This window comes from Vanessa atalanta, chromosome 1 (assembly GCF_905147765.1).
Source record: "Vanessa atalanta chromosome 1, ilVanAtal1.2, whole genome shotgun sequence".
Taxonomy (NCBI): domain Eukaryota; kingdom Metazoa; phylum Arthropoda; class Insecta; order Lepidoptera; family Nymphalidae; genus Vanessa; species Vanessa atalanta.
In genome coordinates, this window is record NC_061871.1 from 1,474,895 (window position 1) to 1,597,585 (window position 122,691).

At 32.9% G+C, this 122,691-nt stretch overlaps 7 protein-coding genes across 10 annotated transcripts; 2 read left to right on the forward strand and 5 right to left on the reverse strand.

Annotated features, from left to right (window-relative positions):
• Positions 1 to 31,274: 31,274 nt before the first annotated feature.
• LOC125065087 lies at positions 31,275 to 32,508 on the reverse strand. The gene has a single exon (XM_047672551.1). It carries the CDS (start codon positions 32,481 to 32,483, stop codon positions 31,740 to 31,742), a length of 744 nt encoding a protein of 247 aa, XP_047528507.1. The 5' UTR covers positions 32,484 to 32,508; the 3' UTR covers positions 31,275 to 31,739.
• Positions 32,509 to 40,420: 7,912 nt separating this feature from the next.
• On the reverse strand, positions 40,421 to 41,185 carry LOC125065162 (protein lethal(2)essential for life-like). The gene has a single exon (XM_047672680.1). The coding sequence runs from the start codon at positions 41,054 to 41,056 to the stop codon at positions 40,541 to 40,543; it is 516 nt and encodes a 171-aa protein (XP_047528636.1). The 5' UTR covers positions 41,057 to 41,185; the 3' UTR covers positions 40,421 to 40,540.
• Positions 41,186 to 42,563: 1,378 nt separating this feature from the next.
• LOC125077208 (alpha-crystallin B chain-like) lies at positions 42,564 to 43,202 on the forward strand. The gene has a single exon (XM_047689072.1). It carries the CDS (start codon positions 42,564 to 42,566, stop codon positions 43,200 to 43,202), a length of 639 nt encoding a protein of 212 aa, XP_047545028.1.
• Positions 43,203 to 44,435: 1,233 nt separating this feature from the next.
• On the reverse strand, positions 44,436 to 45,248 carry LOC125065131 (protein lethal(2)essential for life-like). The gene has a single exon (XM_047672585.1). It carries the CDS (start codon positions 45,177 to 45,179, stop codon positions 44,622 to 44,624), a length of 558 nt encoding a protein of 185 aa, XP_047528541.1. The 5' UTR covers positions 45,180 to 45,248; the 3' UTR covers positions 44,436 to 44,621.
• A 1,919-nt stretch (positions 45,249 to 47,167) lies between these two features.
• On the forward strand, positions 47,168 to 56,089 carry LOC125072738 (myrosinase 1-like). The gene is made up of 9 exons (XM_047683458.1): positions 47,168 to 47,260; positions 49,581 to 49,690; positions 52,119 to 52,311; positions 52,889 to 53,060; positions 53,853 to 54,060; positions 54,322 to 54,416; positions 54,528 to 54,830; positions 55,331 to 55,572; positions 55,841 to 56,089. Exons 1-9 carry the CDS (start codon positions 47,214 to 47,216, stop codon positions 55,962 to 55,964), a joined length of 1,494 nt encoding a protein of 497 aa, XP_047539414.1. The 5' UTR covers positions 47,168 to 47,213; the 3' UTR covers positions 55,965 to 56,089.
• A 3,592-nt stretch (positions 56,090 to 59,681) lies between these two features.
• On the reverse strand, positions 59,682 to 79,428 carry LOC125064844 (zinc transporter 2-like). 4 transcript variants are annotated; one of them, XM_047672136.1, is made up of 10 exons: positions 79,283 to 79,428; positions 63,577 to 63,743; positions 63,387 to 63,491; positions 63,190 to 63,310; positions 62,631 to 62,810; positions 62,361 to 62,457; positions 61,966 to 62,121; positions 61,414 to 61,545; positions 60,845 to 60,953; positions 59,682 to 60,739 (listed from the first exon to the last, which is right to left on the reverse strand). In XM_047672136.1, exons 1-10 carry the CDS (start codon positions 79,348 to 79,350, stop codon positions 60,594 to 60,596), a joined length of 1,281 nt encoding a protein of 426 aa, XP_047528092.1. In that variant the 5' UTR covers positions 79,351 to 79,428; the 3' UTR covers positions 59,682 to 60,593. The 4 variants fall into 4 exon arrangements, with proteins under 4 accessions (XP_047528092.1, XP_047528084.1, XP_047528073.1 ...); XM_047672128.1 differs by lacking the exon at positions 79,283 to 79,428 and adding an exon at positions 76,277 to 76,627 and having other exon boundaries at positions 61,966 to 62,118; XM_047672117.1 differs by lacking the exon at positions 79,283 to 79,428 and adding an exon at positions 76,277 to 76,627.
• Positions 79,429 to 84,572: 5,144 nt separating this feature from the next.
• Positions 84,573 to 86,321, reverse strand: LOC125065439. Its single transcript, XM_047673023.1, has one exon. The coding sequence runs from the start codon at positions 86,315 to 86,317 to the stop codon at positions 84,692 to 84,694; it is 1,626 nt and encodes a 541-aa protein (XP_047528979.1). The 5' UTR covers positions 86,318 to 86,321; the 3' UTR covers positions 84,573 to 84,691.
• Positions 86,322 to 122,691: the final 36,370 nt, after the last annotated feature.

The window sequence follows — 122,691 nt, forward strand, 5'->3', positions numbered from 1 at the left end:
TGGAGCAGCGTGGTGGAATATGCTCCAAACCTTCTCCTCAAAGGGAGAGGAGGCCTTTATCCCAGCAGTGGGACATTTACGGGCTGGGCTTATTTATTTTATATTTCAAACAATATTAATAATTGATTTATTTTGGAATCGAATGTCCACCTTTTTAATCAACTTATAAGCGATTTTATTTTAGGCGTATGAACTATAGAATGTCGTTTCTAGCGAACTTTGGAAAAAAAAATTAAATTGAATAATATGAATGGCAAAATTGTCGAGGATAGGTCGCCATTTTTTTTTTAGTGCAAATGCAACATTCGGTAAAATCTCGCCTAAAATACCTATTAATTTCCATATTTAAAAAAAAATACCATTTGATTCAAAATATAAAATAATTAATAATAATTAGCTATCAAGATAAGTTTTATATTATATAATTATGTGTTTTGTTATGCATTGTTTATACAATACATCTTACTCTTAGGTTATTATATTACCTAGTAAGTTAGTTGTAAGTGTACACTAAGACCGATTTTTAACCTGCCTTAATCCTGAATACAGGTTGATTGGAAGAGATCTCTCTAAGTAATAAGGCCTTTGCATACTTTATAATTTAACTGTTCTTTTTTTAAGCTGTGCGAAATAAAGAATTAAAAAATATATAAATATTATTCTAAATTTGAATATCGTAATCTGCGATGTCTACGTCATTTGCTTCCAGTTTGTTGTTCCATACAAATTCAACAATTTTGACAGAGATGAATTTACGATGTAATCACTCACCTCGCTTTTGTTCCCAGCAAATGATGTCACAAAACGTTATTATTAATTTGTATTTTATAATTACGCATATCATGAATACAACGCGCGACATTTTCTTCCCTTTCTTTATTCTAGTGTTCTTTTGTTCTCCTCGTTTTTCATTTATCATTTGACTTGATATCTACAAGTATCTATTGTTTACGAGCGTGTTACTTGCCAGTATTTTTGACATGAATATGAAACCTTTTTGTTATACTGTACATAAACATAAAACAAATGACGATCATACTACATTATAGATATTGCACTTCAACTCTTTTCTGTCAGTGGATAGTAATTGAAAGAACTTAGTCTCAAATCAGAAATAAAACGACATTTTTTAGAATTTCTTATATAATTTTATAATCATTATAAATAATGTTTGACTAAATGCGCAATGAAAAATATATTTTCGAGAATCAATTTTGCCAGCATGAAGAGTATCTGTCAATGTTCATGTTGCCAGATTAAAAATATAATATTATATTGATTGCGACCACTAGGGTCGCCCATTGGTCGAAATTCGATCGTATTTCATTGCTGATTAAATATTAGAGGCGTTGATTCGAAAAGTACGTAGGAAAAATTAGGCTCAACTGAACAATACCTCGAGACTACTACAAAAATTTAAATTTAAAAAATGACTTTGTTTTCACCTTTGACATGACGTAGATAAACGTATATGTGTTAAACGTATCCTAGTGTGTGTAACGTTTTTTTTTTAAATATCGTAATGTTTTTTAATGTATATTTAAAATAAAAATAAAAAATATTATCTTTCTGCACTCCTCCAAAGTTAATATGGCTAATTAACTTTTAAAGTGCTAAATTTCATACACCTCACCCGGAAGTAATAGATACTAGTATGTAATATACAGATAATAAAAAAATCATATAATATATCATAGCATGTATACATTTTAATATATTCTTCCATAGTCATAATTACATATTAAAACATAATACTACGTATGTGTATATTTTAACATGTAAAGTGTTTACTTAAGATTATGGGTTCAACCTAAAGACATCAATGACTGCATTTAAATATTTGATTCACACAAAGTACAATCCACCGTCACTTAATCTGCCGTTAAACAGAAATGCTTATTGTAGTACTGAAAAGATGAGTGAGCGAGTTTAACGAGCACAAGGGACACCTTAATTTCCATTTTCAAATCACAGCAGCCTTTATTTTATACCGTTGAATATATATAACAAAATCCTTCACGTGAAATCACAAATCATCAATGTCTTGTGTTTTTTTAATAACACAAGACATTGATATTTATTTATGTATGTCAGCGACAACTCGATATAATTTGACGTACGAGTATCCGAGTCCGTGGAGAGCAATTAAATTAATTATATAATATATTAAAGACATAATCAAGATATAATCATGAAAAAAACATAAAATACTTTAATTAGTTTGACAGTTTTTATATACGGTTATATTAAAACAAAAAATAAAACTATACATTAAGAGCCTGTAAATTTCCCACTGCTGGACTAAGGCCTCCTCTCCCTTCGAGGAGAAGGTTTTTTGAAGCATATTCGCGGTGCTCCAATGCGGGTTGGTGGAATACACATGTGGCAGAATTTCGTTGAAATTAGACACATTCAGGTTTCCTCAGGATGTTTTCCTTCACCGCCGAGCAAGAGATTAATTATAAACACAAATTAAGCACATGAAAATTCAGTGGTGCTTACCTGGGTTTGAACCCGAAATCATCGGTCAAGATGTACGCTTTCTAACCACTGGCGCCATCTTCTCGGCTCGGCGCGAATAAAACAATGGTATTATGAAAGTTTGTATGATTCGCCAAAACCATATTCTGATTTTTATTAACGCACGCTTAATAATCGTTTATTGATTCTTCCTTAAGGCTATTCGTATATAGTATGAGCTTATCAACTACAAACAGTAGCTCAAGATGTTGCTTTGACCTATAGTATATTCCATTTACAAGTTCTATCCAGAAGAATAACTTGAAAGGATTAATTCTCAATGGAATATTTTCAGTGTGAATTGATACCATCAGTTTGAAAACAGACGTGTGAAGAATTTATATTCTTTCGGTAGGAAAAATTGCATTTGAACTGAGAAAGATGTCGGTAATGTGAGTTTGAATAATCCTCGTTTACATAGTTGGGTATTAACAAGATAATTTTTGTAATTGACATTAATGCTTAAATTAATAAATCTTATATAGGCTGCACATCATTTTTTGTTCAGAACATCCAATAAAAGTTGTCATTACATATTATAAAACGCAGTCTTCGCTTTCATCTGCCTATCTATTTGAACGCGAAATCGCGAAAACGCAAATCAGAAAGCGAATTTTTATACAGTTTTGACCTATAAAATGAGTGATTAAAGAAAAAAGGTATATAATTTCTTATTTACGTTTTCTGTAAATTGACTGAAATATGATTGTTTAAGATGAAAAAAAATATGGCGATTGGGAGTTTGATTAGTTAAGACAAAGTTCTTACAAGAGTTACACGTATTACGATATAATCGTTTTATGTTGACCGTTATTCTGCTCGTTCGACGCTGGGATCTAGTACTATCTAGTACTTTCAATAATGTCCCTTCGAACCGCTAACTATCCTTAAAGCCGGAACACAATGATACTCAGTGTTTAGTATTTGGCGAATATGTGATAAGTGAATATACCCTGAAGGGCTTGAACAAAGCCGTTAGGGCTTTACTGAGTAAAATGAACAACGGAGAAGATAACTCATTCCAAGTCAGCATTATTTATTTTACATAGAAATATGTCGCTCTTCACTTTATTTCCTTATGTAAAGTATATAAGAGGACATAACAATTTATGTTATCTTGATCTTTTTGTTGTATCAATATTGTATATTTAGCGATAGAAATAAAATATTATAAATCAAATAAGCATGTACAAAATCATATTTAAAACAAAACTACCGTACAAATCATGACCACGTGGAATTGGGGCATGAATGTAACAGCATCATATTATGCTCATACATACATACATACATTATGCTCGTAATTATATTAAAATAATGTGGCTCAACGCAAACGATGCTGTTTAAAATGCTAAAGTGATTTTGGTTACCGACTCGCCGTATAGTAACAGGCATGACGGATTTACCAGGAATTAGCAAAATGTGAGAACACTTTTAAAAAATAGTAGTAGGTTATTTACTTTAAATTAAAACAAATATTATAAAACATTATTAAATGTACATACATACTTTTTGGTTTAGCTATACATTCATTTTTTTATTTATTTGAATGATTTATTGGTGCGCCTTCGTCGTGACGGCAAAAGGTATGACGCTCTCTTATACCGTTATACCCCGTTTCCGCTGCCACACTCTGCTCCCTTGTGAGCTGATAGACTATATCTTTAGATCTTTGTTGCTCTATATTACTGTAGATATACAGAAGTACATATATGTATTTATTGGAACGATGTTCCTTCTGCCAGTTCTCTCTACTTTAAGCCGCGTAGGCTTACAGTAGAGTGACCTGGCAGAAATTGTCACCTAATGAAAAAGCCTTATGATATTTCTGTCTCTCTCTTTCTTTTGTATACGTTTTTTTTTTAATTACTTGCAATTGTTTTTTGTTGTTGTTTTAATTCACGTGGATTTTTACTTATATTTTTTTCATTATCATTATACATATAGTATAATGATAATGAAATAGCTTTTTTATATGCGGTGGTAATCACTTTCCATCAGTTGAGCCTCCTGCTAGCTTGCCACCTATGACATAAAACAAACATCACGTTTTTATTTATTTTTATTGTGTTTGCATTAAATATACATATTCTAGCGACACCAACTTTGTTCCAACCGATTATCATGAGTCACACCGTCGTTTTTTTTTAATTAAAATTTTATTGATTTTATTATAAATTCATATTCATAATACATAATGCGTCGTTAGTCTAACTAATGGATAATCTGGTGCATCTGCAAATTATGAAGTGTCAGATCAAGCCAATAGAGGTCCTTAATTTTTTCTAGCGATAAATTCTTACTAAATATATTTATAACAACGTCAGTCTTACCCCGAAACGCGCTTTTGTTTTTCGATATGTACAGGAGCCTTCGAAATCCTTGTGATCAAGGAAGGTAGGCGAGTGTTACAAGAACATTCAAATTGTCTTCTTACAATTATGAAAATGTCTTCTGTATTTTTTTATAGAAACGAATATCTTGCCACAAGACGGATTTATTGTCATTTATTGTGGAATGGGAATCTCGAAGTTTTAAACTTTATCCTTATTTCTCGTGTTAGTACAATGATTGTCACTCATATACTTATTGTAAACTATTGTAAGTTAAAAATACTAGAGGTCTTAAGTTATTTTTTTTTATAACATACGTGGACGGACGACCAAATGTGATACCTGACGGTAAGTGGTCACCATCGCCCATTGACAATGGCGCTGTAAGAAATATTAATAATTCCTTACATCGCCATTATGCCACCAACCTTGGGAAATAAGATGTTATATCCCTTGTGCCTGTAGTTACACTGGCTCACTCACTCTTCAAACCGGATCACAACAATACTGAGTACTGTAGTTTGGCGGTAGAATATCTATAAATAGTTATGGCAGATTTTTTGTTCAAGGTATCAAATACTTACAACTTGTAAGGCTCTGCTCGAAATACCTTCACTCGGTATTATGTCAATAAAATGTTAAGTATACTCACGAATAAATTTCTTTTTGTTACATTACACGCTCGTGGTGAGTACCACGTGAGGACCCTTTCTTTAGAAGCTAATTCACTTGTAAAATTCATTTTCACTTAAAATAAGTGTAAAAAATCTGTATTCGCTTTAATATGCTCAAATTTTACGACTATGGATAAAGGAAAGTGTGAGAGCAAAAAATATCATTTGAAATTTTTAATATCAAAATGAGTAATTTTGCAACAACGAACATAAAATTTATAATTTATTTCTTTATCTTTTTATCAATCTATCAGGTACTTTTTTCGATTCAAATATTCGTACGCAAAAAGCTTCATTAAAAGTATAACATCTCACCTCCACTGGTGACAGGAGGGCATTTTTTCATGGTTCATTTTTTGCCCAGAGGATCATAATTGCGATTCATCGGGCAAATGCTGCTAGCGTTGCCACCATTTCACGCGGTTAAGATTAAGATATATACAGTAACTATTTTTAATTCGTATTTGTGTATATTTAAGGACTTAATGTTAATAATTCTTTGATACAATGCGTTCATGTCCTCGTGACCAATATTGGACACAGCGGTCACACTCAACTGAGTGTACCAAATGCAGAATCTGAAAGGATAATTTATACGCAGGACCAACGACTTTACACGCTTTCCGAAGGGCGGGAGTGTACTTCCAAATTTGTGACTTAGAATTTATTAGCAGAAAAATGAAAAATCATTTTATAGATCCGACCCAGCATTCGAATCCAGGATTTGCAACCTCATAAGCTAGCGACATATATTATAAATTATGGTAACTAATATTTAATGAATTGTATTTCATTTCATTATATTATACTTTGTACCTTATTGAGTCACATTTATATATAATGTACATTTAATTAAACTTCTAAGTGTCCCACTCCTCTCCTTTCGAGAACAAGGTTTTTAGATAGTTCCACGATGCTGTTTCAAGGCTGGTAGTGGATACACGACCCTCAAAAGGACAGCAGACACATTCATACTCAACTATATGGCGATAATTACGGCAACTGTCTGATTGTAGAGATTTCCCCATATGAAGTCTCACATTGATCCTATTTTGTTTTTTATTCGAAACCGATTGTCAATCAATTAAAACTTACTCTCGAATAACATTAAAATCTATGCAAAATAAGAAATGTACAGATATCTAAAAACCTTCAGGCTCCAAATTCCATTAATCTCGTTGTACAGCTGTAGGGTTTGTGGGTACGACCCTTGAGGTTACATGCATAAGTAATCTAATGGCCATGGAAACAAGGGCCGCTTGTCATCTCTACTTGACTTAAATGCTTTAGCAACTTAATATCAAATGACTGCGATCATCTAAAATGCGTTTACAATTAATTTGTATTAAATGAACGTCTATTTAGGATACATGTTTTAAAATTAACATTTTATTTTCAATATATCTTTGTTTTTTATCAAATGGAACAAATCAAAGTTTTCGTTAAAAACAGTGTTCGTTAAAGCCTTCTAAGCATTGGGTTTTAATGTATCATCACCATTTCATTTTTAAATGATACTAGAAAGGTTTTGGTCAAATCAAATCATAATATACATTATTCAAGTAGGCTTTTAGAAGCACTTTTGAATCGTGGTCGTCATCGATGAATCGATGAAATATTGAAAAGTTTAACCCGTAAGTCAAATTCCATTATTCTTACCTACTTATTGATAGTAAAAGTAAAGACTACTACTGAAACGGAATAAAATACCCTGAGCTAAACACAACCTGGGAAGAAACCGGTTAATTTTGTCAAATTGACAATATGACGATAGTTATATTATATATTATAATAGCAAGGAGTTTCATTTCTATACATAAATAATATACTGCATATATACGTATTATAATAATATACAATACATACATAACTATAAATATAAATAAATCAATACAAACATAAATCACTATATGTAATATATGTAAACTTATTTAAATAAAATGCATACGTACATACCCATATAATAATATACATATTGTTATAACCTGGGAAATGAACAAAAAAAAACAAAAACAACGACAACGATTGCTTATTATTAAAGCGAGAAATAAAAGTATTTTATCATTTTTTTAAAAACGGCTCGTTATTGAGCGCGCCTTATATATATAGGTAATGTATTCCAAAGTCGGAAACATTCAACAGGAAGCGACTTAGAATAGTAAGAAGAAGAGTGGGGAGGAATGGAGAGAATTAAATTGACACCCCGACGGTTGGCCCACTGTTGCGTGCCTCCAAGCAAGAGAAGTTCCCGGGGTACAAAGAACCCCCTACTCCCGGTGACGCTTACAACAGGGGAAGAAGGTACGCGCGACGATAGAGCCGCCGCCTTCTCCCCGGTCTTCTTCGATGAAGCGAGTCCGCGGAGACACTCTCCTCACGCGCCCGCTCCGCAGCCTCCTTCTGTGACATTACACTTTCGCAGAAAGAGACTATCTCAGTCCAGCACCTCTCGCTACCTAGCATAGCGGTTATCACGCTCGGCACCGAGAGATCTCCGCCAACTATCGACACCAGGGGCAGCTTCTGTGACCCCCAAGCGGCACACTCCATCAGGGTGTGGTGGCACACGCCGTGTCCAAAAGGCGCACCGTACTCGTGCCAAAAGGGCGTCATGTCCCGCCTTATCTGGTGCAGGTACCTATCGAAACAATCAGGTCCGGTAAGCACCTGTTAAAGCCCGAATGTAAGTGTGCCGTGACACCGTTCTAACCATCGACCCAAGTGGGGGCGGATCGACTTCACTTTCGCCAAGCCTTCTGTTGGGGACCCCAAGCAGAGATTGTGCTAACGTAACTTTAGTTGGATTATGTAGAAAGTTACTCCATTTTCTAAGTGAGATCATTGCAGCAAATGTTTTTTTACTAACCTCATTTATTTGGGGTACATGGGAATGGTTAGAGATCTTAAGATAACACCGAGATATTTCGATGTTTTACAGATTTGTAAACAGACACCATCAAAAAAACGGCTGGTATTTTTTTTCAGTCAATCTAAGAAATAATTCTCTTGCTACTGATAAAAATGATCTTTGTTTTATTAGGATTTCCGCTCAAACCATATTATATCAGTAGTATTTACTAATATCGCATTTTATTTTTAAATATAGTGAACACCTCTCACATTCTGCTTCGAATTTCGAGTAACAATAATGCAATACTACCACACTCTTAGACATTTAGCACAAAATCTATAATAAGACAAGAGTATGGCAGTTTAAATACTTTAATTTAAGCTTATAAGTAATTTAAATTGAAGACATCATCTGTAATTGTGGTGATTTAAAATTGTACTGAGTAAAAATCTTGAGTGCACAAGACAAATTCAACAGGAAAAATGGCAAAGTTTATTTATCTTATTATGAAACACTTTTTGTGAGGTATCGTACCGTTATAAAGTGTAATGTGCGTGGAAGTTAAAAATAAGGACCGATATTCCTTGCGTATATTATGAGGTAATATGTTGGCAAATGTCTACTAAAAATTGTTAATTCGTCCATAAATTCTTCAGCTTGATGGCTTCCCGCCCAGTTCAGTTCACTTCACGTAATTGATGAATATTCGGGTCACATTGACGTATTTATGTAATTAAAAGACAAGGCAAATATATGAATCACACAAACATTAATTACCAAGATTTTATTTTTTAGAATTGTACTGAGTAAGATAAGTAATGCCTTCTTTTTAAGTATCAGATATAGTAATAAAGAAGAATTAAAAAGAAATAGTAAGTAATTTTACACAAGTAGTGTTACTTGTGTAAAATTGCTTATTCACAATTCATCGATTTAAATTTCTGAGAGAATTGGGAAAGGTTTTAATTTAGGGAATCCTACTTAACTCAGTGGAATGTGCTTAATTTATGTTCTCAATCACTTCAACGCTAATGTTGAAATTTTGTTACAGAGTAGCCGAATACGTTCCGAGCATAATAATCATTAAAAGTGATTTTTGACTATTAGTAAGACATTTAGAGGCTTTATTATATATTTCTAAAATGTAAAGTAACACATATGTAAGTCTTACTACTGGACTAAGGCCTGCTCTTCATTTAAGGAAAAGATTGCGAATATTGTTGAATGTTGGTGGATACACATGTGGCAGAATTTTATTGAAATTAAACACATGCAGGTTTCCTCATATTTTTCTTCACCGCTGAGCACGAGATAAATCGTCACAAACATACTATCCGACCAAACGGGAACCTTATATCTGGTCAATACGCAAGAAAAAAAGAAAAACATGATGAACCAAGGATGGACGGAATAGGCGAATGGTTACGCGTGATGAACATGAACGAAGCTCAAGGACAGACCTACGACGATTTTATTATAGACCAAGGGCAGCATATGAGGCTCCATATGAGGTGTATTATGAGGCTCGTCCAGAATAATATATTATATAAAAATCGAAAGTAAAAAATTAAGACAGTGTGGGCCATGTCTTTCAAGAAGGACGATGTAATTTTCGTCAATATGTACGCGATCTAATCACTGAGCCAGCTTAGCTCATATATTTCTAACTATTTTTCTAGAACACGTTAACGCAAAAATGTATCGGTATAAATAGATGTCAAATCGTTTGTTCAAGTTCTGTGACCGTTTTTCATCATTCGAAACCGCTACACACTGGCACTAGAGTCTAGATAATGTATTCAAATACATTAAATAAAGTGCATCTCAGAGAGTTACTCGCATACGAAGACTTCTGTATATGCTTTTAACTGTTCCACAACACTAAATGTATTTAATTTTATTTTAAACTAGTTTCAGTTCGCGGTTTTTTCCCTCATGTGTGGGGGGGAGGCCAGTGTAACCCAAAATCCTTTTCTGTACCTGTGATAACGTGTATGGAGAATTTCGTGATGATTAATTTAATAGAAGACTTGAAAGCGTAACAAACAAAAAAAACAAACTTGCCTTTCTACCAATCTTGGAACTAAGATGTTTACCCCTTTAACCTCTTATGCCTGTAACTACAATGGCTCACTTACGTACTATCATGGATTAACCTTGAACTTTGACTATCTAATGCCATTATTATTGATCATGATAAAGAAAATCCTTGCACGTATTCTAAATAAAACTGGCATAAGATTCTAAAACTCAGGTTTGAGTTTAGTCTTAACATCGGGACCTAGTATGAGAACCTTCGACTATGGATCTCCTTATGGAATTCCACAAAGAAATACAATATTATCTAACTGTGTTGTATATGATATTATCCTGTATGCACTAAATCATAAGTAAAAATCACACTTTAAACTTATCTGTGCACTGCAAAATGTCGATGTGATTTCATATTTTAGCTAGTATATCCTACACAACATAAAACATATGTACATGAAAGTCTACCTAAAGTTCTTCTACAGTTTACAGTTCGAGGAAACTTATCTTGAGACCATACGACAATCTCTTATTGAATTTGACAGTTGATTGAACTTATTTTCAATGTTTATTCTACTTCACTACTACTCGCTACCGCGATACAAAACACATGGAAACAGCTAAGAGATGATGACGTAAGATCAAAAAACCGGCCAAGTGAGGATCGGACTCGCACACGAAGGGTTCCGTCGCGTTATTATTATTGTTTATTTTTTATTAATTTAGTTTTTTTTTATTTTAGTTTTATTATTTAAAAATACAACTGAGTATATTGTGAATATTTCAAGCGCCTACCATTTTGTTGCCATTATTGATATCGAGCAAAAAAAGGGCAGAAAAATAATATTTTGTTTTTATTATCTGTTGTTTTAGCGGCTGTTATAACAAAAGTACATAATTTGTGAAAATTTCAACTATCTAGCTATCGCGGCTCTTGAGATACAACCTGGTGACTGAATACGGTACCGTTTTAACCCTTTGAGTACGGAACCCTAAAAACGAATTCTTAAAACGTTATCAATGGTCAATCATTAACGGTGTCCTAATTTGTTGACTTATGGATATATAAAATATTATGTAACCATTTATTTATTTACTACATTAACATTTTTCTTATGAATTCTGAATGAGAAACCTCAAATAAAGTCACGTGAAAATGAAAGGTTCTTTTCTTTTGAATTAATTTTAACAATAACAGTTTCGGGTATCTTATTGTTCTGGGTTGGACAAAATTCTAGGTCCATCTTTTTTTATCATTAATAGAAACGATATATAAAATCACGTGTGATCAGAATAGGTTTTTTTTAAATTAATTTCAATAGATATTGTTTTATTTAGAATTATTTCAAGGGCGAATTTGTCATCTTCAACCACTTATCGTCTATTATATCACAAACCAATGCTTTGTAATCTTGTTTTACCGTTTGTATGGTAACTAAGTCAGTATATAATAAGACGATAATATGATATCTTGGTTTCCATAATTAATGGCCTTTTGGCGGTATAAGGAATAATCTGCTTGTTTCAATGTCTATGAATAAAAATAATTACTTACCACTATGATGGTTTTTCTTGTGATATATTATACGGACGGGTGGTCACCACCGCCCATATACATTGGCTCTATAAAATATATAATCCGCTACTAATCTTGTGAACTAAGATGTTATGTCCCTTGTGCCTGTAGTTGTACGGTCTCACTCACCCTTTTATTCAGAATACAATAAACAAGTAAGTGGGTGGTACCTACCTAGACGGTCTTGTACAGAACCCGACCACCAAGATGGTTGAAGGAATATCAATAAATCGGTACAAAAACAGTTGATTACTTAGTATCATAAAGACAATAAATTTTATGTGATCACTTAAATTTCATGTACACATATGTATAAATTGTACTACCATTTAAGACACGAACATCTCAATTGATAATCAATTATAAAATTTATGGTTCAAGTTACAATCTATCGAAGAAGGCTTAAACAAAAAGTTTTGACATATATAAATTATTCCGTCATATCACGTCTGTGCCACCTGATGCGGTGTGAATCTTTCAAAGCAGCTGACACATCTTGCTACAATTTGTTCCGTTGGGAGTATAATGCGATAAAGACGTGTTTGATGCGGTATAAAACATGCCTTTGAATGATTATGCTGAAAACGAGTAAAGAAAGTTCGAAATTTAAATATTGAAGAAATATTAAGTTTTTGAGATAGAATGACAGCGATTCGTAAGCCAGAAATGTCTGATATAAAAGACAATGTAAAAAAAAAGAGAAAAAAAATTGGGATAAAAACATCTATTTACGACCGACAAAGCGTTTTTGCTTAAAACATTTTCACAAGTTACCGGCGTTCTATATGTCAGCTAACATTCGAATGTTCATGAGTTATGAACATTGAGCATGAAGATCCTGTAATATTCTGAGTCATCAGCACTTACCCAAAATCAAAAGAACCTTTATAATACTTCAATCTTAATTGATATATTTGAGATTTTTGATTGAAGGGTGCGATACTAAAATTTCTTTTTAATTTTTTTATAAAACGTAGAAATGCAGCTGAAGTTCATAATGGCTTTATAACATTGCCTAAAGGTCAAATATGAAGAATATATACATTGGAAAAATATTTGTACGTTTTATATGTTTATTGTACACTTTTTTGTACACTTATAACAATTGATAGATTATAATAACAATATTATTTAGATAATAATATACCGTCTCCAAAATAAACATGATTGGCGTAAATTTACTTTATATGCACCGGTCTTGTCACAGAATGGTACAAGGAAAGTCTTGAATTGAAGCCATAAAGACCGAATACGTCAACAGCGAAGTTTATATGACCCTGGAACATGGACATTTCAAGAATTTCAAATAAAGTGTTGATACTTGATGATAGCCATGACTAGGAAATAGTAAAATTAATCATTAAAATAAAGAGATATTATCGTTTACAAGATCGTTGTGATATTTATATAATTTGATAAAATTCTTAGGACAATTAAAAATTAAACAAAACTTGAGTTGGAGTTGATTAAGGATCAGATTATTATACTACTATGGTATTACATAACAATAACAACATAAGAAAGATTTTCTGGCATATCAGTTAATACGGGGTCCTCTCAAGGATCGATTCTTGGACCTTTTCTATTCCTTATATACATGGTAGAAATCCATTTTCATTAGAGTTTAATTATAGAAATATGAGAGTTTTTTTTTTAAATAAAGACAAATATAAACGAATTCGATATTCATAATTTAAAAATGGTAACATACATGTTACCATTTTTAAAATGTAATTGAAAATTATTCATTCGCCCGCAGAATTACTATATAATTGATTAGGACCTTAGTAACTGCTTAAATAAGTTAAAGACTAGACGGTGTTTATTTGGTGTATTATTCTACAGATTATGATTTAACGAAAATTAAATATTAAGCAACAAAAATCATAATACGTATTCTCCGTTTAATTTCTCATGACCAGCAACAAGTTATCTTCCTATCCAATCCAAGAAGGCACACAAGATTCAAAACAAATTGAATCGAAGTAAACACTATTCGTACATTACATTTAATTTACAACATTAATTAAACTTAATATATATAACACAATTAATTAAACTTAAAGCTACCACCGGTAGCTCGAGTATAATAACGCTTAAAGGCGCATGAAACTAGCGTATCAACGTAAGCCGGTATTCAACATTAACGAGTGAGATAGGAAATAGACTCTTACAAAATAAAATAACTGAATCTCAATAGTTTAACTGTAGCTTTTTATCTGAGATTGATATTTTTTTATCATAAATTAAGTATGCTGATCATGGATATAAAACTTGACGCGTGATGGAAAATACAAAGAACAAACGTCTGGAAAAGGAAAACCGTGTAATTTTTTTATTACGTCACTTTATTTTGATTTACTAATAAAACCAAACACATATTTTTTATAGTAAGTAAATCTTAATTTCTCATCACCAAAAAAGACCTCGTTAATAAACATGAGAACAATTTACAGACAAGAACATATTTACTGGCTTATCAGAAATGATGTAGTCTAAATATTAATTTAACTTAGGTTTAAAATCCTGGTGAACGATCAAAAACCAATGAATAATGACTAATTTGAGTTCATTATTGTTGTATTTTAATAAAAACATTCCATTGCATTAAGAAAAAACACATCTGTCTTATGAAATCTGGAACTTGTACGAGCAATACACCCACCTGTAATGCTGTAGCGTAGTGGAATAAGCTCTAAGCCAAAGCCAAAAAACCCACGCGTAGTGCGACACTCACTGTCTACTTGACTAACATCAGTTTAAAAATTTGACATTAATTAATTGATAAATATAATTTTAATCTGCTAACATATGTGCTATAATCATTTAGCGTCGATCAAGCAATAAGCTGGATTTGAGTTTAATCTACCCAATTCGATCATCAATGCAATTTAAATGAAATAATTCCATTAATAAATGAATTAACGCAATGTTCTCTGACTGAGACAGATGAAGGTTTATCTTCGAGGCTCATGTATAATTACCCATGGGGAATACGAAATGTATCTAACAAGAGTTTGTTACTTATGTTACGTAAATCTATACTATATATAATATTATAAATGTGAAAGTAGCTCCGTCTATCTGTCTGCCGGTCTTTCACTACAAAACCAATGAACCGAATTCGATGAAATTTGATATGAAGCACGTAAACTCCAAGGAAGGACATAGGCTACTTTTTTTGCCTAACACATGACAAAAAACCCCTAAAACGCGAGCGAAGCTGTGGAAGATGAAGAAGAAGCTAGTATTTTATATGCAAAACTGTATTAAATATTACTAATACATATTCACGACAAACTGTTTCATTGAGATATAAAAACTTGATTTTTTTTCATTCTTCGATAACAAAAATGTACATATAATTATAATAACTGTTAGGAAGCGATATGGTTTGAATAACAAATAACGACCTGACCAAACGTCGGTCACGACGTCGAAGATTAACTATCCTAAACGACCGGAGAGAAATCCTTTACCGGAAAACACTTTACGTGCTCTTTGAGAAACGCCCATGTCATTTTTATCCTTGTGTAATTTTTCTTAGCGGTATTCTGGATTTCTGATTTGGATTGATTCCGGCCCGTCCATGATGGAATCTTGTCGTCTTTGTTTATAATATATCCCGCCTGAAAGTCATAAAGTATTACCTATTTATTATATCATTTGTGTATTCTATATATTTACATTTATTTATTCGTTTTAATAATAGATTCGTGTTATTTTATTCATTATTACATCACCACCCACCTTATATTCTATGAGCTAACCTAACCTACACCGTTGGTTGTCTGGAAGAAATCGCTAAGTAACGATAAGGTCGCCAAAATCGTACTTTTTTTAAGGGTGGATTCATGATAAATTTATTTATTTTCTCTGTGTGGTGTACAACAAAAGTATAAAAGAAAAGTAAAGTAATAATCTTGTGTTGTGTATACTTACTTACTTCTGGTGTTCATACAATGATTTTATCAAAGTGGTCAATGTTGCCATAAATTATATGCATAAAATTCACTTTGTTAAAAGCAGACCTCGCTTATCCACATATTTGATAAAAACGTCGGGTTTCGCCAACACGCTCCCGTAAAATGATAATAATCAGATTGAACTTGCAAGATTAAACTTGATGCCCTATCTTCACAAACTTCAATATTTCTACCTATCTGCGACTGACAACTTCGTTACAACGAAGATAAAACGTTGAAACTTTTTACCAATAAAAGCTCTAGAGATTTTATTCTTATAGCGGAAAAATATTAACAACAGATCCAGAGCAATACCGTCTTTACCATAAGGGCACACTGGCTGATTCGTTAAGATGTAAATTTAAAGAAATTAAAATAATGACTGTCGCTTCTCAATTTGTTTTTGATAATGTTATGTATGTACGCCAAAAACATAAATATTTTTCCAGAAATTGTGACGTACATTCTATTAATACTAGGAACAAGAATAAACTTGTTACTCCAAGTACCCAATTACACAGGGCTAGTAACTCTTTTATGGGGCAATGTATACGTTTTTACAACAGGATCCCAGAACACGTTCAAAAATATTCAATTCTAAAATTTAAAAGAATCGATAAAGAGCGTTTTCTACGCTAAAGGAGCTATTATTAATGACTTTTTAGTTGATTGCACACATTGGTAATGAGATGATCGCCTCCAGGCTGTTTCAAATAACGAAAATATGTTTACTACTATTGTACATGAACTATACTATATTTGTGAACATGAAATTTAAAAAAATGTATAAATATACCCCCCTGAGTATCTTTGGCCGGTTCTTCGAGGTGTTAATTTCCGAACCGGTGGTAGATTTTTGACTATCAATAAGCAAGTGCAATCACTTCTACATTGAATAAAGATTTTTGACTTTGACTTTGACTTGAATTTGGGCACGTGTCCAGATTCCTGAGGGGGCCCCGAAGAACCAACAATTTCTCTCACTTTTTATATCTTTTGTACCACCAATCAGATTCCTAAGAATTTACAAAAATTACTGCACCATTTTTGCAAATAGCAAATTATTTGTAAATGGAAGACGAATTTTTAAAATTAAAAATATATTTTTTTCTTTGTAATTTTGTTAAATATTTTGCTAGATATTTAATTTTAGTAAATGTCTAGCAAAGGCGCCCCAAATTCATCTCTCCCAAGGGCCCCAGCATAGCTTGAGATGGCTCTGATCCAGAAAAAAAGCGATTCAACCTCAGAATGAAAGATTACAAGTTACAGACATAGTTGTTGTCTTAGAAGACAAATCCATGTCTAAACAGTTCAAAATACAAACGGCTTTTTGGTTAAGATCATGTTTCTAATGAACGTTATGTAATATAGTCAACTTATTAAAAGCCATTACGATTATTTACGAATACAAATACGAAAAAAGGTGACTGATAGAGTCAGTAGAAATATAAAAGGAAAACCAAAGGTAATTAATTATTTGATGATTTATTGACCAATTTTTATTTCTGTAAAAACTATAAACGAATTGTTAGTTCTGAATATTTTATTGAATCAACTGAATCCAACTCGTGAACCGTAATTCGCGGAACACATAACTCAATTATCTTATTTATTGAATTTGACAAAGACTTATTTACGATATGGACTGTCTTTTACAAACGATTACAAAACTTATGATTACTAAACTAACCTTCTTCGTTAGAACTTCTCATTTGAGCTCGTTATCTGTATATTAAGAGAATTGTGAAGCTTAAAATTCTCATATAAAGCGATTAAAAATTAATTTGTCTAATTTTCATAAATTTAAGAAATTTTATAAATATATTGAAAAAACAGGTCCGTAAGTTTTTATTATAAAGAAATATTGGGTATGATATAAGTTATATATATCTAAATCTCTATTCGTGACTTCGAAACTTCCTCGAGCGCTTATTTATTTTAATTAAACTAAACTAAATTACTAAAAAAGAATTTTTTAGTAATATAGTAATTTAGGCCATGCTTACAAACCTATATTAAGATGTACTGAATCTAATGAGACCAAAACTGTCTCATTTCGTAAAGATTTAGGGAGGTGAAAACGTTATCGCTCGAGACTAAATTTCAAAAAGGAAATACCTACGTATTTGCCTTCATGATTTGCAACTGTCTCTATCGCACGATGCGGGTCGGAGCAAGAGGTATGAAACTGATAATATTATTTGAAAATACAATCCTCTTAATTGCTGAAGATTTTCTCAAGGAGAAGTGAGAGACTTGGCTTGATTAAAGATTATATACTAAGAATCCAAATTCGATCGTAACTCTCTCTGTCTGTTGTACTTTCACGGCCAAACAACTTTACCGAATTTGATGAAATTTGACAAGAAGTAAGCCTTAACTTCAAGGAAGGACATAGGCTTATACAAAAAAAATATTTTTTTTCAGGTTTAAATGGGACCAAATGAGAAGTATATCCTTCCAAATGTAATGCTGGAATTTTGTGGTAACAAAAGAATACAACCAAATTAATAAAATTTTTGTTTATGAAGTCGGTTTAAATAAAACAATAATAGTTCGTACTGTCAATGAAACCACATATCATGTCAAAATTAAAAATCAATTACGCGTTTTTTGATATTTCTTTGGGATTTTATATAATTTTTCGAATAAATGCACCTTTATACGGAAACAAAATCTACAAAATGTGTGCTTTCAGTTGTTGCAAAAAATATAACATATAATTTTTCCAAACCAAAATATTTGCAAAATTTAATTGATAAATCGTAGTTACAATTATGTTTTATAAAATAGGGCAAAATTAACAATAAATTTAATTTAATTTCTAAAACTTTAAGAACATGGATTGAACAGAAGCGTTTTTATTAAATATTCTTTAAATAGGTAATATGATTAAAAAATTATGACGCAAATTCTATCTCTAAAAAGCACCGTTTATTCAATCTGCTATCTTATCAAGGGACAGATGTAAGTGAGCACGTGACTTAAATACATAAGTATCTTGTTTCAAAGGGCGCGGCCTATCTTAAGGGTAGAACAGTATCCATTAAAATGTATTTCCATGTAACACTTTTTTTAATATTTATAATTATGGTGTATATATGTTACTGTAAAAGCTAAAGTTAAGATTTTCCAGTAAAACCTGAGATTTACCGATTATGAATGGTAAATGTCCATAAAAATTTGGGATTCGAACTTCTACCATCATTCACTTGGTAAATCTTAGGATTTACATATTAGGTTAGGTGAAATTGGAATGTTAAACTCCGAAAAAGTCGTCCCTTTATAATAAATACTTATATTTACCAGCTCATGTCGGTAAATCCTAGGTAGTTCGAGCTTTTCCAGTAACATATATAATTTTAAACTTCAAAGACTTGAGTAACAGTAGGAGCAGATCAAATTTTCAAAACAAAGGCGATCGGGATTACGAACATGTGAAAAGTGAAGAAAAATATTTCTGAGATTATTTTAGATTTTCTATTATATATTAATGAGGTTTTACAATGAGATATTTGAAGTAGGAAATACTTTAAATTATATTGCAATACCCACGTGTTGAGATGTGGTGGCTCTATGTATACTCAAGGGAAACCCGGTCTCCAACGTCGAATGACCACAGGCGCCTGGTATCCTTTGAACGAGGAAGAAAACTCCGCGTGATTAATCCGCCTGCCGTAGGAAATCTTTGGAAAAGGCCGTCCGTAATAATGAGTTAATTACGAAGAGTATTTTCTAAAGACGAAGACGTGTCCGTGCGCGAGCTAGACGGGATCTATCACGCACGGACAGACGACCACCCCTATTCTATTATATTTTACTGGAGCTATACAAAGAAAACTCTTCGACTAATCCACCAATTTTGCTATTAGAAACATAATCTGTTTCCTACAGTAGAAGTTTTATACAATCATCACTATCACAACTTTAATGTTCTTAGATAGTAATGTTGAAAAAATTGCGTATCCTGATTTGTAAAACTTATATAAAAATAAATTAATAAGCCTATTCTCTATAAACATATCCATATAATCTTTCTTCTATTTAGAATAATAAATAAATATTATATAAAGAAGTCATTATTCACGTTAAGCGAACAGGCCCAAACAATATTGAATTCTCCGATCGCTTCCGGAATAATTCAACAAAGCTCAGGAGATTGCATTCTAGAGGAATATTCTGGAAATCCATAAACAGTGATGAATGCTTCCAATAATCTCAGAGAATTGCAAGATTCCAATTAAGTAATAAGTAATTTACAATATTAAACGTTTTATTAATTGTATAAATGTTTTCGTTTTAAAACAAAAACTGTTAAATCCGCTTTGTTTATGTCGGCGATTCCTTACAGATCTAAAAGTTTCTTTCCAAATCTATAGTGGGATTTTTACAGTTATATCACAAGTATAATTGAATGAAAATTGTGATATTGACAAATCAATGATTTTTATTAAATGGCTGTAAATTGCTTTTTTAAAGTAATTGCCAGTCAATGTACCACAAGCATATGCCTCTTTTCTTGCTTGCAAAATGTTTTAGGGTTTATTCTATAACAACGAAATATATGATATCCAACCATCTCTATATAAATGATCATCACCGCCCAAAGACATCGGCCGTGTAGAAAAGCCAACAACCTTGGAATCTTAGACCTCTTATGATATGCGGTTAGGATGTCTTTCGTCTATTGGTCACGACGACTTTTTAAGATTTAACTAAATTAATAAATGATGTAATAACAATGAATAACAACCGACAAGTCTCGTCACATTTTAGTGTACTTTTTATGATACAGGTACGAGCAAATGGGCCACCTGATGATGAGTTACCACCGCTTATAGACAATGGCGCTATATGAAATATTAACCTTTTCTTATATCGCCCTTACGCCACCAACATTGGGACTTGGGAACTAAGATGTTATGCCCTTGTGCCTGTATTTAATCTGGCTCAGTCATCCTTCAAACCGGAACACAACAATACTTCGTACCTATGGTAAAATATCTGTTGAGTGGCTGGTACCTACCCAAAAGGCTAGAAATTTACTCCAACAACAAAATATTTTTCACATAAGATCCACCTAGCGGAAAACGACTTAAACTGCATGGAAACGAAAATCCCTAAACGCAGTTTCAGTTATAACCGGGTTATGCTTACTCGCCTATAGATGGTGTCATTTTCATATCGAAGCCTGAAAAAAAAACAATATCAAAAAGTACTGACAATTACACGCTTGTCATGTCAACAGTCTAAAAAAATAGCTAAGCGCGAGTCGGACTTGCGCACGAAGAGTTCAGCAAAAAAATCATGTCAGTTGTACGGGACCCTCTTAAATATTTATTTTATTATATTTTTATGATTCCGTACCTAAAACGTTATTAGGTATTTTTTGTTATAGTGACAAAATAAATAAATCTTCTATGAAAATTCCAACTGTGTAGCAGTTGTCTGTAGACTAACGGACGGGCAGCGGAGTCTTAGTAATAGGGTCCCGTTTTCTCTTTAGGGTACGGAATCCTAAAAAGCGCAGCTACTTATAAACCCCTAATTATTATAAAACTAAAGCCCCCCACCATGCCGGTCTGTGTAAACGGGATTTACTCTTAAATTACTGAGCGACTTTTATACGGTTTTTACCAATGGACGGAGTGATACCTGAGAAAGATTCAGGTGTATAAAAGCTGAAATATGAGGATGATTGTTGATCATGGCAGAACATTCATAGCGATGAGAGCTTTACTGACGTACGTTGCGTGAATGTAAACGTATTTAGACATAATTATATTCTGCTCGCGCGAAACCTAACTAGCTATATTATATACTAAAACCTTTTCGGAAACGCACTGCATCTTTTCGTCGATCCAGTGTAACTCTAGGCCCAAAGGACGAAGCATCTTAGATAACGAGGTTGTTGCGCATTGACGATATAAGGAATGCTTAATATTTCTTACAGTGCCAATGTAAGAGACGAGATGGCACAGTGGTTAGAACGCGTGCATCTTAACCGATGATTGCAGGTTCAAACCCAGGCAAGCACCACTAAACTTTCATGTGCATAATTTGTGTTTATAATTAATCTCGTGCTCGGCGGTGAAAGAAAACATCGTGAGAAAATCTTCGTGTGTCTAATTTTAACGAAGTTCTGCCACATTTGTATCGACATCACATCACAGCGTGGTTGAATATGCGCCTAACCCTCTTCCCCAAAAAGAGCGGAGGCCTTAGCCCAGCAGTGGGAAATTTACAGGCTGTTAATGCAATGTAATGCAATATAATAGGCGATGGTGTCCACCTACCATCAGATGGGACATCTGCCTGTCCGACTACCCATGCCATAAAAATAATATATATTACGAAGATCGTACTACTTACGAAGACCGTACTTCTTTATAAGGATGATAATCTGTTGACTGTCCGTAAACTGATTTTTAAAAATATATCTTTCTATTTTCACAAAACTTTTATTAGGTCTAAAGAGCACAATATGCTGAAATGTCGCGTATTTAAAGTTAGAGGCTATGTAGCATGTGTATTTGTTATAGATTTTTTAACGTATAGCTATTATGTCAGTAGTCAAATTCAAAGCGACGCTACCCAAAGTATTACGGATACAAGATTTTGAAATCTACAATAAACCTATCTCAGTTCTATCTTTTAAAGTTTTAACTGTTATAGATATGTATCTCTATATATTATAAATCAAAGTCGCTTCCCGCCTCGCTCTTCGCCTGGATCTTCTTAACAATACAACGGATTATGATGCGATTCATCAATCAATAGAATAATTCAAGGGTGAGGTTTATACATAAGACTTGCATATTGTAGGAGAAGAAATTCGACAAGTTCAACTTTTCTATGGTAAAATTGGATTTTTTCCATAAACCCTTATTGCGCATAAACCCTTATTGTATCCGAGTAACGACGGTACGAGTAGCTAGTTATATTAATATATTGCATACATGAACTTCGACCCGTTTATTTTGATTAATACAGAAAACCTTATCTCCTGTATATATATATAGCGTTGAGCATTTAGTAATTTATTAATTGTTCACGCAAGTCGAGCCGTGGTCGTCATGTATCGTTTCGTGACGTTATTTCTGTTTCTAAGTATAATAAACAATTGTATCGGATTTCACCGACATTATCGTCTACACCGCGGTCACGGGTGTAAACACCATAATTCGTATCACCAACATCGTAACGAAGAGCCAAACGCTAATGGAGAAATTTTAACGTTTATAGATGTATTAAAAAAATTCGTCGAAGCGGACGAAGCTCTTCAGAGATTCTGTACTAATTTTACACAAGTTGATCCGTTAATAAAATATGGACAAGACGGATGTCTGCTTAAATATCCTCTACCAGACACTAAAAACTTCAGTGTTGATGCAAGAATAACTCACAGACTATTGAGGATAACGATTATGAAGCAAAATGATACAGTCATGTTTACTGATGTAAGAGTTTTACCAAATATATTGGACTTTAAACGAGCGACTTGGTCTGAGTCAAGTGGTGTGATACACATCGAGATACCTTATAAAGAGACATTTACGTCCGAATATACTTCTAAATGTGAGGATGTTGATAATGACGTCATAATGATACCAAAACTACCAACATTTGTATATAGAAGTTTATATTAGACTCTATTTAAATAAGTTACTGTATTTTATATTCTTGTTTTTGGAACGAAGTTATACTTCAGTCACGTGTCGAAGCTGAGCCAAAACGAATTTAAGATTTGGACCATTATGACACTTGCTTCAGTCATCTCACCATCTCTCAGGACGTCCACTGGTGGACATACGCCTACCCCAAAGATCGCTACAACGACCGGTCTTGTGCAGCCCGCAACCAGCATCTACAGTCTTGCTATGTCAATCATACGGGATGTCTGACTAAATCATCTTTATTGTTATAATTTTTTATTATTTTTTTAAAGTGAATATGTAATATTGATTTGAATAACAATTATACAACCATTATTAAAATTGTTATTTAATTTAATTGTGCCTCCTATTAAATACATAATTCATTTATTTATAGGAATTACTTATCTAACAAGGTACCTGGACAACTCTTTTATTTTTACCTTACATTTATAAGTCTAGTTGTCATTTTTAAAATATGTATAATAAATGATAAATACATAAACGTTAAACGAAAAATCTGATTAAAATTTTACTTGAATAAGCTGATACAACAATTCATTCAATATTAAGAGGCCTAACCCGGGATTTAACCCTAGATCTCAGAAGCTGCAGACTTATATACTAGACACAAGACCATCGAGGCCTTAAGCCTTGAAGATATATCATATCGAAGAAGCATAACTTATCTACTATGAGCGATATATTTTTACTTAATTTAATGTTTCAATGTTGCCCTTGCACTTAGAAGCCATCTAAGACATATCTGAACGTAGACTTGAATTAAATTAATTGAATGGGTTTGCTTCATTGCAGGACTCGCAGGGCTGCAAACCATACGATCTGTTAAATTTAATAAAAATATGATTTGACTTGAGCCATATGGTAGATCCGGCCCTGCCTTGTGTGTTGTGTAATTGTGCCTCCGGCACAATTATTGTTTGTATATTTTTTTTTGGAAAGAAATTTTGGAGTCTTATTACAAATATAATTCTAAAACGTCGTTAGTATATTTCGTTGAGTCTGTTATTTAATAGATACAAAATATATAGCGAAAGGGACTTAGTTGCAACTGGTTGTCCCACAACCTAATTTTTTTCACCATTTGATCATTTATTTTTTCCTTAGAATTAAAAATTCGTTTATGGCTATATCTATATAAGTATAGTGCAATTTAAGAAGTCAAAATTAGCGTTCACTTCAGTAATTAATAAAATAAAATCCATACAAAGTATTCATTATTGCGTAGTCTAGTCAACCTGCTTTTACCAAATTATCTGAAAAAGGGTTTTTTACAAGGATATGCAGCTTAAACCATCCAAATAGCTAAGCTGTATTTGAATAAACGGTGAAGGATTTTTTTTCTTGTTTTGATGCTGTGTGCCGTCTGAGCCGTTGTTACATCAAATAATTTACAATTTTAATGTGCCCGCATTTTACTGCCAGGCAGCATGACAATGAAATTTTTTGGATTGTAATTTGACGTTGTAAAGTTTGTGTTGAATTCTACGACGACGAATTCTTCATTGACTCGGAGTCTTTGTTCAATAATGTTAATGCATTAGTCTTCTTGGGATTCTGGGTTATTCAGCTGGTCTGGACGGTATTCGGCTGTTTATTATTAATCTGGTCTTCTATATTGTGGATCGGTGTACAAATGTACCATTTTTTTAAACTAGACCATTTCTTCAACAACTTAAGAGATATTAAATATCACTTGATAAAACATCTGAATACCTATACAAGAATATAAGGAAGACCAAGTTTCGATACTTTGTCGTCCGACATATATTACGAGCAAAATGATTGTATTTCCTTTTTTTTATCAGACGCCAAATGACAGGAGACCTGATACGTGGTTTCAGGTCTCCTGTCTACGTCTAAGATTATGAACTAACACTCGTAGGTGAAATAAATCCTAACCAATGACAACTAAGATTAATGTGTGAAAAAAATAGTTATTTCAATAAAAAGGTCGTACACAATACTTATTCAAAATATAGAACCAAGATTTCTCTTAATACCGTTTACAATAAAAATGCATAATATTTTGTATGTAGTGACATACAAAATATTAGCAAAATATTAGCAGTGGCTAATTAAGGAATTAAATCTTAAAATAATATTTTTAGACTTCAATGAAGAAAAAAAAGTTATCAACATGAGGTTTCATTTAACAATTCGTTTAATAAGAAAATTATACTTTATTGTCATAATTAACCTTTGATCTTGTTATAAATATAGAAAATATTGAGACTATATAAAATGTTCCTTGATTATTGTATTCAGTCCTGGTTGCAACACTCCTTGCGTTGCGTTTTGCTTTACTGTTTTTAATATACCTAACTATGTACCGTATACTCTCCTTGTTTCTTCTCTTGAACATAATGGATCTTACAAGTGGATACTATAACTACCCCTATTACGGATATGGTTATATGGTTAATCCATACGATAATGTTTATCACCACCAACATTTTCATCAGCACGACGATAACAATGACTACCACGACCACCATCACCACAATGATTACCAAGACCACCATCACCACAGTGATTATGATGACGATGTTCACCAACACAGTGATCACAGTGAACCCAGTAATATTGAGGTGATTGAGCAGATTATGGGAGGATACGTTGAAGCGGATACGAGGTTTGAAAATTTCTGTAACGATCATTCAAAAGTCAGCCCTTTGATTACCTATGGAATAAACAACTGCATTTATAAATACCTCATACCAGAAGACGGAATGTTTAACGTTACAGTTAGGATAACGAAAAAAGTTTTAGAAGTATCAGTTACGCAAGATGGCGATTCGAAGACTGACTTGTTTACCGACATAAGAATTTTGCCAGATATATTAAACTACAGTAAAGCGGAGTGGTCGCTGTCGAAGCGTGACTTGATAATTACGATCCCATACAACATTCCACTTATGACTGAATTTTCCGCTAAATGTGACACTGTTAATAACGACACGATAACTGTTCCAACAAAAAGTGAACCAAAATTTGAATACAGAATGGGTGAATGAAAATTGGAACTGAAGACTGAAACTTTTATATAAATATTGTTCATTTTTTATAATGGATATTTGTGTGATTCTTTTGACGTGATTATTATGCTTGCTTCTTATTCTTAATATAATAAATACATCTTTCAAAAAAATAAACTATACATTTTAAAGTGTCTGACTTTATTAAATTTTAAAAATTACAAAAATGATTTAATTTTTACCCTGAAGAAGATTTGAGTATAGAATTAAACTTGCACTTATTACAACTCTTAATCACGCAAAAACGGATGGACGGATTAGTTTACATCCATTTTTATTGATAAGTAATAAATACCACCTGACACCTGTAACCTCACCCCTTCAGCCCTGGTCACACGTGCACGGAAGATCGTTTGACTATAAATTAAATTGAAATATAGCACCCTTTTTTTTGGAAAATTGAATAATAAGAATATCAATTATTGTTATGGCCTAGCACGCATTACATCCCATTTTCTAAATTGAAAGAAAAACCATTTCTAATGTTTAAGTTTCTTTATATTTATATGCCCCGGCAAACGAACCACCTGTTGGTAAGTGGTCACCACTGCCCATAGCGCTGTAAGAATTTGTAAATATTGCACCATCGCCGCTTATTATAGGAACTAAGATATTAAGTGCCTCTTGTGCCTGTAGCTCACACTGGCTCACCCACCCTTCAAACCGAAACACAATACTAAGTTTTTTTTGTGTTAGGTGTGGTTTGATGCATGTAATATGGTAAACGTATATTGGATGATATGACGATGATATGACGACGTAATGCCGCTGATGTCTACTGAATTTCTCTACTTCTTACTTCGTTGTATTAATTATTATAATAACTAGAAAAATATATTTAGATTAAATATATTTTTTTAACTATACTCTTATGTTTTTATTTATTTTACTTGATATGATTTTATTAGTTTTTGTATAATTGTTTGTTGTATGTTACAATCCTGAGACCCAAAGATATTTGCTACTGGTTATACCTATATAGTGTGAAATAACATTTTAAACGAGGTGACGCTGTAGAGGCCATTAGGGCCAAGAGCATACAAATTTCTAAAAAAAAATTAAAATGTACACGATCAAATTAAATGATAGTTAAAACAGTGGGAAGCACATCCCTAGTTTCATTCACCATTTGATCCCCGATTATACCTCGGCGTAAACAGTTTTTTTTCATTAAAAAATATTCCAATAACTATTTATAAATTTACCCAATATGCACTAAAAACCAGGTATGAGGGACATCACGGGATCGCTTGCGAATCCTACCGTGACTCCCCTTTGTTGGGCCAACCATCCAAGATATTGGGGTTACAGCGAACTCCCTTGCTCCCGGCGACATTTACCGGAAAGGTGCGCACGCTCTCACAGAGAGACCATCTTCATCCAGCACCTCTCTCTGCCGAGCAAGGCGTTAATCACGCATAGTAACGAGAGATCCGACAGGGTGCGGTGCGCTGTGTAATTTGAACACCTACGTTATATGTATAAAATAATGTTTAGTCTCTGGAATTGCGTATGAATCGGCAAATAAACATAATATCCAGCGAATGACCTTTTATCGTTCGAGTCAAGCGATAATTCAAATGTCATGATAACTTTGATATATTGTATGAACTTACAATTACAAAATACCCATTTTGATATTCCCTATGTAATTTGCAAAGTGTAAAAACCAGAGTAGATATAATTTCTTCAATGTGATTTAAGAGATCTCTGAAGTCTTAGCAAGTAGAAAAAAACTACCCTTACAGTAGTCGTATATGATAAGTAACATCATACACCTCACCTTTCTTTATATTATATAGGTAGGCAGACGAGCACATGGGTCACCTGATGGTAAGCTGTCACCACCGCCAATAGACAATGGCGCAGTAAGAAATATTAATCATTCCTTACATCACTAATGTGCCGCCAACTTTGGGAACCTTGCCTCTTGTGCCTATACTTACACTGACTCACTCACCCTTTACGTCGGACCACAACAATTCTTAGCACTAATGTTGTTGGTAGAATATATGATGAGTGAGTGGTACCTACCCACACGGGCATGCACAAGGCTCTACCACCAAGTAAATTACCTAAATTCTCTCGGAAAATTAGTTTATATTTTCTGATTAGTACAGTGCGAGCTTAGAGTTCGACGACCTCCGTGGTCAGGTAGTGTGTACACCGGTTTTCATGGGTACGCTACTCTGAGGTCCCGGGTTCGATTCCCGGCTGAGTCAATGTAGAAAAAGTTCATTAATTTTCTATGTTGTCTTGGGTCTGGCTGTATGTGGTACCGTCGTTACTTCTGATTTTCCATAATAAAGTGCTTTAGCTACTTACATTGGGATCAGAGTAATGTATGTGATGTTGTCCAATATTTATTTATAGAGTTACACACTTTCGTCTCTTTTCGTGAAATCACTTCCACGCATTACAGGAAAGAGAGGAAAGATGTTACACATCAATAATATAAACAAAGCTAGTTCATAATATAGATACCATCGAGAAGTTACTCTCTGACTCACTGAACATACTTTTGGAGCCTTTATCATTCATTAATTGCACACATTTTGTTATCTATTAGTATTTATGAAAAAATATTACTTTCTTATTTCTATGTATTTAAAAAATATTACATTTAAATTTAAAATACGAAATTCAAATTCTTACGAATTTAAAACTACCAAATTATAGCGCGATTCAATATACATGTAGTGACATCTATCGACAGAATGATTAAACAAATAGAATTCCATTTTCAAATCGAATAGAAGTTTACAGGTAAATAGTATTATATATCAGAAGCAATCTTAGTATGTGTCAATCTTAATAATCCCTATAAATTTATCGTTGTTTATTTACGTGCGATCATTGGACATCAATAATGTAAGCTATTAAAATACGAGTATTATAAACGTTAGGCACGTATCCTCCACGTACTTCCATTGTTGGCTTATTGTTTTACTTGATAGTAAAGCTTTTTGCAAAACCATTTGAGTGAGCATTCATCACAAATTCCACCAAAAAGAGCAATATTCACTATTATTGTCTTCCAGTATGAAGGGTAATTAGTATCCGACTCCGCAAAGTCAATAAATCATTCTTGGGGCAAGGTATCCGTTTCTATAATAAAATTCCGCAGCCATTTTTAACTTTGCCGTTTCATAAATTCAAATCATTGGTAAAGACGGCATATTATTCGATACAAGATTATATATATGATAAAAAAGCGTGGAGTTAATGCTTGTTATGTGTTACATATATAATTGTATTTGACTAACCTGACAGTATTTTTAGATGTTGAAAAAGAGTATATTACTAAGTTGCCAGTCCAAAAAAAAGTGCTTGTAAAAGCCTACTTGAATAAAGTATATTTTGATTTTGATTGAATAGGTAAGTAATGGTAAATACTTCTATAAGGTGCCAATGTCTATGGTGCAGTGTCAATGTCTATAATGATAGTGCCAATTTAGGAAAAATCAAAGAATATGAAGTTGATCAGACAACTTCAAATGTAGAAGGATTCCATTACAACAACTTATTCAAATAGCGTGGAGCTAACATGACACAAAACATGTTGGGCCTTAGCCCGGCCGCCTATTTAAAAATAAAATATTTTTATTAATTCAAAGTATATGATGTTGTCGTCCTAAACGGTCAAAGCGATCAATTTGAAGGGAGACCAGCCAACTACGTAGGACATATCGTACAAAAGTGTGTGTACATATACAGATGGACCCTCTATTCTCTTACATTCATAATCCAACGGCAAATCTGACTCGATCGGAAAGAGTTCAGGAACAGGACTAACGCCTTTACACGCTTTCCAAGGCACGTGAAAGCGCTTCGTACACCCCAAAATTCCACACACCGAGCTGTTACTGAAAATTTAAACTCAGAACTAGGAATCTATAGCTTTATGTCTATCGACTAGACTAAAAAGGCAGCCAAAGTATGTAATTATTATATAGTGTACATTTATTAGATATAGTAAATTTAGTTCATTCATACATAGTATTTGAATATAATATTAATTTTGAGATAAGATTATTTTACCGGCGTTACAAATTATTTTATCGATATTGCATTGTTTTAAAATAAAGAAGAAACGATCTCATTATGTACCTAATGAAGCATAATTAGCAATCTCAAAATCATTATTAATAATTTAATATATGACCTAATTTTATAAATTATGTTTTTCATTATCAGAGATTAGTTAAGACATTTTGAATTCTATATCTTAATATTTAAGAGATCATTCAAATAAATTTAGACTAGCAATCCGTCCCGGCTAATATACACCACACCGGTATAATATACAAATTTTAGATTTTTATGTTTAAAAAGAAAAAATTGTTTTTTTTTTTGTCCAGCTAGGAAAGTTCAAATCTCGGCTCGTCTCTGCTATAAGATGCAAATATTATATACACCATTTGAATTACAATGTTTATTGATGAAAAATGCTTTAAAATCGTTCTGTGAGTAAAAGATCTAAGTACATACATAGATGGCGAGAAGCGCTTTTGTTTCATACAACGTAGAAATATGTTTCATTAATTAACCCTGACATTCTCGTGAAATTAAAAAAAAAAACAATTACAAAAATAAAACCTAAGACCTCGGGTTCAATAACCTTTTAATTTAACCTATAGAATAACCGTTATATATGCCAATATTCATACATACATTTCTGTAACTAATGGTCTAATGTAATCAAATACAAATAAAATAGAAACGATGTAAATTTTATTGAATTGTAATTCACATCAATATAAATAATTAAATGATTAATTTCGACAACTTAATATTAAATAAGTACCACCTACTCCTTAATACTTGGTGCGCTTTGTGCAGTCCATCCAGGTGGGTACCACTTAGTCATTAATTAATTTTTCGAACGCCCAAAATGTACAAAATACGAAAGAAGCTTACAGTTCCATGATCAATAGGCAAAGGTAACGTAGATCAGATGACATACTTTAAGATTTAATTACAAAATATATGTAAATGAAAAAACCTCATATAATTTTTTATTTAATTAAAAAATACTACACAACATTAATAACGTCGTTTTTTTTTATTATTTAATATACAACGTTCCGATGAATCGGCACGAGTTCTACTTCATCTTTCAGATCAACCGCGTAAGTGGTCGCTTCGACAGCGTTTCGTTGCCCACTCGATATTTCATTGGTTAATATATTCTTATCTTTACCCAAGTCTCCTCTCTCAATACCGATATCAGCATCCTGGTTCTCTTCGATCGTTGGATTACTTTCAACTTCTTCGCGACTGTGTTCTGGGGCCTGTGTGACTGGTGCTTCAGTTATTGTGGCTTCCGTTCCTTCAACGCTTCGTTCCAATGGGAATACAACAGTAAGTATGCCATTTTCAAACGTCCAACTGCCGTTTATGTCTACGAAGTCGGGCAAAGTTCTCAAGTCCAAGTAGTTCCTCTCCGGCCCATCGTCACCTTTATGAACGGCTTGCACAATCAGCAATCTCTTCTTAGCTTTAACGGCAATCTCCTTCTCTTCAAATCCATTCAACGATATCTTGATCTTGTATTGATTTCCTTCAATTTTCTCATTTGAAAGGAATGAGCCGAAATTCCTGTTTAAGTCCGTGATCATTTTGTCTATTCCCAACATCTCTCGCCTCAATTCCTCCCAGAACCTTCTCGTATCGAATATTTCTCTTTCTATAAACCTTTCCAAACTAACGTCGCCATCGTGGGAGTACGGATGATGATGGAAGTGATCGTGGTAGCGCGGCGCTGCGCTTGCGCACGCGATAACTGCAAACAACACTATCGCGATCGTATTCATCGTTTATTGTAACGTAGACTGGTGCACTATGAGTTATTATTCGTATTTATAAGCCCGGCGATGGGTCACAGTTTATCGTCTTATCGGTACATTCTGGAGTGTGCAAACAATTACACGTAGACAGAGGTCGAATGATTCTTGGAACGCGGATGACACAAGAACACATTTTCGTCTTTGTGTGTATAGTAATAAGTCGATATTGGTATAATTATCATATCCGTTATATGTCGTTACTTATGAAAGAAATTTGAATGGGGATATAAATAATATAGTCTTCGATACATATAGTAAAATTGTAACAAATTGTGTGTTTATAATTGAAATATGTAATTTTATTTCATGTTTTTGTCTGTAATTGATATTTAATATATTCCGTGACTTCATGAGTAAATGGAGGATGTAAATTTTGACGTTTAATTTTATTTAATAGAACAAACACACAGACAGACGTCAAAAACATTTTCTCGGAAATGTCTGTGTATAATTCCCTGGTCAATATCACATTTTTGCCGATAAAATATCATTGTTATATTTATATATCGCATACAAGCTAAAGTCTGGGCTGCCATGCACTCTCTCTTTATATATTTTATTTTATATACGATTATCTGTATGTATACCGTCGGGATAGGACTTGAGATGTCACGAAAGTATATAAGTATAAAGTAAAGAATAGAAAAAAAATGCCTCCGTGACAAAAAAAAATGATATGTACATAGGTAACCCATCACACATGCGTACGTAATAAGAATTATTTTTTATTTACATATAAAAATACAAATAAATATAACAGTAATTTATTTAAATATTATTATATGTAGGTATAATTTAATCATAGGTACTACTTTATTTTTATCACGAAGAAACCAAGAAAGGCATAACAACTTCCTTTGACTCATTCATTTTTATTAATATTATTGTCATCGTATTTATCATTCGTTCTTAGTATTTTATTGTTTATGTTTATTCATAATTATCATGAGTCAATATTTAATTTATCAGACAAATACTTAGTTATTTGTTAATTAAACACAAATGTAAATATTGCCCAATTTATCTTATATATTTTTATAGCATTTATTAATGTCAAATGGAAACAGATTATTGTCAGGATTTAGAGATTAGAGAAGACTAAGAAGATACTTTTTCCTCTTTAATAGGTTTTGGAAGTGCTGTATCAAACAATTTTTTTTTTGTATGTTTTAGTATGCCGATGGGGCACAGAAATTGATTACTTTTATTTAAAAGTGACAGATTAAAATATAAATGTCGGATTTGACAGCCCGCTAAATATTTTTGTCGCGGGTATAACAGTTTTTTCTTAAAAAAAATATTTCAAATTCACTTACAGAGACACGCACAATGTTATTGACATTTTGATAAGATTTAAATTTGTGTCAAAGCTCTTGACTACGTGATTAAAGAAAATACAAAAAATATTTCCGTCATATTTTAATACTAGGTTGTATCAGGACCACTCAATAGTAACGAAATAATTCTAAGTAGTCGTTTTTTAAAATAAAATTACTACAATTTAATAATATAATTAGATAACTCGTGTAAATATAAAAAAAAAATCTTCTCTTAATTTTTTTAATACTAACCATGTGAAACATTCAGAAACCAACGGATTTTTGTAAGCATTTTATATTACAGAGTCTTTAGGTCTTCTTACTTCTTTGTCTTTTTACTTGGAATTTCTATAGTCTCATTACAAACCTTAGTCATTGCACACTATCTGTGTAACCCTAGCAAATCATCTGCAATAGTTAGTTTAGTAGGTGATAAGCCCCGGGTAAGGACTATGTCTTACCCGGGGCTTCTTTACTAAGTTCTCCCCTTAAGGGCGTAACATTTGGGGTGACGATGTGTGTGCTTTTGGTACAGTTCTATAAGTTACGTGTGGGTAAAGCAGCAGATTCATCTAGTGTTATATATGCGAAAGTAACTCTGGAACGGCTGGACCTATTTTGACGGAACTTTCACTGACAGATGGCTGATGTAATAAGGAGTAACTCAGGCTACTTTTATTTTAGAATTATATGTAAAATAATAATTAAGTCACGCTTTTTTATTAAATTCAGATGCGCACGAAGTCGCGGGCACAGCTAGTCAACTATAAAATTACGCGGAAAGGTGAGTCAACCCATCTACCTGACTATAAAAAGTTTGCTAAATTGCTAAACCAGACGAATTCTTACAAAGTTATATTCATTATTCTATTGTGAATTTATAAATATTAAGATCTTCCATACAAACATGCAGTCCCGATTTAACCCTTTGTGGTGATTAATTTTCTAAAACAATGTAACAATACTTATAAGCAAACGGCGGATCACTGATTACCATATTTCTAACATTGAATAAGCGATTCCGTAAGCACTTTCATCCCCAATTTCAAACTCTTAGATGAATAATTATCAAACACGTGTATCAACTTTTTTTTACACATAAGCAAAAGCCAATAAAGCTAATTCCATATCTTTAAAATCACCTCCAAGCAAATTTTCATCCCTATTTTCATTTCCATATATCTAACTTAAGAAATATATCGAAAATGTTATTTTATCTAAGTGTGCTTGTAAGTCATGTAAGTAGATACTTATTATGGTTTTACTGATTTATTTTGTCTGCCTTTTCCTTGTAAAAATTCGCATATATGTAAAATACGAATATCCATAACTATGTTATGTTTATGTTGACTTCCAGGTAGGAGACATAACATACATATATAATTGTATTTAACTAACATGACTGTATTTTTAGATGTTGAAAAGAGTTCCTTGCCGGTTCTTCTCGGTAGAATCTACATTCCGAACCGGTGGTAGCTGTACTTTGAATAGTTTGTTAAATGACGATTTAAAAGTTATTGTAAAAGCCTACTTGAATAAAGTATATTTTGATTTTATGTATATTGACGGCCAAGCGGTTACAATACGTGAATCTTAACCCATGATTGTGAGTTTTCCCGTTTGAGCACCAGTAGATTATTATGCTTAATTTGTATTTTTTTTTTTTTTTTTATTGCCCGGGAGGGCAAATGACTCTGCTCCACCTGATGGTAAGTGGTAGTAGAGTCCAAACGCGACGACGGCTAGTGCAGTTGGGAAAGGTGATCTGCTCTAGCCGCCCCCGCCTTGCCGGCCCGCAAGATGCCTCTTCACGCCTCGCTTGAAGGAACCCAGGTCATAAGAGGAGGGGAATACGTGCGCTGGTAAAGAATTCCATGTTTTGGAAGTGCGACAAAGAAAAGAGTTGCCAAATTTCTTTGTACGCGATGGAATTGATGTCACAGTTAGGCGGTGACATCGAGAACCAGCACGCGTGGACTTGTGAAGGAAAGGGGAAGCAGGAATAAGGGAGAATAGTTCCTCTGAGCACTCGCCGTGACACATTCGATAGAAAGCGCTGAGTGCCGCTATCTCTCGACGCAATTGTAAAGGCTCGAGGGTGTTGGTGACCTTTACATCGCCAATAATGCGAACCGCACGTCGCTGCAACCGATCCAAGGCCTCCAGTAGGTACTTAGCGGAGCCATCCCAGAGGTGCGAGCAATATTCAACGCAGGACCGTACCTGTGTTTTATACAGCAGGAGCAGTTGAGCAGGCGTGAAAAAACGCCGCACCTTGTTCAGGACTCCGAGTTTACGTGAGGCTGTTTTTATAACAGCCTCGATGTGATCCTTTGGATTGAGGTCGCACCGAACGTCGATTCCCAGTATGGCGACTTTGCTATGTATCTCCAGCGTGGTGCCACAGAGGGAAGGAGGAGGGGAAAATGGTGACTTTTTCGCTGTGAGAGCGCATACCTGTGTTTTCTTGGCGTTAAACTCAACAAGATTGTCAGAGCCCCATTTGGCGATGAGTCCTAACGTCCTATCGAGCTCAACAACAAGATCCCTCCGTCTCTCCTCAGTTTCCGCCCGTCCAGCCGCTGCGCGTCCGTGGTATCCCCCGTGCACTGTACTGTCATCTGCATAGCAATGTATGTTCCCGAGAGAGAGCATATCATTGATATGCAGAAGAAAGAGCGTGGGGGATATCACAGACCCCTGGGGGACTCCAGCATTCACTACATGGGATTTTGAAGCGCAACCATCAACTAGAACGCGAAGGCTGCGCTTGTGTAGGAAGCTAGCAATCCAGGTGCAGAGCTGAACCGGCAGACCGTATGCCGGCAGCTTGGAGAGAAGACTTCTGTGCCAGACTCTGTCGAAAGCCTTGGAGATATCGAGGCTGACGGCCAACGACTCTCCACGCTTATCGATAGCTTCACCCCAGAGGTGTGTTACGTACGCTAGAAGATCACCTGTGGACCGTTTTGGTCGAAACCCGTACTGACGATCATTAATTAGACAGTGATCTTCTAGGTAATGGATCAGTTGGTTGTTTAAGATCCGTTCCATCACCTTACAAAGAACTGAGGTGATAGCTATTGGCCGATAATTTGCCGGGTCAGATCGATCCCCTTTTTTGGGAACCGCTTGCACATTAGCTTCTCTCCAAGAATCCGGCACACATCCTGTAGAAAGAGACAGCTGGTACAGGCGCGTTAACACAGGAGACAGCTCCGCTGCACACTTCATCAGCACTATGGCTGGTATTCCATCGGGACCGCTAGCTTTCCGCACATCAAGTGATTGTAGCTCTGCACGTACATCACGTTGCCTGATTTTGATGTCAGGCATCGTGTAGCCACATGAAGGAATTGTTGGTGGCAGCGCACTACAATCATTGATTACGGAATTATCCGCAAAGAGTTTTGCCAGAAGATCAGCTTTCTCCTGCGGACTGTGAGCTAGCGATCATTCCGGATACCTGAGCGGTGGCAGCGAAGGTTGACAGAAATTGCTTTGCACAGATTTGGTCAGACGCCAGAAGCTACGGGAGCCTCTAGGTTGTGAAATAAGGTCATGGCCAAACCGCGCAATGCGCTGTGCATCCGCTCTTGTGTATGCCTTCCTACAAGACTTGGAAGTTTTATTGTAGGTTGCTTTCAGTGAGTCAATGTTAGATGCCCCACTAACGCAGCCATTGATCCACGCGCGATAAGCCGCCTGCTTAGAAGACACAGCATCGGCACATTCGCGAGTGAACCAACGGTTACGCGTACCCTTACTGGCGAGGTCTGAGTTAGGAATGTAGTATTCCATCCCCAACAGGATCTCACCAGCAATAGCAGCGGCGCTAGCTGTCGGGTCATTCTCACTGAAGCAACGCTCCTTCCAAGGGACTGACGCATAGTAATCGCGCAAACCGTCCCAATCTGCCGACTTATAGTGCCAAATGCGACGTTTGCTTACCGTTGGTGGCGGCAGCTTGGCCTGTGGCACTTTGGTAGATATCAGGCAGTGATCCGAAGAACCAAGTGGAGCCCGAACCTCAACCTGATATTCCACCGGGTGGCTAGTCAGCAGAAGGTCCAGTAGGGAAGGCGCTTGCCCGTCAATGTCTGGGATCCTGGTGGGCTGATCAACCAACTGGGTCAAGTCATGCGTGAGAGCGAAAGCATGGGCAGTCCTTCCCGCATGGTCAGTTTTGGAGGACTTCAACCATGATTCATGGTGAGCGTTAAAGTCCCCCAAAAACACCAGTTCCGCGTTAGGAAACTGCTCTTGCGCAGCATCTGCCACCCGACTAAGATGGTCAAATAGTCGGCTTGTCTCCAAGTCACCATTGTGGGATCTGTAGAGGCACACGTAGACCCGACTCTGACGAACCAAGTCCACACGTACCACTAACAGGGAGAAGGAAGGGTCCTCCAAGCAGCGCAGACGGTGACAACAAACATCCGTCCTGACGAACAAGCATACTCCGGCTTTCGCTTTGAAGGATTCTTCAAGCATGTAGCCGGGATAATTAAGGTAGCTGGTATCGACAGGACGGAGTATTTGAGTCTCCGTCAGAAACAACATTGCTGGCCGTGCTGTCTCGAGATGGTGGTGGACAGCATTGAGGTTAGCGTGGAGTCCACGGATGTTAACGAACTCAACCTCAAACAGCGTGGGAATGGTGGGGGTGTGCACCGCTGTACGACCGTCATTTCTTTTATGCACTGTCATGGATAGGGGGAAAAAAGAGGAAGAGACGTGAAGCGAGCGATGCGTTGCCACGATAAGGACGGTCAAAGTGTGGAGCTGTGTTTCCCCAATAAGTTGCCAGAAGAGAAAATAAACTGACCCGCCGGGCGGAAGGGCCCCCGAACCCTCCCGGTAGTGGCCGCCGGGACCCCACCGTCCGGTCACCAACCGGCACGACGGTCCACACCGGGATTATGCGTGGCCTGGTGGGGCAGCCTCGCGAGCTGGTTAGGAACGCTTGGGCCCCTGTACTCTGCCACGGGCGGCCAGCGGAACAACCGTTTCTACGGGTCTCCCTGACCGGCGAGTCAATATACTTTCCTCCAGCATTGGTTCAACAGCAACATCCACCGGACCAACACTTATCGCGACAATGCGCGCTCGGGCACTGGCTGTACGCCGGCTGATCTCGAAACGCGGCTGCAAGCAGCCACTTCACGAGTGTTTCACCATGCGTACGGTGGTAACAAGCCAGGCGGATGATTGACATCCTACCACCAGATGAGCAGATGGTCGCTCAGATGTCCCTTAGTCGCCTCTTACGACACCCATGGGAGAGAGAGGGGCAGTGAATTGTATTCTTACTCCGTCACTGCACGGAAGAGATATATATAGAAGAGATATATGCAGTATTTGTAACTCATCTTCTGCTCGGCGGTGAATGAGTATCTGCCACGTGTAACCCTTTGCTGGACAAAGGACGTTAACAGGCTGTTCATTTTTATATGTAAAATTATAACATGCTTATGTTTTTTTTTAAATAAAGTTGTTAGGTTAGGTTAGTTATTGTATGTGGTCCAAAACTCAATATCAAATGTATCCCCTTTTTATTTTTTACAAATTTGAAGCGCTGTAACTCAAACACGCAGCAACGTATGATTTTACCTTAAATTCGTATTAATCTCAATTTTAATAATTATCAAAAGTAAATTATGAGCAAATCATAAGCCATCATAATAGATATAATAAACATACAATATAAACAAACAAAGTAATTAATTACTGGTAATAGTGATATTAAAATTTTATAGGGAATACCCCGGGCCAGTTTATCCATTAGGTAGTGTAGGCATTTTTTTATGTACGTGAATGAGCATATGGGCCACCTGATGGTAAGTAGCGCTGTAGGAAATATACCATTTCTTATATCGCTAATGCGCCTCTAACCTTGGGATCTAAGATGTTATGTCTCTTGAGCGTGTATTTACTCTGGCTCACTCACACTTCAAACAGGTACAATTACCTTACTGAGTACTGCTGATTGGCAGTGGAATATCTGATTAGGTGTGTAGTGGGTTTCTACCCAAACGTGCTTGCACTAAGCCCTACCACCGAGTAAATTAAACTGTACTGAGAAAACAAACTGAACCAATAAATTACAATTCATTGTTATGAAATTGTTGTGGATAACTAATCTGAACATTTATTTGAATACGTTGATGTATATGTTCGTAATGTAGTAAAAACGTCATTATAAATTATTTTATAGCTGAAAAATTTATAACATAACAGCGCCATCTCTACGCAGTGTGTGAAACAATTTGGTCGAATCACATCACACTAGCACTTTTATGATTTATGGCAAAAGACCAAACCCTAGATGGCGCTAACGCTAATAAAATTAAATATTGGTAAAGTTAGGTTACAACAAAATAACATAAATCGAACTTTAAAATTTAGACTGTTTACTAAGTAAAATCAGCTTTTATAAGAATAGGATTGTAGGATAAGAAGTTTATCACCTAAATTACCTCAATGAATGAATATTCCTTTTTAATACATACGTTTTTTATCAAAAATTTAAGAACAATTAACACTAATTTTATAAATCAATTGGATTAAAATAAAAAACTTCAATGACTAGAATGCAATGTATTTTTACAAACAATTAAAAAACAAACTGTCACGAGATCAGAATAACCTAACATTAGGAATGCTTACACTGTATTAATAGGTAGGTATTAGATAAATGCAAGTTTAATTTTCATTTTGTCCTTCTTCGGTCTTCTTCACTGGTCCAGTTTGAATAATAGGAACCACTCGTTCATTCTCAACCTTCGGAGGAGCCTTCAAGGGTGCGGTTATACTTAGCACGCCGTCTGAAGATAATTTAGAGGTAACACAATCCTCCTGTATACCGTCTGGAAGACGATATCGCCTTGTGAAACTTCGAGCAATAAATCCATGCTCGTCTTTCCTTTCTTCATGTTTAGCTTCAATTATTAAAAAGCCATCTGCTGTCTTCACAGATATCTCTTCAGGAGCAAAATGTTGGACATCCAAATTGACTTGGAACTTATCCTTTTCCTCTTTGATAGTAGATCCTGAGTCTTGTTCGGTAGCCTGAAGGTTTCTCCACGGCCTGTAGTAATTCCTGTTCATTTGAGGGACGGCAACGATCGTCAAGATATCGTTGGGCGTCAATCCTAAGCCGAAGTTCTGTTCCATCAGGCGTCTTGGACGTGGGTCGACGAAAAATGGATGAAATGCCATTTTAGATACTATATAAATTCACCTCGTTTGTTTTATAAACTTAATAATGTAGTAATCACTTTTTTTTCCCACACAATTCGGTCACAGAGTACTGTCACTTCGTTTCAATGTATATTGAATGACGCTCAGAAACGCCGGTAATGTTTATATACCCGTTAGCGCCCTCTGGTTACGAGGAGAAAAGTATAGAAACATCTAGATAATCTAGAACGCTGGCGAAAACGCAACGTTGAACCTTAACGGGGCTGCAAACCTTTGGCTCTTATTTTAAAAGTTGAATAATTGACGGAATAAATTTTGAAATATAAAGTAAATAATACTTAATTTAAAGAGATATCATATTTTAATGATATTTTTCACTTCATTAAATATTTTCTCAAGTATTTTAATTCAAATTAATTTTAGCACTTTTAGTTGGTTAATTTTGATTTCATTTTTCATTAGATATTATATATTTTTTAAAGATATTATTTAATATATATAATATAAACATATGTAATCCTAGTTTGAATCTTAAGAACGATTATCCAATATTTTCATTAATCATTTAAATATATTATTATATTCTTATACTATTATTGAACTTGAAAAAATATATAAAAATATTAAACTGTTTACAATTTCTGCTATTGTATTTTTAGCTACTTGACAACAGATGGCGCATATAATCATTTTTCTTCTAGAAAAATCAGTATGCTCATGGAATATTATTAATGAATGAGTATTTTTTAGCAAAAATGAATCCTTTATTTATTTTATACTTCAATAATATTTTGTTTGAACAAAATTGAACAGAAAATGATAATACGTTCATGATACATTTAACAGATGGCGATAGTGTAAATTTATACAATGATATTATATTCCATTTAAATTTAAATAATAACTAGGTACGTTAGTGACATGATTTATTTTCAAATTATATATTAATTATATTATTCTGATATCGAATTTCCGTGGATATTATTACTTTTAGTTTAATGTATTTTCAAATTAAATGTTCTATATGAATAATATAAAGGCATTGCACTCAAACTTTTACATAACTATATTTTATTTTGGTTAGAGCTAAATATGCTTTTTATTCTGCCGTAGAAAACTATATAGATACTTCGGGCTTCATGTAATGCAATCTAAAATTAAAAATATATTAAGCTTTATTTTGCTTACAAAATAAAAGTTAAGATAAACTGACATATAAAAATAAAACTTTAAAAAATACCGAAATAAATACACTATAAACTTTGGAAAAAAACCTTTTTTTCTTAAAGCGTAACTTATGACGCTGTCTTTCTAAAAATATTTAAAAGTATTTAATAATATTGTATGTTTTATAAAGCCAACTAATAGCTATCGCTTAGCAATAACAGGAATACTAAAATTAAAGTCCAAAGGGAGACATATTTTTTGCTGCGCGAAATGTCATGCGCCCTTGCATCCCTTTATCAGACTCAAATCGCCGGGTGCAACGCAATACGCATTATCTCGCCTGGAAAGTCCATCGAAAATGTCGTACCTACCGTTTATGTCCGACTTCGACAGGCACCATCGCATGCCGTTCCAATATGCTATGTCTTTCATACCGGAATCGTTGATCGACTCGATAGACCCATCGCATTTGGAGTACTTCCCAAGCCTGTCTAAGTTCAACCGCTTCCGGAAACCTATGAAGAATCGTTTCGAAGTGAATTTGGACGTGGAGGACTACGGCCCTGATGATATAAAGGTGAAGACGATTGAAGGGTTCGTGGTCGTCGAAGGTGAGCACAAGGAGAAACGAGATGAATATGGTTGGGTGAAGCGTCAATTTCATCGCCGGTGCCCTTTACCTGAGGGCTATAAAACTAAGGCTCTCCTATCCCAATATTCTGCGGATGGTACCCTGACCATAACAGCGGCTTTGGTCAAATGTAATGACGAAAATCGTGAGGTGCCGGTGAATAAGAGACAGGAAGGTGCAGAGATACCTGCTAAGGATGACTCAGAGTTCGGGGATGATAAAAACGAGTCTGAGAAAAAGCCGATTAAATCTAAACCGGCTAAGGAAATAGTGGTTAAAATAGAGGTGAATAAAAAAATCTCCAAGCAGTCAACTGACGCAGAGAAGGAACAGGCCGAAGCAGTTCTGGAGGATGACAACGAGTAAAGGCTGAAGTCTCCTAGGCTTATTGTTTCAAAGTAGAATAGATGAAATAAAATATGTAGTGGAATGACTGTGTTTTATTTAATTTTTCACTTCATAAATTGACCGTCATTATTTTTTTAACATTCATAAAATTAATTTTAATTGTTAAAAATTTCTTATACGTAGCTTTAAAGTTTACATTTTCATTATTTTAACAACAAAGCCAATTCTCAAACATCAATAACACATTTTATTGGATATGGCCTCAAATGCAAGTTGGCCGGGCAAGAGTTTTACTTATGCTGGTAAATTACTCTCGTGAGATGTAAACCATTATAAAATGGCACTTTAGCTGAGATGTGCATCCGAACGGTTTCTACATAAAGTGGTACCATATACTGAAGTATAAAGAACCAGTTTATTAGGCTCCTCAAATATATCTAGCTTATATAAATTGATATCGTTACATTGGGTGCTAGGCAACGATGCAGTATTGATCTTATGTATGTTTACATCACGTCAATATATATTTTGCAACAATTATATGTATACATACATATTTCAAAACGTACTCATACCGGCTAATTACAGTAACAATTGTTGTGGACATTTGCCCTAACTACTTAAGAGTCTTAAGACTAACCACTAAAGGTAATAACAAAACCCGTAGAAATTAATCGGTCCTATGTAAGACTTCGATAAGTTATTCCAAATAGACTTATAGACTAGAAATATAATAATTGTATAAAAATAAATTTTGCTTCAGCTGATTTACAACAAATGAAATGTATATTGTATTTACATTTTTTTTTTTCAAAAAATTATGTTTTAAATGAGACACTATTCTGGAAACGATTCTATAAATAGGACTCAAGAAATCGGAGTTTGTTATCGATTTCCATAAAGGATATTACATAAAATTAATTTTATACAGTTAATACCGGTAAATAATGGGCTGAATGTATATGTTTGATGATTTCTATATTACGAACAGATGGTAGCTTGAAATTTAATTTAAGGAATCTTGTGTAATATTATACATTTCGTTTACTTATTTTTTTCTCTCCAGTCAGTAATATAAGAAAATAGAATAAATGAATTCAAACTCGTCCACATTGCTTATAAGTACTAACTCAGAATACAGTAGGTATACAATTTCAAACGAACCATATCGGGTCACGCTATGATGAACTCTGGATACAAATAGAATGTCTGGAACAATCTTAAATGGGACTTAGAAATAAAACCAAGATGTTTACATTAACAATACTTTATTTTACATTTATCATAAATACTAAATCAGTATTTAATTTCAGTAAGTCTTTAGGTAAATAATAAAAGAAATAAAAATATTTACAAACAATAATAGGTACGATGGGCATATGCAGTCTTACATAATTATCACAATAAAAACAGCGAAATTAAGCATAAAACAGATATTCACTCATTCACTGCTTCAGAACTTGATATTTGCTTTTTAATGGGACCAGTTTTAATAATCGGTACAATCTTTTCCCCAGAAGATGGCATCGCTAGTACTTTCGGCGCAGTGATGGTCAGAACGCCATCCGATGACAGCTTGGACTCTACAACGTCGGGGAGGCATCCTTGTGGTAAGGCGTAACGTCTTACGAACTGCCTTGATATATATCCATGCTCGTCTCTCTTCTCTTCGTGTTTTCCTTCGACAGTCACGAAACCATCAACAATTTTCACGCTAATTTCGTTTGGAGCGAAATGCTGAACGTCCACGTTGACTTGAAATTTCTCCGAATCGGATGACAACTGTGACGCCTCTTTCAGGGCTAGCTGATTGATACCAGAGCTTAGCTGTTCCATTTGCCTGATTATGTTTTCCCACGGCCGGTAAATATTTTCCCAAGGCCTCATTACCTCTTGCGGTACAAGATCGATAGGTGGATAGAAATCTGGTCTGAAGAAGTCTCGTTCTACCATCCCGAATGGTCTGTTATCGCACAAAAATGGAATTAGAGACATTTTTGATTATGCGTCTTAGCACTTATTGCGATGTGAACTTTTCTTGTTTGATTCAACAAACTGCCGGCTTGGCGTTCGAGTCGCGTTTATATACCAATCGCAGCGCCACCTCGCGCTGACGGTACGAAACAGAATTTTCAAGAAAGTGCTCGCTACTACTTCGTGCTATTTCGAGAACAATCGGTATATATCTACATAACGTATTCTAGAAACAACCGATACAATAATTTGTAACAGCGCCCTCTATCAATGAGTAGTTGTATTAATTAGACACAAAGTTAACTCTTAATCTAACTAGATGTCACTATCATAAAACATAATCAAAATAAATATTTAAAATAAAATTTAAATTGCGCTATCGCACACGTATATTTTTTTTTAATGTTATCAATTTATAGAGTTCAGGTCAATGCCAAGTACATTCTTACATAACGTAATTCATATTTTAGAATTTGCATTCAAAAAAATCATATGTCAAAATAATATATTGAAATCCCTTATTTAAGTATTATTTCCATTAATTTTATTAGGAGTATTTCTTACTAGAAAAAAAGTAGCAATTGTCTATGGGAACACGCCAGACGCCCCAGACGGATTTGTATGAGTAGGGTATACGTTGGATACCCATACAGCATAATTGCAGTAACGATTCAATATTTAATTATCATAATATTAATTTATCTTGTAGCTCGCCTATCAGTAGCGGATCCAGGATCGTTATTTGGGCTTGACCCCACATTTTATTTTTCATTAGGTATTGTAATGCCTGCTAAATTATTTTATTATATGTAACGACTAACGTAGTATATAAACATTATGTTTAGAACTCGTCATTGATATGGGAACTTGAGGTAAAAATACTGTATTCTCCTCTCTTTAAATAACGTTTAAAAATTTGATTTCTTATTCTACAAAGAATTATTCAAAAAATTATTTTTATGATATAAAAATAAAAATTTAAAAACAGGCATCTTACATATTCTGTTTAGATATTATTTCAAGACGCATAATCACGCGTGGTAAAAACATACATCTGCAATCCAAAAATCTAACCCAGAGGTCCCCTTTTTTTGCCTCGTCGATCCCGCACCATGTTTTTCGGTTTTCGATAGTTCTTCTGCTTAGCTTATATTGTTCTACAAATTCAAAGTAACTGGATAAGAGAATACGAGGCCCTAGGAATCGTGGAAAGCCCTTTTTTATTAATTAATCTGCTAGTAATATAAAATTGCGGAATTAAATTTGTTTTCAAAAATTACGACACTACAATAGTTTTGTTAATAAAAATTAAAGGCACGACCTGCTTAAATAATATGCCCCAATTCTCTTTAGGTGACACTTTGGGTGAGATTGATTGTTTCTCATCCACCAATTTAAGACTGATTTTTCCACTACGACCATTATTATCAATTAGAAAGCTGTCTAGCAAAGAGCTGAAACAAAGAGCCTGTATGTTCTTTCAGAACTCCCATCGTACCTCACTGGGTATATTTTGAAAACTGACTTGATGCGTGTATATAGGAAACATTTAAATGAATACCAATTTGCAAATCAATTTTCGATATTAATTTACGATCATGTTCCCCATTTACTTTGGAATTTCTTCTCAAAATAATATGCTGTCAATCAAACGATAATTTTTTTCATGGATAGTATAACAGTTTGCCCCTGGAACTAGGCCACCCAAGGAAGCGAACGCTGGATATCGAGAAGCAGGACATGACAGCCAATGGACTGGAATAAGCTTAGTTGGAAATTAGACTGGCAATAGCCGGGATCAATAAATGTCAGACAGAAGAAGAAGTAGAACAGTTTCCATTTCTATAAATTATCCTTAGTCTGTTGAGCCAGTCTAAATGTTGAGCCAGTCTGTTGAGCCAGAATAAAATGTAGCGGGAAATGATAGCGAATAATTAAGCAATACAGTCATTGACATTAGTTACTGATAATTAATTATATGTTTTATAAATAACAAATGCAATGTCAACGGGCTATCAATCAGTCGTCGTACGAACGTCCAGCCAGTGAGTTGAGATGTATAGTCGGATCGTTATAGTTTTGACGCTGTTCGTGGCCTTGGAGTAAGTAATTTTAACAATGGAATACTTCTAAAACTATTTACTTGATAGCAGTTGCGTGTGGGTACCCGCTGATCATATATTTTATTGCCAAGCAGAAATACTTCGTTCCGTTTTGAAGGGTAAGTGAGTCAGTGTTACAAGTACAAGCGACATAACATATGAGTTCCGAAGGTTGGTAGGGCATCGACGATGCAAGGATTGTTAATATTTCTTACAGTGTCAATATGGCGGTGGTGACCACTTACCATCAGGTTGCTGATTTGCCAAAATAGTCTCGTAAAATTTATATTTTCACAGCAGCACATTGTTGAATCTAGATGGATCTTATTGTACGTATAGATATTTAATCGTTTAATAAAAACTTGCAATGTGCGCTTAGTTACAAGTATTTTATGTCTAGTCTAATGTTATTAAATTTCGGTGACTATTTCGAAAAGAAACTTACGGATTGTAGACATGTCTAATTTATGTTTACATTTTGTCAAAACCTTGTGCTTATTTTTGTCCATATCAATCCTTTATTCGTAGCCGTCTAATCCTCAAGTCAATAGCATCTTTAGAATTACCCCTCGTTACTGAAAGCAATGAGTTTTTTCATTAGGCCGAATGAATCGGTCAATTAAGGCTGATATAAAAAATAGTTTTATTTTTTTTCATTATTAATTTAGACCAATTATTACATCAGATGTGTTTAAGAAATATCGTATCTATATAAATTGTTACCTATATGATTTAATCATTTATCTGTGTATATAGGTAACAAACGTCAACGTCGACTGTCATAAAATTAAATATAAAAGAATATTCATAGATACCTTTGCCTTTACAAAAAAAAAAAAAATGTTTACTTATGGACACTCATTTGTTTTATTTTTTTTCAATTTACATTACATAGTCAGTTTTGAGATGTTATGTAATTAATATAAGTTTTCGACTCAACAAAGTTAGTTACATCCTTTCTGAGGCGTTCGATTTCTTAATAAATATCTGCATAAAATTTTACATAATTATGCTACAATTAAAAATTTTGTTAAAAAAATAAAAAATAAGACTTATCATATTATACAGGATTATTTATGATCTTTTATCATGCTTGTAGCTTGGTGCTCATATTCGTTAAGGATACATTATTATTGCATGTAAACTGTTTTGATTGAAAAGAGCAACTATTGAGTTTCTACTCGATAGAATCAACATTCCGTACAGGTGGTAGCTTGATATTTTAATTTTATAATATTTATACACTATATATATGTCAGATTTTCATTAGGAATAGAATTTTTTAAAATATCATGACCGTTGGCTCCTTGGGAACCATCGGTCATGCTATTTTCATTCATTTTAAATTACTCAATAGAAAGGAATAATTTCTTAAAACTAATGAAATGAAATCACAAAAATAATGATTGACTTATAATTTGATGTAATTTATTAACCTTAAAATCTAAAACTTATTAAATAACAATCTTTTTATACTTTAACGATTAACAATTAACAATAAACTATAACTGATTAAAATAATTAAAGCAAGAACACAATATAACAGGGGAGATGTTACCGCTCGAGTGCCCAACGCAAAAGTGCCGGAGCGTTGGGCGTTCGATCTTAAATAAATGAGTGCACGTGTCACGCATCCCTACTCTCGAAGCTTGTAAGGTGGAAAAGTCAATTCGTTATCGCACTCGTTTATTTTTACAATGTTTTTAAGTAGCTTAATAATTTAAATTACTATGTAATAAATCATTTCAAAATATGAAATGATTTTACAAAGGTCTAAAACAGTTGAGAAAGCATACTGAATAAAATGCAAACCCAGTTACCTACTTCCTTAGTCAAAATGCCATCCATTTAAGTTCATAAATACTAAATAGTAAGTAGTTGGTGTTAGTTCAAAAATTAAAACTATTTAAATCTAAACTCAAGAACGGAGCAAATTGCATGATGGGAATTATACCAGGGGATAGGGGGAATAGAACCCCACCCCTCTACCCTGCCCCTCATGCACCCGATTACTAAACCGAAACCATATCAATATTTTTATTTACATGAGAGCCCCTATTCTATGAATGGAAGATGTATTAGCCGATGTCATTCAGGAGGCTGGGTCAACGGCGCCCTTTAGTGAAGTGTCTAGGCTGTCAATTAAATGGATAATTTAACCAGTTGACTGCGACATATATAATGGCTTGGAGTTTATTTCACTGCTCTGTAGGATATTGGATAGGATAATTTGATATTTTCAAAAACTGTATTATATATTCCCGGTAATCAATTTCGAAATACAATGCTTACATACATTTAATCTTTATTCAATCCCTAGGCCTGGCAGCGCACATTACGTCACTCAAGAAAGAGTATGCTTTCCCGAAAGTTTTCAGTTCGGCGTGGCAACAGCCTCCTACCAAATCGAAGGGGCGTGGAATGTATCAGGTACTATTAAGACTTTAATTAACGCCAACCATTACTAAATATGAAAAAGAGCCGAGATAGCCCAGTGGTTAGAACGCGTGCATCTTACTATAATTGCGGGTTCAAACCCAGGGAAGCACCACTGAATTTTCATGTGCTTTAATTATAAATAACATTAATTATAAATAACAAAGATAATCGTAAAACAGAATCGATTAAATTAAAACAAATGTGAAATTACAGTGTTATCATTCATTCATTGATTCGTTGATATTTTAAAGTTTTAATTTGATTAAAAATTTCCTACTTAATATAAAAAGTAGTAATAAAAAACATTGTTGTCACGGATTTAAAATAAAAGACTGAGGCGCGCGCAACATTATAGTGAAGCAACAAAAGCGAATACAAAATTAAAAGCAAATGTAAATTCCTAGTAGTTCGAAACGATGCGTGTTGTATTTACTCGTTTTTGTGTAGGTCGATCAGAATAAGTTGCCAGTATAATCGTATCAATAGCTATAGACGAAAATGACCAGTTATCAGGTGGACTGGGCCCACATCATCCAAAGATTTACTTATCTGCCTCGCTAAGTGAAATAAAAAAGTTATAACATTAAATATAAATTAGATTTAATGTCCGAAAACAGAAGTTATCCTGCCATGAAATTAGTACGGGCTACTGAAGGTATTGCTTTTATCGAAGAAATTCACAGTATCAGCCCGGTTTGGAAGTTGACAGTGTATACTCGTATATACCCGGGCCCGTAGCACGTAAAAGTCACTAGACTACTGGGAAGTACTGAACTACTTTTGGTCGCGTCCAATAATCCGTTCCAGGATTATGAGTGTGAATAGGGGAGTTTACTGAAGGTGGATAGCACAGCCATTAACTATAAAATGTCCTACGACCTCCGTGGTCGAGTAGTGTGTACACCGGTTTTCATGGATACGCCACTCCGAGGTCCCGGGTTCGATTCCCGGCCGAGTCGATGTAGAAAAAATTCATTAGTTTTCTATGTTGTCTTGGGTCTGGGTGTTTGTGGTACCGTCGTTACTTCTGATTTCCATAACACAAGTGCTTTAGCTACTTACATTGGGATCAGAGTAATGTATGTGATGTTGTCCAATATTTATTTATTTATTATTTATTTAAATTTATGGAGTCTCTATTGTAGACGACTTCATCAAGATGAAGTACATTATATTTATTTGAACAGTATACATCTATTATTTATTCGGTGTTAGAGATTTGCCCACTCATCATAATAAATATTTTAGCATCAAACAGAAAAACTTAGTATTGTTTTGTTCCAGTTTGAAGGGTAAGTGAGCCAGCGAAACTTCAGGCACAAGGGACATAACATCTTAAGTCCCAAGGTCAGTGGCGCATTTATATGTGTAATGCTTAAAATTATCCATGGGCAGTGGTGAGCACTTACCATCAGGTTGCAAATTGTCAGCGTACCAATACCATACAACAAATGCACTTACGTCTCATCGCTGTGTTATCGTTTGAATATAAAAATGCAATACAGAATAAATAATTTAATCCAAATAAAATTATCTCTTTAATCCCGAGACTAAAATTTACATATGTACAATTGTATATGTGCTCATATAATTGGAACAATGGCGTCCTGCGCATTCAAAAAGTTAATATTATATTATTAATGAAACTAAAAATTAACGTGACACATCTAAATAAATCTGATATCTGCAGATATACACCTGATCTGATTTCCGTGACGTCTATCGTCCTCCTTGTTCCAATAAGCAGTTATGTTCCATTTGAGGGGAAAACAGGGGTAACAGTTATACAACAGTTATACAGGCAGTTATCTATTAAAATAACATCATAAATTAATTCAATTATATCTCGTTCGCGTCCTTGCTCTGCTATGCAATAACCCGAGATATTAAGTTTTTTGTCATATTTTAGGTTAAGCCATATTTATACCTAGTTGTTTAGTGATTTTATAAAAACACACTATCAATTATCATGTAACTCATTTTTCAGTCATCCATTGTATTTAAATACTAACATTTTTTTATTAATCATGACTCCAACTACCTAAACAGCGATACGAAGTGACTCATTCAAATATATATCAACATTAACAACGAGTTTGTTGTGAATAAAAATGTGTTCAGTGAATTACTCTTCGGCCTTTCACAGGCTAGGCTTGCCCCTTGGGGTAAATTCAGACTATAAAACAAATGAATTGCAAAATATTATAGTAAAGCAAAAAAATCAAAAACAAATACAGACTTCCGGTGGTGCCTTTTTTGGTACAACGTCCAACTAATCAAAGATAACTTTAATGTTTTCGCTCCATCTGTCCATTGTTTTATAAACAGTATAAAATTGTTTGATACTTTGTATTTATAACTCTAAAAAACCTTTCGTAGAATAACATTTTTAATTATATTTATTTTGCCTTATTCTCAGGTAAAGGTGAAAGTATATGGGATAGCTATACCCACATGTACCCCGAACGAATATTCGATCATAAAACTGGAGACGTCGCTGCCGATTCCTATCACTTGTTCAAGGAAGATGTGAAACTCATGGTAAAGCTGGGCGTTCAGTATTATCGTTTCTCGATTTCATGGCCAAGAATCCTTCCCAATGGCTTAAGCAAGTACGAATAATAATAGACTTTTTTTTAGATTTTACTAGACTAATGTTACAGTAGATGTGATTTGAAAATACTCACGTGTTTAGCCGTTTCTCGAAACGAACAGTTTATCATAAAGTACAAGTGTTATGTCGAAGATTTAAGTAATTATTAAGCCTTCCAAAGGCACCCCCCCCCCCCTTGTCAGCAAAAATGAACAAAGCTATTACTAGAAGATATACATACAGAACAGCCATTTTAAGTATAACGTGAAATTTATAACCTATACAAGAATTTATTACACATTTATTATTTATTCAATAAAAAAACATGCATAACAATATGCTGACGTGATCATCATCAAGACATCATCATCACCACACCGTCTCATCCCCATGTTTACAAAAATATGCAAAGTAAAGACCGCTTTCATGTTTCCGTAGTACTTGAATGGCCTCCAGCTGATGGCAAAAAAAAACTAAAGTGCACTAAAATGAAATCAATTCTATTTACGTTAATTTAATCATTGGGTCTTAGGTTAAGGTCTGAATGCGATTAAAAAATATGCGAATATTTAATGTATTAAAAACATATTTTTTAGCGAAATAAATAAAGATGGTATCAGATACTATAATGAACTCATGGACGAATTGATTCAACATAATATACAACCGATGGTAACCATGTACCACTGGGACCTGCCTAAAAGTCTCCAAGAATTGGGTGGCTGGACCAATCCCATCATTGCTGACTATTTTGTGGATTATGCCAGAGTAAGTTTGAATAAACCGATATTTTAATAACTAATTTTATATCATTTATTATTGTATGATATGGTAAGGTTGTATAATTTACATATAAGTATTTAGTAAATAGCACGTAATAAATAAGCTGGTGTGATATTTTATGCAATGGTAACGTATTTTTAAATGAAAGTTACATCTTTCTGAGTACATACACATATGTTCTACCAATTTTAAAACTTTGGAAATTTTCATATCCATAAATGGCCTGATTGATTCACGAACATTTTGAAATGATGAAAATATCTTGTGAAAATTGGTCAAATTATATGTAGGTAATGATTATATGTGTCAATAAAATAGTTTCTCCGAGAGATTCCGAGAGAATTATATGTTATGGAAGAATAAGTCTCTTCCAAGACCAGTTCAAAACAAAACACGCTCTACAATATACATTTATCTACTCGGTGGTCCCCCTAGGAAACAGGGCTGGACATATTGTAATTCCATCAGTGAGATATTTATTTTTTCCGTAGATTCCATAATATATTTGCCTACATCCTTGTCCAGATTCAGACAGAGTTACTTTCACATTTATAATTTTTAATTTCTATCGAACGAAGGAAGAAAAATACACCTTTCTGACTCGCGTATATAGATTTTTATATTTATTCTAGGAATGACTTTGATTTTAAGGCCTACTATGTAGTACCAGTTATATAATGTAATCTGAAAATTTCGATCTATGATAAAACAAAAATTAGATCAATTTTATTAAAATAATGGTACTATAGACTGATTACAAGTAAGCCACAATTTCAGGTTCTATTCAATAATTTTGGGAACAAGGTGAGCGCTTGGTTGACATTCAACGAACCATTATCATTCTGTCAAGGCGGGTACGGCGGGCTAGACGCGCCGGGTGACCAAGCAAGTGGCTTTGAAGACTACCTCTGCGGACACAATGTCCTTCGGGCTCATGGAATGGTTTACCGCATGTACCAGGAAGAATTCGAAGCAAAACTCTTGAGTAATGTTGCAAATATAAATACGTTGATAAAGAGCTTCTTGTAATAATTTTATCACATTCTCCAAAATAGCTACAAATGCAACCTAATAAAAAATCCTTGACAAAATTTAATTATTTTTAACTACTTAGTGTACCTATTTATTTAATTTTTGTTATAAGCTTAATCTTTCAGAAGCGAAGTCTTGCTTGTGTTTACTTTGCTGTTACTTTTGCAACTGGTTATTTTCGAGATTAATTTATTCTAAATCTGGCTTTTTACAGCAAGCGTCGGAATTACGCTAGATTTTTCATGGCTTGAGCCAGCAATGGAGTCCTCAGAAGATAAAATTGCTGCAGAAACGGCTAGACAGTTCTTTGTAAGTATTATACCTTGCTGCATGCAATTTAAAACATGATCTATAAATAATTAACTACTACTAAACTTGGTCAGTGACAATTGGCGTAATATTTATACTTTATTCTTGCAGTTCGGTTGGTTCGCACATCCCATTTTTTCTCAAGCCGGTGACTATCCACAAATAATGAGGAAAAGAATCGATACAATATCCAAAAAGCAAGGATTCCACCGCTCTCGCCTTCCATATTTTACGACTGAAGAAATAGAAATGATACGAGGCTCAGCAGATTTTCTGGGTTTAAATCATTATACAACTTACTTAGTGGCTAAGAGCAGAAAGAAGATCTCTTCTGAGCCGTCTTTCGCAGCTGACATGGGAGGAATAATATCCCAGAAATCATCTTGGCCTAAGTCCAATTCAACTTGGTTGAAGGTATGCAAGTCAAAGTCAAAAATCTTTATTCAATATAGAAGTGTCTACACTTGCTTATTGATAGTCAAAAATCTACCACCGGTTCGGAATTTAGCACCTCGGACCTGAGAAGAACCGGCGAAAGAAACTCAGCGGGAGAAAGTAAATTCAAATTCATTCAAATGCTAGGCTTTTATATTAAAAAGTAAAGTTTAGTTCAACGACACCTATCTGCTCATAACTAATATTTTGTCCTCTCTAGTGGACGCCGTAATAACTACTGGTTACTGGACAAGATATTGTGATACTGAAAATATATATCTGTATCCAGCTCTATAAGATTTTTTGTTAATTTTATAAATAACAAGTGCACATTATACTACCACCGCTTCGGAATATGATTATGTCATGAACGTCCCACAAAAACTCAATTCGTGCCATATCTAAAATAATAAATATTATTGTGAAAATAGATAGCATTCAAATGCATTGTTATACTACTTTATGAAATCTCATTACAGGTCGTGCCGTGGGGCTTCAGGCTGTCCTTGAACTGGGTGAAACGTGCTTACAACAATCCTCTTGTTGTTATCACGGAGAACGGAGTTTCACTCGAGAAAGGTTTGCTGGACAAACGACGTATTGAATACATAGACGGATACCTCAAAGCTTTACACACCGCCATTACAAAGGATCACTGCAACGTGTACGGATACACTTATTGGAGCCTGATTGATAACTTTGAATGGACCAGGGGGTATTCGTAAGTTGAAAATATTGAGTTCAAATAATATTTCTTAATACATAACAGCATACCAGATCGTATAACTAAAAATTCGACACTTATATTCATTAAATAAAAAAGTGTACTATTGTATACAATTATCATAAGAAATCACTAAAATTAACAACCAGATATCTCAAGCAATTCGTGCGTATGGTTATCGGATTACATACGTGATTTTTTTAAATAACTTACGTTTTTTGTTTACTGAAATATAATACACAAATTAAACTATTTCCGTTTTCAGAGAGCGTTTCGGTTTATACCAAGTAGATTTCGATTCTCCGAACAAGACTCGGAAGCCAAGAATATCCAGCGAATACTACGCAAGACTTGCCCGTACCAAATGTCTGCCGATATGGGATTTCTAATTTGGATATTAATTTAAAAAAATATATTAAATGTATTCATAGTGAAGTAAATAAATCTGTAGTGTTTAATTAAAAGCAACATTTTCTTATTGTTGTAATAAATTATTTTTACTCGAGTGTTTTAATGTTTCCAAAAAAAAAAAAAGAAATGGATACTAACATTTGCTAGTAATTATTTTAGGAAGACATTTTTATGGGCATCCTGATTGGCACATTTACCCGTAGACACTGGCTCTAAGAAATTACAATTTGTTACACCGTTGATGCGTCGACGACCACAGGATCTAACAAATTGGGTCCCTTGTTCCTGTTACGCGTATTTATAGCTTACTAACCCTTCGTGCGGAAACATGATTGAAGTATTGCGGATTGGTAGTATAATAAATGAGGACTTTTGTTATTTTAGACACACACACACACGCGGGGCCTTTTGAAAGTCCTTATGGGTAGGTACTACCTAATTCACACATTCTACCGCAAAATAGCAATAATTAGTGTTGTGTTGTTATGTTCCGGTTTGAAGCGCGAGTGAGCTAGTGTAACTACATAAGGTACAAGGGAGATAACATCTTAACTACCTAGGTTGGTGGCGTGACCTATTTTCTTTACGCCTAACTATATACAAAAAAATATAAATTAAGCACATGAAACTCAGTCCTTGTCCGGGATTGAACCCGTCGTATTCGGCTAATACTCAGGCGTTCTAGCCATTAGGCTATCTTGACTTTAATTAAAAATAATTAATTTAATAGAAAAAATAATGAACTACTACTACTTCTTGTACGTCTCGATTTTTCTTAGTCTAGTCTTGTTAAAGACTCCATACTCTTAAATGCGAATAAAAATATTTTTTGTGTCAAGATATTACATTTAGGTGCTTGGGAGTTGGCTGACTTTAAAATCTAGTACCTAGGAAAAAAATTAAAGCCGTCGATCCTGGACTCATATTTCCATGCAATTAAACTTAAATGAAAAAGCTTGACAACAAACATCTCTATAATTGGCACCCAAACAGAAATTCAGTCAAAAGGACATTATAATACAAATTGAAACAAATTTATGAAAACTTTAATATATTTTAAATTGAAATTCTTAATTATATTAATAAATTGGAAGACACTCCTTAAGGCCACGATTTTTGCATAAATTATGAATACATCATTACGACATCAACTTTGCACGGCATCCAAAACATCTATATTACATATACATAAATACTAAATAATGTATATTTCGTTATTTTAACACCCTGTAAGGAATATTTGTTGTTTACATCACTAATTATTATACAATAAATATATAAATCTAATAATTGAAAATTCATATACGGGGTGTTTCTGGAATGAAGACGACGACGTTACGTGTCTACCTTCCGGTTGCGTTAAATTACTTTCCTTTTTCGCACGGGTAGAATAAGGCTCTACATTAAAATCATATGTCATAATATACATCCATTGGTCGGAATATTTTTTTCGACAATTTCAACATTCATCAGTACATTTCAGCAAATTTACATAAAATCTCAATGAATTAAACACCGTCTATTAGTAAAAACCATATAATATTCTGTTGGTAGTTTTTGAGTTTATCGCGTACATACGCGGCGTGAGGACCATACCAATCAAATGTTTAAATTGACATTTGTATTTGAATATCTCGTAACTAGCTAACTAACCATTCATTCAACTGAGGTATTTTATATTTTTCATGTTCACTATACCAAGTCTATCTTGGTCACTTAAGTACGATAGTAAGGAGAATTACTATATAACGTATATAATATTGCCATATGCGAATATAAAATATAATGAGCACATTGACCTAGAACTAGTGTTCCTTAAATATCGATATAGTTTATCGATTCATTATTCGTTAGTGAATGATCGAAAGCATTGATGAATGATTAATTATCTTTCAAAAATAACTATTCACCGAACAAATATGCAAACATAAAAAATAAAAAGAAAAGCCACTTAGTATTTTAAAGCATTACAACATTTTAAATGGGAGTAAATAGTCACGTACGTTTTGTTTATTTCGAATAATGTAATATTCAAAAGCCATTCTTGAAATAATCGATATACCGATATAATATATCGATAAAAACAACTGGTTTTATCGATATTTAAGGGACACTACAATCAACCATTGGCAATGACGAATACACTATTATTGCCACAGCACTAGGTCATAACATAATATGATATCTGTTGTTATTCAACACTGATTACAAATAACTGCTTATAATTATAGTAATATATAGATCTATTCACTCACGAAGGTGCGTCCTGAACATAAAATAATTTAATTTTTATACTATATACTTAACTTGAATGTGTATTTTGCTGTCTTTACTCCTAAAAGTAACAGTTAACTGTTTCACACAACTAAAACATTATTTAAGTACGACTGTCACTCACTCACACTAATGCCCGCAGATAAAAATTTTACGTTGAGTGTGCCTTCGTGAGTGAACATATCTATATCACTAAATTAATAATATTTAAGCCTCGTTTCAATTAACTTAATGTAATAAATATATTCACAAATAATTGTATTGATTGGGTAAAATAAAAATATAAATATGATTTACATGTTTTGTTGTTATTAATCGCCTTGAATACTGTATTATGACGTCACAATACTATTGTTATAAAGGAACATTTAAAACCGCGTCTTGTAAATATTTACAAGAAATATGACGAACATTTGTGTAAAAAAAAAAATCCGAATCTCCACCAAAGAGGATTGTTGATCTTCATGCGTTAGTACAATATCAAAGCAGACTTTCCGATAAATATCTTGATACTGTATATGTGCTCTGCAATCTTGATACTTGATGTTATCTTACAAATCAAATTGTATATCATTAAAAAACCTTGCTCCACATTCATTGAAACACACAATTTGACCTTTCATCACATATATTTACATCTCGGATGATAACAGGACGATTTTTCTGCCTCGGTGCTTCTAATTGCTTACCTGATTTATTTTAAATTAAAATTTAATTTATCAATTTCACATGAAACAACTTTTAACTTACTACTAAAATATCAACATTTTTTCGGGCTGTTGTTCGAAGTATATTTATTATTATGGCTTATAGACACTAACATTATAGTATATGTGGTGTTGACTACAGGATCTAAGATATGATGTCTCTTATTCGTACATCATACATCTGGTGAGATTTACTCCTCATATTCCTCACATAGAAACTTCAGCTGAATCGTAATAAGATTTCCTTTAATTTACAACGGCCACGACACGTTTCGGAATCGTCGAGTTAGTTGAACATGAAAAACGATTAAAAGGCAACGATTACAATTCGAATCGATTGCGATAGAGTGACATATCTGCATGTGATAGAAATTCCTTAAGATGTTTTAACTAGGAGTTGCTTGCTCAGGTCTGAACCCTCAAACTACATGCCACATGTATTATTTTTGTATATGAAATATAACAAACTAGTTTTCTGTGACTTCGACCACGTGGTTAGGTCTTCGGCTTTAGATATAAAAAAGCCTATATCCAGGGTTTAAAACTACTTCTTACCAAATTTCATAAAATTCGGTTCTTTTGTGTAGCAATGAAAGCGTCAGACAGACAGACGGACAGAGTCAATTTTCCATTTGTAATAGTATAAATGATCAATATGAAGTGGTTTCTGTGGTGTGTGTAACATTAAAGTTGTTATGTATAAGATTTCGTTCGTTGGTTAATTTAAAAATATTCTTTATTATAATTAGCATAACGTTTAATATACAAATATCAATTTTACACTAAAATACATTTTGTGGTAAAACTATTTCCGATTTTAAATTTATTTATACAATTCGACGAATACTTGAGCAGTTTTGGCTTACCTTTAACTATTTTAATTGGGGAATCGAGTATTATCGAGCAACCATTTTTATGACACTTTGGAGAAGTTTAATTTTGTTTAATGAAACAAATACTATTGTCGTAAAACAAAAATTCGTATAGTTATAGTTTTTTAAATAAGTATTTTGGTTAAAGGTAGTCAAATGTATCGAATGAAATAAGTAAATAATGAACGAATGAACTACGTAAATCACAGACAAATATTAATGTTTTCATTCATACAAAGAATTTATCATTTAAACATATTTGATCTCTCATCAACAAATTCAAACAAATTTAAACATCGTTTATCGTTGAATGAATTTATGAAAACGGGACTGCTTGAACGAAAAAGGTTAATTTAATACAATTTAAAGATAAAATATAAATAAATAATATAGTTGAATCGGAAACAATTTATAATAACAATAGATACTTTACAATCTACTAAGGTTTAACCTTTTTTTTGGCAACAGAATACAAATAGATTAGTTTACAAATTCGAATTACAATTGTCGAGACAATAAATAATACAGCTCAAAATATTACTAGCAAATATAATCCTACTTGACATTTACACATCATCTTGTTTGTATTTGGTAACTCTACCAACGAGTGTGTTAGATACGGTACCGAGGTAAAGATGTCGGAAGAAAATTTTCCTTACCAAAATTATTATTCAAGAACGTTATTTGCATTTAAATTAAGTTTACTTCTCTACATCAGCCTCTATAGTTTCAATACTACAAGATTACTCTTTAATCAGGACTGCGGCATCTTACACTGACTGCACTCCTCCATGCCGTCATTGAACTCTTCAATCTGGAGAGTCATTTCGAAAAAGTTATACTTATCGTGAACCAATCGCGTGGCTTGTTCCAGAACTTTTTGCGGACTAACGCCGTTTCCTGAAATTGATGAAAATCACTTTAGACCATCATAATTATTTTTCATTATGAATATAAATGAATTTTAATAGAAACATATTAAGGTTACAAATAAAAAAAACTTACGAATAGCAAGATGAGCAGATAATGCAGTCTTGTCCAATGACAGAGCCCACATCCTCAAGTTGTGTATTCTGACAACACCCGGTAGTGATAGGAAGGTGTTTGCGACTTCCTGTAATTAAACGATTTCGATAATTTAAAATAATATTCATACTTCAAATCAATCCATACTTCTAAACAATACAAGATTATGAATAATTGTTCATCCATTGACTTGAAACATTGTACAGTTGTTTTTGGCACATATTGATTGATCTGGTATACTACCATCATAACATCGTACAATAGGTTTCGCATTGGTTCTTTAGAATAATTGCTTACAATGCAATTTCAATAAGCTTTTGAAATAATCTAGGTATGAATTGAAATGTTCATTAGTTCGTATTGAAAAATTCATACAAAATATAAATGGCAATCAAAAAATTTTGATCATTACAAAAAAATCAACTGAGCACCATTTATGAACCACTATTTCCTTCGTAAACTCTTCGAAAATTGAAGAAAGAAACTCAACATATCCAAACAAAAATAAAACATAGGAACATCAACAAAGATAATATTTATAACGTTACCTGGAAATCAAGACCTCTAGGTGATCCCTCCATCAATACGAGCAATGTATCCTTGATTATGTTGAATGTCGTGATTAGGACCAGCACGGAAAAGAGGAACGTGCAGATCGGATCCACTAGATTCCATTCAGGCTATAAAAAAATAACGATTTCATGTATAAACATCTTAAATCAATAATACTAATATTAAAAAACAAATTATTTGCTAGTGAATGTTATTTAAAGCATTAAAAAGAACCAAAATTTGGAGTTACATTACATACATAGTTTCTAATCAAAATAAAACGAAATCTAACAATATTTCGCTTGTTAATATTCCTCAGGCTCGTATAATAATGGGACAGTAATGAAACCTAATCAGAAATACATCAGGAGCAGGAAAAACGACTTCACGTGCTTTCTAAGGCACGAAATTTAATATTGACCAATGATGAGTACATCTACTACGAAGAATTTCCAAAATGATAACTAAGATAACCGGTAACTTCTTTGGCCCAACCCAGCCAACCGGCCTCAGCAGTTTTATATAAAAATGTATAGAGCAGAACTCACCTTAAAGTATATAACGATAGCTGCGATCATTACTCCGAAGCTCTGCAAGAAATCTCCAAGCACATGTATAAAAGCGGCTCGAACGTTGATGTTCTCAGCGTGATGATCATGTTGGTGGGAAGATGAACTCTCCGCGTCCGAATCTGAACGTTCCTTCTAACAAAAAGTGTACATTATAAGGGATGGTTTCAGTTTGTGTTGCATAAAAAAAGAAATCCAGCGTGTCTCACATTACAGTTATAACTTCTAAAAGATAATTAATTTGGAGTTTAAAATGTGAAGCCCCTTCGGATTTTGCGGGGCATATTTGAAATACTTTGTTTTAACCCAAAAATATTTGAATATTTGTGCTTTTTTACTGAACTGGTAGAAATGGTATAGTCATTGATACTCACTTTATTATTGAGTACAGGATTGTTTCCTCCATGAGAATGTCCGTGACCACCGCCGCCTCCGTGACTGTGACCATGCTGGTGTAAGGTTAGACCCATGCTGAAATTAAATTTTAGATAGCATTAAAAAAATACTAAATCTCTAATTGTTCTATGTAAAAATATAAAAAACAAATTATATTTTTACTGTGATAGTTTGAAGTTTCAATAATCAGTTTTGATTAAAGCGGCTGCCAGTTCAGAAAAAAAGGCACTAAAGTAGTTCCAACTTACACAAGATTAACTGCTACTCCCACAGCAGAGGTAATAAGCATGACAGTGGCGTTAATCTCGAATTCCTTGTAAATTACTCTTTGCACTGCCATGTACACTAGCACGCCAGTTACCACCCAGATTAAAAGAACCGATGTAAGAGCACCTATTACTTCCGCCCTGTACCACCCGAAGGGCATTCTGAAAACAAAAATGTTTATGGGGTTATAATATAATATTTTTTTGTGTTTTTCTGACAGAGTAGAATCGAGCTATTCCATCTAAGCTCGCGAGTGTCACAAGAGTGAACTAGGTGACTATTTGTTAAGATCTTTGATTTCAGTATCGTAGACGACACGAACATATAAAATATGCTCGGGACCTAACGACCAGTTACGTTTGGCATCAGGTAAGCGGCAGTCGAATTAGTCTTCCAAATCTTCCGCTGAAAAATCTTTCCGATGAGAGAAAGCGAATGGTGGTTATGACGTGTTACTTATTTCAACTTAAATAAATATGAGACTAAATATTTCAAAAAATAAAAAGACTGTCATCAATTATGGGACATAATCCTGCTTACCTTCTCGTGGCAGGTCTACTTGCGACCCATAATGAAAACAATGATATCATAAAACTAGCGAAGTCTGTTAATAGATGTGCAGCATCCGTCGCTATCGCGAGACTGTTTGATAAATAACCACCTAAAACATGCAACGGTTAAGTATTAATCGATGCTATTTTTAAATGCAACCAAATATGGCCCTGAATTCAACTCACCAACAATTTCTCCTATCATAAATATTACACATAATACACTAGCTATTATTAATTTTCTTCGTGCTCTCTTATCTATTTCTTCATTTCTTGATCTGTGACAATGTCCTGAAAGTTAAGCGAGAAATTATTTAAATGATTATATATAAATAATTTTATTATCAGTTAAATTTTAAGTGTTATATCAACTAACGTTCTACTTCACTTATACTGCCGTTGCGTATTTCACCATCATCACCATCCGCACTTGTTTCTATTACCGCACAGCAGCCAGTGGAGGGATTTCCGTGGACGCAGAATATGACACGCCTACCGCGTGCTGGACTGTCTGTTCCATAAGTCGCCTTACCCTCTTTGAATCTGCAGACAAGTATTAAGTTTCCATTCGAAAATTATTGTTATCTCGAAGTTTTGTGGTGACAAATAATCAGTGTACGGTTTTTTCTTTTCAAGTTCAAGAACTTAAATCTCATCTTGTCTAAGACTGGGAATTGATATTTTAATCAAACTCAATTGCACCTATGTTTTATAAATTATTGTGTTCCAATCTGTGCTTAACCTTCCTTATACAGAACTTATCTATTAATGTATATTATACACAAAATTCACGTACAACATCAATCAGGAAACGTTTTAATAACAATCACCCAACCTTTGACAATAGCTTGCATGAATAGAAACAAACATTGAGCTATGATAATACGAAAGTCTATTACAAATGAACCCAATACTGACTGACCTTACTGAGTTTATTTTAAAATCTCACAAAACAGTAATGCATTATGATGCCAGATGTAGTCCTAATAGACGAATCGAGTATTTAAAACTAAATTGACATTTAATTGGTGCATTTGTTTCCATTCGATCCGAAATTGTCAAACATTATATCATACTTGGTTTATTTAAAATTGACCGTGATACTAACAAACTTAAAATACCTACGTGTATATTTATTTAAAAAGATAATTCTACTATCGAGAATCCATGACTTTAGACATGAAATGTGTTTACTATGTTGCTATCATTCCAGCATATAAAGTAACATCGTCACACGAGTAAACAAGCGTTTACAATGATTATTCTATTCAAGATCAATTTAATGCAGCAAACGAGGCATTTATTGCAATTCAACTGCATTACCCAACTGTGACTCTTTTATCGCAATTGATGCAATAAATCTAAAATAGATATATAATCTATTTTTATGTTATACTTTTTAATGGGACTTGAAATTCTAATGAACGGACTTAGTATCTCAAATGAAAACCAACTGGCGATGCTATTGCTTTACCTATAAGTAGGTCCTTCAAAAATTATTATTATTATATTCAATGTCAAGTATATATATATTTGGCTTTTATTTATGCCGAGAGGGAGAGATGTCACGTGCGAAATAAATATTATAGTATTTGTAATTTGGCCGTGAGGGAGCGGTAATAACGACAGACAGACGTAGTTTCGTACTTATATTAGTATAGATTGTAAAAGAATTATACAAAAATAATGTAGCGTCAATAACGCAATGGATTACTGGTCGCCTAACAATATAAAATTTATATGTTGTCTATGGTGACCACTTACCATCAGGTGGCCCATTTGCACATCCACCTACAGATACAATAACAAAAAAAAAAAAACAAAAAAAACATTGGGGCATGCTACTATGATTCAATATACAACTAATTTTACAAGAAATCGAAATAAAAGTTGAAATAAGTAGTCGTATGAAAGACGCGACTGTTTAAACAAACAGCCCAATTCTTTAAGGTGGTTACGAAGACAAATGATCCAAAGAAATCTATGAAGGTTCTCGTCAACGCATCATTAACTAAGTCAATGATTACTTGTGTTTGACTTTAAAACAACTTATCTGTAAAGATAAATTAAACTGAACCGAATACTTTGTTTCATACGCAAAGTCCACAGAAAAAAAAAAAAAAAACAATATCAAGTATTTAATGTTTTCTGTTAATATTTTTTGTTTGATTTACATTTCCATTAAAGTTCCATTTACAGTTCAATATATGCAACGAAATTATATATTCAGTACCCTGATTATGATAATAAGGTTTATGATGATATATTTGAAGGCTACAGCTGTTAAAGGCATTTATAAAGTATTTCCGTTGAGTATTCCATTGATAGCGAATACACAACAAATGAGCTACCGATAGAAGTACAGATTCAATAGAAGTTTAACGCATACCATGGACGATTGTAGTAACAATTTAATCCAATTTAAATATTTAGTTTTTTATTAAATCTTATATATTATAGCGTAAGCCGATTTTTGTCCCAGCGATTATGGGACGATGGCTGCACATAAAAAACGGTTGATTGTAATTTATGAAATTGTTACGACTTAACAAAGAATTAGTTTTAGAGAGCGGAAAAAAGTTACTGGCCACGTAGAGAACGGCACTATGTCTGTATAAAAAAAAAAAAACGATTAATGTAAATCGTGCGAACAGACGTCGTATGTTCAGTTTGAGGTATCCTATATTCTAATCCTGGACTGAAGATTTAAAATAATTTAAATTTAATTTTGAATGAGTATTCCCCCATACCACCGGAAAAACTCGTAAGCACTTAATTGCAGCGAGATCAAAATGAAAAACGAAGATATGTCATCAGTACTTTCAAAAAGGAGTGTTATGTGTCGTCAACAATAAAATTTATATCCCACTCTGGCCTGCCTATGGCCATCTAGCCATTTACTCACTGCCTAATGTATAATACGACCCTGACATCCGCGAGCACTTGTTGAAATATCCAAATTGAAAAAATGTAACTATGACCGCTATCAACACAAATAATAGTTAGCAATAAACAGTTCAAACCCAAGGCTGATGTGGAAAACGTAGCACGTGAGCCCGACATTCGCTGCACAGTTTATTTATTTAAATTAATTATTCATAAATAATTACTAGAATAAAAACAAGAAATATATTATAATGGACCGTTTTATACGTCTTATATTTTTATGTTTAATTAGCTAGTTTAATATAAATCAAGTGAATTATGAAACTATTGTCGATTGAATCATATTTGTAATTTCGATCGTTACTAAATTTGAAGTCAGTATTAAAATGTAATTAATTGTATAAAGCTAGCACCAGCGCTTCGAAATGTAGATTTTACAGAGGAGGACCGGCAAGAAGATCAGTCGTACTCTTTTTCAGAAAAAACGACTTAATCTAAACAGTCGCAGGATCGATCTTGACTCCTACTCTGCGACAGTCATCCCAACTCCTAACAGAAGCTTAATTGAAAGGGAAAATAGGAATACTAGTAATTCTTTACAGTAAAATATTTATACTTTTTAAATGACAAAAAAAACAAGTAATAATCATACACAATTATATTTATGTTGGAACAAAAAAAAAGGAAATCTGAATGTTCTTCTTACGCCAATATGAGATGGACATTATTATCTTTTATTCATGATCAGTTACAAGGGCTTATCGAGATATCAATTAGTTTAATTATTACTATCTAATCAGTATTGTTTTGACCACCTTATAACATAGCGACCGTGTAAAATACTATCGTAATATCGTAAATATCGCTGATGTTATCGCTTTGAAAACAATTACAGAACTCATATCCGTATTTTTTTACAAAGCGTGAAATTCGTATTGATATTCAATATCTTGAATTATGAGTTTATTTAATAATTTATTTGCATGGTCACTTAAGATGATTGTAATCCTACTCATTCATAAGCTAACGCCGTTGTTTAACTGATATATTATTTTTGAAGATTTTTTAACACCAAATACGGTTAAAAGAAAAATAATTCAAGAATGTACAGCTTACATCGCCCCTAAGCACATTTTGGTGTGTGTCACTTTCCTTTCGCTTTCCTGCTATCTGTGGGAATGATTCCGTAAAAAGGGACGGAAGTATGTAACACTAAGGACGTGCTTTTTTATTTGTCAAACTAATATATATAGAAAAAATGATATCACTGACCGTGCAAGGAAAGGTTCCTAACAACAGTAATAATATGTATTGACAAAATTTTACACTTACAATCATTTAACCCATTTCTCTATCTACACATCCCTTAAGTTATAAAATTTGTCAACATTTTATTTTAGGTGCTCCAAAAATGTTGACAAATTTCATAACCTAAGGGATCGTCTCAAATATCTTGAGGCTTAATGATGACATCGCCTTTTAGCTTAAGCTGGTATAGGCTAGTAAATCGTAAAACACTTCTACAATTTTTATTTAACTTGAAACTTATTAGACCGTGGTTACTAATCCATACAACCTATGTAATACAAAAATAATCTACAGAAGCAATAACATACATTTTCGGCGTCTTATCTTTACATGAAATGCTTATCGATTTGATATCATTAAATATAGTTTAAGTTTAATGACCTCATTATCGACCTTGTTCAGCGTTTTACAGGATGCGTGTTTCCGTAAAGTGTTGCTTTAGGATTATTTAAATTATTAACAATAAATAAGAAGGCAAAAGATTTTGATATCTGAAGGTGGTGTTGATTTGAATGTTCTATGTTTATAAAGAGGATAAAGAAGAAATGTATTACTTCTAGAAGTAGACTTATGTGAACTACTGTTATAATCCATACGCGTAATCTACAAACTAGAATAAAACACGTTTGAAACAAAGGTTATAAACTAAGTAAATACATAACATTTTTCTTTAAAACATGGGTTGGTGGACAAGCAAATGGGCCACTTGATTGTAAATGATCATCATTGCCCATATACATTGAGGTGGTAACAAATATTAGCTGTTTCTCACATCACGAATGCACTACCAACCTTGGGAACTAAGATGTTATATCCCTTGTGCCCTCTTACACTGGCTCACTCAAATATAAAAATACAAACTATTGCTGCTTTGCGGTAGAATATTTCGTAAGTGGGTGGTACTTACCCAAGTGGGCTTGCACGAAACCCTACCATCAAGATATTCTGTACGTAGGTATATCGAACGCACAGTGAAGTAGAATAGAGGAATATTTATATATTTATTTGTGTGTATTAAAGGTAAAGAGATACAATAAAGAGCTAAAATTATAAATGTTTTACCGGAAACTATTTTAACTAAGTGTTAGTTAGGTTAGTTGTCTTCGTAGATCAATCGCATGATGAACATTAAATACTGGTATCTTTAAAAGTATCATCAGACTGACAAAACTATAGCACCTATAACACGACTAACCTAAAAAGGTGTGTAATGTTTTCATGTACGTATGTATGTATGTGAGATTCTCTATTGTAGCATAACTTTTAAATGCTAAACACATTTAAAGTATGGAGTTACGTTAGAATCATAATGTATTAATTCATTACTGCATTATTTTACAAAACATTAATCGTTTTGAGACGTGAAATGACATTGAAACACGTGGAAAAAATAATCGTCAACAACAACGTATTATCTTCAATATTTACAAAGAATATTTGCATTTTAATATAAATAAATAGTAAACGAGGAAATTACGCAAGACGATTTTCACACTGATAAGTGACACGTCGGTTTAATTAAAGTTTATTTTAGAAGAAAAAAAAAATTGATGTAACTTTTTAGAATATTCTTAAATATGCAAAATACCCATCCAGATATTGAATGTCCATATGTAAATAATGTTTATAGAAATACTTATTTGTTACATAATTGGAAAGCAGAAATCAACATAGTATGTTATATTTGCATTATGATATAAACGAGGTCAGTGATGTTAACTATTCATGTTATATACCAGCATGCTCAATAAACAGCATTCTGGACCAATTAAATTTAAAAAAAATCATTATTGCCCTTTAAATAAATTACGACTTACAGTAATAATGGCTTCGTGTCTTCAGTCATGGTTCCACGGGAATTCCAAATTTGAAATCACTCAAAAATCTCTCACACACACATGGAGATCGGATGGTCAAATGTCAAAAGTGATAGGAAAACAATTTGTCGGGTGCATCACTCGTGCCGTACTAATACGATTTATTACGTGACGGTTATCAACAACCATTGAGCCCGGCGCTCCTTAACTTTACATTATTCAGATAACACGACGACGGCGCGCAAACAGTACCTCGATAAACAAGGGGTGATATTCTGAGAGTACGTTATTATTATTGTTACTGATGTATTGACATGTGATAAATTTCAGATTAATGTAGATATTTTTTTTATTGTCTTTGGTTGGATGTGTTGATATTATTTTATCCGATCATTTAATGTCGTAGACAATATTTCTATCCCATGAAATGTATTAATATGTCTGTAGAATTACATTGGATGTTAAATGCTCAATTTATTTATTTTTATTACAGAAAACTTCTTCGGATTTATTTTCGTTATATTAGTTATAGAATATAGGATTATTTTTACATTATACCAATCTTAATCATCATAACAGTATTTTTTATAAACAGACTTCCATCGAAATTCAATTATCAAATCGAACGTTTACAAAATAACCACTTTTATTTCATTGTATGTAATTGATTTCAAAATATATGTATGTGTGCTACACATGCAGTGATTTTGATGTGTGCGTTTATGTTATTCGATTCGGGTGTTAGGTGTCCAACAGATAACATTAACAGGTAAATTTACGTAGTTCTTTCAATTCTATATCTTATTTGTGCCTCTGTTAGGGTACGGGTACAAGGTTATAAACAATTTTTATGGCGATAGAATTTCTAGAATTAAAGGTATCCTTTTTAATCTATACGTATTATATACTTTTTTATGTACAAGGTAATAAAATAATGGACAGGTTGTCCATTTCAGTCTAATTGCATGGCAAGTCATCTCCACCTAATAACAAATATTAGTGAAACTATGGATTATAATTGATTATTTAATTCGTCGCTACAAACATTGGAACCCTTTGTATGAATAAACACAACCACCGTGTTTTAATTTTTTTAGGTTAGTTTTCGTGGTAAGTTTTATATTCTAATATAATTTGGTAAATAATAGCAATGTTATTATATATTTTAATATATGATCCGCAATAATGATTCTACTGACAGGTACAAACGAGAAGCTCAACAGTTATTATACTCATAACAGTAAATATATTTGTTAAATTTATTGATTATTTATACAACTTTATTTTGCATACTGTGAATAAAACTGTATATACGCGAGCGACATCCATGCACGTGGACAAGTTCGTGAGTTCTGTATTCACTACTATATTTTAATATAGTTTTAATAAGAAGAATCATCTTCCAGTAAGCTAATATGCATTGAATCATTAAAGGTTAAAATTGATCTGGGCGAAATAAGAGAACTCGACTGCACTCCGAATAAATGGACTATCCTCGCAATTCAGTCATATGATTACAAGTGATCTAAGTGGATTAAAATAACCTAGCCTTATATAAAACGTAGTACATGAAGATAATTACAAATGATTATATTAATCTATTCACAGTTTGAAATTGTAACGCTTGAAAATTTAATTTGAACGTAACTTGTATTATTGAAACGAATGTTTACAAACTGAATATCGTATCGTTTTGTATGTTGGCAGCACTGCGTTACGCGACGTTACGTCTTTTACCGACGCTTTGTAATTTAAAACAATATAATTTATTTTGCGAGAAAATTCTGTGTATATCGTAAATTATTATTATTTAATATATTGTTTGTACACATCGTATTTGTTACATATAATTCGTAAATACTTTAAATAGAGAAATACTTTACTTATTTCGTCCATTTTAAATGTTTAATAGGTTCGGATTACCAACCGTAAATAAAATATTTATCTAATCAACGAATATTAATTGTGCTTTTAATGATACTTAATTGATATACCGATCTTCGTATCAAAACCGGTCACCTATAATATTTGTCATCTATCAATATTTAATTTGTGAGTTTGTGAGTGAGAAACACAGGTGAGTTGATGCGTTAATTTACAAAAAAAAAATTACATTACAGCTCATATGGTTAATTAAAAATTAATCAAAATCAAAATATACTTATTCAAGTATATTAACATTTAACATTTAACAAACTATATTAAGTGAAGCTACCAACGATTCGGAAAATAGATTCTACCGAGAACAACCGATAAGAAACTCAATCATTACTCTTTTCAAACATTTAAAATACAAAGTTATGTTTGTTAAATACTATAATAATAATATAAATAATCTCCAAGTTTTTTCATCATCTACGAGCGACCATCCCTGGCTTCGCACGGGTGAAATGCTGATACTAAATATACTACAGAATGTCTCTAAAATTATAAGTGTTTCTCTACTATATTATACATGTATTATACATATAAATCTTCCTCTTGTATCAATGTATCTATTAAAAAAAACCGCATCAAAATCTGTTGTGTAACTTTAAAGATCTAAGCATACATAGAGACAGACAGCGGCAAGCGACTTTGTTTTATACTATGTAACAATAATGATGATTTAAATTATTTTTTTATATTAATTTTAATGAATCATGAATCATCAAAGTTAATCTTGGCTTAATCGTAACTAAGGAACAATTCTACTTATTTGTATCAGCTAGATCTCGTTTATTCCTATCAAACTTTGATCGAATCACATCGCAACGCAACCGAACTGGATCGTTGCGTGTGTAGAATACGATAACAGTTGACCGACGACGATTATGTTTCGATTCGATTACGTTAAGCTGTCGTTTCGTTAGTGGAATTGGGCACTATTTTATTGCTTATAAATAATAGTCTTCAATATTAGACGCAGACATTTAAATGACAATTTTAATACATAACTTATTCATATTTGTACCTGAACTTTAAAACGTATTTTTTTATCTATAATGTAATCCCTTAATTGATGCAATTATTTTATATCCTGACATAGCCAGATAACGTAACCTGGTCAAACTTTTATTATAATTATTGTTTTTTATGAAAAAACTAACTAATTTTTTTTAATAAACAAATTGCTTTCGTCGACGAGTCTCGCAACGTAGTTTCAAAATAACACCTTTAGGCGTCTTTAGGTTGTTATCATAATTTGTCGTTCGTAAATAACACTTCCGAATTTCCGAAAACAAAAATAAGTTATTTCTGAAAAAGATAAAAATACTAAATAGAAATAATAATAGGCAACGACAAGAAACATAAAAAATAGGAGAACATAATTATACACATATTATTAAAAATAGAATTTTCTGGAAAATTTTAGTCCATACAGAACATTAAGCATACAAGCATAGCTAATTACCAAGTTTAAAATTTACAAACAATGTCGAAAAACAGTAAATTAAGTCGACTTGTATTAATAGTGTCTCATATTAACAACTACTAATAACATCTCAAATCAACATAATACCGTTGAATGCGCAGGCGCAGACAGTCATTCAGTAATTATATATGCCTTGTTAACGTTGAAGGCTATTTATCTCTATCTATTTAGCGTTTTGAAAAACTATGTCGTTTTGTTTTATTCATTTAATATACGTCTTGACCAAAATGGTTCTTTCAGGAAATGAGGTTTAACTACTACTGGTCTCCTGAGCCTGTAAATCCCGAAGTTCTAAGTTCAAATTACTGGTCGAGTAAATAAATCTCAATGGCATTTTTTGTCAAGTCGAATTTCTCAGTAGCAGCTGCGGTAGGAAGTCTGCAGTGATATTTCCATGTCTTGAAAAACACGTACAATCTATGATCCCGTGCCGATTTCTCCATTTGTGTCGCATCCCCGTCTCTTCGGAGTAAAGTTAGGTAATGTTTGACAAAATTTGTGTTACTATTACCAAGTATATTATAATATCTTCAATGCACTCACCCAGTCTACATTGAGAAAAGCCTCCACGGCAAAGGTCAGTCATGAACAATGGGAACCAGATGTTTAGGAATATATTTGTTTTTTAAAGGTAGACAGTCGAATGGAGCATTGAAGATCAATTGAACCTGATTTGAAGTGATCATCACTCGTATTATGGAATAGTATAATATAATATAGTAGAATAAACTGTCAATAAAGCGCCACCACTTAAATGGATTTATTACTGTTTATTATGTATCATATATTACCTAAAATTTCACTGTAATTGTATGTTTCATGGCAGAGAATTTCAAGAAAGTGCCAAAGTTACAACTACACACGAATGGCAATTCGAACTGAGACCGCCAACTTAAATTTTAAGATCACACCGGATTACAACGATAATGATGATGAATAATACGTCCATACATAAAATAAAGTATTATTTGCGTACAAAAAATGTACCATTTCTAAAATTTATTTTTTTGTTTTACATGAAGTGTGCAACTGCAAGTCGGTATATTTGTTGTCCCTTAAACGTGAAAAACAATGGCATAATGTGTTGAATTGTAATCAGATGCATTTTCAGTTTTGAATATTCGGTGAAGAACAAAGTCCCGAAAATGTTGTGAAATATTTAACATGTTATATATATGAGTACCACGCCACGCCAAGTTTTGCGCCCATACACAACATTTTGCCTGTCTGTTAAGCTAACATCGTTTATAGTTACTAACACCAAAAATATAACATAATACACAATATAATATACATACAGTTGTAGGCAGTTAAATGCTTCTGATACTTTTGCCTGGCCTTAGTAAAGCCGGGCTTGATATCTCAGCTCCCGTTAGATATAAATGTAAGAGAACACAGAGAACACCTGTACTCCGTAATAAAAGCTGGCGTGGTAACAGATGGACCTTAATATTCCATTGGAAATGCAGTGTATTATCACAAAGTCTATTGGAAATTTAATATATATTTTGAATAAAGTTATGACTATTAGGACCCTTTTTCAGCTTTATCATTTTCTCGTAGTGCATATCGTTTGAGTTTAGTCACAGAACCAATTATTATATTGGTACTTTCAAACGGCATTTCCAAGTTTCCAAGCTTATCGAGGGCTAAAGGTTCTGAGGCCTGAGTTCAGTCTAACAAAAGGTATTTGGGTTTTTCTGTCAAACCTGTCCCTCGCCCTAGGCCACTAAGTCATTAATGCTTCGCACTGCTCTTCAGTCCTGTTGAACTATAAATATGAGGGAATAGAGAGTGTCTCTTTGTTCGAGCATATTCTATAACTCGCGCTGATGCAGTTAGTCGAGTAGATAGCCGACATAAAGTTATTACGTCTTTCTGTGGACTCCCAGCCCGGAGTCTGTTTGATGAAAGTTTGTACATTCCCGTGTCTCGGAAGGCTCGTAATTAGTTATTCGTGCACTTGAACACTCTAAGGCCGTGTTCGATTTATCGTCCCATCGGTCTATGAGATTGAGCGAATTAATTGTGCATCTATGTAAGCGCACCCGCTTTTGCACAATAAGGTCTTACGTAGTTGTCTGGTCTTCCCTAAGAAAGGCTGCCATAGTAATCAGTAATGACGACATCGTCATATCGTCATATCTCCCGCGCTAGTCTCCGTACCTCGCCATGTCAGGTTAAGGAGACTGCGCTATCATAAACAACAGCATCAGATCATAGTTTTTGGGTAAAACGAGGTTTTTTAAAACTTGATGTAAGTGATAATTTTGGTTGCTTTTATGTGATATTTTAGAAATATTTATACATATTAGACATTTTAAATAGTAAATTATAATATTTTAATCAATATCACACGTAACGGCCATTATAAATAACCTAGTAACCTCATTTCGATGGCACTTTAGATATTTATATAATTAACTACTTATGTCACATATTATTATTCTAAATTAAATATGATTTGAAATTTAAATGAAGAATTATTTGATGAAATAGATTTGATAATTACGTTAATTTTCAAAGTCTTCATTGATTCTAAAAGTGTTACTATTATTGTTTTAAATAGAAAATGCTTAAATCACCTATGTCATATTACTATATAATTTTATATTTCGTTACGATAATTCATTTTTTTTTGTCGCCCGTGATGATTATTTTTCCTTAGTTTTTTTTATTCTGTTCTTTATGGCAGTAAATAATACATTTTATAAATAAAAAGATAATAATTAGCACATGAATACGACTTAACTTGATTAAATTTGTAAATAGCACGAAAAAAAAAACTGTTTCAATTTAAGAATTTTACTTTTAAACCTTAAAATACCTAAAAATAAAATATTATAAGTTAATGTATCGCCATGTTTATACCGGAATGTTTTTTGATAACGTGATGAGGGAATTTTTGGACCATCTTTGTTCACAAAAAACTTTTTTGTCGTCAAAACAAGAAAACTTAGTTAACCGTATTTTTCTGCTATTTTTGAGTACCAAAAATTTTTAGATAGATTTATTAAAAATTATTGCTTAGTTTCTCTTGTTTTCATTGATCTAAGAAATAACCACAAATATAAAAAACCGAAGCCATTGGCCTGTGGAGACGTCCATTAAACCTATCTTGAATCAATATTATTGTCCCCTGTGTAAAACGACGTACGAGACCGCAGCACAGCATTGACCTTTATCATTACCCTCAGAGCCTCTGTTCTATGCAACATCGACCTTTCAACGACCTAGTACTACTACTATTGGTATTTGTGGAATGTGCAATAATATATTTATTGATATATCTTCTTTTGAATGATGAAAGATAGTTGTGAAATTAATAGTAGTAAATATTATATCGAAACCGACTATTTTCTCGTGAAATCTGTGATGTGGGTAGTGGAAGAACCTACCCTCTCCATTTGTATACCTCTTGTATTTACATACTATTAATATTGCCGATTTAAATAGTAACAGTAAATAACAAAGCCATTTTTTAATATTCGAGTTTTCGATGTTTACTTTTTAATTATTTTTTTTATTTGCGGGTAAATCATACAAATGAAAAAAACCAATAAAAATTGAAATAGGTGATCTTATAATTAGGTATCTAAACACTAACATAATATTTGAGGATCATTTGAAATGTTAAGTTTTCAACTTACCCGTTTAACGTAGATTGCGTTCCTTGCTCCATAATTTTATTTTTAACCAAACAACCAGGCGTTTCTAATTTGTCCGTAATGTAATGTGCTTCAACATCCTCCAATATAGCGGCTCGGTCGGCGTTCGTCTTATTCAACTTATCACTCGACAAACTTTTCGACCGATACCTCCCACTCAACGGAGTCAAACCCTTATCCACTAAAGCTGCACTCAAACCATTCAACTTGCTATCATTTTGATAATTTTCACTATTTTTATTAGATGACATCTCGCGCCAAAATAAACACGAGCGTACGTCAAAGAAATGTCAATCTCGAGTTCTCGACAGCCGTCGCACAACTGACGTTCCCAAGCGCGATCCAAACGTTATGCCAGCGACCGAAACAATACAACGCCGGCGAACTACCAACACTGTCCTTCGTTGTTTATTGAATAATATATACAACAGTTTGTCTGGTCGAGTAGCTCGTGACATCCATAGCTAAAAAATGGTTTGTTCTCAATGTCGGAACGCGGACAAGGGTGAAGGCGTTATCAGAACTATTGTACAACGAAATTCTTCACGATTCATTGTTGATTTTGGCGAAAAACAAAGCGATTTTAGTTAGGTTCAAGAACTGAGGAAGTAACAGAAAAAGACGGAAGTACTTCTTATTCCATTCTAGTATAGCTTACTCAAATGGAACCAAACTAATTGAATAAACTAATAAACCTAAATATTTGAAAGTTTAATAGTGTATTTAAATGAGTGACTTTTATGGCGCAATATTTCGTGATTTAAGTCTTATCATAAAAATAAGAAAAAAATAAACGATTTACGACATTCAAGAGCGATACTCAATCAGTAGTCTCAGAATTGAAATGCTACAGCACTCCATCACCGAGGCTGGACACTTGACCTCTACTATACGTGACAAGCTTTTAAAATAAACACTAGGTACAATAAGATCTATTAGCCTATTGTTATACAGACTCTTATCACGTATTTCTTCGTGGTAACGACTCCATTAAATGCTTTATTTATAACTAGCGTCCGCCCGCGCCTTCATCACCACGGAGATAGGTTTTAGATACCCTTTCTAAAGTAAAAAGAAGGGAAAAAATATCCTAAAATTTCATAATGATCAGTTGAGTCGTTAAGACGTTAATGCGTAACACACAAACTCACTTCCGCGTTTTAATATTAGGAAGCTTAGAAAAGTATTAATACAGATAGTTTGAACTATCACGCTAACCTGATCTAAATGAAACCCCAATTCGAGCTTAGAGTCGAGCCCATTAGATGTATTGAGTGTTAGGACGAAAGCAGTAATTAAAACAGCCTGAAGTCTTTCGGATATTTACAACGACGACGAGAAAATAAACAGGATTATAAGTAAAACGATTTGAAATTAAAATGATAATAAAAATAACAGAAATTTTAACTCATACAAAATTCAAAAGAGTATTCTAATAAAACAGTAGGTACCTTTTATGTCACTCTTTACATGATTATTAAATGACTTATTAGCAAGCGATATTTAAAAAAAAAATATATACTTATTTAACACAGCGCCAGCATAATTTTAAAAAGTTAAATTTAAAGGCAAAGAAATAATAAGGCGTATAATTGTATTGGCAATGTCTCATTATTGCTATTAGCAATGGGTAATCTACTAATTATTTTAATCATTTATAAAATAAAAAAAATAATGATTCTAATCACCGACTCACACACTAATTAATCTCCAAAAAGGCAAAATAATAAAAGAATACAAAAACGTTTTGTATTGCATTTTCAGTTTTAGTGACCTTAAGATTTTGTTAAGAAAGTCTACTCCTCGACACTAACATAAGGAGGAAAGACGACCTGATGTGCAGGAGTCCGCTGGATTCAGTCAATTTTACAGTTGTATGAATTATATTAATTTAATGACACTAATTACAAAAACTGGTCACGTTGCAATAAAGAGAGGTGGACTAAAAAAATCACTGTATGGGCTGACCCTTCCAAAAAAAGGAAAAGAGGTCGCACCTTGGAAAGATGGGAAGAAGTACTTGTAATTCGTAAACAAAGACTGTATGAGAATAGCTCAAGACCGGAAAAAATGGTGTAAGATGGACTATACTCGTCGAGAGGTCCTTTGTTAAAATTACATTAAAGAAACACTATTTTTATTATTACTAAGGAATTAAAGAGGCTTAAACAAATAAATTACAAAAAATTGACATTTTATTTGCATTTTGCGATGGTAATGAAAATCATATAATAAAATATATTACTATAATTTTTATACCGTTTTATATTTAAGTTATTATTTTAACAAAATAATTATTCCATATTTATTTTATTTTAATAAACATAAAGACGAAATGTATTAAGTTCATGCTGCGCTTGGGCAGCGTGAGAAAGGTAAACAACTTATGATAGCAATATCAATGTGTGACATAATAATCGTATATTTGAACCAGAAAAAATACGTATGTATTCTTTCGTTAGTTTTATGTTGGTTTGAATGTGTGTGTGTCTCGTAGTTTTATTTTTTTTTATTTTTTTATTTCTCACGTGGAACACGGATATATACATGTATATATGTGTTGTGTTGGGTATTTAGACAATTTTTACAACTCAAATGTTCTAACATTTTTTAATTTAATAATGTGTTAAATTAATTTGACAAGCTTAAAAGATCGTTTTAAAAGACATGTTCAAAAATTGAATAGCATAGTGGTTTCGTACTGCTGATATGTTACGTATATTTTTTATGAAACTAAATAATTTCCCACCCGCTCCGCTGGGCGTTGAATAAAAAAAGGGGGAGGGTCAAAGGAATTCAATTAATTCAATATTTTGGAAAATACAATTAATTTCTTGTATTTCAGCAATCAATCAAAACATCGTAAGTCAACCAGCATGTTTTTATATCCTTCTACCGTACACCTTCTTAACAGAGACGCGACGTTTGCCATTGGACCTTTGCAGACGTGCTGAAAAAAACTCAAAAGAAAAATAATAAAGAACTCACCCAGACATTCTCCTACAATCGGAAATGTATTCCTTTGCAAATCTTATTAATACAGTTGGAAATAACATTGGCTCACATATCTTGGCCAAAATAACAATAATTATAAGTGATATTCGAATCGAGATGGCTAGTCGAATGCAATCAAAATGTTTTCGTTTTCATCGCGTGGGGGTTTGCGCATAACAATGATTTCATGGAAATTTAAAATACGTAACACAATGCACTTGATATCGGACCATTTACGACGGTAATTGGCCGATGCTATATGCGAAATAAAACTAATTAGCAAATATTTATGGAATCTGTACTTACGTCTTATGAAGGTACATACTTTAATAGGTATGTACCTTCATAAGACGTAATCATGTTTAACATAGGAACACTTCCCAAATGGCCCATCATTCATCAACGATCCAGTTGCAGTTTAGTCGAAATTGGATCGAAATATTATTGGGATGGTATCCTAATCGATATAAATAAAGAATTAGTCCTCTCTTACAATTAGACTGACTTTTATTTTAATGAGTAATCAGTCGAAGTTGGATCGAAATAGAATCGGGAAAGTTTCATAAATGTTAGTCGAATTAAACTGTTTTCATTTTTTTTCTATAAACAGACGTCACAATTACCGACTCTCGGTGCTAGATGTGACGTCTATTTTTCGAATACAACTGCGACTTATTTGATAAATGCAGATTAATTGAAACGTTGTTACATATATTAAGAGTATTAAATTTACATTTTATATTCATCTTTATCATATACAGCTGTTTTACATTAAAACGCAGTTGCATTAAGAAATACCGTTTTACTACAATTATTTACTTGAAATATATACATATATGTAGATGATTACTAATGTAATGAATATATGATTATTAAATGTTATTTATTTTCACCAACCTACATAAAAACAGCGTGATGTAATAATCTACAAACATCCATGAGCAGAGCATTTATTTTTCTCGCTGGAAAACGCGTTACGCACTTCCCCCACGTGATGTGAAGTGGGGGGGGGGTATGTGAGACTCGCCTGTGCCCTGGACGACGAGTGCGCCCAGGTACACCGGAATACCCAGCATTAAGAACCAGCGGTACCCTCTCCGTCTTTCGGCGGGCGTGCTACCGTGACGTCCTGATGATCGGCCCGCATATGCGGGCCTCCAACACCTAGAGGGGGTTCCCAGGGTCAATGAGCACAGCTAGCCCAGCTATTCCACAACATTTTTAAGCTATTACTTTTTTCAATATTCGTATATTTGCAACACAGTTTAAATCATGGTGGTCATTGATTTATGCAGATATCCGTAATCGCTAAAAACATTCACCAAGCACTCGCACACTCTATCAAAAACTCTAAAACAAAGGGTCTGATAAATTCTATGAATATAGCAGCCTATATGTGTATCAGTGGAAAGTCGGTGATATAACATTCATAACTTATTACTATGCCGCATTCATAGGCGCACGTAATGTATCGGCGACCCACAAATATTATTAAAAACTATTCATTACTTCACCGTGACGTGCGGACGACAATATCAATTATACACGCACCAGTTTATAGATTAGGCTGATGTTGCCAAACGTATTTTGCGTGCAGACTATGGGATTGAACTTTTACTTAAGACATGTTTTTCTACATAACTTAGTTGTAACGGCTTGATATTTCAAGAAAGACATTCGAGCTAAAACTTTTAAACATTCAAACGGACTTCCATATAATAAATATAAACGAATAATTCAAAAATCAATTAATTGGGTGTTTTATTTAAATTTTATTACGTTGTATATAAATTTGAAATTGAACTTGGAACCTCGTTTTTATGACATCGGTTCAAAATGTTATTTACATAACACAATCTATGACCGAAGATTACTTTCATAATAATAGGTTATATATTTTAAGTTCAAATTCATTTAGTGTTATAGTGTGACTTCCACTATAAAAATGCAAATACTCTAAATTAAATTTCAAGGATATTCGTAAAAAAACAAAAACAAATAATAATAACAGATCTGTGATGTTGTTTGTCAATAAATAATATCATGAGCAATATTTGATCAATAATTGCTCAAAAACTTTATATTTTAACATAAATAAGAGGTTCCTTTGATAAACAGTGGAGAAAAACGAGCTGAACTGTTGTATTTGTCTATTTATAATTACGTCCTTGTAAGCAAATAATATCAAAATTGTATGTATTTGAATATTATGTCTAAGAAGGTTTCTAAAATGTATTTAAATTCGCTGTTAAAAATATACCATGTTTGTTATTATTTACTATTGATTGCAGTAAACAATTGGATGCTGTTTTAGGATATTTTTTCGATGAGTCCGTGCTCAGTGTTGCGGTACGACAGAAAACAATAAATTTCCTGTTCCTTATTGACGATTAGTAAATTTTTTAGGGAAATCACTTCCGGAACTAAGGTCAAATATATCTGTGTTATTTTACAGATACTGGCTTCTACTAGATCTAATCTAAACTCAAACACAAAATTATCTAAATCTGTATAGGAGGAGCTCAGTGTCATACAGATGCAACATGCACCTTGCAACATTCACCTTAAATCAAACAAACATTAAGTTATATTTCACACTGGCTAATGACATAGTATTATAATGATTTTTCAGCAGTCATTGGTCAAAATCCAAATCGATCGTAAATATGATTGGTGAGAAAAAAATAAATACTATTTGCATATTTCGAACATTTTTATTTTTTATTTTTTAAGCTCTTCCAATCAAACAAAAAAAAAAACGAAAATCAGTTTACAAACTGAGGAGAAAGTGGTACTAAGCTGTTTTATTTTTGCCTATTGATATACGAGTATATACAGATTTTCGTAACAATGAGTTGGTACTATGCAGTTGCACGCATCACCTATGGTATGCTTATGGTGTTCCACACGTGACTTTAGCAACAAAGTAACGTGCTGACAATAAAATCTCTTTAAATTTACATTTAAAGAGATTCTATTTAATTATGTCAGCATCAATCACACCCCTACACACAGAATAAGATGACATATCTTTACTAAAGAGATGCTTACAGTACACTTACACCAAAAAACCATGATAAAAGTTTTCTTAATAAAATGGTGTTATTAATAACATGCTCACATATTAATAAGACGAAGCATAGAAACCTTTATGCACTATTGATATACGGGTTTGATGCTTTTCGCATTAACAACTCTAGTAAAATATATCTCTTGATAAGTAGAAGGTGGAGCTTATTCCACCGTCCTGTTCCATTGACGGTCGTTGGATATGCATTTCCTTATCTATATATACAATATACATGCCTCATGAAGATGAGATTTTTAACGCCGATCATAAGGCGAAATAATATCCGTCAATTTTAATTGATAACTAATTTATCCCTATATATCTAAGAGTCATATTGTCAATACATATATAACATTTAAGTCAGTGACATAAGAACCATAAAAAATACAGTCCAATTGAGAAGCTCCTGCTTTTTAGAAGTCTGTTAAATATAGAATTAGACAATAACATTTATGTTGTAAAAAAATATGAATAGCGCCTGTCAAAAAGTAATTGCAATAAAGTAAATCAACAATTACACTAATTATAATTTATAGGCGTTACATTACCTTTTATTTTGTAAGTCATCACATTTTTAATGTTTTATAGCGACCCGCCCCTGCTTCGCACGGGTCCAATGTGGGTTATCCCTAAGAGATAGACATACTATCGCGGACTTTTTAAAGACCATTTTAAGGTGTAGTATATTATTTTGATCTATCTCGTTCAGGGTTCAGCCAGGTTTGCAATTAAAGCGCAAAAAAGATGTTTATTTACGACACCACATTAGAAACCTCTAAAATTATCAATATTTCTCAACTATATAATGCATGTGTTTTACATATAAACCTTCCTCTCGAATCACTCTATCAATAAAAAAAACCGCATCAAAATCCGTTGCGTAGTTTTTTAGATCTAAGCATACATAGAGACCGACAGAGGGAAGCGATTTTGTTTTATACTATGTAATGATTGTAAGTATGAAAAAACTATGTAAACTATATTCTTAAATTTAAAGAATTCAATATACCAACAACGTGTACCTGCAAAATTATTAATCTATACATGTCAAATGGCACAATATTACGTACTTACTTTTATATAAATGGTATTTAAATGACTCATAATTTAAATTTCTTCCTTATGACAATCAGAACTGATCAACCGAACTTGACCTAAATAGTCCAGGGCCTTGAAAGCCCCAAAGGTCAGCCCTCACTCTGCATATAAGAATTCTATATTAGGACTCGTCCATCTTTGAACTACTATCTTATATACACGCGATGAATTCGTAATTTATTGAAGGTAAATATTTAAACCACATTACCATTCTGATCTTTGTGATCAATCATATAAAATATCTTATTATTGCTGGTATTAATTCTATAGAAGACGATCTATACAATTTATTTTTTGCTTAGTTTTTAAAACTTTTTTTTCAAGTTGAGATGAATAAAAAAAAAAAGAAGGTTCGAACAGGTTCAACACTTCAGACGCATTAGTAATGTGAATTATCTGTACACAGAAAAATCCTCGACTTTTTATTATTAACAAAAAAGGGAAATAGATTGCAACGCCTCAATATATAGATAGATAGAGCAAGTAGATCAAAACCAAAGATGGCGCTCTTGAGTATAATTTATCTTGTGGAAAAAATGTGAAGGAAATTATCGTGAGAAATCCTACATGAATCGGTTAACATTTTGCAAAACGTGCAGTCGCGTGTATATTGAAACTTTATTTTTAGGAGGTCCTGTAATTATAAACTGTTACATATGAAATGATTATTGGTCAATATTTACATTTTTTTAAATATTGGTAGTCGTACTGGATAGACATTGTCGCTGTAAAAATATACATCTTTGGTAGATGTATGTGCGCCACTTACCTTGGGAGCTAAGATGTTATGTCCCTTGTGCCTGTAGTTACACTTGCTCACTCACTCTTCAAACTGGAACAGAACGGTATTAAGCATTGCTGTTTGGCTGTAAGATATTTGTTAAGAAGGTGATACACTTTACAAAGCATTATCACCAAGTAAATTATTTCGTTACGTAGTGAATTAAAAGGATTGAACCTTTGGTTGGTTGATACTGAATAATTTACTATCAAAAATATATCAAGATATTATTTTATTATTTACAATAGAAAACTTTAAAATAAAAATATTCGAAATAGAACCATATAATATTGATATACTTAAAAAAAAAACCTCAACAAAAATATCGATAAACATCAAAAGATAATATCACTAAAAATTCTGAATCATTATCATTTAATATTTTTTTACATCGAACCAATATTTTCTCCTATCAACGAGACCAGAAACATAATCTGAATTTATGTGATTTCTCTTACTTCCGCGTATAAGACTGGACTAGTCGTATGCCTATATAAGTGATCGCTGTGTATACCATAAGACGCACACCTGTCGTGAGTGTTAATTGAGCAAGCCACTCTTGAAAGGGATTGTCGTTTATAATCGTTGGCCATTCAGCTGTGCTAACATCTTCGTATGTTTGAGCTTGCGGACGAAGGTAACTCATCAAATGAAGATATGCAACATGGCCTGCTTCTAAAGCGGATGCAACGTCCCCATCTGCAAATATATCTAAAGCACCCCATTCAAGATATTTAGGCACAGTTCTTAAAGTTAGCCGTCGTAAAGCGATGAAATCTCCGCAACATGGTACATAGACGTCAGAAATATCTGACTCTTTGTAGCTAATAGGGTCCGCAGCTTCTTCTCCAAAGAGACCTACAAGTTGACTCAAAACTCCATCTCGGAGGTTATCATCATCGTCTTTAACTCTCAAATATCCTATTAATGCTGCATATCGCTCCATACTACCAGTTGATGATATTTTTGGACGTTCTGTGGCCCAAATTATCGGGCCCTTTATACTTAATATATCACCACTGTAACCTTCACGTCTCCAAAAATGTTCTTCATATTGCACCAGGAATTTCTTCGTTTTGCCTTTAATCATAGATGTAATGATAGCAATTTCTCTATCCGTAAGTAGATGTGCTTCAAACTCGAAATTTCTAAGCTCATCGGGCTTTAACGCCATGGCGAGTAAGCTGCATACGTATTTGGTATCCCCTTTTATAGTTTTTAAAATAACTTGTTCATCTGCATATGAACTTATCTTTTTTATAGTCTTCGCTGAGTGGGTGATATTTGCGATACTTTTCTGCAACTTGCTCGCTAAGCGTTTTCTGCAATAACCGAGGAGTTTTTCTCGAAACTTAGTGTTGTTGCCATCCAAATGATTTCTCGAACTGCTGCTTCTGTAACACTGATGCAAGTAAAATAGTACAGATACAGTTTTCGCAGATGCACCGCAAACAAGCCTCACTGTGGTCCTCATTATGTCTCTTGAATTAGGAAAGAGTAACGCACCACAAATATGTTTCTCCATTGTTGTCTGATCGTAATACAATAGTCGATATCTCTCAGAGGCATCATCAAATTTATTGGCTTGAAATAACCCTTTCATATTTTCATCAAGCAACGTTTGGTATTGATTTAATTCAAATTTTTCCAAAACGTTAAGGTATTCGAAATCATGAAAGTCTCGCAAACATGCCGCTGTCATTCCGTTCTTGTATTCGAATAATTTATTTAAAGGTGTTCTTACTTTTTCTGGTGCTATGATAGCATCAGGTAGGGGTATATTGAAGTCTTTTGCCAGCATATTAAGATAATGCCTCGCTACATTATCGATTACCTCTTTCGCAGTGCCTTCGTCATATGTTTCTTTGCTTTCTTCATCGTCCTCACCCTGAAAAGCTACATTACATTTCGACCCTCCTGGCTTTTCCCCAGCTAAATCAAGAACCACGATGTCCATTGTATTGCCAAATTTTTTCTTGAGTTTATGAGCTGTCACTATACCTGGGAGACTACATCCTAATATAATTACGTCAGCTGTAACATGACTAGAATCGTCTTCTATTTCATACTTTATGACCATTGTTTTAAAATATTTATATGGGTGAGGCAAATTTCAAAACTTATTAAAAATATGTATAATTTAAAATGTCATTGACCGCGACAAATAATTTTAACAACAGATTATGAAAAATACATACAAAAAAAAATCACAATAACCAAAGAGTATATATACTGCTTTGATAGTTTTTCTTAGTCATTTGTTGTGAGATTTTTATTTCTACATTTATGTTACAAAGTTGGAACTTAAGTTTAAATGTTTGAACACGTCGAAAACTACCAGCCTTTCATTACAACTACATTTAAAAAGATCGTTTTTTTTTTATAAAAATAGAAATAAAGAAAAATAGCAGTAAAGACTAAAGCTTAAACTTGTTGCAATCATCACCGTGCCGAATAATTATAATTTAATACTAAAATATGAATTCCCAACTTCTTCATTTTACCCGACTATTGTAAAGAAGGAATGTAATATTTTAGGAGACATGTATGTATTTGAGTTTATTTATTCCACCGTAACTCTTCGATTCCTAAACATATTTGGATGTATGGTGTATTGTTAGGATTTTAACATCATCCCAAGTGACTCTGGCTATAAATTCATTCGTTCATTTATTTGTTTATTCTGGACAGTCGTGTTTTATTTGTTATTTATAATTTATATTATGTACTCCATACATGCGTGACTAATACTATTTTGCACTAAAGATCGAGAAGCGCCATCTCTTTTCGCTTACGTAACGCTCATCTGGTCGGCACGTAATCTCAACGTCACTCTCGCGACCCTGAATTAGAAGGTGAGGTCATTACCATCAGATGTTATAACATGACAGAACCGCAAGAGCAAGACAAGATATTTGTTTTTTTTTTTATGTAATTGGATTATATTAATATTATTTTCGGATAAAATAAATGAAGCAGTTTTTATTTTTATAACCGTCTTCAAAAAATATTAAAAATATATAATTATTAAAATTGTTCCTGATTAAAAAAAAATTATAAGGTAAAGGATATATCCCACATTGGAACAGCTTAGTGCAATAAGGTTCTAACCTTCTCCTTTGAGGAGAGAATGCCCAAGCCCAGCAACGGCCAATTTACAGGCTACTAACAGCAACCATATAATTTAAAACACTTACCTCCATGCCTCAAAAGATGGACTACTCCATGATTCCTATGAAGCCGGAAAACTTAAGAGTTACATTTTGTCAACCATTTATTTTTTTCAAATTTGTATAAGTTAATAAAATCCATGCGCCAATAATATAACATTTATCTCTTAAACAATATTATAAAAAGAAAGGTCCTTGTACTACGTCCTAGTTTTAGTATTTATTTATTTATGACGTAATAGATCGCAATCACAAAATTAATCGTAGTACAAGTAACAAATCGTTCTATTTTCGTAAACAGGATTACTCTCAATGTTAACATACGCGAATAAATTTGATATTAAACATGCCCTGCAATAATATTAAATGATTGTTTTCAAGTGAACGAGTAATTTGTTTGCGAATTGGTCAAGAACACGGTTGCCTGATGATCCGATCTGTTTCATGGTATCCGTTAATTGTGGCCACTAAGCACAAGATGTATTTAATAAATTTATTTCAAGTCCGCGGTAAGAACGTCGACTAAACTATACTGAGCTGACCCATTTTGGTACATTATATTTCATGGGTAATTTTAAGTTCGCTGTTTTTTTTTTATAATTTAATTCTGTAGTAAAGTGTATTTAGGTCTAATTGTAATAGATCGAATCGAATTTGCGACTATAGTTATTTTTATAATTATTTATTAAATATTTGTGTGTCAGTAAAAGTTTCACACCCAAAGTTAGGTTAGTTAGGTTAAGACAACATTAGTTAGGTTATTTACGACTACTAAAAGATATTTTTTATGCTATAGGTGACGAACAAGCAGGAAGTTCACTGATGAAAAGTGAATTTCACTGCTCATGGACATCTGCAACACCGGGGGGCTTACAGGTGCGTTGCCGGCCTTTAAGAAATGTGTACGTTTTTTTCTTGAAGCGTCCCAAGTCGTATCGGTTTGAATAAAAACAACGGCGATAAACTTTGCAACTTACCGTTCTGTTTGCTTAACGTGGCGGTTTCCACCAAAAGTGATTCGTGTGGAAGGTTTATGTGTATAATCCATTACGGTTTGGTCTAAACTGGCTGCGATATTATGATGATTATTAACGATGTCGGTAAATCTGACTTTTATTGTCTTTAAAATAAGTTTAGCAAAATTACCTACTTATTCTATAACTAATAATCGAGAACTTTACAAACTACTAATGATTAATCATTATTTTTTTTATGCAATTGCGAATTCTAAAGTGAAATAAATACAAATAATTCAGTTCAAGTCGTGAATTCGTTGTGAATAGCAATAGTTTCCGATAGTTTCATGGCTTATACTTTAACCTAGAATTTATTAAGGCTAAGTTCTAATAAACTAAAATATTTGAGTTGCTTTGCAGACTTCAAACCAGAATAACAATAATACATACATTATTTTATTATACGATGGTACATAGTTCTTTCTTCAATCATCTTACTTTCCATTACAATATCTCTATTTATTATTATTATTATTTTATTTTAATCTGTGTAAATCCGCGCAAGCTCATTTTACGTTCTAGCATTACATACATGACAAAATTAATTATTAACTAACTATTTAATATTAAAACATTTTCCCTCAACTATTATTACAAATTATCTCCTTACATAACACAAGTATTAATAGTGTTGTACTTAATGTTCGGCCAAATCGTAAAATAGTGAAAATTGAATTTCGATACGATTTTTAAACATTATTGTTATTTTTACTGAAGCAATTTTATGATCGTCGATTTATTCTATAATTGCATTTCGTGTTTTTTTTTTAAATATTTCCAGAGATCTATTATTTTCAAAAGGATTTCGATGTAATCACGAGTAAGCACACTTGTGAACTCCTTAACGATGGTGCTAAATATACATCTGGATATTAAATGCTAGATTACAAAAATAGTGCATCTGTTATTTATAGCTGATTCGATTCAGCGTATGAATTAATAGACTTTAGCCACGCTATGAATTTGTATTAAAGTAGGTAGTCCAAGAGTTTGTATATCGCTACCACTCTTAGTAACTAAACTGACTTTGGGTTATACGGTCTCATATACATTAAATATAATTTAAACTGTATATTATGACCGTGAATAGCGCAGAAATAACCATAGACGTCAAACAATATATTTAACGATATAAATAGTTTATATACATATTTACGATAAGTATATAACATACCATATTTCATATACTTATCGTAATTTTGAAAAATACATTTTTACTGTTTGTAAATGAGGTAACTTTTTTTTTGTAATGCCTTGCTGAAAATACTACTAAACTAGTGTACATAAAATTTTTACCAGACAATGCAGCGCGATACAGCAGGTTTTATACAATATATAATATTATTGTAACCACACTTCGCACTTTGAAAGGCATTACATTTTGACTATTGACATGACAAACATAAATTTCATGTTATTGTATTATATAATAATGAAAAGGCATCGGGGCCATGTTTGTTTCAAACGTCAATAGATTTAAGAACAACCAATCATTAAAGTTAGTCAGTTTATTTATTAAGAAAAGTTTGATGCCTTTCTGACCGATTCCAATAGACATACAACACTATTAAACTGCGAAGGACACATATGATGAAGTGTCACACTCTGTATGCCTGCATCGTTGATCCGATATAACGATAAAGCCAATCGAACTCCGGTATGGTAATAATTTTTCGAAAAACTAAATAATTTACTATTGGACACAGAAACACAAGAACGACGACCCCATAAGGTAGACACTAGACCAATGTAACAGTCAAAACCAGGGAGGTTTCCAGAGGCCATATATCTACACGCTACAACGCAAAGGAGCGAGGCAGTAACTCCAAACGTCGACCAATATGGCAATTATAAAAAAAACATGTCTAGTCGAACTTAACGCGGCGCACAGCTTAAGTACTCGCATATATTTTATGTAAAAAGATATATGTTTTATATGTTATATCATTAAGATTAAATCATTTAGCATAGCACTCGTAAAATTAAACAATTTTAAAATATACAATTTGTCCTTGCTTTAAATATTTCATTCTATTTAAAATAAATGTTTTTAATTCAAATCAAATGTCCCGCTTCCGGCTTTGGAGGAAAGGGGGGGAGGAGGTGTGGTCATTTTGGGGGGTAGTGCGTACAGATAACGGCTAAGATTGGGCCCGGTAGTTCTGGGCTCCTAGATTTATATAAACAAAAATATATAAAATCTTATTACACTACAATAAAGAGACTTCAACTACTTAAAAAGAAAATACTATTAAATAAAATGCTATAGGTAATAAGAATAGGGACGATTCAATAAATCAAACATCTATCACGCGGAGTCCACGAGCAAAGTGTTAATTTTATTTACAATATAGATGTGATCGCTATAAAACATTAATTGCAAATGATAAGGAGCCTTAAATAACCAACCGGGAACAAACCCCGAGACGTGCGCCGGTGCACGTAGGCCACTGTACGTCGAAGCTCCATTGGCTCACGGTTAGAAAGTTCGCCAATTATTTGCAAACATTTCGCAAGCAAATAACTTGCATTAATTAATTATTCCCAAGTATTTTTAATGTTATTACAACACTAAAAGAGAAAATATTTAATGGTATTTCTTAACATTTATTTATTTAAAGAATTAATCTATGAAAGGAACTAAATAAAATAACTATTTGTGATTATTAAGCTTCGCTTATATCATCGACGTGATAAGTCTGATAAGGAACTTTAAGAAATACTACATATAGTAAGTTAAAAAGATCAAGTCTAAACAAAAATAGTCAAATTATTAAAATGGACAAACAAATTTGGATAGTCATTTTAAAAGATAAATTAAAAACATCGAATCGAAAGGTAAATTAGACATAGGCCTCTCCCTAAATGCACCTAAGATCCAGATACCGTCGTCACCTTCTTCAGGCCGTACATAATTGCTTATAATTTTACATATAATACTCATTTGACATCCTCTTTTTTATTTTCAAAGACTTAATGTTTCATCTGATGGTAAATGGTCACCAAAGTCCAGACTCTGGCACTGCAAGGAGTAAAAACAGTTTCCACCTCCAAATAGACAATATTCTAGTAGTGTGACTGATGGATGAGACGGGGAAATTGGCCACCTAATGATAAGTGATCAACACCCATAGGCCGGTAAAACAATCATGTGACACATCTCACTTACCCTTCAAACCGAAACACAGCAATACTTTACAGGCCGGGTAGGCCCAATCCACCCAAGAAAGCTATTTGAATAACGAATCGTGGTGATATAATGAAAACGCACTGCTATCTGCAGTGCGAATAAGCCGGTTGTCATTTAGGGCGACTGACGACCCCGCTAGTCTCGCATTACAAATGGGTATAAAAGCAAACGTTCATCGTTTCATTCTTACACGTAAATACGCGGGACAATCGTGTTTCGTTTTTTATGGGGGCATTTAAAGTATTTATTGAGATATTGTTGATTGAATTCTTGGTTAACAGATTTTTATTGATTTGTATGACCTTGACGTTTAACATATTCATAATTAAATTGAAATCAATGTAATGTTTTGTAGTTAGCATTTTTATACATTAATTTAATATTTATTTATATAGATATTAATTATTCATCAAATATACATTGCGTCTGTTCAAAAACTGTTAACAAATAGCTAAAAAAAAAAGGATAAACATTATATCAATTTATGTAAATCGTCCTATTCGACAGCCATTAGCTCTTAATTGAAGAAAAAAACTTGCAAATTAATCAAGAAAAAATATTTTAATGTCAATATTTTTTAATAAATTGAATTTATACATTAAGCTGTACCTGAATTTTAATAATTGGAACTGTGAAACGGAAAAAATAACTTCAAAACACCTATACTTTCGGTAATACTTATTGTAATTTTTAATCTGTAAAATATTAATGACCGCTTTATATTTTTCTAGTAGGCAACATTTATATATTATAATTTTAAATGTATTTCTCGATAATAGTCACAATTAAAAAATAAAAATTGGTTCAAAATATCTATACGGTATGTGCTATATTATATTATAATATATACCCGTATTATAAATGCAAAAGTATCTCTGTCTATTCGTCTGTCTGTTCCCCTTTCACATACAAACTCCTGGCACAGGGCATAGGTTACTTTTTTTGTATCTAACACCAGACGACAAACCCCTAAAATCCTAATTCAATATATTCAAAAAACTTCGATTCGAATTTGGCCGTGTTGTGTCCGTGACTATATACTTGATGTGATAGTGGTCATTGTTATCGAATCGAATTAAATATTTTCAAATTGACATTTACAAGTACTTTTTACATCTAATTCCACATTTAAAAAGAAGCAAATTCTATAATGAATTACTTACAACAACTTCGTCTAAACGATATTCAACAATTACAACAAGAATGCATGTCACACGTATATTCTGATACATACTTTATATACAACATACTTTATATTAATAATACTCGCGACGGACACGAAATGAGGAGTCTGTAAATGACTAATGTAATGCGGTCGAGATCGCAATAATAAATACTTAATAATAGTTCACTACCTATAGTAGTAGTTACACTGTGAACCAGTAATATTAGAAAAAAGCATCAAATCGAATAATATAAATTTTGAGGTAGACAATCATTAACTTCATCACAAATTTATTTAATTATCAACTATTAAAATATGAACTTTATTTCATATAAAGAAACCTAGATATGTTACCGGTATTCCTCGATAAAGTCTATAGCTTAATATTGAATTTACAAGTGTAAAATAACGATTCAAAAATGGTTATTAAGACAAAAGACGATTTTTATTTCGAATAGCAATATCGCGAAAACGTGTTTTGTATAATACTTAAGATAGCTCACTTAAGAATCTAGGCCACCTATATATTATCTTTTGGTGTTATTCCATCAATTCATTAAACAATAATTATATTGCAGAGCGGATCGAGATCGATATTGATTAAAATTTTACGCTAAATTAACATATAAGAGCTAATTATAAATTGATTAGATATTTGAAGATGATATTTACATAGCCATACTCCTAATAGGGATTTCCCAACGGCGATATCTTAGGGACCATCGGACTATTCTCGAATGTTAGGAATTTAAAGAAAACTCTCGCTCATTTCATCTTTCACGTTGTCAAGTTAGTTCCGCTTAAATAAATATGTAACGACTAATGAAAACCACGAGACTTCTAAACGGCTTTCTACATAAGATACTCATGTATTTTTCATACAAATTTTCCATTCTCTCATCCCATAAACCCTCAGAACCTCAGGGGATGTTAATAACTACTGTACAAATTATAATCGTATTGCTATATCCCTTTTAATTGCAATTTTGATTATCTGGGCGAAATATGAACATGCCCTGTTATTAGTCAGTATGTATTTAGTATGTTTTAAAATAGTAATTTTTTTTCTGTATTAATGTTTATACTCGTTCATGAAAATACATGCTTGACTTTTCATTCCGGCCATCAATACGATTTCTGCCCCTATGTTGAATGTAAGTGTGGGTTTTCAATTATAGAATAAGAAATTTGTTCAAAACCTTCCATTTCCACTCGAAGACGAAACAATGGGTACTTTTTACTGAAGCAGAACCAAGCATTTGATAACATTGTGTGAAAATCTATTTAATAAGAAGACATAATTAACCAAGTCCCCGCAAAAAATAGCTCGTAAATACAGCGAATTATGTTAAACTAATCTCGAACTAAAATATTATATTTAGTCGAAATTAATACAAAGATCAATCGCGTTATTTGAATTTAGTAATGCTTTGAATCGTTGTGTACCTGTTTGAGGATGAGTCAGCAATTGTTACTACAGGAACAAGGGACATAACATCTTTTTTTCCAAGGTTGGTATCGCATTGGCGATGTAAGGAATGGTAAATATTTTTTACAGAACCGAGTCGAAGGGCGATGATGATCACTTAACCAAGCGGCCTATTTGCCTGTCCGCCTTGTGATTTTATACAAAAAATGTAAAAAATCTGGTATGGTAGAAGGTATTTCAATTGCTTTTCCGAAGAATAATTTATTTCATCTCGTTGTGAGTTCGAGTTTTTTCATAAATGTGTCAAAATTGCATTCGACACATGCCGGTTACGCCGATTTTCCTTCAGGGTCTAGCATGAAAATAATAAACACAAATTACACACTCAATATTTGATGTTTGCTAGGATTGTAGTCCTCGATCTTATGGTTAAGATTTACCTCTTATATCCATTGTGCTTTATTACATCATGACATGAATTGTTTCTGAGACACATGGAAACATAATACACGTTTTAAGACATCTCATTAAATTATTATACTTGTATATATACAAGACTGTTTCTCATTCCTTCGGCTGTATATTATATTTAATTTGTCTTTGTTAATTTTACATGCATGCATGTTTTTATTACCAAGTAGCATCCCAATCTACACGTACTACGACTACTATATATGTACTTATTGTTGCAATTATGATACAAAATATATGCTACACGTGTCGTACTGCTCATAATGTATGGTAATGGCCTTCTCTGCATCATATATTTGAGTTTCAAAGTATTTTTTATCCAAGTAGCCTACTGCATTTGCAATTTTGTATTGTTTTTGATACATCCAGCTTAGATTATAGATTCTACCTACAAGAACCGGTAAGAAACTCGATGGATAAATAAATAAATAACATACATTAACGCGTATGTACTATGTTATTCAAATACAAGTATGTTTATACATTTCGATATTTGTTAAATACAATTATAAGTATAATAAAATCATAAATTCTAATATTATAAAGTGAAAGTGAGTTTGTTTGTCCGGCTTTCACGGAACAACACCTCAGCCTATCCTCGTGACTGACTAGTTTAGGTACCACCCACTCGCTTGCTGTTCAATGCCAAACGGTTCTTTTGTAATACAATAACAAGGTATCAATGAGTGTACATGTGTAAATTTCTTTTACATTTGTAAATATGTCGCCAGACTGTCTTTGCCACCAGGTGCCAAGTGGTCGTTGGTGATGTAAGAAACATTACCTTTCCTTAGACCGTCAATTCACTAACCTTGGGATCTAAGAAATAATGTTCCTTGTGCAAGTAGTAACATGAAGACACTCATACAAATCAGAACACAATGATAGCAAAGAGTGCTGTATCGGTACAAAAAATTGCTATATATATTTCAGTTTTAAAGAAAGCTTACAGAGCGAATAATTATTGCTAAAAAACTCTAATTATATCAGAAGAATATTTAAGAAGAATAGAGAGAAGAAGAAGAAAAATAGAAAAATATTGGTATCATAAGTTGCCTACGTACTATCCTCCTAGTAGGTAAATGTTATTACTGAACTAGTATAAACTATTTTAATCTTACAACTAATTAGTACTACGAACTTTGAAACAGCGATTAGAAACTATTCACATCGTTAGTGATATAACATAATTGAGATGTCACACGACAGTCTAAAGGGCCGGGCTGACACAGTTGCTAAAACATAAGAAACACCAAAATTGCACTTTCAATAATCAACACTGAATTTTCAAGTGCATTATTTGGGCTTTATTCAAGAAAAGAAAATGGAACATTTACAGGTTGACACTCTTCCAAACAGTGTCATATTTAACAGGTCAAATATATTATACCAAAACGAACCCGCACAAATAGAGGTTGATGATTTTTTTTCAACCTTGATATCAGATATTAACTGACATCGTGAGTCATAAAACAAAAATACATTTTCCATTCGCAAATTACCGTTCCGTTATTTATGGCACGAGGTAAACGCATTGAATAATCTTATCAGCGTCTGAGCGCATTCGTCTTGTTAATAAAGTGTGACGTGTTGATAAGAATACATACTGATTTCGCATCGATACAATGAAATAGATACAGTTAACTCAGGATAGAAAAGCCGAAGAAAGAAGATGGATTAGTGTATGCTACTCTGCGAAAACTAAACCTGATAGTAAACCTCTCCAGTCCGTGCTTATACTTTTTATTATTATTCTTATATCTCCAACTTAGAGTAACAATAAACGTTATTAATCAAATGAGCCGAGATGGCCCAGTGGTTAGAACGCGTGCATCTTAACCGATGATTTCGGGTTCAAACCCAGGCAGGCACCACTGAAATTTCATGTGCTTAATTTGTGTTTATAATTCATCTCGTGCTCGGCGGTGAAGGAAAACATCGTGAGGAAACCTGCATGTGTCTAATTTCAACGAAATTCAGCCACATGTGTATTCCGCCAACCCGCATTGGAGCAGCGTGGTGGAATATGCTCCAAACCTTCTCCTCAAAGGGAGAGGAGGCCTTTATCCCAGCAGTGGGACATTTACGGGCTGCTTATGTAATCAAATGATCCTTTCAAAGCTTTAGATGCTATCATTAACGATCTCGATGGTCTAGTATATATATTTTAGATTCTATTGAATATCATTGACGATCTCGATGGTCTAGTAGCTAGATATCAAACCACAAATGACGGCGCTGCATTCAAACCCCAGATCCATGATGAAAAGTTGTGAGGTTTCTCAGTAGCAACCCGAAGTCTGGAATTTCAAGTGCGTGGAAGGAAGAAAGATTGCCTCAGAAAGAACGTAAAGCCGTTGGTGTCGTTCCGATCGTTTTGCCGTCGTATTATGAAAGATAGGGAATAGGTTCAGCTGCACTTTACCTGCATTTGCGTTCACACTTATGACTACAATATATGCTGTATAGTTGGTTAAGATTTGAGATTGTCTATCATGACCGTAATCGGTCAGGATGACACCATCATCATCTTAGTAGGTTAGCACCCTGTCATTGCCCAACTGAGAAGCCAACTCTCCCTTTGCGAACAAGACTAGGAGCTTATTCAACCTCACTGCTCCTGTGCGTTAATAAATACACATATGACAGAGTTTTATTTGATACGTTTAGCTAGAAGTCTTCTAATTTTTGGTCGATCAATTTGAGCGTAAAATTTAATTTTGCAGAAATAAATTCTTTCCAATTCCATGACCATTCCAGCTCAACAGTGTGTTACTTCAGCGTTCAGTATAAGATTAATTAAAAATACAGTATAGTAATGACACATGAAAACTCCGTGGTATTGCCGAAGTTCGAACCGTACATATAATGTATATATATATACATTATACGTACTTATATACTGTTAATAGTAAATATATATATATATATATTTTTACTATTAACAGTATATTTGTTAGTTAAAACTATTTTTATTGCTATTTAACTTGTCAAATTTTAAAAGGAATTTTTATAAATTCTAAATAAAAATTTTAAAAATTTTTTTTATTTAGAATTTATACTTCAAATGTAAAAATTTTGTTTTAACATATAATTTTATGTCACAAAACTAACATCGTTTTCTTTATTAATTTTCATAAAATTAATTCTTAACATATATGATCAAGCTTTTACATATCTAAACATATTGTGTATACATATATATATTTAATGGTTGCAACCAATTTATTGCGTCTAATATATCGATATCGATACAAAAGGAATAATTAAAACTAGACCGTATTCAAATGACATACAGTATAGTTTCACATGTGCTATAATCGCTTCGAATTACTAAAGTTATCATCGAAAGATTACTGTGTTTATTACACAGGAAGCGGCAAGCCGATAGATCGACATTGACCGACGATAGTTTTAATAAGAGGACCTATTAGGAGATTGTTGTCAAACGTCAAGGTTTCGCCTTGATTTTAAAATAAGCTTCTATAATATTATCATTACGGTGTTCAAAAATGAAATAATTCGATTAAGATACGTCTTCATTTGTTTTTATTAGACCTTATTAAATTAATTAAAATAATTTCAATCGTTTCTTTTTTCAAAGTCAAGATTATCATCACAAGGTGTATTCTATAATGGCGCCTACTATTGACTTCCGTTTAAGGCCGCCATCGGCATTAGGTCTTAAGTGCTTGCAAATCGCTTAATAGTAATAGTAGGTAATGTCCTCCTAACGACCTGTATAAAAAAACTATAGAACGATGGGACGGAAATTCTAAGCGAACGTTGAGAAATCAGACGCATGACCAGGCTTTACATATCATGGCACGGAAGAATTTTCAATAAAGAAAATAAAATAAATAAAAAAAAAAAACAAATGAAATCTTAACATGTGTTGTGTATATCAAGCAAATTTGGCTTGCTTTTAGCTAAATCGACTTTCCTTATGGAAGCCGACTAATAAACAATAATTTATGGGTCCGACCTAATTGGAACCAGGAATTCTAAATCTCAAGGCATTTATAGTTAAACTATTTTGAACTTTCTTTTATTCCAAAATTCGGGGACACTTACACAGACAATATATAAAATGCATGAACAATGCAATACACTCTAACTTGGCCATAAAATTGCAGATAACTAGCAATAGTTTAAGGGTCGTGAGGTGTTAGGCATACAAAAGTAGCTTATGACCTTTCAAGCTTGCATCATAACAAATTTCACCAAAATCGGTTCAGTGGTTTGAAAGAGCAACAGACGGACAAACAGACAGAGTTGCTTTCGTATATATAATATTAGGATAGATCAATTTTCACTTACATAGATATACCTTTAGAACTCGACAGAATTTCTTCTAAAAAGTTGTTAAGGAACACTAACAGTTGTCAATTGCGATTGGAAGTTGATCGAAGCAAAAATCTCGTAATAGAAAATCGAGTGCCATAATAATAAAAAGGAGCTATTAAGCTGTCAAGAAGAAAAGACGTACGCGTTAAGGCTACTTGCTCGTCTTGTTAGTCCGTGTAAGTTGATTGTATTCCAGTTATAGCTTGTAAATTGGAAATGGCATCAGCGGACTTCCAGCGATTAATATTTCCAGTTTAGTTAATTCTTAAACGTCAAATAAATATCGGTTTCTTGTAATGTTTTATAAGTGCGTCTAAATCGTTACTGATAAATACCTACTGTCATCAGAAGACATCAGTTTCTAGTCGGTTCATAATATAATCCATATTAAAACCTGTGGTGGTTTCGTAATTTCATATTTTCTCAATTCACATATTAAATCTTGTAAATGTACATATATTTAGGGCTCATAGTCGATGGTTTGGCTAAAATGAATTTGCTATGTATCTATGCACTACATCTGAATGTATGTACGTACCAGTGTAATATTTATTAGACATTGATCTTATTGATAGTTCTAGACTATCTTGATCATCACAAGCGGGGTTTTTAGTTGCAAAAACTCCAAGAGCAACTCGTAGTTTGGAAACTGGCAGTTTACATTCCAAACAACTTGTTGTTTGACGTATTTTATATATATTCCATATTAATTAATTTTTATGTTTGTTATAAAATTGGAAAATATATTTAGAAAAAAAATAAAGGTGTCATTGCTAAATGCCGAACACCACTTCCAATAAAGTCCTATGGAAAAGTCAAGGACTTATTTCTTCTTATTTATACATCGGTTGAGGCAACTTTTTGTGATCTTTATATTTGAGTACCTATACGTGAAGTACATGAAAATATAATACTGTAATAAAGTTTAAAAAAAATATTGCCAATAACATTATAATAAAAATAAAAATGTTCAGCAACATTTTCTATTAGAAATAATGAATTTATAATCACGTTTGCTCAATCTGCTGTACTTCTAATAATTGTATCTAAAAAAATATATTATATACTACAAGAACTTTTAAAAATTTTACAGAATTACAATAAATGTAAAGTTCCCGCTTGTTCGAAATATAAATCTACTGATAAAAACCAACTCAGACAGCTTTCCCGACATTTGAAATACAATCAAATACCAAAAAAATCCTAAAACAAATTACTTTTTAAAAATACCTGGTTGCATAGAGGAATTTACAGTGAAGAGCTGCTTGCTGCGACTTGCATTATTCTATTTCAAGAGTAATCGCATTGCAATTCTCGAGGGTATATCTAAGTGACGATTTTCAGCTTACGATGAGTTTATTATCAATTATCAGTGGTTTATTTGAAATTGCAGCGCCAGCAAATATGGCGAGACTAAGTTAAAATATCGTCAACAGTTTATAGCTAAATTCTTGTTGAATCCTCGCAGGCCCAGTCGATCCTTATATAGGCAAACAGCCTAAAACGTACCTACTTTGGGTCCAATATCGCCAAGTTATAAAAATCTATATATATATATGATCTAGTGTTATATTTTTCTACAGTGGTGTCACTACTACTAAATATAAAAATAGGGCATTCCATTCGCCCGTGCGCCTACCTATTTGATAAAAAAGTGATACAGTGGCCGCAGATGCCAGTGAGGATTTGTTAGGATTTAGTTGCCGCAATATTATGCGACATGACGCTGGACTTAAACGTAGTTGCGTCAATGTTTTATTCATTTATTCTGCAAACACAACAGGCGACAATCTTATCATATAAGTAACAAAACCACATTGGAGTACAGATCAAATTGAGTCTTAAGTCTCACAGCATGATTATGTTGATATAATGTTTACATAAAACTTATTCGATTGATCTTTGATGGCTTAGTGTAAACCATAATGAACCAGTGATTAGAAGCAAAACAGCGTAGGCCAAACCTGTATGTGGCCGATGAAAATATGACACGCGTATCAACCAATCTGCACTGGAGCCACATGTTAGAGTAAGCTCCTAAATTATCCTAAGGGGAGGCCTTCTTCCAGCAGTGGAGCAGAGAATTGAGTCTCTGTTACGCAAATAAACAATAAAGCGAGCAACATGGGGTAGAGCGTAAAATGTAACTACGCTCTCCCCGGTACAGCCTAACACATTTTTTGTTTTATAGGAAGATCGAGGAGAAATGTTTCGTTTTTTGTTTTTTTTTGGTGATGGTACGAGGGTGACCTCTTGTGATGTTGTGACACCATCTATCTATATTGACAGTACAAAAAATATTAATCATTACACTCAACGCCAAAGCTAACCTAACCTAACCCTGAGAACTATGACGTCACTTGTGCTTGTAATTATACTAGTTGACTCACTTCAAAAATGGAACACAGCTATACAAATGATTGCTGTTTCGCGTTAGACAATTAGGTATGTGGGTTACATCTAGACAGGCAGGCTCACATGAAGTCCTACCACCAAGTAAACGTGCAGTTTTTATTGGCAGTAATAATAAATGTCTTTTAAAACGATGTTTTATGGATATTACTGCCAATAAAATAATTCAGATACTCCAATGGTAATACTAATATTTTTATTAACAGTTCGCCACCTCACACTCGGCACATTAAATTGTAATGTTAACAGCGGACTCATAGTCCTTTATGGTTGTACAATGACCACAATGTGGAAGAACAACAGACTTCGCACACCGACATTGTTTTAACTACTCATCATATTTAGATGTTATGATTAAAACGGTTTTTTTTACAATTTAATTTACTAAAATGTAACGTTTACTCAAATGTTTATTATGTTATATTTATTTTATATATCTTTTTTTTTGTTTGATTATTTCTTTTCAACAATGTTGTTAACTTAGATATGTTTATAAAGCTAAGATAAGCTTAGTAAGGTTAAAATCAAATTTAAGAAACCATTATTCATAAAAAGTTAACTTAAAGTGGTGAGTTTATTAAAATGACTTTGGGTGAAATTATAAATTATTTATCAATACTAGAATAGGTCTGAACACGTTTTGTTTGACTCTATAGCAGTAATTGTGATCCAATATTAAAGTGTTACTACTTTATTTTTAATACTTATTAATAATATATAAATAATAGTAACAACCTCTAAATTTCCCACGGCATATTCCACCACGCTGATCCAATGCGGGTTGGTGGATTCACATGTGGCAGAATTTAGTTGGAATTAGTTACATGCAGGTTTCCTCATGATGTTTTCCTTCACCGCGAAGCACGAGGTGAATTATAAAGAGAAATTAAGCTCATGAAAGTTCAGTGTGCTTGCCTGGGTTTGATCCCGCAATCATTGGGTAAGGTACGCGTTCTAATCACTGGGCCATCTCGTAAATACTTATTAGGATTTATAATAATAGCATTTTCCATGTAAAAAATACAAATGGAAGCACTAGCATCGACTGAAGATCAAATGACATACGAGCGGGGGACAACGCGGGAAGGCACCAATTACAGGAATGCGAAACTTTCATCACATGCCAAAACGACTTGTTAACCATCTTAAACCAGACAACATTCGACTTTGTATGGTTTAAATAGAACTGAATTTAGATCGACGTCGCAATCGATGTTTGGATTTTAGGATGCGAAATAGATTTGATATTTGCAATGGGTGCAGCGACCTGCGGTCCGATCACGTAGGCACGGCACATATGAATAGGATAGGACAGTACTGGTAAAATTGCTTCCTATACGAAAATATTACAACAGGCCAGGTTATCCTTGCGCCATTTTTATATTTATTTGTTTAATAAATTTTATGTTATCCGTTCTAGGCTTTTGTACTGGATGTATGAGTTTACATAATTTGGGTTATTGCTATCTTGTATACAAATTAATAAAAATAAAAAAATCCTCGTTGAGTTGAGAGAGTCTAGTATTGTCTCTTCTGAAACAGTGTTTTTTTTTTATTTGACTATCAATAAGTGTAATGCTTATATATTGAATAAATGATATAGTTCTGATTTCGTTTAATAAAAATATGCCTATAGGAGAAAATTTGTATTACGACTTAAAGACACGTAATTGGTACAATGATTTACATCCATCCAGAACGTCTTACTTTTATATACCCTATCCGTGTCTAGAGGGATTTCCCATCGCTTACATCTAAGGAACCATCTGACTATTCTCGAATGTTAAGATTGTTGATAAACGTGTTTTGACAATGCCCTCTTTTTTATCTTTTGGTAACGACGTCATGGAAATTCCGGGTAAATAAAAAGAAACTCAATAATAAGAAATGTAGTTTACTGTTTGACTGGTTAGGCAATACTGTGTTCTCACCTTTCTTATATTTAATCAAAGATCATAGACAGACTTCAAGGCTCAAAACTTAACAGGTTACATCCTCGTCATCGATCTGGTAGACTGATTTGTTACGACACGTTGATACATTGACTTTTAATAGTAAGTATATTATTTTCTACGGATTTTTGTAATATATGTATAAATACCATATAGGGACTTTGAGCCAGAAATTATAAATTATATGTACCTATATATACTATTTATTCTAGTTCGAGTTGAATATTCAAAGCTTACACAGGACAAAGTTTGTCGTGTCAGCTAGTATAATAAATAAAAATGATTATTCCGCTTTTAAAACATATTGAAATATTCCATATCTCCGTTAATCATTAAGATAATTTAACTGAGAAATTCCCATTACCATCTCAACAAATTTTCAAAGATCATAATAATGTTTACAAAGATCCGTAAGCTTTATAGACCGGGGAACTCCTAAATCCATAAAGATCAAAATGAGGAAATAAACTGATTAAAGATAAACAAATAACATTTCTGGTTACGGCGAAGTATTATCGAGGGATCAAACGGTAAATTATACTATGGAATTACTTTTTACATTGAATTGATATTTTAACTCGATATCATCGAGATCTTGAATAATAATAATAATCTGTGACAGTTTAAGATTGTGGGTCACGAACCACTGTTGTGGTAGTGATTACTTTGGGGGCTCAGGCTAAATAAATAAAAGGCAAGTGTTGATCCCATACTACCTAAAAAAATTATAATTTTACTAAGAAATTAATCTATGTCTTTACATAGTTTTTGCACAGTTACGTTCAAAATATGTTACAATTTGTCGTGTTTACCCACGTATGCCACGTATTATACGTAACTTTGATGGCATTTTTTCAAATCTCAGTATAGATCTAAATAGAAAAAAACCCCTACGAATTTACCGTAGTGTTAAAAACTCCTGACGACACTGATTTTTGACTCATAAAGGGCTTTTATTCAAGAAGACTGAAAACACTAATCTATCACAGTACACATAATAGATTCACGAAAAGATAGCGTTTTGAATGTCGACAAAGTTGTTATCAGATCTTTGGAAATGGAATAATGTTGTATTATGAATACGGATCAATAAATTATGAACTGTTGAAGTGCATAATATAGCGGAGCCATTAGGAGATGGCATGGAATATGTAAATCTAAGGTTTGTTTATCTTTACATCTCCTTCGATTAGATTAGGTTTTATTTACTTCAACAATTCATTTTCGACCTTATATACTCACGTAGGTGAGTTAATTTGGGAACTGTATTAATAAGTAAATATATACTGGCTTTGAAGCGATCTGGTGTATGGTAGAAGTAAAAATATAATCATAATATTTTTTTAATTTCCACGAATTTACCGTGCGGGTGCTGCGGCAATCGTGTGGCAGACGGAAACTCTTCGAGCTTCGAGTTCCTGGGACCGAGATGTAGGTTTAAGGAAGCATATTTGCAATTCGCGTCAACACTTACCTTCACTGTTAGCACAGTTCTGGTTATTCGTTCTATCATAGAACTTACTGCAGTTCCTGACATTCTAGGTCTATTAGAAGGTTATGGATTAGATAGAGAGGGATAGATATTTTGGTAGACCTCTCGCTCCCACTTCCTTCATTTAAATTAACCACATAGGCATTATTGTAAACAATTATTCAAAATTTAATTTACTATTATATTTCGATATCATTTATTCAGCCATCGTTGTAGTCGTTTTAATAGTTTTATTTATATTTGTTTAATTATAATCTCAGATAGGCTGAGCAAACCGGATAGGATCGCTATTTAAATATTTATGTTGGCAATCCAGATATTTCCCTCAGTTTTCGTTATATCCTTCATTGTATTTTTCCCATCGCAAAGTAGAACGCATTTACGTCGATTTTTATATACATAATATATAATGTGTCTTTGTTTGTTCCGAGTTAAAACTATTATAAGATTACAAGAAATTTATAACAGTATTTCATTACTATATTTAAAAAAATAATTACGTAGAGAAACAAAATAAATTGTCTAATTGTGTAAGTCGACCCATTTTATTTTTTATGTAGGTATACTTTTTTTTTTTTTATTTATGCTTTATTGCACCAATACTTAATAATAGATTATACCTAAGAATTAACATTTTAAAGTTGCACGAATGCATCAGGTGGTATTATGTATCACTTTAAAAAGCATCGTGTAATAAAAGATAATTACCAGTTTTTATGGACTTGGAAATAAAATATAAGCCATACGATATTCCGCAAATAACTAAGAAAGATATATTGTTAGGAGAAAAATACCAGATTCATAATATTTCAAAACGTCCTGCCCGCCTTCGCTAGGACACTTATAACTCCATTCGATATTATTCTAGACTAGACTATTGTCAAATGAAATATACTCTAAATTATAAACTGGCATTAATTAATCAAATTCATGAATTAATTAACTAATTCAATTGCATATAATTTTAAAAATATTTAACATAAAAATTAACAAATGAGATTTGTAGATTTTTTATGATAGTTGTACGTAGGTATCATAAATATATATAGGTATCATATTTATTTTATTTTATTATGAAATAATTCAATATCGTTAAATCTTGACCGTATGAGGAACTTAATCTTGTGATTAATAAACGTCATCAAAATTTCCAATATTGTGAAATCTTATCTAAAAATAGCAATACGCGAAAAATGATATGACTCAAGTGTGCCATCAGTTTGTTTACCAACATTAGGAGCACATTACGGATGTTTTTTCTTAAAACAAGACAGGAAAAATATTAGTGCAATTCGTCAATATTTTCAGCCCTAATCAAAAATCTGTAAAGCTCAACACTATGTCACTTTACCCCTCGAATACCTAACTTAATACTTGTGTACGTGACTCAGAGTCAACATCAGTGATCGGAAACTGGGGGAAGGGTATACATCACTCCTGCGCTATATTTGCATGCTCTTTCCATTCAAGGACTTATTTAATCAGCTTCATACTTCAACAAACATGACCAACCATAATTTTTTGTTTTTATTATTTTAAGTATTATTGAATGTGCCATGACATTGTCAATGAGCAAAGCAGGATAAGACATTATTTTATTTTATTACATAGTACGGGCATATGGAACACCTGATGGTAAGTGGTCACCATCTACCATAGACATTGGCAATGGAAAAAATATTAACGTTTCCTTACATCCTATTTGCTTCACCAAATTTGGAAGCTAAGATGTTATGTCCCTTGTGCCTGTAGTTACGCTGGTTTACTCACCTTTAAACCAGAATACAACATTACTAAGAATTGCTGTTTTGCGGTAGAATATCTAACATTCTGATTATGACGCTTTTTTTATGAGAAACCTTAGTTTTATTTTCTATTCGATGATTTGTTGAATACTAGTTTTCTGGTCAGGTTTTAGATAATACAGTAATACAGTCAACTACTGGTTACTATCGAGTTATTTTTTATTATATAAGTATTTATTTTATGTAGGTTAATGTAGAAGATATACCTTCATAGGAGTACTTGAGGGCACTTGTCGTATAGTTCGAGTACGTGTTTCCATGGATATCTAATATGAAATCATTGTGTACACCTATCTTTATTTTAATTTTATCCTTATAAATGGAGCTTTTAAATATTGATATATCGTAGTATAACAAATATATAGTATTAGGGATTTCATTTCAAACGCAGTACGAGAGAATGTGTCATAGGGGCGATAATCCCCCTTTCCAACCAATCGCATACGTCAAATTAACATAACCTAAGTATTCGACTATTCGAAATCATACTTCATCTATTTATAGAGCCGTCAAAATACTCGGTCGAGAGCTAGCACGTCAAAATATATATTATATACATATCAAAATATGGTCATTTAACAGGATTAAGATTAATGTAGAGGTACCACTGGTTCGGAATGTAAACTCTAACAAGAAGAACTTACGAGAACCTCAGTAGCTACTCTTTTCCGACGATAATTTACACAGATAGTTACATGTTGTGTGTTGTCCAGCGATAAGCCCAGATATCTCAAATATAATCAACAAGTTTTTCAATAAGATTAGAAGATTTCCATAGATTTCATAATTTTATTCATACTTTTATACTTATCAAAATCAAAATACTCCTTATTCAAGTAGACTCATACAAGCACTTTTGAAACGTCATGTTCCAGTATTGAATCAAATGTAAACCTAACCCCGTTTCGGAAAGTAATTCCTACCGAGAAGAACCGGCATAAAAATTAATAGTTACTCTTTCCTACCATTTAAATTAACTAATATTAATTTCTGATAAGTTTTATTGGCAATAAAATCTAATTAAATAAATATGGACCCCTTCCTCAGAAGTCGTTGGCTGCGGCCGCTCCTGTTTCGTTCGGACACAAAATCAGAAACTTTACCGAAATTACTTATCTACATTCCGCCAAGCCACGAAATACGTGAGGATGAGAAAGCGAAAAGAAAAAATGTTTATACATGATCATACTTAGCGAGCTCCAGTTACTGACGTTCGGTTTGCGGCTTGTAATTTTGTTCGGACAAGCCGAGATTAATGACTTCCGAGTATCGTGAGGGTTTATTGCACGGAAATTAAAGGGTTCCGTAGGATATTAATCTATGTAATGTAATTATATATTACATATATTTACATCTATATTTTCTCTAGAGCAAATAGTAAGAATTTCTCTCTATAGATTAAACTAATAATTTAATTGTAATAAATTGGCAACTATGTCATTTAATAAAACTCTTTTTATCTACTATCTAGTATCTACTCAGTTTCTTACCGGCTGTCAACTTAAATATATATAGCTTTAACATTACGTATAATCCTGTAACATAAGCATAACAATTCAAACATGCTAATAAAACCTATTTTTAAATATATACAATGATTTAGATATTCGCATATCTCTAGGAAAACCTTATTATAAGTTGTATTGTTATAAGATACTATGAACAGCTACGCAAATATATATCATTTTGTTCAAACTGACAGTTACGATGATTCATTTGTTTTCCAAAGTTTACTGTTTATTTCTTAAAGATAACATTCGATAAGCAATCGCGATGAATTTTCCAATTAGGGAAAACATGGTCATTGATGAATTATTCTTGTTATCTATCTTTTCTGCTTAAGAGATGAGTTCGTAAAACTTACAAAATATTTTGTTATTATTTTTTATAGCTGGCAACTGATGGAAAGTGACAGACACACCTCCACCACCACCCAGGGACATATTCTACAACGTAATTTATGAAGATGAAAATAAATTTTCAACACGTACTTTGATTTGAGAATATTGAGTTATTTTTATAGATATAAAGTCACTTATTCAAGTATAAGATAAAAAATATTGATTTTAAAATGATAATTTTTCCCATATTGCGCACACAACCGGTTTGATGACGTGAGTTAAGTCTTTCAATATTAAACGATATTTTTTTTATAGTTTGTTATTTTCTATTGTATTGACCTATCAAGCTACCTACCTTACGTTTGAATTTTTAAACTAAAAACAACTTCTATATATTTCACTGGACTTAGCAACGGAAAATAATGTTCACTAATAATTGTATTTTATTGTTACATTTAATGTTATCTCGTAACAATATTCATTACTAAAATATAAATCATATTCCTAACAGACAGAGGTCCAATCAGACAGAATACGTTTAAAAAAAATTGTCGTGTATTTAAATTATTTCTTTATTGCACCAATGTCATTTTTAGGTATTCAGGTTGTGTAAAAATGTTATGCTTAATAATATTGAGGAAAGGGACGTAAACCGGTATTGGGAGAGATTCCCACACACCTGACATTTTATAAGGAGTACGATCTGCTTATATGACACAGATTTTAATATGATTCAATTTTAAATGTTAACTCATATTACACTTTAGTTTGTTACATAAAATAACTACAGAGTTGCAACTTCTGCTCGACAGATTCCACATTCCTGCAATGGTAAAATTCTAGAACTAGAACGGGTTTTTTAAAAAAAATCTGCTTCTATAAAGGCTTAAATTTCATTTATAAGTCATCCAACTTTAAATCTTATTAAATTTCTAGATATTTTAATACCTTTGGTGGGTTTTATATTTGATTGTTGATCTCCGTTCTCCAGTGAGTGCGTTCGCACTCGTCATTTAGTGATAAAAAACCTGTTATATAAGAAAACTTGCTACGTAAGGAATTAAAAACATTTTCGATATCTGCGGGCTAAAATAAAATCGGTAACTAAAGTAATCTAGATTTTAATTCAAAAGATCGTTCATTGATCCCAACGCAAAGTAAATCAATAATTTAATACCCATGTAAAAAAAAAAATATTCGAAGTTTTTACATACCGAACCAAAACGTTAAGCTAACACGTGTTCGAAATGTAGATTCTACCGAGATGAACCAGCAAGAAGCTCTACTATAAATCTCAAGTATAATATACATTTATTGAGTGTTTGACATGAGAATATTTTAATGCATTGAGGGTAAAGTATGTTTAAGCAATTATATCAGTGCGACATTATATTTAATATAATCAATATAAATAAAAACCCGGCAAGTTAATTGGACCAATTTTTGGATATCAATTAAGATAGTCGTCCGGAAATTGAAACCGGAACTTTTGTTAAACAATCTACAAGCCGGAATTATTTCTAGTGGGCTTTATTCGTGAAAAATTCTGACATAAATTACAGTTGAATTATTGTTATACAAATAATCACCTTATATGTAACTCGGCGTTACTCGCTTAGCCCTTTATTGACTGTTTTAAATATTTTAACGTTTTTATTGTTGACATGAAAAAACGTTTCTATACTAATTTCCCGTTACAAAGTATCTATCTACTTACATATATTATTGTGTGGCTTTGTTTGATCCATTTGTAAAATTTAGTTTTTACTTAAAACTAAATTTTAAATGGTATAATAATTAATAAATAAAAATAGCTCATTAAGAATATCAACAAATCACTCTAATGTCTTATAAAGAAATTACCCCTATTTAAACTACTTAAAAAAGTCCTACTTTAATTGAAATGGTAGTATTTCAATAGTCTGTCCCTACATTTCCATCGTCGCTACTATTTTTATATCTATTATCTATATAAATAACTTCACATCCCTAAAAAGATTTTAAATAGATAAAAAAAAATCATAAACAAATTCACATACATTTTCAAAACCCCCTTTTCCAATCGTCTGCTTATGCCACGTTTTAGAGTTTCAAAAAGTAAAACACTAAAATGAAAATGAAGTAAAATTTGTATTTATGAATAAACTAAGTTCATTTCAAATGAAATTTCGAAATCAATATACATATATATCAAATATGAAAACTAATAAAACATATGGGCAAAGGTCACGCTAACATATCGGATACCGACGATACAATGTTACGCATTGACAATGTCCAATAAATTATTGTTATATGTATCTACCCAACCTCAACCTTTTGATAAAGACAAGTATTGCCACATTTAATTCAACATCATAAATTTACGGTCGTTATATAATTTATAGCATAATTTCAATGTTTATTTTCGAGAAAGTTCTCTAAAGATATATCTATTATAATTTTCTGCGTATAAACGTGTAAAACTGTGGGAATTATAATGTTTAAATAATCGTAAAACTTGAATATTGTAAAATAACACTATTCTGTTAAATGTTCCCGTCAGAGTTATGCATAATTTATTAGCGTTTCAAATTGATTGATGAAAACTATTTTAATGAATGGTTTACAATTGAATATTTAAAAAAAGTTTATTAATCCCTATTTTTTTTCTAGTTTGATTGTCATATTTTCCTAAATCGTGCTTTGGTAAGAAATATACTTAAATTAATCGATTTAACGTGAAATGATTCTACAAATATTATTTGAAATTAATGTTTGATGTTTGATTCTAACTATATATTTAAACCAAACCAACCAGATTAAAACAGCGTTGTTTATAATGCTCCAGGTCGTATATATTTTGATATTTAACTAATTTATTATTACTCATATCAAACTAAATTATTTAACGGTACCACGTAAAATAAACTATTGTAATTATTAAAGAGAAATATGCACTAAAAAAACGAATATCTAGTTTAATACAACAACAAAAGTATTCTAAAGTTTTGGAAATAAATAAATAAAAAAAGGAAATTCTTTTAATATTTTCAGTCAGTTAATTAAATATTATTATTATATGAATATTACTTTTTCCTCAGTATAGACTTGACTAATATAATGTAACTATCTAGGTCTTACCATCGCCTAGACAGAGTCTTAACCAGACCAGACTAGTTATTTATAGTCTGTTAAAACGTTCTGACAGATTGATACAAATGTTTTAAAGGTTAATAGAGAACAAACGAAATACCCGATGAAATGACGAATTGGAAATAACAATAAATATTTATCACAGAATCTGGTGCTGAGATATAATTTAATTGTAACCGCAACAAGGCAAGAGGAAAACCGATTAAAAGTGGATGAGTTAAATAGATATACCAGATGGGAAGTTACTGAGGAGACGACTAAGGATAAAAACTAATAAAATCTAATCATAGTATTAAAATGGGCTCTTACAAGCAATTCCAAATTTCCCACTAGCGGTGTAAAGTCATTTTAAATCGTCGGCCATCGTTTCTCACTAGTGATAACTGATAAGGCAACGTGCAGAGACTATACCCAATAGTTTTTTGTTCTATTGCTTAATAATAATAAAGCTCTATAACTAAAACCACGGCTTCGCTGACATGGAATTCCGTTTGCGACAAAAATGATTATTGATCTTATCTCCAACATTACTCCCTAAGAGGGTGAAAGTCCGTCATTTACGGACATTGCCTACTTTTTCGCATTTTCTCTAATATTAAAATTAAATGTAACTTTTAACTTTCCATTAGGAATAGGCTAATTATCCTTAACACAAGTTATATAAATAACTCATAAAGAATAATAAGTTTCACTATTCATTGAGTGCAAAACCACATGTAAATAAAGTACTTCGCTAATAATAATATTTAATTATAGTCTTAATTTGTTACCTCATAATATGTATAAGCTTATTTTTGTAACATATTCATTTTTCGTCAGTAAATTATTATTATTAATTTTTATGTGTTCAAAGTTCATAAATAACGATGCAGACTGTCTGTTTGTTTAGTACTTTCACATTTATATTATTAATATAAAATCTGTACACAACTCTTTTTATGTTACAGGTTGGCAGACGGGTAAATAAGCCAACTGATGTTAAGCGGTCACCACTGCCCATAGACATTAGTACTGTAAGAAATATTAACCACCCCTTACATGACCAATACATCACCAACCTTGAGAGCTACGATATTATGTCCCTTGCGCCTGTAGTTACACTGTTTTACTCACTCACTCACTCACTTACAAAAATACTAAGTATTGCTGCTTAGCGGTAGAACATATGGTGAATGGGTGGTACCTACCCTGACGGGCTTGTTCAAGACCTTACCACCTATCTTTAATAATTATTCATCGTTCTAGGCTAGCTCGTATGCGAAGTCTTTCTGTCGAATCCTTTTTATAAAGCCCGATGTTAAGGGGATAGAATGCATTTGTTATTGCTTACACAATTTTGCACTAAACTATCTCCTGCGCAGTTCTATAGAGGCTAGTCGCCACCATTCAGGTATCAATGAAAATTATTTGTGATAGATAACTCTATTACATATACATAGTAGAAATCAAAGCTTCTCGCCGTTTGTAAGCTTAGCTTATTAAAACGACGCTACGTATTTTAAAGCAGTTCACGAAACTGAGTAATTCAAGAGGAATGTTTATATGTATAATACTACCTGTATTATACATATAAACATTCCTCTTATTGTAGAGGAAACGAAGTAGGTTTCCCTAAAAAAAGACGAGACAAAAACAATTTTTCTTTTTATATTCGTTTTTCAATCTAAAAATTATATAATATATACCCTTATTGTAACGTTCGAAACCGAGACAGCTATTACAATTTAAAAAACATCAAATGAGTCATTAGCTCCTTCCTTCCTGTTAATGTTTAAATAATTTGCAAATATACGAGTACATACATTGCACACTAGTGATTCTTTCACTGAGTTATTTATAGACATGTTTAAAATAGAATTTTATTTGTGTTGTCACGTCGTACGGTCACATGAGCGTCACGAACTCGGCGACAATTAAAATAAACTTTAAACAGTTTAATGTGCTCTTGAAACATGTGAAAATCTTAAAGCCAATTCAAAATAGACTCTATAGACAAGCACTAAAATTCATATTAGTAAATTTGATAACATTTAAGAGAAACGTATATTAAGCGTGGCAATATAAATAAAATCTTTGCTTATTTTATCGAGAATACTTCTTACTTGAATTAAATCATATCAATGCTTACGCCTTACGATTGTATTACGAGTTGATCGACTTAAAAAATAAAACATCTTAGATACTATGTATCTCGTCGTAGATAAAAACGGACAAGGCCGTCGCAGGGAATTTACAGATGCAATTCAGTCGATTACATTCAATTTATATTTTCAAATATATTCGTTATTCGCATTACTAGCGACACGTCCCAGTTTCTCATTTTAAATAATCGCCATATTATACATAAAACTTTTATATTGCACAAACATACTAAAAAAAAAGTCAAAAATACAAAACATTCACCGGTTCCATAAATAATGCATTCGATAAAAACTGATAACTGATAAAACAATCATTTTTTTAACCAAACTCGTTTTATGATTCTGTACAATTTTCATATTTAAAACAGCCTAGATGTGATCGTTTCATTATAGAAACCTGCATACATATTGATGGTGATCTCGTCCTGACCAACTAAAGCAAAATCTATTATAATATTTAAGATTATAATATAATCCCTCACATCCTCCTCATAATCTGATGGAACGACAAATCCGACAAGTCCGGAAAGAGTTTAGGACCAGGAGACTAAGGTGTACTTCCAACTTCCAGATTGATTTTTCGACATAAAACCCAATATTTTTTTATCGACCTCATCATATAGGAGCTATGAGAGCCTTATATATAGACACTAGCTAGCTAACCCAACCCAATTACACATATTATTAGAATAGTGTATTATTAACACCGTTCATATACTCCGGAGTAAAATCTTACAAAATAGCCTAAAGATACATCGTACACGTCCTGGTATAGAGCGAAAACAATAAAGATTTAAACGCCAAATTTTGAAAAGTCAAAAAAGCTTTTGACAATCAATTGATATTAAGCAGAATTTAAAACATTGCAAATAAATAACATTCATAATAAAACATGTCTGTCAAAACGGTAAGGTAAAAACGCTGCGCCACGGGAATTCCAATGACCATAGATAACACGTTTATTTTTAGTGTTAGACATTATTTTAGTCATTCTGAAAGTAGCGGTCAAGGCTGTGACAATGACGACCGGGAACCAAGGACCTCTCTAAGTCCATCTCGGTCTGAAGGCCGGCACTGCGTACCAATAGACAAAATACAAATATTTTATTAGGTACTTAAATGATATTTACTTAAAAAAACGCAAGTATATTTTTTTTTTCTACATATTGTAAAGAAATATTTTATAGAAACAGTCTCAAAACGATTTACATATATAATCCATTACGATTTTATACGTCACTATTGATCATCCTTATTCGTATTCATTAATTCAATACAACGTGACGGATCGATTGTCGTGGGCGGTATAAAACTCGGGAGAGCACAATAGTGGTACAGTTTCAATTTAAAACTATGTAAATCTTTGAAATCTGATGAAAGCTTACGGTACGTTAATATTTTGAGACCGTTATAGTCTAACGTATGAAACTACAGACATATACGCACGTAATCGTTTGTTTTCGTGTTTCATCATATATTTTAATTGATTTTTTTTTCGACGTGTACTACCTTGTATTCTACCTATAATATTTTTATATACCTACGTAGATTAAATAACACATTATTAATAATAAATGATTTATATTATTTCAACATAGTTTTAGTCAACATTCGTAGACTGGTTTTAGTGACAATTATTTGTAGTTGTATAATTATTACGTTTCCAACAAAGGTCTTTTCTTTCACGGGAAGCACATTTATCCATAAATACTTATTTAATATTTTGACTACACTCATTACTCCACGCATGTGTCAGAACATTTTCATCTCGACAGAATTCATTCACTCATTTTTCACCAACACTTTAATATCCCAATACGTTGATCGAGGCATGACCCAAAAGGTCATTATGTAATATTTACATTCGATTTACTGTATCTCTGGGACCAAAATTTCCATTAGTTCCTTCTTTTAAATATAAAATAACTAGACTTACCACCTGATGGTGACTCGTCTCCAACGCCCATAGACATATGTTAGTTATAGTTCTGTGAGAAATATTAACCAAACCTTTCATCGGCAGTGCGCCACCAACCTTGGGAACTAAGGTGTTATGTCCCTTGTGTCTGTAGTGACACTGGTTCAAGCACTTTTCAAACCGGGACAAAGTGATATTAACTATGACTGTTTAGTGGTATAATGCATTCGTATTATGAGAGAGTACTACTACGCAGACTGGATTGCACAGTCCTGCAACCGAATTGAATTAAATTAGTATACTATACGCAAGCAACTCCGAGTTAAGTGGATCATATATTATTAACATATGGATACGTGTGGCGCGTCCCTTATCAAGCTTTGATAAATAAAGTCATTAGGTATGGATTACGTGCTATTACGAGGGCACATGACATTGATTTATTTAAACTAATCTTGTCACGCAAAGTTACTTTAACATTTTGTTGACGATAAATGTAACGGATAATTATGTCCTGATCCCATTGTCAATCAATTTTCTATAACAGCTGACCAATGTTTAGGTAGTATTAATCAGCAATGTACTGACTGTCTCGTTGGTCTTGTGAGGCCGAGGCGAGTAAGGCTGCAGAGCTCGAAATCTTGAATTCAAACCCCAGTTCGGGCCTATAATAAGATATTCGGTTTTTCTGTCAAAAAATTCTTAGTATCGGCCCGGAGAATGGTAGTTACAAGCGTTGTACATATCTCGGAAAACACGTAAAGCTATTGGCTGCTGTAGAAATGCAATTGTAATCTTAACGATCTACGAATATGACAAATTGCGAACGCGATTATAATCCATACAAAATATTCCATAAACAATTTTATAACTTTAATGGAACTATTAAAACGGTTTGCAATTTAAATTTTAATGGGATTTTAAACAATACAAATCAAGCAACATTAAACCGCCTTTATACAATGAAATTGATATTCCAAGAAAATACTTCCCATTGACACCTATTTATCTGATTAAGTAATATCGGCCTTAGGAGCCTTAACATCATTATTAATTGAAAGATGGTAGATAGAGTTAAAAGTGGATCGGATTGGTTAATATAAGCAATAATCTTTTATATTTTAAAATGTACTAGCGACCCGCCCCGGCTTCGCACGGGAGCAATGTGGGTAATTCCTAAGAGATAGACATATACCATCGCGGACTTTTTTGAAGACCGTTTTAAGGTGTACAATACTGAAGTACATTATTTTGATCTATCTCGTAGGGTTCAGCCAGCGTTTACAATGTAAGCGCAAAAAATGTTTAAATTTGCGACATCACATTAGAAACTTTTAAAATTATCAGTGTTACTTAACTATATTGTCTATGTATTATATACAAAAACCTTCCTCTCGAATCATTCCATCTATTAAAAAAAACCGCATCAAAATCCGTTGCGTAGTTTTAAAGATTTAAGCATACAAAGGGACATAGGGACAGAAAAAGCGACTTTGTTTTATACTATGTAAAGATACGTATAGTGTTACATAGCCTTAATATCATACAGGTTGAAATGTGGGAAGAATCTAGAGTTGAAACTGAATCGCATTACTAACAGTATTTAAAACGGGATATTTACCATGTTTTTAATTATTATTTGGTGGAGCTCGATATTTCGACATTATCTACGAATGTCTTGTTCACGAGACTGACGTTTGCGGGTAGATGTTGACGGCATTAGAAGTGTATATATCGGTCCTACCTAACTAAAAAAAAAACATGGTAAATACTGTTAGTAATAAAAATAACCATGTTAATTTAAAATCTTATATGAATCGCATTAGTTTGTAATACCAACAATCATTTGTATTTCAAATATGAAGATTGCGGTTCCCACATAAAGTAACCTTAACCACTATCTCCTTGTGGAATTGTTTTCGTCCCAATGAAAAAAGAACAACTCCAGTTGTGCAAAAACTGCAAGTAAATATTTTAGCAGCCCTAGTTTAGTTATTTAGTAATACAAAACAAATGGGAAAACTATTTAAATCAATCACAATTCTAAAGAATGTTCTGGACATATATAGGCCATATCATAAGAAACCATAACTAAAATTATTACTTGGATGATTATTATTATCGAAAGAATTCCTTAATCTTTATGTCCCTTTATCTAAGTATCTTGTCTTCAAATAAAAAATCCATTAGGTGAAGTCCCATTTTGCTTATCTTTATTTAAACAAGTTAACTTAGAAAAGCAGTTAAGTATTCAAGATAAACATTTTAAAGTAGACGATAAAAGACAAAAACATATGTAATCACTTTTCTATTGGCAACAAAATTAAGCCTGCGAGACACAAAGTGCATTTAATAAGTGTCAAAGCGATTTCGAACGTCACTTTCATCTGAATTATTCAATACAACAAGTCACATGGTAACCACGTGACAAGTCGAATACATATGATGTCATTATCGTACATTTTGGTCTTCTTACCAACGACATCGACAGTCGATGTGTGATTTTGTTAAGGTGTCGCTGTATGAATGCTATAAACGTACTTGAATAAATTATTATTTTGGTGTAAAACATCTTTTGCCTTGTCAGTAAAGTAGACTTGTATACTTTGACGGTAAACGGTAAGACGCTCTCTTATACCGCTAAGCAACGTCATGTCTCCGGCGCCGCTCTCTACTCCCTAATAGTGGAGAGTAGAGTAGCGCACAATAGACTTCGTTACTGTACATAATTATTACAATAAGATGCATTTACATGATACTCCTTTTTTATTAATTTTGCTTTATAAACTCAATTTCAATGTTTCCTCATCTGTCAGGCGTCCGACGGCCACATTTTTAAATAGATATACTAACGCTCCCTGCCATGTCTTAAAGGCGTTCATTGTAGTTATGATATTCCATTTTTCCTTCAATTTAGCATAAAGTCTGTGTTAGGAGTAGATTTTTCCCAAGGGGTCAGGATCGTTATTGTAACTTTCACATCTCTAAGTGGACCGTACACCGTTGAACTAATGAGGCTTTGATTGACGTAACACAATCTAAATTCAAGGTTTACAGTAGTACAAGTGACTCAACTATTGAGAGGAAACAAACTTAACGACTATTAGTATAACAGTAATATCAATGCAATACTTTATAAGCATTTTATAACGCCTTTTGCGACGTGGAGAACTTCGATATACTTTATGTGATGTAATAATAATAGTTAAATTAAATGCATTCGTCAAAAAACACATTAATTGTCTCAATCATGTTCATCATTATTATGTCAGGGAACTCCAATACAGTCGCCATATCAAATTCTCCTTAGTAAATTGAATGAAATGTTAAACTTGTGGACTTATTCAGTTCACAACAGTAAAAATGGCTATGACATTTATGTTAAAGATGCAAAGTGCGAGCCGGTAAAAACAGTTAAAGAGCGACCAACTACGAAAAAAAATTCGTGGACTCAGGGTTCTGATATTATATATAGGATAGGGTCTTATGGAGGTTCAGGTTTTACTTACAAAAGATTACATGTCTAGCTATTATAATTATTAATCTAGAACCCTATGACAGACAGACTCGAATATTGTAGGATTACTACCTAAACCTAAAAATATACGGAGTTAATACAGATCTTTGAGCTCGAGCCTCCCTTTAGGATATTATCTAAATACGAATACAGTTGCGTCACAGTACAACAATATTATGACTGAATATTCACAATAATATTGATTATTTTGACGGTATCAGTGACAATTACTGTGCAAATACGAGAAGTAAACAAATAACACCCAACAGAGTAAATTCAACAATTCCTTTCCGTGGAAATGTTTTCGTTTCAATAACGTAATTCCGTAGCTAATATTTTGAACTTAATTAATATAAATCTTGAGGTAAAAATAATAACAAGCGTTAATTTAGTTTTTTTTTTATTGTGTTATTTGATTGTTATTTAATTGCAAATAAAAACTCAAACTTGAATAGTGCAAGGAATAATTGCAAGGAAAATTAAATATATGAAGTCATCAGCTAACTGCAGATATAATTATGATCACGAAACGAATTCTTCGCTAACTTTTAGTATATGTAATCATTGGATCTGGTTTGTTACGCAAATTACAGACATCCAAGTCAAATCATTTCCATGTCAGAGGTCGTTGCCCTTTGCAGTAAAAAACGTGTTTCAAGTGCAGCTAATTCGTACTTTCCTGAGGATATATTTGACTTTAATATGTAAATATTATGTTACGGGGTTTGTGCAAGCCCGTCTGGATACCACCCACTTATCATATATACTATCTCCGAGCAGCAGTACTAAGTATTATTTTTGACGGAGTGTGCACAAGGGCCATAACATCTTAGCTACCAAGGTTGGGTGGCGCATTGGATATGTAAGAAATGATCAAAATTACATACTGTTCCAATATCTATGGACAGGGGTCACCAGTTAAAATCAGGTCATCAATTGTCTAGCCGTCTAACAATGCTAAAAAACTAAAAATTTGAAAATCAACCAGTTTTTCTAACAACGTTACAATGTCGATTTTGTCGAAGATGGATCGGAATAAAATCGAGATCATATCGTAATAGTTACAACTTAGTGGAATTGACACCAGCCTTCCTATCGTCATTAATTTGTATTCGGAAGTAGCTACTCAAACCATTAATATTTTAGAAGACTTTGACATAATAGTGCCACTTCTCGTCACAATGGCGCTACAAGAGCACCATAACTTTTCGACAGTTCCCATCATTACGCGCTGTCTCATAACTTTCTCGTTACTGAATTAGTAACGATGATATGAAATTGAATCACATATCAAAACCGGAAAATATTGTTTCCAAACAAAATACTTAAACGTTAATCCAATTGACTTCCGAGAATTATATTTATAGAACTGCAGACTAAATAAAGTTTTTGCAAATATTTTTCATAGCGGCACTTGAAGTTAGTTCATTGAAAACGAGCTGCTGGGTACATGACTTTCGATTTAAAAATTTGGACCAGCATTTACGACAAAATGACAAAATGAATAATATGTATACATGTCTGTATGTATACAGTAGAGTGTGTAATATGTTGCATATTTTTTTAGATAAATGAAAGATAATATGCCGATGTAGAAACGCTGCCAATACTGTAAAAGATAAAGTTCATATGAGAGAATTGTAGGTTTCCAAAAGTTCCAACAGTATAGTACCATAATAAATTACGCATTTTCGTAATTAGCGCGATCGAGTGACCGTTTATCCAGCTCCAACACATAACTAGCACTGATCTTAGTAATTCTCAGGGTCCTCTTACTACGAAGCCGTACTTCACAAAATTATGAACGTTTCATTCGAATCGATCCAGAATTTAAACTCATTTGAGGTCATAGACAACATGACCTTTTCAACTAAAAACTTTTTATCTTTATCAGCCTCAATACATATTATAATTACAGTGCTGATCATTACAAGATAATTCCTATTTCAGGGGTTCATTATCATCATATACATCCAAATCATGACAATGAACCATTAATAAACTTTTAGGAGATTTTGAAATGTAGTAGTCAATATTAATCGTTAAAAGCAAACGTTATAATTATACGCGTGTATATACGAGGCGTCATGTATGTAAATATAATGTAAGCGCTGTGAGACCATGACCGATACCGATAATAATTTGTATAAATAAATATAGATTGATTCATCGCCACTTAGCCAGAATCCTTGATTATCCAGAAAGGAGAGGCTAACCAAGCTAATTAATTCTCGGAATGTTTATTTTGAAATTCATTCTGGACTAAAATTCAAACATTGATAGCCAAAATCAATACATGTTTTATAGTGGCAACACTTATATAAATATACATTGAAATCAGTCGATTGACATAACACATATTTATTTAAATGTTAAAAATGAAGTTTTTCCGAAAATTATTTTCAGGTAAACGAATAATATATATGGCTTTTTCGCAATGGTTTTCATTCTTTAAGATTTTAGGAAAAAAAATTAAGACAATTACAAATGAGAGTCGGAAAATTTTACCAAACTATAGAAATAATTTTTTTTTCTCACTTACCTAGCAATGATTTTGTTTGGAACATGTGCTCAATGATATCGAACCATATTCTGTATACTTCCGGTCTGTCTGTCTAATTCATTGTTCCAGAAAGTTTCCGAATCAGCTAAACCTATATAGCTTTTTTTACGGAAATACTAAACTTTTTAGAATTCCTTTTTTTTTAAGGAATCTTGTTTAGGTCGAATGAAATGAAATTCCACATTGGAATAGCGTGGAGAAAGAAGCTCCAAGTTGTTGTCTAACTGTACTAACTGTAACTAAGCCTGACTGTCTTTAATAGGAAATAAAGATATATTCAAAATAAGCTTTCTGAAAACAATGCTCTTCTAGGAACATTCTAACCGCAATCGTCTTATCCCCACATTTATTTTAATGTATATCCTCCTTCTTATATGCACGTCCGCACTTAGAAACTTATATATTTCCTTATTAGCATAATATATTATATTATGTACCTATTACGGTACGAGGCGGAATTTTAGCGCATGCGTTAACATTTTATTAGTTTAACGATATTTGTTCGTGACTACGTTTGTTTAACTTTGCATGAATGAATGAATGATATAATAATAGAAAAACACGTACGTACTACACACAAATAAATAATAATATTTTTTATGGAATAAAAACTATTTGTAAGATATTTTTGAATTTACTCTATTATTACCCAATCAATTTCAACTTTAGTCATTTTCATCGAAGCCAGCCCATTTTTTTTATTTATTTATTTATTTTAAGGAAGACAAACAGTTATATTTTACAAACAGTTTTATTTTCGAATTCGAACATGAGTCGGATTCGAAGTTTTCAAATTATCCTACAAATTAGGTATACAGGCACAACTTTCCACTTTAATACTGTGTAATAGAAAATGAAGTACTATTTTGTGATAATTATATTCGTCATTT

What these genes read in the sequence shown, in the direction of transcription:
- LOC125065087 (XM_047672551.1), bottom strand. Translation starts at nt 32,483, where the DNA reads ATGAATACGATCGCGATAGTGTTGTTTGCAGTTATCGCGTGCGCAAGC.
- LOC125065162 (XM_047672680.1), bottom strand. Translation starts at nt 41,056, where the DNA reads ATGGCATTTCATCCATTTTTCGTCGACCCACGTCCAAGACGCCTGATG.
- LOC125077208 (XM_047689072.1), top strand. Translation starts at nt 42,564, where the DNA reads ATGTCGTACCTACCGTTTATGTCCGACTTCGACAGGCACCATCGCATG.
- LOC125065131 (XM_047672585.1), bottom strand. Translation starts at nt 45,179, where the DNA reads ATGTCTCTAATTCCATTTTTGTGCGATAACAGACCATTCGGGATGGTA.
- LOC125072738 (XM_047683458.1), top strand. Translation starts at nt 47,214, where the DNA reads ATGTATAGTCGGATCGTTATAGTTTTGACGCTGTTCGTGGCCTTGGA. An exon ending in CCAATTCAACTTGGTTGAAG is followed by an intron (nt 54,831 to 55,330) that starts GTATGCAAGTCA and finishes ATCTCATTACAG; the next exon opens with GTCGTGCCGTGGGGCTTCAG. An exon ending in GAATGGACCAGGGGGTATTC is followed by an intron (nt 55,573 to 55,840) that starts GTAAGTTGAAAA and finishes TTCCGTTTTCAG; the next exon opens with AGAGCGTTTCGGTTTATACC.
- LOC125064844 (XM_047672117.1), bottom strand. Translation starts at nt 76,545, where the DNA reads ATGTCATCTAATAAAAATAGTGAAAATTATCAAAATGATAGCAAGTTG. An exon ending in TATGATAGGAGAAATTGTTG is followed by an intron (nt 63,311 to 63,386) that starts GTGAGTTGAATT and finishes TGCATGTTTTAG; the next exon opens with GTGGTTATTTATCAAACAGT. An exon ending in AGTAGACCTGCCACGAGAAG is followed by an intron (nt 62,811 to 63,189) that starts GTAAGCAGGATT and finishes TTTTGTTTTCAG; the next exon opens with AATGCCCTTCGGGTGGTACA.
- LOC125065439 (XM_047673023.1), bottom strand. Translation starts at nt 86,317, where the DNA reads ATGGTCATAAAGTATGAAATAGAAGACGATTCTAGTCATGTTACAGCT.